The sequence below is a fragment of the Megascapheus bottae genome, chromosome 3 (genome assembly GCF_031878675.1).
Source record: "Megascapheus bottae isolate mThoBot1 chromosome 3, mThoBot2.hap1, whole genome shotgun sequence".
Classification (NCBI taxonomy): Eukaryota; Metazoa; Chordata; class Mammalia; order Rodentia; family Geomyidae; genus Megascapheus; species Megascapheus bottae.
Window position 1 is genome coordinate 12,462,498 of NC_143511.1, and position 144,179 is coordinate 12,606,676.

The 144,179-nt window shown below is 43.6% G+C and overlaps 1 protein-coding gene and 2 long non-coding RNA genes across 3 annotated transcripts; 1 reads left to right on the forward strand and 2 right to left on the reverse strand.

Moving 5' to 3' along the window:
- Positions 1-44,996: 44,996 nt before the first annotated feature.
- On the reverse strand, positions 44,997-108,446 carry LOC150064946 (uncharacterized). Its single transcript, XM_090329287.1, has 7 exons — positions 108,429-108,446; positions 108,189-108,215; positions 90,646-90,771; positions 79,270-79,395; positions 67,886-68,011; positions 56,504-56,629; positions 44,997-45,253 (listed from the first exon to the last, which is right to left on the reverse strand). Exons 1-7 carry the CDS (start codon positions 108,444-108,446, stop codon positions 45,011-45,013), a joined length of 792 nt encoding a protein of 263 aa, XP_090185413.1. The 3' UTR covers positions 44,997-45,010.
- Positions 108,447-122,421: 13,975 nt separating this feature from the next.
- On the reverse strand, positions 122,422-133,481 carry LOC150064947 (uncharacterized). The gene is made up of 5 exons (XR_016534860.1): positions 133,192-133,481; positions 130,980-131,094; positions 126,998-127,163; positions 122,699-122,814; positions 122,422-122,559 (listed from the first exon to the last, which is right to left on the reverse strand). It is a non-coding gene; the product is annotated as an uncharacterized LOC150064947 (long non-coding RNA).
- LOC150064948 (uncharacterized) lies at positions 124,279-126,928 on the forward strand. Its single transcript, XR_016534861.1, has 2 exons — positions 124,279-124,358; positions 125,806-126,928. It is a non-coding gene; the product is annotated as an uncharacterized LOC150064948 (long non-coding RNA).
- Positions 133,482-144,179: the final 10,698 nt, after the last annotated feature.

Sequence of the window (144,179 nt, forward strand, 5' to 3'; positions counted from 1 at the left end):
TTAATATCTAGGTCCTCAGTTCTATTCCATTGGTCTTCAGGCCTGCTCCTGTGCCAGTACCAAGCTGTTTTGATAATTAGAGCTCTGTAATAGAGTCTAAAGTTTGGAATTGAAATTCCTCCAGCGCTGTTCTTTCTGCTAAGAAGTGTTTTTGCTATACGGGGTCTTTTATTATTCCATATGAAATTTTGGATTGCCTCTTCTATTTCTTTAAAGAATGACATTGGGATATTGATGGGTATTGCATTGAATTTGTAGATAGCTCTTGGCAAGATTGTCATTTCCACAATGTTGATTCTTCCAATCCAGGAGCATGGGAGGTTTTTCCATTTCCTTAGTTCTGCTTTAATTTCCTTTCTTAGGGTTTTAAAGTTTTCGTCAAAAAGGTCCTTTACATTCTTAGTTAAGCTAATTCCTAGGTACTTTATTTTCTTTGAGGCTATTGTGAAAGGAGTTTCTTTCCTGATTATTGCCTAGTTCCTCTCACTGTTGGCGTAAAGGACGGCAGTTGATTTTTGAGGGTTGATTTTATAGCCTGCTACTCCTCCAAAGCTTTGAATCAGATCAAGGAGCTTGGGAGTAGAGTCTATAGGATTCTTTAAATACGGAATCATGTCGTCTGCAAAGAGGGATAGTTTTATTTCCTCTTTCCCTCCTTGGATCCCCTTTATGCTTGCTTCTTGCCTTATTGCACTGGCTAGGAATTCTAGTACTATGTTAAAGAGGCGTGGAGAGAGTGGGCATCCTTGTCTCGTTCCTGATTTTAGAGGGAATGGCTTTAGATTTTCACCACTAAGTGTAATACTAGCAGTAGGTTTCTCATACACAGCCTTTATTACATTGAGGAATGTTCCATGGATTCCTAGTTTCTCCAGAGCTTTTAACATAAAGGGGTGTTGGATCTTGTCAAATGCCTTTTCCGTGTCTATTGAGACAATCATGTGATTTTTGTCCTTGCTCCTGTTGATGTGTTGAATTATATTAATTGATTTGCGTATGTTGAACCAGCTTTGCCTCCCCATGATGAATCCAGTGTATAATTTTTTTGATGAGGTGTTGTAGACGGTTGGCCAGTATTTTGTTGAGAAGTTTTGCATCGATGTTCATCAAATATATAGGTCTATAGTTCTCTTTCTTTGATGAATCTCTGTCTGGTTTGGGGATGAGGGTTATACTGGCTTCATAGAATGAGTTTGGTAAGGAACCTTCATTTTCAATTTCGTTGAAGAGCTTGAGGAGTATTGGCGTGAGCTCTGCTTTGAAGACCTTATAGAATTCAGGTGTGAATCCATCTGGCCCTGAGCTTTCCTTAGGTGGAAGTTCTCTAATTGCCATTTCTATTTCAGAGCTTGAATTAGGCCTGTTGTGTTGGCTTAGTTCTTCTTGGTTCAGTGTGGGTATGTTAATATTGGCTAGGAATTCATCCATTTCATCTAGATTCTCAAATTTGTTGGCATAAAGGTTTGAGAAGTATTCCCTCATGATATTCTGGATCTTGGTAATTTCTGTCGTGATATTACCATTTTCATCTGCGATTTTGTTTATTTCGATATGCTCTCTTCTTTTTTTGGTAAGATTTGCTAAGGGCTTGTCAATTTTGTTAATTCTTTCAAAGAACCAACTCCTTGTTTTGTTGATTCTTTCTATAGTTTTTTTTTGGATTCCAAATCATTTAATTCTGCTTTGATTTTACTAATTTGCTTTCTTCTATTGGGATTAGGGTTGGTTTGTTGCTCTTTTTCCAGGATCTTAAGGTGAGACATTAACTTGTTGGTTTGCAATTTTTCCCACTTGTTGTTGTAGGCACTCAGCGCTATAAATTTTCCTCTAAGTACTGCCTTTGCTGTGTCCCAAAGGAGTTGGTATTTTGTGTGCTCCTTACTGTTAAATTTCATAAACTGTTGGATTTCTGTTCTGATCTCTTCGATGACCCATTGGTGATTCAACAATGTGTTGTTCAGTCTCCATACGTCACAGGGTTTTCGTTGGTGGAGATGTGTGTTCAGTTCCAATTTGATGCCTTTGTGGTCTGAGAGTGTGCATGGAATAATTTCAGTGTTTCTGAATCTGTCCAGGTTTGTTTTATGGCCTAAGATGTGATCTATTTTGGAAAATGTTCCATGTGCTGCTGAGAAAAATGTATATTGTGTTGTTGCTGGGTGGAATATTCTGCAGATGTCTGTTAGATCTAGTTGGTCTATATAGTTGTTCAGTTCTAAGGTTTCTCTGTTGAGTTTTTGCCTTGTTGATCTGTCCATAGGTGAGAGTGGTGTGTTAAAGTCACCGACAATCACTGTATTTGGATCTATGTATGGTTTCAGTGTAAGTAAAGTTTGCTTGATGAAGTTTGGAGCTCCGGGATTGGGTGTGTAAATATTTAGGATCGTTATGTCTTCCTGGAGGAAAGATCCCTTTAGTAGTATGTAGTAACATTCTTTGTCTTTTTTTTTTTTTACTAATTTTAGTTTGAAGTCTATTTTATCTGATATGAGGATGGCAACTCCAGCCTGTTTATGGGGGCCGTTAGCTTGATAGTTTATTCCAACCTCTCACTTTCAAAAGATGATTGTTTTTTTGGGTAAGATGTGTCTCTTGAAGACAGCAGAACGATGGCTCTTGCTTTTTGATCCAACTAGACAGCCTATGCCGTTTAATTGGAGAGTTAAGTCCATTGATATTGAGAGTTAGGATTGAGAGATATTTATTAGGTCCTACCATTTTTAAAAGCTTTTATTTGGGCCTGTGTCTTGACAGTTCTTGTGGTCCTTAGATGGTATGCTGTTTAGGTGCCATTTCTTTCCCTATATTGCATTTATTTTGGTTTTCTATGTATAGAACATCTTTGAGAATTCTCTGTAGTGTTAGTTTTGTTGCGACATATTGCTGCAGCTTTTCCCTGGAATGGAATGTTTTTATTGTTCCCTCAGTTATGAATGAGAGCTTAGCTGGGTACAGGATTCTTGGTTGGTAGTTATTTGACTTAAGGGCATGACATATATGCTTCCAGTCACTTCTTGCTTGCAGGGTCTCTGCTGAGAAATCTGGGGTTATTCTGATTGGTTTTCCTTTATAGGTTACTGAACCCTTTTCCCTGGCTTCCTTTAGGATCCTTTTTTTGGTTTCTATTGATCCAGTTTGGATTACGATGTGGCGGTGGGATGTTCTTTTCTGGTCAGGTCTGTTTGGGGTTCTAAAAGCTTCTTGTATCTGGATGAGCCTGCCCTTCTGGATGTTTGGGAAATTCTCTGAGATGATTCCCGGAAGTATATTTCCAATACCGTTGACCTCTTTCTCCACGCCCTCCTCAATACCTATTAGCCTTAAATTAGGCTTCCTAATTGTATCTTGGACCTCCTGAAGCGCTCTCTCATTTTTCCTAGATTTGGATTGACTCATTTTCTGTTCTTTCTCTAGAATAACTAAATTATCTTCAGCCCCGGAAATTCTCTCCTCTGCATTGTCTAACCTGCTATCAAAGCTATCTACTTTATTTTTCATCTCCCTTGCTTCTAATTGCTCATTTTTGATGCCTTGCATCTCTTCTTTTAGATCGTGTATGGATTTCTTTAGCTCCTTGATTTCCATTTGAATGGTTAACTCAGTAGCTTTACTTTCTTTGAACATTTGCTGGAGTTCAGTCACCGTTTTATTTGTGGATTCTATGAATTCATCCATCTTTCTTTGAAAAACCTTTATTATGGCCTCCTTTATGGCTTCTTCTTTTTCACTTATCACCTTGCTTATGGTTTCCTCTTGTTCAGCTATGGCTTCCTCCCTTATCTCTTTCTTTACATTTTCACATTTTTCATTAATGATGTTTATCAATTGCATTTGTATAGCACTTGGAAGACTCTCCTCTAGGTTTGCCAGTGACTGTTCCATTGTCTGTTTACATTGGGTGGGGGATGTTGTTTCCTGATTTGACATTTTTCTTGAGTTTCTTGTTCTGCCCATTTGAAAATGGGAGCAAGATTAATACTAAACACGATTATAGTTTTTCAGATATAACCAACCTAGACCTCTGTAGCTGGCAGACTCTAGATGTTCACAAGTTTTGGTTGGTGTTATCACTCTTTCTTTTTGTGCAGTTACCAACCAGTCTAATAAGCCACTGATAAGCGATTTATACCCAAAACAATAAGCCTCTCAATCCAATCTCTACTGTCTTTAAGTCCCTCTGAGCCTCGAGAATAATTAAACACCTAGATATACAGTGTTGCTCAACAGCCATCAAGTGTAGATCCATGCAGTATAAGGGTTGAAAAAGACGAACAGAGGTCCAGAGATAGAAAAATAGAATGAGAGAGGTCAGAGGGGGTAAGTAGGTAGCGTATTTGAGTACAAAGTTTGGAAAGCATTAGAAAAAAACTTATGTGTTGCTGCACGACTAGCTTTTAGCCCAACCAGTGGCCTCACAGTGGACCATGGGATGGCTCTGCGAGCTTCCGTCTGAGCGCGGTTGGCGGATGTTTTCCTGTGCTGTTTCCAGGGGCGGCCCCAAGCCAAGGGTCTGAGGGTTGAGAGTTTCAGAGACTCTCAGCAGGACCAGCAGGAGACCCTTCTGTTACCAGGGGCAGGGCCCAGCTGGGGACGTGGGCTCCAAGGGCGGAGCCGGGCCTTTTTGGTTCTCAGAAGGGGAGCTTGGCTGCTGGTCGGCCCTTCAGATCCCTGCTGTGTTTCCACTGCTTTGTCAGAGTCTGTGACTGTGGGGGGGGGCCCTCGGTGGTGTCTTGCTCAGGATTCCCAGCTGGAGGATGCCCCGCTCAGGAATTGAGGGGGTGCAGATGCTGGCTCCTATTTTCCCGCACCCCCTACCCACTGTTGTAAGGCAGGGTCCCAACGCCCTCCACTCTCCAGATCCAGTGGCCTGGGAGAGGAGCCTGGTGGGGGGGTGGGAGCTGGGACAGCTCCGCCTCCCCTGGTGGGGTGCTGAGTCTTAGGGTCGGCCCGCTTGTCAGTCTCCAGTCAGAGGGCTGGGGGTTGAGCCCGTTGGGCGGGTGGGAGTTGGGACAGCCCCGCCTCCCTTGGTGGGGTGCTGGGTCTTATGGGTAGCCCGCCTGTCAATCTCCAGTCAATGGCCTGAGGGAGGGGGCTGTTGAGGGAAGGGACAGGATTCTATATTCCTTGCCCCCCTGCTCCCGCCATTCTTTCTCGGGCGGGGTGTTGGGGTCTGAGTTAAGTTATATTCCTTGGCACCCACTCTGCTTTCCCGATGTGTTTGGGGACGCGCTGTATTACTCACGCCTTTGCGTCCGTCTGCGGGTGCTCCACGGTGGTGGGGAGTCTTTCACTCCCCTCGGTCTCCGCCGCCGCCTATGTTCCACGTCTGGGTTGCGCTGCTTCCACCGTTTGCTGGCCCGGTTCTGTGCTGGTTTCCGCAGCCGTTGGGCTCCCAGCCTGGCGCCCTCCACTGCCGCCGCTTTTCGTGGATTAGATCCAGCGCCCGCCGCCGCTTTCCCAGCGTGGAGCCGGCACCCGCTCAAGCCGCTTTTCGTGGCTTGGTCCGGTGCCAGCTGCCGCTTTTCGCGGCTTTCCGCGGCTTTCGTGGCTTGGATCCGGCGAGAGGTGGGTGAGGGATCTTTTCGTTCCGAATTCTTTCAGAAAGTTGGATGTGAGCTTTATCTGGATTTCTTTTCCGGTTTGAGTCCTCCTCCGTTGCTTTTTGAGTTTGTTGTTGTGGATTTCTTTAGGTAGTTGGCTCGTGGGACTTCCTGGTTCTCTCTTTTTGTCAGAGAGGGCTAGGCTGCGTCCCTACTGTCTCGACGCCATCTTTCTTCCTCGCTTTTCTTGTTTTTCCAGATGTGATTGGGTTTCTCCTGGTGTCCTCTTGGTTTAGATAAGCTGTCTGTTTCCTCCACCATCTTTATTTGTATTTGTGTGTGTGTGTGTGTGTGTGTGTGTGTGTGTGTGTGTGTTGAAAGCAGTGCTTCTTCATCACCATGGCATTGTTTTGTTGTTGTTGTTTTGTTTTGTTTTCTCGTTTGCAATTTTGGTTACCTGTACTGGTAATGTTCTCTCCCTTTCTCTCCCTCTCTTTTTTTTCCCCTCTTTTTCTCACTCCCACCCTCTCTGTGTGTCTCTTGTGCACAGTATGTGCTTTTCCTCACTTTTTCTTTTTCTTCCTTTTCTTTCTTTCCCTCTCTCTCTCTCTCACTTCCTTGCCTCCATGCTTCCTTTCTCTTGAATTGTTACTAAGGCTTTAACTCAGGACTTAGGCTCTGTCTCTGACCTTTTTTTGCTTAAGGCTAGCACTCTACCACTTGAGCCATGGTTCCACTTACAGCTTTTTTTGGTAGTTGGTTGGAAATGAGTTTCCAATTAACTTTGCTACCTGGGCTGGCTTCAAATTGTGATCCTCATATCTTAGCCTCCTGTAGCTAGGATTGCAGGTGTGAGCCCGTGGCACCCAGCGGGTGCTATTTGTAACCTTCCAACTGTACCCTGAAGCTCAACAGTCTATTCTGAAGCCAAACAGTTATTTTTCTTGTTTTTTTAAATTTTAATTGTTGAGCAGGGCATGGAGGCTAGCTACTCAGGAGGCTGAGAACTGAGGATTGCCGTTCAAAGCCATACTGGGCACTAAAGACTGATTTTTTTTTTACTTGTAAACTAAAGTTTTATTTCTATACATGTTCAAAATATTACTCCCCAAATGTTCACAGAATACATTGTGTTTAGTCATTTATGTAAAAAAGGAACATGATGGTTTCGGTAAATATAACATTTTATTTTTCTTTGTAAAAATTGATTATTTGTGGAAACTATATCAAGGGCCCTCCTTCCCCGGCAACCAGTGGCTGTTTAGATGACTTTGAGTTAGGGCCACCTCCCGCAGTCTCTGTCCTATCTGGCCTGAGGTTGAAGTCCAGTCATCACCCGTTAGGTGCGGGCCTAAAAGATTGCCATGGTGGCTAATAAGTATTTAAAGAACCATTATCGCCAGCACATCATTTTCCTCAGCCTGGAGAAGAAAGGAGAGGATCGGGATTGCTCATTGCCCTGGCCCGAAAGCTCTTCAGTCGGCTGGGTATCAGGCATCAGCATCACAGTGGGCTCTTGGGTGGAGGCCTTTCGGGGACAAGGCCCCCCTGCCTCTACCTGGGCAGGCTGCACACTCTCTTTGAGTTGGGCATCTGCAAAGATTTTCTGCTCCTTGCTGTCTTCAATGTTTGAGGGGCTTGGCAGTTGTGAAGTGACCTCAGCAGCAGGGGTCTCAGGGTCTGCAGGCGTCTGGCCCTGGCACTGTGTGCCTTCAACCACAAGGAGCACCAGAAGTTCCTGCAGCTCCTCCTTCTTCTGCATCTTCTCCTGGGAGAGTTCCATGACACACTCATCTTTCTCCTTATAGAGTTGGTCCAGGACTTCTATCTGTTCTTTGTACAACATTATGGAGTCATCGAGGGTGCTGATGTGTTTGGACAGCTGGGCACACCGGTGCTGGAGGTCCCCTGCTGGACTCTGGTGCTCCACTTTGTCAGGCAGGGCCTGGAGGAAGCACATTCTCATCTTCTTAGACACCCGCGTGTCCTGCTTCCTGTCCCCTGAGGGACCATGGTTCCTGCTCTTGGGAAACAGGGCCTGCTGTTCCAGCTTGGTGTGGCACTGGGCTGCCAAGTTGGCCAGGCACTGGCAGTGGGCCTGCTGCTCCTGCAGCTGTTGGCTGTGTTTCACTTTTTTCACCTCAGCAACTGATTTTGCTTTCGGGTAAAAGGCCTTCATGACTTGTGGGATGTCCACAGCCTCTGGGATGGTCACGGTGGCTGGAGTTGCCTCCTCAGCCCTTGCTTCTTCCTTGTCCCCTTCTTTACCTTCCTGGAAAGCCAGGAAGCTCAGCTGGGCCTGGAGTTGCTCCTTCTCTTGTGTAGTGTCTTCCAGGCACTGGAGAGTGTCCTGCAACTCTTGGGTCAGGGTCAGGTCCTGCTGCTGCTGCTGCTCCAGCAGCTGGGCGTGCCTCAGCAGGTGCTGTTGCAGCTCCTCCTTCTCTGCACTCAGCTGCTGAATGGAGGCCATGTTCTCTTCACAGGTGGTTTTGAGTTCCTGCAGCTGGGCCAGGTACTGAGCTTTGAGCTCCTGAAGACTCTGGGCTGTTTGAAAACTTCCTTCAGCCACCTCTTTCCATTCTCCTAATTCCATCTCTCGCTGCTCCAGCTTCTCCAGAAGGTGTTCATTCTCCGTTTGCTCTGAGGTCAGGAGGCTGGTGAGCTGGTCCTTCTCAGTGCTCAGCCTATGGAAAGCTTCCTGCAGCTGCTCCAGCTGCTCTTTCAGCTCTCTCGTTTGCAGGTCTGTGCATTTCTGGGTCTCAAAGATGTTGGACTGAGCCTTGTCGCCCACTCTCTTCTGCAGTATCAGCAGCCGTTCCTGTTGCTCCAGGTTCTGGAGACTGAGGCTTTGGTTTTCCTGAACCTGGAATTGAAGTTGTTGCTCCAGGTTCTTTAAGTCAGCCTGAGATGGTCCTGCAAGGGGCTGTGCCTCTGCCAGCTTGTTCTCCATTTCTGCCAGCTTGTTCTCTAGATCCACCATCTGCCACAGGTCTTCCTCGCGCTGGTCTGTGAGTTGGTTCATCTCCTGTGAGAGCCGCCGCACCTTCTCCGTCCACGTGGACCTCTCCACCCTCAGGTCCTCCGCAATCTTGTCCCTCTCCAACCTCAATGCACTCACCACACTTTGCACATTTTCTATTCTTCTTTTCAGCACTGCCCGCTCCTCTAGCACTCGTTGGAATTTTTCTATTTTCAATTTCATGTTGGACTTCTGGGTCCGGAGCACGTCCAGCTTCCCCTGTAAGTCTGCATTCAGCTCCTGCAGGTTGTCACACCTTCTGCTCTTTTCCTCGAGCTGCAGCTTCACATCACCCAGGTCTTGGATGAGCTGTCTGTTCTTCTGCTCAATGTCCTTCTGCGTGGTGGTGGGGGCAGACAAGGCCATCTCTAGGTCTAAGCTGCGTTGCTGAGAAGCCTGCAGGCGGCTGGACAGATCTTCATGCTCCACCTGACTTCGTTTGACTTCCTGTTCCATGTGGGCCTTGTTGTTATTGGGACCTGTGACACTCTTGACCCTGGCTGCTCCGACTGTGCCTGAAGGCAGGCGAGGCTCAGGGTCAGCTTGGTCTCTGGCTGCACCCTCACGTGAATTACAGACCCCAGTGGTGTTGGTCGTGGGCTTGCCTCCCCTTTTATTTTTCTTCCTTATCTTTTCAGATCCATGAAGATAGTTCTGCTGATGTTCCTGCAGTCGTTTCTTTCTTGGATTTGATCGTTCAGACGTGCCAGCTCTGGGATGGAAAAGATGGACCGGCCACATTCCCAGGCTCTTCAAAATCTCCTGTACGTACCCAATCACTAATAAGTAAGCGAGTATCCAAGTCTATCGCCAAATCACCTGGATTCTCTCGATCACCACTCAGCCACCTCTCCCTTCAACAGTTGCTGGTAGTGGTATAAGTCAACAGACAGAATACCAGTATTGCTAGGCAGCGTGGAACGTGGGCGTGGCCCCAAATCTCCTATCCCATTGGTCAGCGAAAAACAGGAACTAATAGAGGGTGTGGCCAGAATCTTGTGATCCAGGCAGAATTGGTCGAGTCTACTCCTGCAGTCCCAGCCCCATCCAACTCTGGTCTAGTTTGGGGAGAGTGTGGGACTTGCTATAGTTGGACAGGTGCAGTTTCTTTTTCAATTTTTTTTGCCAGTCCTGGATTTGAACTCAGGGCCTGATGTCTGACCTTGGACTTTCTCAAGGCTAGAGCTCTACCACTTGAGCCACAGCAACACTTCTAGCCTTTTCTATGTATGTGCATGCTAAGCAAGCACTATACCATTAGGCCAAACTCCCAGGCCTTTCATTTATTTATTTTGTTCCATATTTTTATTGTAATTAGTAAAAGGGTTACCTGATATTTGCCAGATAGAAGGTGCATTAATTCACATACCTTGATACCCTTTCACATGTCTTGGTACCCATTTCCCTCCCCCCAACACCCCCCACCCGTCTTGGTTTTCCCCCCTTCCCTATCAAATTTCAAATATCCAAATACAAATAAATTCAATATATCAGATAACAAAGTGAGATACTATACCAATATGAGATAACCAAGGGACAGCAAAGGAGATGAGAGACAACATAGTACATTAAGGACAACAATCATTCATTATATGGCTTTTGTTTCAATATCCTGGAGGTCCTTTCAATTAGCTTCACATTATATGGCCTTATGTATCAAGATTTTGCTCTATTGCAGATCTCTGCTAGTAGAGCCCAAGGTTTCTACTGATTATGACGAATGAGGGAAATCATTGAGCCTAAGTTCCTTTGAGTCTGGCTTACTTCACGTAATATGATTTTTTCTGTCTTTCCATTTCCTAACAAATGGGGCGATGTCATTCTTTCTGACAGCAGCATAGAATTCCATTGTGTACAAATACCACAACTTGTTGATCCACTCATCAACTGAGGGACATCTAGGTTGGTTCCATATCTTTGCTATGGTGAATAGTGCTGCAATGAACATTGTTGTGCTAGTGGATTTAGTATGTCCTTGTTTCTGGATGGTTGGGTAAATGCCAAGTAGTGGAATTGCTGGGTCATAGGGGAGTTCTATGTTTAGCCTTTTGAGGCACTGCCACACTGCTTTCCATAGTGGTTGAGCGAGTTTGCACTCCCACCAACAGTGTAGTAGTGATCGCTACTGGCCACATCCCCTCCAGCATCTGTTGTTATTCGTTTTCCTGATCCTGGCCATCCTAACTGGTGTGAGATGGAATCTTAGAGTTGTTTTGATTTGAATTTCTTTTATGACCAGAGATGTTGAGCACTTCTTCATGTGTCTGTAGGCCATTTTTGTTTCTTCTTCAGAGAAGACTCTCTTTAAGTCTTTGGCCCATTTTTTTAATGGGATGGTTGTTACTTTGGAGGTTAGTTTTGGAGTGATTCAATTTTTTGAGTTGTTGATATATTTTAGATATGAGGCCTTTGTCCGTTGTTTGGTTGGTGAAGATCTTCTCCCACTCTGTAGGCTTCCTGATTAGTTTACTAGCTATGTCCTTTGCCTTACCAAAACTCTGCAGTTTAATGCAGTCCCATTTATCCAGTCTTTCTCTGATTTGTTGTGATTCTTGGTCCTTATTAAGAAAGTTTCGACCTGTGCCAAGGAGGCATAGTGTGTCTCCTATTCCTTCCTGTAAAGTTTCCAGTGTGTCAGCTTTTACCTCCAGGTCTTTGATCCATTTGGAGCTAATTCTAGTGCAGGGTGACAAAGAAGGATCCAACTTTCTGCAGGTGCTTAACCAGTTCTGCCAGCACAACTTGTTGAAGAGGCTGTCTTTCTTCCATTCTATTTTTTTGGCTCCCTTGTCAAAGATTAGGTGGCCATAGGTCTGTGGTTTAATATCTAGGTCCTCAGTTCTATTCCATTGGTCTTCAGGCCTGCTCCTGTGCCAGTACCAAGCTGTTTTGATAATTAGAGCTCTGTAATAGAGTCTAAAGTTTGGAATTGAAATTCCTCCAGCGCTGTTCTTTCTGCTAAGAAGTGTTTTTGCTATACGGGGTCTTTTATTATTCCATATGAAATTTTGGATTGCCTCTTCTATTTCTTTAAAGAATGACATTGGGATATTGATGGGTATTGCATTGAATTTGTAGATAGCTCTTGGCAAGATTGTCATTTCCACAATGTTGATTCTTCCAATCCAGGAGCATGGGAGGTTTTTCCATTTCCTTAGTTCTGCTTTAATTTCCTTTCTTAGGGTTTTAAAGTTTTCGTCAAAAAGGTCCTTTACATTCTTAGTTAAGCTAATTCCTAGGTACTTTATTTTCTTTGAGGCTATTGTGAAAGGAGTTTCTTTCCTGATTATTGCCTAGTTCCTCTCACTGTTGGCGTAAAGGACGGCAGTTGATTTTTGAGGGTTGATTTTATAGCCTGCTACTCCTCCAAAGCTTTGAATCAGATCAAGGAGCTTGGGAGTAGAGTCTATAGGATTCTTTAAATACGGAATCATGTCGTCTGCAAAGAGGGATAGTTTTATTTCCTCTTTCCCTCCTTGGATCCCCTTTATGCTTGCTTCTTGCCTTATTGCACTGGCTAGGAATTCTAGTACTATGTTAAAGAGGCGTGGAGAGAGTGGGCATCCTTGTCTCGTTCCTGATTTTAGAGGGAATGGCTTTAGATTTTCACCACTAAGTGTAATACTAGCAGTAGGTTTCTCATACACAGCCTTTATTACATTGAGGAATGTTCCATGGATTCCTAGTTTCTCCAGAGCTTTTAACATAAAGGGGTGTTGGATCTTGTCAAATGCCTTTTCCGTGTCTATTGAGACAATCATGTGATTTTTGTCCTTGCTCCTGTTGATGTGTTGAATTATATTAATTGATTTGCGTATGTTGAACCAGCTTTGCCTCCCCATGATGAATCCAGTGTATAATTTTTTTGATGAGGTGTTGTAGACGGTTGGCCAGTATTTTGTTGAGAAGTTTTGCATCGATGTTCATCAAAGATATAGGTCTATAGTTCTCTTTCTTTGATGAATCTCTGTCTGGTTTGGGGATGAGGGTTATACTGGCTTCATAGAATGAGTTTGGTAAGGAACCTTCATTTTCAATTTCGTTGAAGAGCTTGAGGAGTATTGGCGTGAGCTCTGCTTTGAAGACCTTATAGAATTCAGGTGTGAATCCATCTGGCCCTGAGCTTTCCTTAGGTGGAAGTTCTCTAATTGCCATTTCTATTTCAGAGCTTGAATTAGGCCTGTTGTGTTGGCTTAGTTCTTCTTGGTTCAGTGTGGGTATGTTAATATTGGCTAGGAATTCATCCATTTCATCTAGATTCTCAAATTTGTTGGCATAAAGATTTGAGAAGTATTCCCTCATGATATTCTGGATCTTGGTAATTTCTGTCGTGATATTACCATTTTCATCTGCGATTTTGTTTATTTCGATATGCTCTCTTCTTTTTTTGGTAAGATTTGCTAAGGGCTTGTCAATTTTGTTAATTCTTTCAAAGAACCAACTCCTTGTTTTGTTGATTCTTTCTATAGTTTTTTTTTGGATTCCAAATCATTTATTTCTGCTTTGATTTTACTAATTTGCTTTCTTCTATTGGGATTAGGGTTGGTTTGTTGCTCTTTTTCCAGGATCTTAAGGTGAGACATTAACTTGTTGGTTTGCAATTTTTCCCACTTGTTGTTGTAGGCACTCAGCGCTATAAATTTTCCTCTAAGTACTGCCTTTGCTGTGTCCCAAAGGAGTTGGTATTTTGTGTGCTCCTTACTGTTAAATTTCATAAACTGTTGGATTTCTGTTCTGATCTCTTCGATGACCCATTGGTGATTCAACAATGTGTTGTTCAGTCTCCATACGTCACAGGGTTTTCGTTGGTGGAGATGTGTGTTCAGTTCCAATTTGATGCCTTTGTGGTCTGAGAGTGTGCATGGAATAATTTCAGTGTTTCTGAATCTGTCCAGGTTTGTTTTATGGCCTAAGATGTGATCTATTTTGGAAAATGTTCCATGTGCTGCTGAGAAAAATGTATATTGTGTTGTTGCTGGGTGGAATATTCTGCAGATGTCTGTTAGATCTAGTTGGTCTATATAGTTGTTCAGTTCTAAGGTTTCTCTGTTGAGTTTTTGCCTTGTTGATCTGTCCATAGGTGAGAGTGGTGTGTTAAAGTCACCGACAATCACTGTATTTGGATCTATGTATGGTTTCAGTGTAAGTAAAGTTTGCTTGATGAAGTTTGGAGCTCCGGGATTGGGTGTGTAAATATTTAGGATCGTTATGTCTTCCTGGAGGAAAGATCCCTTTAGTAGTATGTAGTAACATTCTTTGTCTTTTTTTTTTTTTACTAATTTTAGTTTGAAGTCTATTTTATCTGATATGAGGATGGCAACTCCAGCCTGTTTATGGGGGCCGTTAGCTTGATAGTTTATTCCAACCTCTCACTTTCAAAAGATGATTGTTTTTTTGGGTAAGATGTGTCTCTTGAAGACAGCAGAACGATGGCTCTTGCTTTTTGATCCAACTAGACAGCCTATGCCGTTTAATTGGAGAGTTAAGTCCATTGATATTGAGAGTTAGGATTGAGAGATATTTATTAGGTCCTACCATTTTTAAAAGCTTTTATTTGGGCCTGTGTCTTGACAGTTCTTGTGGTCCTTAGATGGTATGCTGTTTAGGTGCCATTTCTTTCCCTATATTGCATTTATTTTGGTTTTCTATGTATAGAACATCTTTGAGAATTCTCTGTAGTGTTGGTTTTGTTGCGACATATTGCTGCAGCTTTTCCCTGGAATGGAATGTTTTTATTGTTCCCTCAGTTATGAATGAGAGCTTAGCTGGGTACAGGATTCTTGGTTGGTAGTTATTTGACTTAAGGGCATGACATATATGCTTCCAGTCACTTCTTGCTTGCAGGGTCTCTGCTGAGAAATCTGGGGTTATTCTGATTGGTTTTCCTTTATAGGTTACTGAACCCTTTTCCCTGGCTTCCTTTAGGATCCTTTTTTTGGTTTCTATTGATCCAGTTTGGATTACGATGTGGCGGTGGGATGTTCTTTTCTGGTCAGGTCTGTTTGGGGTTCTAAAAGCTTCTTGTATCTGGATGGGCCTGCCCTTCTGGATGTTTGGGAAATTCTCTGAGATGATTCCCGGAAGTATATTTCCAATACCGTTGACCTCTTTCTCCACGCCCTCCTCAATACCTATTAGCCTTAAATTAGGCTTCCTAATTGTATCTTGGACCTCCTGAAGCGCTCTCTCATTTTTCCTAGATTTGGATTGACTCATTTTCTGTTCTTTCTCTAGAATAACTAAATTATCTTCAGCCCCGGAAATTCTCTCCTCTGCATTGTCTAACCTGCTATCAAAGCTATCTACTTTATTTTTCATCTCCCTTGCTTCTAATTGCTCATTTTTGATGCCTTGCATCTCTTCTTTTAGATCGTGTATGGATTTCTTTAGCTCCTTGATTTCCATTTGAGTGGTTAACTCAGTAGCTTTACTTTCTTTGAACATTTGCTGGAGTTCAGTCACCGTTTTATTTGTGGATTCTATGAATTCATCCATCTTTCTTTGAAAAGCCTTTATTATGGCCTCCTTTATGGCTTCTTCTTTTTCACTTATCACCTTGCTTATGGTTTCCTCTTGTTCAGCTATGGCTTCCTCCCTTATCTCTTTCTTTACATTTTCACATTTTTCATTAATGATGTTTATCAATTGCATTTGTATAGCACTTGGAAGACTCTCCTCTAGGTTTGCCAGTGACTGTTCCATTGTCTGTTTACATTGGGTGGGGGATGTTGTTTCCTGATTTGACATTTTTCTTGAGTTTCCTCTTCTGCCCATTTGAAAATGGGAGCAAGATTAATACTAAACACGAATATAGTTTTTCAGATATAACCAACCTAGACCTCTGTAGCTGGCAGACTCTAGATGTTCACAAGTTTTGGTTGGTGTTATCACTCTTTCTTTTTGTGCAGTTACCGACCAGTCTAATAAGCCACTGATAAGCGATTTATACCCAAAACAATAAGCCTCTCAATCCAATCTCTACTGTCTTTAAGTCCCTCTGAGCCTCGAGAATAATTAAACACCTAGATATACAGTGTTGCTCAACAGCCATCAAGTGTAGATCCATGCAGTATAAGGGTTGAAAAAGACGAACAGAGGTCCAGAGATAGAAAAATAGAATGAGAGAGGTCAGAGGGGGTAAGTAGGTAGCGTATTTGAGTCCAAAGTTTGGAAAGCATTAGGAAAAAACTTATGTGTTGTTGCACGACTAGCTTTTAGCCCAACCAGTGGCCTCACAGTGGACCATGGGATGGCTCTGCGAGCTTCCGTCTGAGCGCGGTTGGCGGATGTTTTCCTGTGCTGTTTCCAGGGGCGGCCCCAAGCCAAGGGTCTGAGGGTTGAGAGTTTCAGAGACTCTCAGCAGGACCAGCAGGAGACCCTTCTGTTACCAGGGGCAGGGCCCAGCTGGGGACGTGGGCTCCAAGAGCGGAGCCGGGCCTTTTTGGTTCTCAGAAGGGGAGCTTGGCTGCTGGTCGGCCCTTCAGATCCCTGCTGTGTTTCCACTGCTTTGTCAGAGTCTGTGACTGTGGGGGGGGCCCCTCGGTGGTGTCTTGCTCAGGATTCCCAGCTGGAGGATGCCCCGCTCAGGAATTGAGGGGGTGCAGATGCTGGCTCCTATTTTCCCGCACCCCCTACCCACTGTTGTAAGGCAGGGTCCCAACGCCCTCCACTCTCCAGATCCAGTGGCCTGGGAGAGGAGCCTGGTGGGGGGGTGGGAGCTGGGACAGCTCCGCCTCCCCTGGTGGGGTGCTGAGTCTTAGGGTCGGCCTGCTTGTCAGTCTCCAGTCAGAGGGCTGGGGGTTGAGCCCGTTGGGCGGGTGGGAGTTGGGACAGCCCCGCCTCCCTTGGTGGGGTGCTGGGTCTTATGGGTAGCCCGCCTGTCAATCTCCAGTCAATGGCCTGAGGGAGGGGGCTGTTGAGGGAAGGGACAGGATTCTATATTCCTTGCCCCCCTGCTCCCGCCATTCTTTCTCGGGCGGGGTGTTGGGGTCTGAGTTAAGTTATATTCCTTGGCACCCACTCTGCTTTCCCGATGTGTTTGGGGACGCGCTGTATTACTCACGCCTTTGCGTCCGTCTGCGGGTGCTCCACGGTGGTGGGGAGTCTTTCACTCCCCTCGGTCTCCGCCGCCGCCTATGTTCCACGTCTGGGTTGCGCTGCTTCCACCGTTTGCTGGCCCGGTTCTGTGCTGGTTTCCGCAGCCGTTGGGCTCCCAGCCTGGCGCCCTCCACTGCCGCCGCTTTTCGTGGATTAGATCCAGCGCCCGCCGCCGCTTTCCCAGCGTGGAGCCGGCACCCGCTCAAGCCGCTTTTCGTGGCTTGGTCCGGTGCCAGCTGCCGCTTTTCGCGGCTTTCCGCGGCTTTCGTGGCTTGGATCCGGCGAGAGGTGGGTGAGGGATCTTTTCGTTCCGAATTCTTTCAGAAAGTTGGATGTGAGCTTTATCTGGATTTCTTTTCCGGTTTGAGTCCTCCTCCGTTGCTTTTTGAGTTTGTTGTTGTGGATTTCTTTAGGTAGTTGGCTCGTGGGACTTCCTGGTTCTCTCTTTTTGTCAGAGAGGGCTAGGCTGCGTCCCTACTGTCTCGACGCCATCTTTCTTCCTCGCTTTTCTTGTTTTTCCAGATGTGATTGGGTTTCTCCTGGTGTCCTCTTGGTTTAGATAAGCTGTCTGTTTCCTCCACCATCTTTATTTGTATTTGTGTGTGTGTGTGTGTGTGTGTGTGTGTGTGTGTGTGTGTGTGTGTTGAAAGCAGTGCTTCTTCATCACCATGGCATTGTTTTGTTGTTGTTGTTTTGTTTTGTTTTCTCGTTTGCAATTTTGGTTACCTGTACTGGTAATGTTCTCTCCCTTTCTCTCCCTCTCTTTTTTTTCCCTCTTTTTCTCACTCCCACCCTCTCTGTGTGTCTCTTGTGCACAGTATGTGCTTTTCCTCACTTTTTCTTTTTCTTCCTTTTCTTTCTTTCCCTCTCTCTCTCTCTCACTTCCTTGCCTCCATGCTTCCTTTCTCTTGAATTGTTACTAAGGCTTTAACTCAGGACTTAGGCTCTGTCTCTGACCTTTTTTTGCTTAAGGCTAGCACTCTACCACTTGAGCCATGGTTCCACTTACAGCTTTTTTTGGTAGTTGGTTGGAAATGAGTTTCCAATTAACTTTGCTACCTGGGCTGGCTTCAAATTGTGATCCTCATATCTTAGCCTCCTGTAGCTAGGATTGCAGGTGTGAGCCCGTGGCACCCAGCGGGTGCTATTTGTAACCTTCCAACTGTACCCTGAAGCTCAACAGTCTATTCTGAAGCCAAACAGTTATTTTTCTTGTTTTTTTAAATTTTAATTGTTGAGCAGGGCATGGAGGCTAGCTACTCAGGAGGCTGAGAACTGAGGATTGCCGTTCAAAGCCATACTGGGCACTAAAGACTGATTTTTTTTTACTTGTAAACTAAAGTTTTATTTCTATACATGTTCAAAATATTACTCCCCAAATGTTCACAGAATACATTGTGTTTAGTCATTTATGTAAAAAAGGAACATGATGGTTTCGGTAAATATAACATTTTATTTTTCTTTGTAAAAATTGATTATTTGTGGAAACTATATCAAGGGCCCTCCTTCCCCGGCAACCAGTGGCTGTTTAGATGACTTTGAGTTAGGGCCACCTCCCGCAGTCTCTGTCCTATCTGGCCTGAGGTTGAAGTCCAGTCATCACCCGTTAGGTGCGGGCCTAAAAGATTGCCATGGTGGCTAATAAGTATTTAAAGAACCATTATCGCCAGCACATCATTTTCCTCAGCCTGGAGAAGAAAGGAGAGGATCGGGATTGCTCATTGCCCTGGCCCGAAAGCTCTTCAGTCGGCTGGGTATCAGGCATCAGCATCACAGTGGGCTCTTGGGTGGAGGCCTTTCGGGGACAAGGCCCCCCTGCCTCTACCTGGGCAGGCTGCACACTGTCTTTGAGTTGGGCATCTGCAAAGATTTTCTGCTCCTTGCTGTCTTCAATGTTTGAGGGGCTTGGCAGTTGTGAAGTGACCTCAGCAGCAGGGGTCTCAGGGTCTGCAGGCGTCTGGCCCTGGCACTGTGTGCCTTCAACCACAAGGAGCACCAGAAGTTCCTGCAGCTCCTCCTTCTTCTGCATCTTCTCCTGGGAGAGTTCCATGACACACTCATCTTTCTCCTTATAGAGTTGGTCCAGGACTTCTATCTGTTCTTTGTACAACATTATGGAGTCATCGAGGGTGCTGATGTGTTTGGACAGCTGGGCACACCGGTGCTGGAGGTCCCCTGCTGGACTCTGGTGCTCCACTTTGTCAGGCAGGGCCTGGAGGAAGCACATTCTCATCTTCTTAGACACCCGCGTGTCCTGCTTCCTGTCCCCTGAGGGACCATGGTTCCTGCTCTTGGGAAACAGGGCCTGCTGTTCCAGCTTGGTGTGGCACTGGGCTGCCAAGTTGGCCAGGCACTGGCAGTGGGCCTGCTGCTCCTGCAGCTGTTGGCTGTGTTTCACTTTTTTCACCTCAGCAACTGATTTTGCTTTTGGGTAAAAGGCCTTCATGACTTGTGGGAAGTCCACAGCCTCTGGGATGGTCACGGTGGCTGGAGTTGCCTCCTCAGCCCTTGCTTCTTCCTTGTCCCCTTCTTTACCTTCCTGGAAAGCCAGGAAGCTCAGCTGGGCCTGGAGTTGCTCCTTCTCTTGTGTAGTGTCTTCCAGGCACTGGAGAGTGTCCTGCAACTCTTGGGTCAGGGTCAGGTCCTGCTGCTGCTGCTGCTCCAGCAGCTGGGCGTGCCTCAGCAGGTGCTGTTGCAGCTCCTCCTTCTCTGCACTCAGCTGCTGAATGGAGGCCATGTTCTCTTCACAGGTGGTTTTGAGTTCCTGCAGCTGGGCCAGGTACTGAGCTTTGAGCTCCTGAAGACTCTGGGCTGTTTGAAAACTTCCTTCAGCCACCTCTTTCCATTCTCCTAATTCCATCTCTCGCTGCTCCAGCTTCTCCAGAAGGTGTTCATTCTCCGTTTGCTCTGAGGTCAGGAGGCTGGTGAGCTGGTCCTTCTCAGTGCTCAGCCTATGGAAAGCTTCCTGCAGCTGCTCCAGCTGCTCTTTCAGCTCTCTCGTTTGCAGGTCTGTGCATTTCTGGGTCTCAAAGATGTTGGACTGAGCCTTGTCGCCCACTCTCTTCTGCAGTATCAGCAGCCGTTCCTGTTGCTCCAGGTTCTGGAGACTGAGGCTTTGGTTTTCCTGAACCTGGAATTGAAGTTGTTGCTCCAGGTTCTTTAAGTCAGCCTGAGATGGTCCTGCAAGGGGCTGTGCCTCTGCCAGCTTGTTCTCCATTTCTGCCAGCTTGTTCTCTAGATCCACCATCTGCCACAGGTCTTCCTCGCGCTGGTCTGTGAGTTGGTTCATCTCCTGTGAGAGCCGCCGCACCTTCTCCGTCCACGTGGACCTCTCCACCCTCAGGTCCTCCGCAATCTTGTCCCTCTCCAACCTCAATGCACTCACCACACTTTGCACATTTTCTATTCTTCTTTTCAGCACTGCCCGCTCCTCTAGCACTCGTTGGAATTTTTCTATTTTCAATTTCATGTTGGACTTCTGGGTCCGGAGCACGTCCAGCTTCCCCTGTAAGTCTGCATTCAGCTCCTGCAGGTTGTCACACCTTCTGCTCTTTTCCTCGAGCTGCAGCTTCACATCACCCAGGTCTTGGATGAGCTGTCTGTTCTTCTGCTCAATGTCCTTCTGCGTGGTGGTGGGGGCAGACAAGGCCATCTCTAGGTCTAAGCTGCGTTGCTGAGAAGCCTGCAGGCGGCTGGACAGATCTTCATGCTCCACCTGACTTCGTTTGACTTCCTGTTCCATGTGGGCCTTGTTGTTATTGGGACCTGTGACACTCTTGACCCTGGCTGCTCCGACTGTGCCTGAAGGCAGGCGAGGCTCAGGGTCAGCTTGGTCTCTGGCTGCACCCTCACGTGAATTACAGACCCCAGTGGTGTTGGTCGTGGGCTTGCCTCCCCTTTTATTTTTCTTCCTTATCTTTTCAGATCCATGAAGATAGTTCTGCTGATGTTCCTGCAGTCGTTTCTTTCTTGGATTTGATCGTTCAGACGTGCCAGCTCTGGGATGGAAAAGATGGACCGGCCACATTCCCAGGCTCTTCAAAATCTCCTGTACGTACCCAATCACTAATAAGTAAGCGAGTATCCAAGTCTATCGCCAAATCACCTGGATTCTCTCGATCACCACTCAGCCACCTCTCCCTTCAACAGTTGCTGGTAGTGGTATAAGTCAACAGACAGAATACCAGTATTGCTAGGCAGCGTGGAACGTGGGCGTGGCCCCAAATCTCCTATCCCATTGGTCAGCGAAAAACAGGAACTAATAGAGGGTGTCGCCAGAATCTTGTGATCCAGGCAGAATTGGTCGAGTCTACTCCTGCAGTCCCAGCCCCATCCAACTCTGGTCTAGTTTGGGGAGAGTGTGGGACTTGCTATAGTTGGACAGGTGCAGTTTCTTTTTCAATTTTTTTTGCCAGTCCTGGATTTGAACTCAGGGCCTGATGTCTGACCTTGGACTTTCTCAAGGCTAGAGCTCTACCACTTGAGCCACAGCAACACTTCTAGCCTTTTCTATGTATGTGCATGCTAAGCAAGCACTATACCATTAGGCCAAACTCCCAGGCCTTTCATTTATTTATTTTGTTCCAGATTTTTATTGTAATTAGTAAAAGGGTTACCTGATATTTGCCAGATAGAAGGTGCATTAATTCACATACCTTGATACCCTTTCACATGTCTTGGTACCCATTTCCCTCCCCCCAACACCCCCCACCCGTCTTGGTTTTCCCCCCTTCCCTATCAAATTTCAAATATCCAAATACAAATAAATTCAATATATCAGATAACAAAGTGAGATACTATACCAATATGAGATAACCAAGGGACAGCAAAGGAGATGAGAGACAACATAGTACATTAAGGACAACAATCATTCATTATATGGCTTTTGTTTCAATATCCTGGAGGTCCTTTCAATTAGCTTCACATTATATGGCCTTATGTATCAAGATTTTGCTCTATTGCAGATCTCTGCTAGTAGAGCCCAAGGTTTCTACTGATTATGACGAATGAGGGAAATCATTGAGCCTAAGTTCCTTTGAGTCTGGCTTACTTCACGTAATATGATTTTTTCTGTCTTTCCATTTCCTAACAAATGGGGCGATGTCATTCTTTCTGACAGCAGCATAGAATTCCATTGTGTACAAATACCACAACTTGTTGATCCACTCATCAACTGAGGGACATCTAGGTTGGTTCCATATCTTTGCTATGGTGAATAGTGCTGCAATGAACATTGTTGTGCTAGTGGATTTAGTATGTCCTTGTTTCTGGATGGTTGGGTAAATGCCAAGTAGTGGAATTGCTGGGTCATAGGGGAGTTCTATGTTTAGCCTTTTGAGGCACTGCCACACTGCTTTCCATAGTGGTTGAGCGAGTTTGCACTCCCACCAACAGTGTAGTAGTGATCGCTACTGGCCACATCCCCTCCAGCATCTGTTGTTATTCGTTTTCCTGATCCTGGCCATCCTAACTGGTGTGAGATGGAATCTTAGAGTTGTTTTGATTTGAATTTCTTTTATGACCAGAGATGTTGAGCACTTCTTCATGTGTCTGTAGGCCATTTTTGTTTCTTCTTCAGAGAAGACTCTCTTTAAGGCTTTGGCCCATTTTTTTAATGGGATGGTTGTTACTTTGGAGGTTAGTTTTGGAGTGATTCAATTTTTTGAGTTGTTGATATATTTTAGATATGAGGCCTTTGTCCGTTGTTTGGTTGGTGAAGATCTTCTCCCACTCTGTAGGCTTCCTGATTAGTTTACTAGCTATGTCCTTTGCCTTACCAAAACTCTGCAGTTTAATGCAGTCCCATTTATCCAGTCTTTCTCTGATTTGTTGTGATTCTTGGTCCTTATTAAGAAAGTTTCGACCTGTGCCAAGGAGGCATAGTGTGTCTCCTATTCCTTCCTGTAAAGTTTCCAGTGTGTCAGCTTTTACCTCCAGGTCTTTGATCCATTTGGAGCTAATTCTAGTGCAGGGTGACAAAGAAGGATCCAACTTTAGTTTTCTGCAGGTGCTTAACCAGTTCTGCCAGCACAACTTGTTGAAGAGGCTGTCTTTCTTCCATTCTATTTTTTTGGCTCCCTTGTCAAAGATTAGGTGGCCATAGGTCTGTGGTTTAATATCTGGGTCCTCAGTTCTATTCCATTGGTCTTCAGGCCTGCTCCTGTGCCAGTACCAAGCTGTTTTGATAATTAGAGCTCTGTAATAGAGTCTAAAGTTTGGAATTGAAATTCCTCCAGCGCTGTTCTTTCTGCTAAGAAGTGTTTTTGCTATACGGGGTCTTTTATTATTCCATATGAAATTTTGGATTGCCTCTTCTATTTCTTTAAAGAATGACATTGGGATATTGATGGGTATTGCATTGAATTTGTAGATAGCTCTTGGCAAGATTGTCATTTCCACAATGTTGATTCTTCCAATCCAGGAGCATGGGAGGTTTTTCCATTTCCTTAGTTCTGCTTTAATTTCCTTTCTTAGGGTTTTAAAGTTTTCGTCAAAAAGGTCCTTTACATTCTTAGTTAAGCTAATTCCTAGGTACTTTATTTTCTTTGAGGCTATTGTGAAAGGAGTTTCTTTCCTGATTATTGCCTAGTTCCTCTCACTGTTGGCGTAAAGGACGGCAGTTGATTTTTGAGGGTTGATTTTATAGCCTGCTACTCCTCCAAAGCTTTGAATCAGATCAAGGAGCTTGGGAGTAGAGTCTATAGGATTCTTTAAATACGGAATCATGTCGTCTGCAAAGAGGGATAGTTTTATTTCCTCTTTCCCTCCTTGGATCCCCTTTATGCTTACTTCTTGCCTTATTGCACTGGCTAGGAATTCTAGTACTATGTTAAAGAGGCGTGGAGAGAGTGGGCATCCTTGTCTCGTTCCTGATTTTAGAGGGAATGGCTTTAGATTTTCACCACTAAGTGTAATACTAGCAGTAGGTTTCTCATACACAGCCTTTATTACATTGAGGAATGTTCCATGGATTCCTAGTTTCTCCAGAGCTTTTAACATAAAGGGGTGTTGGATCTTGTCAAATGCCTTTTCCGTGTCTATTGAGACAATCATGTGATTTTTGTCCTTGCTCCTGTTGATGTGTTGAATTATATTAATTGATTTGCGTATGTTGAACCAGCTTTGCCTCCCCATGATGAATCCAGTGTATAATTTTTTTGATGAGGTGTTGTAGACGGTTGGCCAGTATTTTGTTGAGAAGTTTTGCATCGATGTTCATCAAATATATAGGTCTATAGTTCTCTTTCTTTGATGAATCTCTGTCTGGTTTGGGGATGAGGGTTATACTGGCTTCATAGAATGAGTTTGGTAAGGAACCTTCATTTTCAATTTCGTTGAAGAGCTTGAGGAGTATTGGCGTGAGCTCTGCTTTGAAGACCTTATAGAATTCAGGTGTGAATCCATCTGGCCCTGAGCTTTCCTTAGGTGGAAGTTCTCTAATTGCCATTTCTATTTCAGAGCTTGAATTAGGCCTGTTGTGTTGGCTTAGTTCTTCTTGGTTCAGTGTGGGTATGTTAATATTGGCTAGGAATTCATCCATTTCATCTAGATTCTCAAAGTTGTTGGCATAAAGGTTTGAGAAGTATTCCCTCATGATATTCTGGATCTTGGTAATTTCTGTCGTGATATTACCATTTTCATCTGCGATTTTGTTTATTTCGATATGCTCTCTTCTTTTTTTGGTAAGATTTGCTAAGGGCTTGTCAATTTTGTTAATTCTTTCAAAGAACCAACTCCTTGTTTTGTTGATTCTTTCTATAGTTTTTTTTTGGATTCCAAATCATTTAATTCTGCTTTGATTTTACTAATTTGCTTTCTTCTATTGGGATTAGGGTTGGTTTGTTGCTCTTTTTCCAGGATCTTAAGGTGAGACATTAACTTGTTGGTTTGCAATTTTTCCCACTTGTTGTTGTAGGCACTCAGCGCTATAAATTTTCCTCTAAGTACTGCCTTTGCTGTGTCCCAAAGGAGTTGGTATTTTGTGTGCTCCTTACTGTTAAATTTCATAAACTGTTGGATTTCTGTTCTGATCTCTTCGATGACCCATTGGTGATTCAACAATGTGTTGTTCAGTCTCCATACGTCACAGGGTTTTCGTTGGTGGAGATGTGTGTTCAGTTCCAATTTGATGCCTTTGTGGTCTGAGAGTGTGCATGGAATAATTTCAGTGTTTCTGAATCTGTCCAGGTTTGTTTTATGGCCTAAGATGTGATCTATTTTGGAAAATGTTCCATGTGCTGCTGAGAAAAATGTATATTGTGTTGTTGCTGGGTGGAATATTCTGCAGATGTCTGTTAGATCTAGTTGGTCTATATAGTTGTTCAGTTCTAAGGTTTCTCTGTTGAGTTTTTGCCTTGTTGATCTGTCCATAGGTGAGAGTGGTGTGTTAAAGTCACCGACAATCACTGTATTTGGATCTATGTATGGTTTCAGTGTAAGTAAAGTTTGCTTGATGAAGTTTGGAGCTCCGGGATTGGGTGTGTAAATATTTAGGATCGTTATGTCTTCCTGGAGGAAAGATCCCTTTAGTAGTATGTAGTAACATTCTTTGTCTTTTTTTTTTTACTAATTTTAGTTTGAAGTCTATTTTATCTGATATGAGGATGGCAACTCCAGCCTGTTTATGGGGGCCGTTAGCTTGATAGTTTATTCCAACCTCTCACTTTCAAAAGATGATTGTTTTTTTGGGTAAGATGTGTCTCTTGAAGACAGCAGAACGATGGCTCTTGCTTTTTGATCCAACTAGACAGCCTATGCCGTTTAATTGGAGAGTTAAGTCCATTGATATTGAGAGTTAGGATTGAGAGATATTTATTAGGTCCTACCATTTTTAAAAGCTTTTATTTGGGCCTGTGTCTTGACAGTTCTTGTGGTCCTTAGATGGTATGCTGTTTAGGTGCCATTTCTTTCCCTATATTGCATTTATTTTGGTTTTCTATGTATAGAACATCTTTGAGAATTCTCTGTAGTGTTGGTTTTGTTGCGACATATTGCTGCAGCTTTTCCCTGGAATGGAATGTTTTTATTGTTCCCTCAGTTATGAATGAGAGCTTAGCTGGGTACAGGATTCTTGGTTGGTAGTTATTTGACTTAAGGGCATGACATATATGCTTCCAGTCACTTCTTGCTTGCAGGGTCTCTGCTGAGAAATCTGGGGTTATTCTGATTGGTTTTCCTTTATAGGTTACTGAACCCTTTTCCCTGGCTTCCTTTAGGATCCTTTTTTTGGTTTCTATTGATCCAGTTTGGATTACGATGTGGCGGTGGGATGTTCTTTTCTGGTCAGGTCTGTTTGGGGTTCTAAAAGCTTCTTGTATCTGGATGGGCCTGCCCTTCTGGATGTTTGGGAAATTCTCTGAGATGATTCCCGGAAGTATATTTCCAATACCGTTGACCTCTTTCTCCACGCCCTCCTCAATACCTATTAGCCTTAAATTAGGCTTCCTAATTGTATCTTGGACCTCCTGAAGCGCTCTCTCATTTTTCCTAGATTTGGATTGACTCATTTTCTGTTCTTTCTCTAGAATAACTAAATTATCTTCAGCCCCGGAAATTCTCTCCTCTGCATTGTCTAACCTGCTATCAAAGCTATCTACTTTATTTTTCATCTCCCTTGCTTCTAATTGCTCATTTTTGATGCCTTGCATCTCTTCTTTTAGATCGTGTATGGATTTCTTTAGCTCCTTGATTTCCATTTGAGTGGTTAACTCAGTAGCTTTACTTTCTTTGAACATTTGCTGGAGTTCAGTCACCGTTTTATTTGTGGATTCTATGAATTCATCCATCTTTCTTTGAAAAGCCTTTATTATGGCCTCCTTTATGGCTTCTTCTTTTTCACTTATCACCTTGCTTATGGTTTCCTCTTGTTCAGCTATGGCTTCCTCCCTTATCTCTTTCTTTACATTTTCACATTTTTCATTAATGATGTTTATCAATTGCATTTGTATAGCACTTGGAAGACTCTCCTCTAGGTTTGCCAGTGACTGTTCCATTGTCTGTTTACATTGGGTGGGGGATGTTGTTTCCTGATTTGACATTTTTCTTGAGTTTCCTCTTCTGCCCATTTGAAAATGGGAGCAAGATTAATACTAAACACGAATATAGTTTTTCAGATATAACCAACCTAGACCTCTGTAGCTGGCAGACTCTAGATGTTCACAAGTTTTGGTTGGTGTTATCACTCTTTCTTTTTGTGCAGTTACCGACCAGTCTAATAAGCCACTGATAAGCGATTTATACCCAAAACAATAAGCCTCTCAATCCAATCTCTACTGTCTTTAAGTCCCTCTGAGCCTCGAGAATAATTAAACACCTAGATATACAGTGTTGCTCAACAGCCATCAAGTGTAGATCCATGCAGTATAAGGGTTGAAAAAGACGAACAGAGGTCCAGAGATAGAAAAATAGAATGAGAGAGGTCAGAGGGGGTAAGTAGGTAGCGTATTTGAGTACAAAGTTTGGAAAGCATTAGAAAAAAACTTATGTGTTGCTGCACGACTAGCTTTTAGCCCAACCAGTGGCCTCACAGTGGACCATGGGATGGCTCTGCGAGCTTCCGTCTGAGCGCGGTTGGCGGATGTTTTCCTGTGCTGTTTCCAGGGGCGGCCCCAAGCCAAGGGTCTGAGGGTTGAGAGTTTCAGAGACTCTCAGCAGGACCAGCAGGAGACCCTTCTGTTACCAGGGGCAGGGCCCAGCTGGGGACGTGGGCTCCAAGGGCGGAGCCGGGCCTTTTTGGTTCTCAGAAGGGGAGCTTGGCTGCTGGACGGCCCTTCAGATCCCTTCTGTGTTTCCACTGCATTGTCAGAGTCTGTGACCGTGGGGGGGCCGCTCGGTGGTGTCTTGCTCAGGATTCCCAGCTGGAGGATGCCCCGCTCAGGAATTGAGGGGGTGCAGATGCTGGCTCCTATTTTCCCGCACCCCCTACCCACTGTTGTAAGGCAGGGTCCCAACGCCCTCCACTCTCCAGATCCAGTGGCCTGGGAGAGGAGCCTGGTGGGGGGGTGGGAGCTGGGACAGCTCCGCCTCCCCTGGTGGGGTGCTGAGTCTTAGGGTCGGCCCGCTTGTCAGTCTCCAGTCAGAGGGCTGGGGGTTGAGCCCGTTGGGCGGGTGGGAGTTGGGACAGCCCCGCCTCCCTTGGTGGGGTGCTGGGTCTTATGGGTAGCCCGCCTGTCAATCTCCAGTCAATGGCCTGAGGGAGGGGGCTGTTGAGGGAAGGGACAGGATTCTATATTCCTTGCCCCCCTGCTCCCGCCATTCTTTCTCGGGCGGGGTGTTGGGGTCTGAGTTAAGTTATATTCCTTGGCACCCACTCTGCTTTCCCGATGTGTTTGGGGACGCGCTGTATTACTCACGCCTTTGCGTCCGTCTGCGGGTGCTCCACGGTGGTGGGGAGTCTTTCACTCCCCTCGGTCTCCGCCGCCGCCTATGTTCCACGTCTGGGTTGCGCTGCTTCCACCGTTCGCTGGCCCGGTTCTGTGCTGGTTTCTGCAGCCACTGGGCTCCCAGCCTGGCGCCCTCCACTGCCGCCGCTTTTCGTGGATTAGATCCGGCGCCCGCCGCCGCTTTCCCAGCGTGGAGCCGGCACCCGCTCAAGCCGCTTTTCGTGGCTTGGTCCGGTGCCAGCTGCCGCTTTTCGCGGCTTTCCGCGGCTTTCGTGGCTTGGATCCGGCGAGAGGTGGGTGAGGGATCTTTTCGTTCCGAATTCTTTCAGAAAGTTGGATGTGAGCTTTATCTGGATTTCTTTTCCGGTTTGAGTCCTCCTCCGTTGCTTTTTGAGTTTGTTGTTGTGGATTTCTTTAGGTAGTTGGCTCGTGGGACTTCCTGGTTCTCTCTTTTTGTCAGAGAGGGCTAGGCTGCGTCCCTACTGTCTCGACGCCATCTTTCTTCCTCGCTTTTCTTGTTTTTCCAGATGTGATTGGGTTTCTCCTGGTGTCCTCTTGGTTTAGATAAGCTGTCTGTTTCCTCCTCCATCTTTATTTGTATTTGTGTGTGTGTGTGTGTGTGTGTGTGTGTGTGTGTGTGTTGAAAGCAGTGCTTCTTCATCACCATGGCATTGTTTTGTTGTTGTTGTTTTGTTTTGTTTTCTCGTTTGCAATTTTGGTTACCTGTACTGGTAATGTTCTCTCCCTTTCTCTCCCTCTCTTTTTTTTCCCTCTTTTTCTCACTCCCACCCTCTCTGTGTGTCTCTTGTGCACAGTATGTGCTTTTCCTCACTTTTTCTTTTTCTTCCTTTTCTTTCTTTCCCTCTCTCTCTCACTTTCTTGCCTCCATGCTTCCTTACTCTTGAATTGTTACTAAGGCTTTAACTCAGGACTTAGGCTCTGTCTCTGACCTTTTTTTGCTTAAGGCTAGCACTCTACCACTTGAGCCATGGTTGCACTTACAGCTTTTTTTGGTAGTTGGTTGGAAATGAGTTTCCAATTAACTTTGCTACCTGGGCTGGCTTCAAATTGTGATCCTCATATCTTAGCCTCCTGTAGCTAGGATTGCAGGTGTGAGCCCGTGGCACCCAGCGGGTGCTATTTGTAACCTTCCAACTGTACCCTGAAGCTCAACAGTCTATTCTGAAGCCAAACAGTTATTTTTCTTGTTTTTTTAAATTTTAATTGTTGAGCAGGGCATGGAGGCTAGCTACTCAGGAGGCTGAGAACTGAGGATTGCCGTTCAAAGCCATACTGGGCACTAAAGACTGATTTTTTTTTACTTGTAAACTAAAGTTTTATTTCTATACATGTTCAAAATATTACTCCCCAAATGTTCACAGAATACATTGTGTTTAGTCATTTATGTAAAAAAGGAACATGATGGTTTCGGTAAATATAACATTTTATTTTTCTTTGTAAAAATTGATTATTTGTGAAAACTATATCAAGGGCCCTCCTTCCCCGGCAACCGGTGGCTGTTTAGATGACTTTGAGTTAGGGCCACCTCCCGCAGTCTCTGTCCTATCTGGCCTGAGGTTGAAGTCCAGTCATCACCCGTTAGGTGCAGGCCTAAAAGATTGCCATGGTGGCTAATAAGTATTTAAAGAACCATTATCGCCAGCACATCATTTTCCTCAGCCTGGAGAAGAAAGGAGAGGATCGGGATTGCTCTTCAGTCGGCTGGGTATCAGGCATCAGCATCACAGTGGGCTCTTGGGTGGAGGCCTTTCGGGGACAAGGCCCCCCTGCCTCTACCTGGGCAGGCTGCACACTGTCTTTGAGTTGGGCATCTGCAAAGATTTTCTGCTCCTTGCTGTCTTCAATGTTTGAGGGGCTTGGCAGTTGTGAAGTGACCTCAGCAGCAGGGGTCTCAGGGTCTGCAGGCGTCTGGCCCTGGCACTGTGTGCCTTCAACCACAAGGAGCACCAGAAGTTCCTGCAGCTCCTCCTTCTTCTGCATCTTCTCCTGGGAGAGTTCCATGACACACTCATCTTTCTCCTTATAGAGTTGGTCCAGGACTTCCATCTGTTCTTTGTACAACATTATGGAGTCATCGAGGGTGCTGATGTGTTTGGACAGCTGGGCACACCGGTGCTGGAGGTCCCCTGCTGGACTCTGGTGCTCCACTTTGTCAGGCAGGGCCTGGAGGAAGCACATTCTCATCTTCTTAGACACCCGCGTGTCCTGCTTCCTGTCCCCTGAGGGACCATGGTTCCTGCTCTTGGGAAACAGGGCCTGCTGTTCCAGCTTGGTGTGGCACTGGGCTGCCAAGTTGGCCAGGCACTGGCAGTGGGCCTGCTGCTCCTGCAGCTGTTGGCTGTGTTTCACTTTTTTCACCTCAGCAACTGATTTTGCTTTCGGGTAAAAGGCCTTCATGACTTGTGGGATGTCCACAGCCTCTGGGCTGGTCACGGTGGCTGGAGTTGCCTCCTCAGCCCTTGCTTCTTCCTTGTCCCCTTCTTTACCTTCCTGGAAAGCCAGGAAGCTCAGCTGGGCCTGGAGTTGCTCCTTCTCTTGTGTAGTGTCTTCCAGGCACTGGAGAGTGTCCTGCAACTCTTGGGTCAGGGTCAGGTCCTGCTGCTGCTGCTGCTCCAGCAGCTGGGCGTGCCTCAGCAGGTGCTGTTGCAGCTCCTCCTCCTCTGCACTCAGCTGCTGAATGGAGGCCATGTTCTCTTCACAGGTGGTTTTGAGTTCCTGCAGCTGGGCCAGGTACTGAGCATTGAGCTCCTGAAGACTCTGGGCTGTTTGAAAACTTCCTTCAGCCACCTCTTTCCATTCTCCTAATTCCATCTCTCGCTGCTCCAGCTTCTCCAGAAGGTGTTCATTCTCCGTTTGCTCTGAGGTCAGGAGGCTGGTGAGCTGGTCCTTCTCAGTGCTCAGCCTATGGAAAGCTTCCTGCAGCTGCTCCAGCTGCTCTTTCAGCTCTCTCGTTTGCAGGTCTGTGCATTTCTGGGTCTCAAAGATGTTGGACTGAGCCTTGTCGCCCACTCTCTTCTGCAGTATCAGCAGCCGTTCCTGTTGCTCCAGGTTCTGGAGACTGAGGCTTTGGTTTTCCTGAACCTGGAATTGAAGTTGTTGCTCCAGGTTCTTTAAGTCAGCCTGAGATGGTCCTGCAAGGGGCTGTGCCTCTGCCAGCTTGTTCTCCATTTCTGCCAGCTTGTTCTCTAGATCCACCATCTGCCACAGGTCTTCCTCGCGCTGGTCTGTGAGTTGGTTCATCTCCTGTGATAGCCGCCGCACCTTCTCCGTCCACGTGGACCTCTCCACCCTCAGGTCCTCCGCAATCTTGTCCCTCTCCAACCTCAATGCACTCACCACACTTTGCACATTTTCTATTCTTCTTTTCAGCACTGCCCGCTCCTCTAGCACTCGTTGGAATTTTTCTATTTTCAATTTCATGTTGGACTTCTGGGTCCGGAGCACGTCCAGCTTCCCCTGTAAGTCTGCATTCAGCTCCTGCAGGTTGTCACACCTTCTGCTCTTTTCCTCGAGCTGCAGCTTCACATCACCCAGGTCTTGGATGAGCTGTCTGTTCTTCTGCTCAATGTCCTTCTGCGTGGTGGTGAGGGCAGACAAGGCCATCTCTAGGTCTAAGCTGCGTTGCTGAGAAGCCTGCAGGCGGCTGGTCAGATCTTCATGCTCCACCTGACTTCGTTTGACTTCCTGTTCCATGTGGGCCTTGTTGTTATTGGGACCTGTGACACTCTTGACCCTGGCTGCTCCGACTGTGCCTGAAGGCAGGCGAGGCTCAGGGTCAGCTTGGTCTCTGGCTGCACCCTCACGTGAATTACAGACCCCAGTGGTGTTGGTCGTGGGCTTGCCTCCCCTTTTATTTTTCTTCCTTATCTTTTCAGATCCATGAAGATAGTTCTGCTGATGTTCCTGCAGTCGTTTCTTTCTTGGAATTGATCGTTCAGACGTGCCAGCTCTGGGATGGGAAAGATGGACCGGCCACATTCCCAGGCTCTTCAAAATCTCCTGTACGTACCCAATCACTAATAAGTAAGCGAGTATCCAAGTCTATCGCCAAATCACCTGGATTCTCTCGATCACCACTCAGCCACCTCTCCCTTCAACAGTTGCTGGTAGTGGTATAAGTCAACAGACAGAATACCAGTATTGCTAGGCAGCGTGGAACGTGGGCGTGGCCCCAAATGTCCTATCCCATTGGTCAGCGAAAAACAGGAACTAATAGAGGGTGTGGCCAGAATCTTGTGATCCAGGCAGAATGGGTCGAGTCTGCTCCTGCAGTCCCAGCCCCATCCAACTCTGGTCTAGTTTGGGGAGAGTGTGGGACTTGCTATAGTTGGACAGGTGCAGTTTCTTTTTCAATTTTTTTTGCCAGTCCTGGATTTGAACTCAGGGCCTGATGTCTGACCTTGGACTTTCTCAAGGCTAGAGCTCTACCACTTGAGCCACAGCAACACTTCTAGCCTTTTCTATGTATGTGCATGCTAAGCAAGCACTATACCATTAGGCCAAACTCCCAGGCCTTTCATTTATTTATTTTGTTCCAGATTTTTATTGTAATTAGTAAAAGGGTTACCTGATATTTGCCAGGTAGAAGGTGCATTAATTCACATACCTTGATACCCTTTCACATGTCTTGGTACCCATTTCCCTCCCCCCAACACCCCCCACCCGTCTTGGTTTTCCCCCCTTCCCTATCAAATTTCAAATATCCAAATACAAATAAATTCAATATATCAGATAACAAAGTGAGATACTATACCAATATGAGATAACCAAGGGACAGCAAAGGAGATGAGAGACAACATAGTACATTAAGGACCACAATCATTCATTATATGGCTTTTGTTTCAATATCCTGGAGGTCCTTTCAATTAGCTTCACATTATATGGCCTTATGTATCAAGATTTTGCTCTATTGCAGATCTCTGCTAGTAGAGCCCAAGGTTTCTACTGATTATGACGAATGAGGGAAATCATTGAGCCTAAGTTCCTTTGAGTCTGGCTTACTTCACGTAATATGATTTTTTCTGTCTTTCCATTTCCTAACAAATGGGGCGATGTCATTCTTTCTGACAGCAGCATAGAATTCCATTGTGTACAAATACCACAACTTGTTGATCCACTCATCAACTGAGGGACATCTAGGTTGGTTCCATATCTTTGCTATGGTGAATAGTGCTGCAATGAACATTGTTGTGCTAGTGGATTTAGTATGTTCTTGTTTCTGGATGGTTGGGTAAATGCCAAGTAGTGGAATTGCTGGGTCATAGGGGAGTTCTATGTTTAGCCTTTTGAGGCACTGCCACACTGCTTTCCATAGTGGTTGAGCGAGTTTGCACTCCCACCAACAGTGTAGTAGTGATCCCTACTGGCCACATCCCCTCCAGCATCTGTTGTTATTCGTTTTCCTGATCCTGGCCATCCTAACTGGTGTGAGATGGAATCTTAGAGTTGTTTTGATTTGAATTTCTTTTATGACCAGAGATGTTGAGCACTTCTTCATGTGTCTGTAGGCCATTTTTGTTTCTTCTTCAGAGAAGACTCTCTTTAAGTCTTTGGCCCATTTTTTAATGGGATGGTTGTTACTTTGGAGGTTAGTTTTGGAGTGATTCAATTTTTTGAGTTGTTGATATATTTTAGATATGAGGCCTTTGTCCGTTGTTTGGTTGGTGAAGATCTTCTCCCACTCTGTAGGCTTCCTGATTAGTTTACTAGCTATGTCCTTTGCCTTATCAAAACTCTGCAGTTCAATGCAGTCCCACTTATCCAGCCTTTCTCTGATTTGTTGTGATTCTTGGTCCTTATTAAGAAAGTTTCGACCTGTGCCAAGGAGGCATAGTGTGTCTCCTATTCCTTCCTGTAAAGTTTCCAGTGTGTCAGCTTTTACCTCCAGGTCTTTGATCCATTTGGAGCTAATTCTAGTGCAGGGTGACAAAGAAGGATCCAACTTTAGTTTTCTGCAGGTGCTTAACCAGTTCTGCCAGCACAACTTGTTGAAGAGGCTGTCTTTCTTCCATTCTATTTTTTTGGCTCCCTTGTCAAAGATTAGGTGGCCATAGGTCTGTGGTTTAATATCTGGGTCCTCAGTTCTATTCCATTGGTCTTCAGGCCTGCTCCTGTGCCAGTACCAAGCTGTTTTGATAATTAGAGCTCTGTAATCGAGTCTAAAGTTTGGAATTGAAATTCCTCCAGCGCTGTTCTTTCTGCTAAGAAGTGTTTTTGCTATACGGGGTCTTTTATTATTCCATATGAAATTTTGGATTGCCTCTTCTATTTCTTTAAAGAATGACATTGCGATATTGATGGGTATTGCATTGAATTTGTAGATAGCTCTTGGCAAGATTGTCATTTTCACAATGTTGATTCTTCCAATCCAGGAGCATGGGAGGTTTTTCCATTTCCTTAGTTCTGCTTTAATTTCCTTTCTTAGGGTTTTAAAGTTTTCGTCAAAAAGGTCCTTTACATTCTTAGTTAAGCTAATTCCTAGGTACTTTATTTTCTTTGAGGCTATTGTGAAAGGAGTTTCTTTCCTGATTATTGCCTAGTTCCTCTCACTGTTGGCGTAAGGAAGGCAGTTGATTTTTGAGGGTTGATTTTATAGCCTGCTACTCCTCCAAACTTTGAATCAGATCAAGGAGCTTGGGAGTAGAGTCTATAGGATTCTTTAAATACGGAATCATGTCGTCTGCAAAGAGGGATAGTTTTATTTCCTCTTTCCCTCCTTGGATCCCCTTTATGCTTGCTTCTTGCCTTATTGCACTGGCTAGGAATTCTAGTACTATGTTAAAAAGGCGTGGAGAGAGTGGGCATCCTTGTCTCATTCCTGATTTTAGAGGGAATGGCTTTAGATTTTCACCACTAAGTGTAATACTAGCAGTAGGTTTCTCATACACAGCCTTTATTACATTGAGGAATGTTCCATGGATTCCTAGTTTCTCCACAGCTTTTAACATAAAGGGGTGTTGGATCTTGTCAAATGCCTTTTCCGTGTCTATTGAGACAATCATGTGATTTTTGTCCTTGCTCCTGTTGATGTGTTGAATTATATTAATTGATTTGCGTACGTTGAACCAGCTTTGCCTCCCCATGATGAATCCAGTTTGATCATAGTGTATAATTTTTTTGATGAGGTGTTGTAGACGGTTGGCCAGTATTTTGTTGAGAAGTTTTGCATCGATGTTCATCAAAGATATAGGTCTATAGTTCTCTTTCTTTGATGAATCTCTGTCTGGTTTGGGGATGAGGGTTATACTGGCTTCATAGAATGAGTTTGGTAAGGAACCTTCATTTTCAATTTCGTTGAAGAGCTTGAGGAGTATTGGCGTGAGCTCTGCTTTGAAGACCTTATAGAATTCAGCTGTGAATCCATCTGGCCCTGGGCTTTCCTTAGGTGGAAGTTCTCTAATTGCCATTTCTATTTCAGAGCTTGAATTAGGCCTGTTGAGTTGGCTTAGTTCTTCTTGGTTCAGTGTGGGTATGTTAATATTGGCTAGGAATTCATCCATTTCATCTAGCTTCTCAAATTTGTTGGCATAAAGGTTTGAGAAGTATTCCCTCATGATATTCTGGATCTTGGTAATTTCTGTCGTGATATTACCATTTTCATCTGCGATTTTGTTTATTTCGATATGCTCTCTTCTTTTTTGGTAAGATTTGCTAAGGGCTTGTCAATTTTGTTAATTCTTTCAAAGAACCAACTCCTTGTTTTGTTGATTCTTTCTATAGTTTTTTTTTGGATTCCAAATCATTTAATTCTGCTTTGATTTTACTAATTTGCTTTCTTCTATTGGGATTAGGGTTGGTTTGTTGCTCTTTTTCCAGGATCTTAAGGTGAGACATTAACTTGTTGGTTTGCAATTTTTCCCACTTGTTGTTGTAGGCACTCAGCGCTATAAATTTTCCTCTAAGTACTGCCTTTGCTGTGTCCCAAAGGAGTTGGTATTTTGTGTGCTCCTTACTGTTAAATTTCATAAACTGTTGGATTTCTGTTCTGATCTCTTCGATGACCCATTGGTGATTCAACAATGTGTTGTTCAGTCTCCATACGTCACAGGGTTTTCGTTGGTGGAGATGGGTGTTCAGTTCCAATTTGATGCCTTTGTGGTCTGAGAGTGTGCATGGAATAATTTCAGTGTTTCTGAATCTGTCCAGGCCAGATAGGACAGAGACTGCGGGAGGTGGCCCTAACTCAAAGTCATCTAAACAGCCACCGGTTGCCGGGGAAGGAGGGCCCTTGATATAGTTTTCACAAATAATCAATTTTTACAAAGAAAAATAAAATGTTATATTTACCGAAACCATCATGTTCCTTTTTTACATAAATGACTATACACAATGTATTCTGTGAACATTTGGGGAGTAATATTTTGAACATGTATAGAAATAAAACTTTAGTTTACAAGTAAAAAAAAAATCAGTCTTTAGTGCCCAGTATGGCTTTGAACGGCAATCCTCAGTTCTCAGCCTCCTGAGTAGCTAGCCTCCATGCCCTGCTCAACAATTAAAATTTAAAAAAACAAGAAAAATAACTGTTTGGCTTCAGAATAGACTGTTGAGCTTCAGGGTACATTTGGAAGGTTACAAATAGCACCCGCTGGGTGCCACGGGCTCACACCTGCAATCCTAGCTACAGGAGGCTAAGATATGAGGATCACAATTTGAAGCCAGCCCAGGTAGCAAAGTTAATTGGAAACTCATTTCCAACCAACTACCAAAAAAAGCTGTAAGTGGAACCATGGCTCAAGTGGTAGAGTGCTAGCCTTAAGCAAAAAAAGGTCAGAGACAGAGCCTAAGTCCTGAGTTAAAGCCTTAGTAACAATTCAAGAGAAAGGAAGCATGGAGGCAAGGAAGTGAGAGAGAGAGAGAGAGGGAAAGAAAGAAAAGGAAGAAAAAGAAAAAGTGAGGAAAAGCACATACTGTGCACAAGAGACACACAGAGAGGGTGGGAGTGAGAAAAAGAGGGGAAAAAAGAGAGGGAGAGAAAGGGAGAGAACATTACCAGTACAGGTAACCAAAATTGCAAACGAGAAAACAAAACAAAACAACAACAACAAAACTATGCCATGGTGATGAAGAAGCACTGCTTTCAACACACACACACACACACAAACACACACACACACACACAAATACAAATAAAGATGGAGGAGGAAACAGACAGCTTATCTAAACCAAGAGGACACCAGGAGAAACCCAATCACATCTGGAAAAACAAGAAAAGCGAGGAAGAAAGATGGCGTCGAGACAGTAGGGACGCAGCCTAGCCCTCTCTGACAAAAAGAGAGAACCAGGAAGTCCCACGAGCCAACTACCTAAAGAAATCCACAACAACAAACTCAAAAAGCAACGGAGGAGGACTCAAACCGGAAAAGAAATCCAGATAAAGCTCACATCCAACTTTCTGAAAGAATTCGGAACGAAAAGATCCCTCACCCACCTCTCGCCGGATCCAAGCCACGAAAGCCGCGGAAAGCCGCGAAAAGCGGCAGCTGGCACCGGACCAAGCCACGAAAAGCGGCTTGAGCGGGTGCCAGCTCCACGCTGGGAAAGCGGCGGCGGGCGCCGGATCTAATCCACGAAAAGCGGCGGCAGTGGAGGGCGCCAGGCTGGGAGCCCAACGGCTGCAGAAACCAGCACAGAACCGGGCCAGCGAACGGTGGAAGCAGCGCAACCCAGACGTGGAACATAGGCGGCGGCGGAGACCGAGGGGAGTGAAAGACTCCCCAACCACCGTGGAGCACCCGCAGACGGACGCAAAGGCGTGAGTAATACAGCGCGTCCCCGAACACATCGGGAAAGCAGAGTGGGTGCCAAGGAATATAACTTAACTCAGACCCCAACACCCGGCCCGAGAAAGAATGGCGGGAGCAGGGGGGCAAGGAATATAGAATCCTGTCCCTTCCCTCAACAGCCCCCTCCCTCAGGCCATTGACTGGAGATTGACAGGCGGGCTACCCATAAGACTCAGCACCCCACCAAGGGAGGTGGGGCTGTCCCAACTCCCACCCGCCCAACGGGCTCAACCCCCAGCCCTCTGACTGGATACTGACAATCGGGCCGACCCTAAGACTCAGCACCCCACCAGGGGAGGCGGAGCTGTCCCAGCTCCCACCCTCCCACCAGGCTCCTCTCCCAGGCCACTGGATCTGGAGAGTGGAGGGCGTTGGGACCCTGCCTTACAACAGTGGGTAGGGGGTGCGGGAAAATAGGAGCCAGCATCTGCACCCCCTCAATTCCTGAGCGGGGCATCCTCTAGCTGGGAATCCTGAGCAAGACACCACCGAGGGGCCCCCCCAACAGTCACAGACTCTGACAAAGCAGTGGAAACACAGCAGGGATCTGAAGGGCCGACCAGCAGCCAAGCTCCCCTTCTGAGAACCAAAAAGGCCCGGCTCCGCTCTTGGAGCTCACGTCCCCAGCTGGGCCTCGCCCCTGGGAACAGAAGGGTCTCCTGCTGGTCCTGCTGAGAGTCTCTGAAACTCTCAACCCTCAGACCCTTGGCTTGGGGCCGCCCCTGGAAACAGCACAGGAAAACATCCGCCAACCGCGCTCAGACGGAAGCTCGCAGAGCCATCCCATGGTCCACTGTGAGGCCACTGGTTGGGCTAAAAGCTAGTCGTGCAGCAACACATAAGTTTTTTTCTAATGCTTTCCAAACTTTGTACTCAAATACGCTACCTACTTACCCCCTCTGACCTCTCTCATTCTATTTTTCTATCTCTGGACCTCTGTTCGTCTTTTTCAACCCTTATACTGCATGGATCTACACTTGATGGCTGTTGAGCAACACTGTATATCTAGGTGTTTAATTATTCTCGAGGCTCAGAGGGACTTAAAGACAGTAGAGATTGGATTGAGAGGCTTATTGTTTTGGGTATAAATCGCTTATCAGTGGCTTATTAGACTGGTCGGTAACTGCACAAAAAGAAAGAGTGATAACACCAACCAAAACTTGTGAACATCTAGAGTCTGCCAGCTACAGAGGTCTAGGTTGGTTATATCTGAAAAACTATATTCGTGTTTAGTATTAATCTTGCTCCCATTTTCAAATGGGCAGAAGAGGAAACTCAAGAAAAATGTCAAATCAGGAAACAACATCCACCACCCAATGTAAACAGACAATGGAACAGTCACTGGCAAACCTAGAGGAGAGTCTTCCAAGTGCTATACAAATGCAATTGATAAACATCATTAATGAAAAATGTGAAAATGTAAAGAAAGAGATAAGGGAGGAAGCCATAGCTGAACAAGAGGAAACCATAAGCAAGGTGATAAGTGAAAAAGAAGAAGCCATAAAGGAGGCCATAATAAAGGTTTTTCAAAGAAAGATGGATGAATTCATAGAATCCACAAATAAAACGGTGACTGAACTCCAGCAAATGTTCAAAGAAAGTAAAGCTACTGAGTTAACCATTCAAATGGAAATCAAGGAGCTAAAGAAATCCATACATGATCTAAAAGAAGAGATGCAAGGTATCAAAAATTAGCAATTAGAAGCAAGAGAGATGAAAAATAAAGTAGATAGCTTTGATAGCAGGTTAGACAATGCAGAGGAGAGAATTTCCGGGGCTGAAGATAATTTAGTTATTCTAGAGAAAGAACAGAAAATGAGTCAATCCAAATCTAGGAAAAATGAGAGAGCGCTTCAGGAGGTCCAAGATACAATTAGGAAGCCTAATTTAAGGCTAATAGGTATTGAGGAGGGCGTGGAGAAAGAGGTCAACGGTATTGGAAATATACTTCCGGGAATCATCTCAGAGAATTTCCCAAACATCCAGAAGGGCAGGCCCATCCAGATACAAGAAGCTTTTAGAACCCCAAACAGACCTGACCAGAAAAGAACATCCCACCGCCACATCGTAATCCGAACTGGATCAATGGAAACCAAAAAAAGGATCCTAAAGGAAGCCAGGGAAAAGGGTTCAGTAACCTATAAAGGAAAACCAATCAGAATAACCCCAGATTTCTCAGCAGAGACCCTGCAAGCAAGAAGTGACTGGAAGCATATATGTCATGCCCTTAAGTCAAATAACTACCAACCAAGAATCCTGTACCCAGCTAAGCTCTCATTCATAACTGAGGGAACAATAAAAACATTCCATTCCAGGGAAAAGCTGCAACAATATGTCGCAACAAAACCAACACTACAGAGAATTCTCAAAGATGTTCTATACATAGAAAACCAAAATAAATGCAATATAGGGAAAGAAATGGCACCTAAACAGCATACCATCTAAGGACCACAAGAACTGTCAAGACACAGGCGCAAATAAAAGCTTTTAAAAGTGGTAGGACCTAATAAATATCTCTCAATCCTAACTCTCAATATCAATGGACTTAACTCTCCAATTAAACGGCATAGGCTGTCTAGTTGGATCAAAAAGCAAGAGCCATCGTTCTGCTGTCTTCAAGAGACACATCTTACCCAAAAAAACAATCATCTTTTGAAAGTGAGAGGTTGGAATAAACTCTATCAAGCTAACGGCCCCCATAAACAGGCTGGAGTTGCCATCCTCATATCAGATAAAATAGACTTCAAACTAAAATTAGTAAAAAAAAAAAAGACAAAGAATGTTACTACATACTACTAAAGGGATCTTTCCTCCAGGAAGACATAACAATCCTAAATATTTACACACCCAATCCCGGAGCTCCAAACTTCATCAAGCAAACTTTACTTACACTGAAACCATACATAGATCCAAATACAGTGATTGTCGGTGACTTTAACACACCACTCTCACCTATGGACAGATCAACAAGGCAAAAACTCAACAGAGAAACCTTAGAACTGAACAACTATATAGACCAACTAGATCTAACAGACATCTGCAGAATATTCCACCCAGCAACAACACAATATACATTTTTCTCAGCAGCACATGGAACATTTTCCAAAATAGATCACATCTTAGGCCATTAAAGAAACCTGGACAGATTCAGAAACACTGAAATTATTCCATGCACACTCTCAGACCACAAAGGCATCAAATTGGAACTGAACACACATCTCCACCAACGAAAACCCTGTGACGTATGGAGACTGAACAACACATTGTTGAATCACCAATGGGTCATCGAAGAGATCAGAACAGAAATCCAACAGTTTATGAAATTTAACAGTAAGGAGCACACAAAATACCAACTCCTTTGGGACACAGCAAAGGCAGTACTTAGAGGAAAATTTATAGCGCTGAGTGCCTACAACAACAAGTGGGAAAAATCGCAAACCAACAAGTTAATGTCTCACCTTAAGATCCTGGAAAAAGAGCAACAAACCAACCCTAATCCCAATGGAAGAAAGCAAATTAGTAAAATCAAAGCAGAATTAAATGATTTGGAATCCAAAAAAAACTATAGAAAGAATCAACAAAACAAGGAGTTGGTTCTTTGAAAGAATTAACAAAATTGACAAGCCCTTAGCAAATCTTACCAGAAAAAGAAGAGAGCATATCGAAATAAACAAAATCGCAGATGAAAATGGTAATATCACGACAGAAATTACCAAGATCCAGAATATCATGAGGGAATACTTCTCAAACCTTTATGCCAACAAATTTGAGAAGCTAGATGAAATGGATGAATTCCTAGCCAATATTAACATACCCACACTGAACCAAGAAGAACTAAGCCAACTCAACAGGCCTAATTCAAGCTCTGAAATAGAAATGGCAATTAGAGAACTTCCACCTAAGGAAAGCCCAGGGCCAGATGGATTCACAGCTGAATTCTATAAGGTCTTCAAAGCAGAGCTCACGCCAATACTCCTCAAGCTCTTCAACGAAATTGAAAATGAAGGTTCCTTACCAAACTCATTCTATGAAGCCAGTATAACCCTCATCCCCAAACCAGACAGAGATTCATCAAAGAAAGAGAACTATAGACCTATATCTTTGATGAACATCGATGCAAAACTTCTCAACAAAATACTGGCCAACCGTCTACAACACCTCATCAAAAAAATTATACACTATGATCAAACTGGATTCATCATGGGGAGGCAAAGCTGGTTCAACATACGCAAATCAATTAATATAATTCAACACATCAACAGGAGCAAGGACAAAAATCACATGATTGTCTCAATAGACACGGAAAAGGCATTTGACAAGATCCAACACCCCTTTATGTTAAAAGCTCTGGAGAAACCAGGAATCCATGGAACATTCCTCAATGTAATAAAGGCTGTGTATGAGAAACCTACTGCTAGTATTACACTTAGTGGTGAAAATCTAAAGCCATTCCCTCTAAAATCAGGAACGAGACAAGGATGCCCACTCTCTCCACGCCTCTTTAACATAGTACTAGAATTCCTAGCCAGTGCAATAAGGCAAGAAGCAAGCATAAAGGGGATCCAAGGAGGGAAAGAGGAAATAAAACTATCCCTCTTTGCAGACGACATGATTCCGTATTTAAAGAATCCTATAGACTCTACTTCCAAGCTCCTTGATCTGATTCAAAGCTTTGGAGGAGTAGCAGGCTATAAAATCAACCCTGAAAAATCAACTGCCTTCCTTTACGCCAACAGTGAGAGGAACTAGGCAATAATCAGGAAAGAAACTCCTTTCACAATAGCCTCAAAGAAAATAAAGTACCTAGGAATTAGCTTAACTAAGAATGTAAAGGACCTTTTTGACGAAAACTTTAAAACCCTAAGAAAGGAAATTAAAGCAGAACTAAGGAAATGGAAAAACCTCCCATGCTCCTGGATTGGAAGAATCAACATTGTGAAAATGACAATCTTGCCAAGAGCTATCTACAAATTCAATGCAATACCCATCAATATCCCAATGTCATTCTTTAAAGAAATAGAAGAGGCAATCCAAAATTTCATATGGAATAATAAAAGACCCCGTATAGCAAAAACACTTCTTAGCAGAAAGAACAGCGCTGGAGGAATTTCAATTCCAAACTTTAGACTCGATTACAGAGCTCTAATTATCAAAACAGCTTGGTACTGGCACAGGAGCAGGCCTGAAGACCAATGGAATAGAACTGAGGACCCAGATATTAAACCACAGACCTATGGCCACCTAATCTTTGACAAGGGAGCCAAAAAAATAGAATGGAAGAAAGACAGCCTCTTCAACAAGTTGTGCTGGCAGAACTGGTTAAGCACCTGCAGAAAACTAAAGTTGGATCCTTCTTTGTCACCCTGCACTAGAATTAGCTCCAAATGGATCAAAGACCTGGAGGTAAAAGCTGACACACTGGAAACTTTACAGGAAGGAATAGGAGACACACTATGCCTCCTTGGCACAGGTCGAAACTTTCTTAATAAGGACCAAGAATCACAACAAATCAGAGAAAGACTGGATAAGTGGGACTGCATTGAACTGCAGAGTTTTGGTAAGGCAAAGGACATAGCTAGTAAACTAATCAGGAAGCCTACAGAGTGGGAGAAGATCTTCACCAACCAAACAACGGACAAAGGCCTCATATCTAAAATATATCAACAACTCAAAAAATTGAATCACTCCAAAACTAACCTCCAAAGTAACAACCATCCCATTAAAAAAATGGGCCAAAGACTTAAAGAGAGTCTTCTCTGAAGAAGAAACAAAAATGGCCTACAGACACATGAAGAAGTGCTCAACATCTCTGGTCATAAAAGAAATTCAAATCAAAACAACTCTAAGATTCCATCTCACACCAGTTAGGATGGCCAGGATCAGGAAAACGAATAACAACAGATGCTGGAGGGGATGTGGCCAGTAGGGATCACTACTACACTGTTGGTGGGAGTGCAAACTCGCTCAACCACTATGGAAAGCAGTGTGGCAGTGCCTCAAAAGGCTAAACATAGAACTCCCCTATGACCCAGCAATTCCACTACTTGGCATTTACCCAACCATCCAGAAACAAGGACATACTAAATCCACTAGCACAACAATGTTCATTGCAGCACTATTCACCATAGCAAAGATATGGAACCAACCTAGATGTCCCTCAGTTGATGAGTGGATCAACAAGTTGTGGTATTTGTACACAATGGAATTCTATGCTGCTGTCAGAAAGAATGACATCGCCCCATTTGTTAGGAAATGGAAAGACAGAAAAAATCATATTAAGTGAAGTAAGCAAGACTCAAAGGAACTTAGGCTCAATGATTTCCCTCATTCGTCATAATCAGTAGAAACCTTGGGCTCTACTAGCAGAGATCTGCAATAGAGCAAAATCTTGATACATAAGGCCATATAATGTGAAGCTAAGAAAGGACCTCCAGGATATTGAAACAAAAGCCATATAATGAATGATTGTTGTCCTTAATGTACTATGTTGTCTCTCATCTCCTTTGCTGTCCCTTGGTTATCTCATATTGGTATAGTATCTCACTTTGTTATCTGATATATTGAATTTATTTGTATTTGGATATTTGAAATTTGATAGGGAAGGGGGGAAAACCAAGACGGGTGGGGGGTGTTGGGGGGAGGGAAATGGGTACCAAGACATGTGAAAGGGTATCAAGGTATGTGAATTAATGCACCTTCTATCTGGCAAATATCAGGTAACCCTTTTACTAATTACAATAAAAATATGGGAAAAAAATAAATAAATGAAAGGCCTGGGAGTTTGGCCTAATGGTATAGTGCTTGCTAGGCATGCACATACATAGAAAAGGCTAGAAGTGTTGCTGTGGCTCAAGTGGTAGAGCTCTAGCCTTGAGAAAGTCCAAGGTCAGACATCAGGCCCTGAGTTCAAATCCAGGACTGGCAAAAAAAAATTGAAAAAGAAACTGCACCTGTCCAACTATAGCAAGTCCCACACTCTCCCCAAACTAGACCAGAGTTGGATGGGGCTGGGATTGCAGGAGCAGACTCGACCCATTCTGCCTGGATCACAAGATTCTGGCCACACCCTCTATTAGTTCCTGTTTTTCGCTGACCAATGGGATAGGAGATTTGGGGCCATGCCCACGTTCCACGCTGCCTAGCAATACTGGTATTCTGTCTGTTGACTTATACCACTACCAGCAACTGTTGAAGGGAGAGGTGGCTGAGTGGTGATCGAGAGAATCCAGGTGATTTGGCGATAGACTTGGATACTCGCTTACTTATTAGTGATTGGGTACGTACAGGAGATTTTGAAGAGCCTGGGAATGTGGCCGGTCCATCTTTCCCATCCCAGAGCTGGCACGTCTGAACGATCAAATCCAAGAAAGAAACGACTGCAGGAACATCAGCAGAACTATCTTCATGGATCTGAAAAGATAAGGAAGAAAAATAAAAGGGGAGGCAAGCCCACGACCAACACCACTGGGGTCTGTAATTCACGTGAGGGTGCAGCCAGAGACCAAGCTGACCCTGAGCCTCGCCTGCCTTCAGGCACAGTCGGAGCAGCCAGGGTCAAGAGTGTCACAGGTCCCAATAACAACAAGGCCCACATGGAACAGGAAGTCAAACGAAGTCAGGTGGAGCATGAAGATCTGACCAGCCGCCTGCAGGCTTCTCAGCAACGCAGCTTAGACCTAGAGATGGCCTTGTCTGCCCCCACCACCACGCAGAAGGACATTGAGCAGAAGAACAGACAGCTCATCCAAGACCTGGGTGATGTGAAGCTGCAGCTCGAGGAAAAGAGCAGAAGGTGTGACAACCTGCAGGAGCTGAATGCAGACTTACAGGGGAAGCTGGACGTGCTCCGGACCCAGAAGTCCAACATGAAATTGAAAATAGAAAAATTCCAACGAGTGCTAGAGGAGCGGGCAGTGCTGAAAAGAAGAATAGAAAATGTGCAAAGTGTGGTGAGTGCATTGAGGTTGGAGAGGGACAAGATTGCGGAGGACCTGAGGGTGGAGAGGTCCACGTGGACGGAGAAGGTGTGGCGGCTCTCACAGGAGATGAACCAACTCACAGACCAGCGCGAGGAAGACCTGTGGCAGATGGTGGATCTAGAGAACAAGCTGGCAGAAATGGAGAACAAGCTGGCAGAGGCACAGCCCCTTGCAGGACCATCTCAGGCTGACTTAAAGAACCTGGAGCAACAACTTCAATTCCAGGTTCAGGAAAACCAAAGCCTCAGTCTCCAGAACCTGGAGCAACAGGAACGGCTGCTGATACTGCAGAAGAGAGTGGGCGACAAGGCTCAGTCCAACATCTTTGAGACCCAGAAATGCACAGACCTGCAAACGAGAGAGCTGAAAGAGCAGCTGGAGCAGCTGCAGGAAGCTTTCCATAGGCTGAGCACTGAGAAGGACCAGCTCACCAGCCTCCTGACCTCAGAGCAAACGGAGAATGAACACCTTCTGGAGAAGCTGGAGCAGCGAGAGATGGAATTAGGAGAATGGAAAGAGGTGGCTGAAGGAAGTTTTCAAACAGCCCAGAGTCTTCAGGAGCTCAAAGCTCAGTACCTGGCCCAGCTGCAGGAACTGAAAACCACCTGTGAAGAGAACATGGCCTCCATTCAGCAGCTGAGTGCAGAGAAGGAGGAGCTGCAACAGCACCTGCTGAGGCACGCCCAGCTGCTGGAGCAGCAGCAGCAGCAGGACCTGACCCTGACCCAAGAGTTGCAGGACACTCTCCAGTGCCTGGAAGACACTACACAAGAGAAGGAGCAACTCCAGGCCCAGCTGAGCTTCCTGGCTTTCCAGGAAGGTAAAGAAGGGGACAAGGAAGAAGCAAGGGCTGAGGAGGCAACTCCAGCCACCGTGACCATCCCAGAGGCTGTGGACATCCCACAAGTCATGAAGGCCTTTTACCCGAAAGCAAAATCAGTTGCTGAGGTGAAAAAAGTGAAACACAGCCAACAGCTGCAGGAGCAGCAGGCCCACTGCCAGTGCCTGGCCAACTTGGCAGCCCAGTGCCACACCAAGCTGGAACAGCAGGCCCTGTTTCCCAAGAGCAGGAACCATAGTCCCTCAGGGGACAGGAAGCAGGACACGCGGGTGTCTAAGAAGATGAGAATGTGCTTCCTCCAGGCCCTGCCTGACAAAGTGGAGCACCAGAGTCCAGCAGGGGACCTCCAGCACCGGTGTGCCCAGCTGTCCAAACACATCAGCACCCTCGATGACTCCATAATGTTGTACAAAGAACAGATGGAAGTCCTGGACCAACTCTATAAGGAGAAAGATGAGTGTGTCATGGAACTCTCCCAGGAGAAGATGCAGAAGAAGGAGGAGCTGCAGGAACTTCTGGTGCTCCTTGTGGTTGAAGGCACACAGTGCCAGGGCCAGACGCCTGCAGACCCTGAGACCCCTGCTGCTGAGGTCACTTCACAACTGCCAAGCCCCTCAAACATTGAAGACAGCAAGGAGCAGAAAATCTTTGCAGATGCCCAACTCAAAGACAGTGTGCAGCCTGCCCAGGTAGAGGCAGGGGGGCCTTGTCCCCGAAAGGCCTCCACCCAAGAGCCCACTGTGATGCTGATGCCTGATACCCAGCCGACTGAAGAGCAATCCCGATCCTCTCCTTTCTTCTCCAGGCTGAGGAAAATGATGTGCTGGCGATAATGGTTCTTTAAATACTTATTAGCCACCATGGCAATCTTTTAGGCCTGCACCTAACGGGTGATGACTGGACTTCAACCTCAGGCCAGATAGGACAGAGACTGCGGGAGGTGGCCCTAACTCAAAGTCATCTAAACAGCCACCGGTTGCCGGGGAAGGAGGGCCCTTGATATAGTTTTCACAAATAATCAATTTTTACAAAGAAAAATAAAATGTTATATTTACCGAAACCATCATGTTCCTTTTTTACATAAATGACTAAACACAATGTATTCTGTGAACATTTGGGGAGTAATATTTTGAACATGTATAGAAATAAAACTTTAGTTTACAAGTAAAAAAAAATCAGTCTTTAGTGCCCAGTATGGCTTTGAACGGCAATCCTCAGTTCTCAGCCTCCTGAGTAGCTAGCCTCCATGCCCTGCTCAACAATTAAAATTTAAAAAAACAAGAAAAATAACTGTTTGGCTTCAGAATAGACTGTTGAGCTTCAGGGTACAGTTGGAAGGTTACAAATAGCACCCGCTGGGTGCCACGGGCTCACACCTGCAATCCTAGCTACAGGAGGCTAAGATATGAGGATCACAATTTGAAGCCAGCCCAGGTAGCAAAGTTAATTGGAAACTCATTTCCAACCAACTACCAAAAAAAGCTGTAAGTGGAACCATGGCTCAAGTGGTAGAGTGCTAGCCTTAAGCAAAAAAAGGTCAGAGACAGAGCCTAAGTCCTGAGTTAAAGCCTTAGTAACAATTCAAGAGAAAGGAAGCATGGAGGCAAGGAAGTGAGAGAGAGAGAGAGGGAAAGAAAGAAAAGGAAGAAAAAGAAAAAGTGAGGAAAAGCACATACTGTGCACAAGAGACACACAGAGAGGGTGGGAGTGAGAAAAAGAGGGGAAAAAAAAGAGAGGGAGAGAAAGGGAGAGAACATTACCAGTACAGGTAACCAAAATTGCAAACGAGAAAACAAAACAAAACAACAACAACAAAACTATGCCATGGTGATGAAGAAGCACTGCTTTCAACACACACACACACACACACACACACACACACACACTCACACACACAAATACAAATAAAGATGGAGGAGGAAACAGACAGCTTATCTAAACCAAGAGGACACCAGGAGAAACCCAATCACATCTGGAAAAACAAGAAAAGCGAGGAAGAAAGATGGCGTCGAGACAGTAGGGACGCAGCCTAGCCCTCTCTGACAAAAAGAGAGAACCAGGAAGTCCCACGAGCCAACTACCTAAAGAAATCCACAACAACAAACTCAAAAAGCAACGGAGGAGGACTCAAACCGGAAAAGAAATCCAGATAAAGCTCACATCCAACTTTCTGAAAGAATTCGGAACGAAAAGATCCCTCACCCACCTCTCGCCGGATCCAAGCCACGAAAGCCGCGGAAAGCCGCGAAAAGCGGCAGCTGGCACCGGACCAAGCCACGAAAAGCGGCTTGAGCGGGTGCCGGCTCCACGCTGGGAAAGCGGCGGCGGGCGCCGGATCTAATCCACGAAAAGCGGCGGCAGTGGAGGGCGCCAGGCTGGGAGCCCAACGGCTGCAGAAACCAGCACAGAACCGGGCCAGCGAACGGTGGAAGCAGCGCAACCCAGACGTGGAACATAGGCGGCGGCGGAGACCGAGGGGAGTGAAAGACTCCCCAACCACCGTGGAGCACCCGCAGACGGACGCAAAGGCGTGAGTAATACAGCGCGTCCCCGAACACATCGGGAAAGCAGAGTGGGTGCCAAGGAATATAACTTAACTCAGACCCCAACACCCGGCCCGAGAAAGAATGGCGGGAGCAGGGGGGCAAGGAATATAGAATCCTGTCCCTTCCCTCAACAGCCCCCTCCCTCAGGCCATTGACTGGAGATTGACAGGCGGGCTACCCATAAGACTCAGCACCCCACCAAGGGAGGTGGGGCTGTCCCAACTCCCACCCGCGCAACGGGCTCAACCCCCAGCCCTCTGACTGGATACTGACAAGCGGGCCGACCCTAAGACTCAGCACCCCACCAGGGGAGGCGGAGCTGTCCCAGCTCCCACCCTCCCACCAGGCTCCTCTCCCAGGCCACTGGATCTGGAGAGTGGAGGGCGTTGGGACCCTGCCTTACAACAGTGGGTAGGGGGTGCGGGAAAATAGGAGCCAGCATCTGCACCCCCTCAATTCCTGAGCGGGGCATCCTCTAGCTGGGAATCCTGAGCAAGACACCACCGAGGGGCCCCCCCAACAGTCACAGACTCTGACAAAGCAGTGGAAACACAGCAGGGATCTGAAGGGCCGACCAGCAGCCAAGCTCCCCTTCTGAGAACCAAAAAGGCCCGGCTCCGCTCTTGGAGCTCACGTCCCCAGCTGGGCCTCGCCCCTGGGAACAGAAGGGTCTCCTGCTGGTCCTGCTGAGAGTCTCTGAAACTCTCAACCCTCAGACCCTTGGCTTGGGGCCGCCCCTGGAAACAGCACAGGAAAACATCCGCCAACCGCGCTCAGACGGAAGCTCGCAGAGCCATCCCATGGTCCACTGTGAGGCCACTGGTTGGGCTAAAAGCTAGTCGTGCAGCAACACATAAGTTTTTTTCTAATGCTTTCCAAACTTTGTACTCAAATACGCTACCTACTTACCCCCTCTGACCTCTCTCATTCTATTTTTCTATCTCTGGACCTCTGTTCGTCTTTTTCAACCCTTATACTGCATGGATCTACACTTGATGGCTGTTGAGCAACACTGTATATCTAGGTGTTTAATTATTCTCGAGGCTCAGAGGGACTTAAAGACAGTAGAGATTGGATTGAGAGGCTTATTGTTTTGGGTATAAATCGCTTATCAGTGGCTTATTAGACTGGTTGGTAACTGCACAAAAAGAAAGAGTGATAACACCAACCAAAACTTGTGAACATCTAGAGTCTGCCAGCTACAGAGGTCTAGGTTGGTTATATCTGAAAAACTAAAATCGTGTTTAGTATTAATCTTGCTCCCATTTTCAAATGGGCAGAACAAGAAACTCAAGAAAAATGTCAAATCAGGAAACAACATCCCCCACCCAATGTAAACAGACAATGGAACAGTCACTGGCAAACCTAGAGGAGAGTCTTCCAAGTGCTATACAAATGCAATTGATAAACATCATTAATGAAAAATGTGAAAATGTAAAGAAAGAGATAAGGGAGGAAGCCATAGCTGAACAAGAGGAAACCATAAGCAAGGTGATAAGTGAAAAAGAAGAAGCCATAAAGGAGGCCATAATAAAGGTTTTTCAAAGAAAGATGGATGAATTCATAGAATCCACAAATAAAACGGTGACTGAACTCCAGCAAATGTTCAAAGAAAGTAAAGCTACTGAGTTAACCATTCAAATGGAAATCAAGGAGCTAAAGAAATCCATACACGATCTAAAAGAAGAGATGCAAGGCATCAAAAATGAGCAATTAGAAGCAAGGGAGATGAAAAATAAAGTAGATAGCTTTGATAGCAGGTTAGACAATGCAGAGGAGAGAATTTCCGGGGCTGAAGATAATTTAGTTATTCTAGAGAAAGAACAGAAAATGAGTCAATCCAAATCTAGGAAAAATGAGAGAGCGCTTCAGGAGGTCCAAGATACAATTAGGAAGCCTAATTTAAGGCTAATAGGTATTGAGGAGGGCGTGGAGAAAGAGGTCAACGGTATTGGAAATATACTTCCGGGAATCATCTCAGAGAATTTCCCAAACATCCAGAAGGGCAGGCCCATCCAGATACAAGAAGCTTTTAGAACCCCAAACAGACCTGACCAGAAAAGAACATCCCACCGCCACATCGTAATCCGAACTGGATCAATGGAAACCAAAAAAAGGATCCTAAAGGAAGCCAGGGAAAAGGGTTCAGTAACCTATAAAGGAAAACCAATCAGAATAACCCCAGATTTCTCAGCAGAGACCCTGCAAGCAAGAAGTGACTGGAAGCATATATGTCATGCCCTTAAGTCAAATAACTACCAACCAAGAATCCTGTACCCAGCTAAGCTCTCATTCATAACTGAGGGAACAATAAAAACATTCCATTCCAGGGAAAAGCTGCAACAATATGTCGCAACAAAACCAACACTACAGAGAATTCTCAAAGATGTTCTATACATAGAAAACCAAAATAAATGCAATATAGGGAAAGAAATGGCACCTAAACAGCATACCATCTAAGGACCACAAGAACTGTCAAGACACAGGCCCAAATAAAAGCTTTTAAAAGTGGTAGGACCTAATAAATATCTCTCAATCCTAACTCTCAATATCAATGGAGTTAACTCTCCAATTAAACGGCATAGGCTGTCTAGTTGGATCAAAAAGCAAGAGCCATCGTTCTGCTGTCTTCAAGAGACACATCTTACCCAAAAAAACAATCATCTTTTGAAAGTGAGAGGTTGGAATAAACTCTATCAAGCTAACGGCCCCCATAAACAGGCTGGAGTTGCCATCCTCATATCAGATAAAATAGACTTCAAACTAAAATTAGTAAAAAAAAAAGACAAAGAATGTTACTACATACTACTAAAGGGATCTTTCCTCCAGGAAGACATAACGATCCTAAATATTTACACACCCAATCCCGGAGCTCCAAACTTCATCAAGCAAACTTTACTTACACTGAAACCATACATAGATCCAAATACAGTGATTGTCGGTGACTTTAACACACCACTCTCACCTATGGACAGATCAACAGGGCAAAAACTCAACAGAGAAACCTTAGAACTGAACAACTATATAGACCAACTAGATCTAACAGACATCTGCAGAATATTCCACCCAGCAACAACACAATATACATTTTTCTCAGCAGCACATGGAACATTTTCCAAAATAGATCACATCTTAGGCCATTAAAGAAACCTGGACAGATTCAGAAACACTGAAATTATTCCATGCACACTCTCAGACCACAAAGGCATCAAATTGGAACTGAACACACATCTCCACCAACGAAAACCCTGTGACGTATGGAGACTGAACAACACATTGTTGAATCACCAATGGGTCATCGAAGAGATCAGAACAGAAATCCAACAGTTTATGAAATTTAACAGTAAGGAGCACACAAAATACCAACTCCTTTGGGACACAGCAAAGGCAGTACTTAGAGGAAAATTTATAGCGCTGAGTGCCTACAACAACAAGTGGGAAAAATCGCAAACCAACAAGTTAATGTCTCACCTTAAGATCCTGGAAAAAGAGCAACAAACCAACCCTAATCCCAATGGAAGAAAGCAAATTAGTAAAATCAAAGCAGAATTAAATGATTTGGTATCCAAAAAAAACTATAGAAAGAATCAACAAAACAAGGAGTTGGTTCTTTGAAAGAATTAACAAAATTGACAAGCCCTTAGCAAATCTTACCAAAAAAAGAAGAGAGCATATCGAAATAAACAAAATCGCAGATGAAAATGGTAATATCACGACAGAAATTACCAAGATCCAGAATATCATGAGGGAATACTTCTCAAACCTTTATGCCAACAAATTTGAGAATCTAGATGAAATGGATGAATTCCTAGCCAATATTAACATACCCACACTGAACCAAGAAGAACTAAGCCAACTCAACAGGCCTAATTCAAGCTCTGAAATAGAAATGGCAATTAGAGAACTTCCACCTAAGGAAAGCCCAGGGCCAGATGGATTCACAGCTGAATTCTATAAGGTCTTCAAAGCAGAGCTCACGCCAATACTCCTCAAGCTCTTCAACGAAATTGAAAATGAAGGTTCCTTACCAAACTCATTCTATGAAGCCAGTATAACCCTCATCCCCAAACCAGACAGAGATTCATCAAAGAAAGAGAACTATAGACCTATATCTTTGATGAACATCGATGCAAAACTTCTCAACAAAATACTGGCCAACCGTCTACAACACCTCATCAAAAAAATTATACACTATGATCAAACTGGATTCATCATGGGGAGGCAAAGCTGGTTCAACATACGCAAATCAATTAATATAATTCAACACATCAACAGGAGCAAGGACAAAAATCACATGATTGTCTCAATAGACACGGAAAAGGCATTTGACAAGATCCAACACCCCTTTATGTTAAAAGCTCTGGAGAAACTAGGAATCCATGGAACATTCCTCAATGTAATAAAGGCTGTGTATGAGAAACCTACTGCTAGTATTACACTTAGTGGTGAAAATCTAAAGCCATTCCCTCTAAAATCAGGAACGAGACAAGGATGCCCACTCTCTCCACGCCTCTTTAACATAGTACTAGAATTCCTAGCCAGTGCAATAAGGCAAGAAGCAAGCATAAAGGGGATCCAAGGAGGGAAAGAGGAAATAAAACTATCCCTCTTTGCAGACGACATGATTCCGTATTTAAAGAATCCTATAGACTCTACATCCAAGCTCCTTGATCTGATTCAAAGTTTGGAGGAGTAGCAGGATATAAAATCAACCCTCAAAAATCAACTGCCTTCCTTTATGCCAACAGTGAGAGGAACTAGGCAATAATCAGGAAAGAAACTCCTTTCACAATAGCCTCAAAGAAAATAAAGTACCTAGGAATTAGCTTAACTAAGAATGTAAAGGACCTTTTTGACGAAAACTTTAAAACCCTAAGAAAGGAAATTAAAGCAGAACTAAGGAAATGGAAAAACCTCCCATGCTCCTGGATTGGAAGAATCAACATTGTGAAAATGACAATCTTGCCAAGAGCTATCTACAAATTCAATGCAATACCCATCAATATCCCAATGTCATTCTTTAAAGAAATAGAAGAGGCAATCCAAAATTTCATATGGAATAATAAAAGACCCCGTATAGCAAAAACACTTCTTAGCAGAAAGAACAGCGCTGGAGGAATTTCAATTCCAAACTTTAGACTCGATTACAGAGCTCTAATTATCAAAACAGCTTGGTACTGGCACAGGAGCAGGCCTGAAGACCAATGGAATAGAACTGAGGACCCAGATATTAAACCACAGACCTATGGCCACCTAATCTTTGACAAGGGAGCCAAAAAAATAGAATGGAAGAAAGACAGCCTCTTCAACAAGTTGTGCTGGCAGAACTGGTTAAGCACCTGCAGAAAACTAAAGTTGGATCCTTCTTTGTCACCCTGCACTAGAATTAGCTCCAAATGGATCAAAGACCTGGAGGTAAAAGCTGACACACTGGAAACTTTACAGGAAGGAATAGGAGACACACTATGCCTCCTTGGCACAGGTCGAAACTTTCTTAATAAGGACCAGGAATCACAACAAATCAGAGAAAGACTGGATAAGTGGGACTGCATTGAACTGCAGAGTTTTGGTAAGGCAAAGGACATAGCTAGTAAACTAATCAGGAAGCCTACAGAGTGGGAGAAGATCTTCACCAACCAAACAACGGACAAAGGCCTCATATCTAAAATATATCAACAACTCAAAAAATTGAATCACTCCAAAACTAACCTCCAAAGTAACAACCATCCCATTAAAAAATGGGCCAAAGACTTAAAGAGAGTCTTCTCTGAAGAAGAAACAAAAATGGCCTACAGACACATGAAGAAGTGCTCAACATCTCTGGTCATAAAAGAAATTCAAATCAAAACAACTCTAAGATTCCATCTCACACCAGTTAGGATGGCCAGGATCAGGAAAACGAATAACAACAGATGCTGGAGGGGATGTGGCCAGTAGGGATCACTACTACACTGTTGGTGGGAGTGCAAACTCGCTCAACCACTATGGAAAGCAGTGTGGCAGTGCCTCAAAAGGCTAAACATAGAACTCCCCTATGACCCAGCAATTCCACTACTTGGCATTTACCCAACCATCCAGAAACAAGGACATACTAAATCCACTAGCACAACAATGTTCATTGCAGCACTATTCACCATAGCAAAGATATGGAACCAACCTAGATGTCCCTCAGTTGATGAGTGGATCAACAAGTTGTGGTATTTGTACACAATGGAATTCTATGCTGCTGTCAGAAAGAATGACATCGCCCCATTTGTTAGGAAATGGAAAGACAGAACAAATCATATTAAGTGAAGTAAGCCAGACTCAAAGGAACTTAGGCTCAATGATTTCCCTCATTCGTCATAATCAGTAGAAACCTTGGGCTCTACTAGCAGAGATCTGCAATAGAGCAAAATCTTGATACATAAGGCCATATAATGTGAAGCTAAGAAAGGACCTCCAGGATATTGAAACAAAAGCCATATAATGAATGATTGTTGTCCTTAATGTACTATGTTGTCTCTCATCTCCTTTGCTGTCCCTTGGTTATCTCATATTGGTATAGTATCTCACTTTGTTATCTGATATATTGAATTTATTTTTTTTGGATATTTGAAATTTGATAGGGAAGGGGGGAAAACCAAGACGGGTGGGGGGTGTTGGGGGGAGGGAAATGGGTACCAAGACATGTGAAAGGGTATCAAGGTATGTGAATTAATGCACCTTCTACCTGGCAAATATCAGGTAACCCTTTTACTAATTACAATAAAAATATGGGAAAAAAATAAATAAATGAAAGGCCTGGGAGTTTGGCCTAATGGTATAGTGCTTGCTTAGCATGCACATACATAGAAAAGGCTAGAAGTGTTGCTGTGGCTCAAGTGGTAGAGCTCTAGCCTTGAGAAAGTCCAAGGTCAGACATCAGGCCCTGAGTTCAAATCCAGGACTGGCAAAAAAAAATTGAAAAAGAAACTGCACCTGTCCAACTATAGCAAGTCCCACACTCTCCCCAAACTAGACCAGAGTTGGATGGGGCTGGGATTGCAGGAGCAGACTCGACCCATTCTGCCTGGATCACAAGATTCTGGCCACACCCTCTATTAGTTCCTGTTTTTCGCTGACCAATGGGATAGGAGATTTGGGGCCACGCCCACGTTCCACGCTGCCTAGCAATACTGGTATTCTGTCTGTTGGCTTATACCACTACCAGCAACTGTTGAAGGGAGAGGTGGCTGAGTGGTGATCGAGAGAATCCAGGTGATTTGGCGATAGACTTGGATACTCGCTTACTTATTAGTGATTGGGTACGTACAGGAGATTTTGAAGAGCCTGGGAATGTGGCCGGTCCATCTTTCCCATCCCAGAGCTGGCACGTCTGAACGATCAAATCCAAGAAAGAAACGACTGCAGGAACATCAGCAGAACTATCTTCATGGATCTGAAAAGATAAGGAAGAAAAATAAAAGGGGAGGCAAGCCCACGACCAACACCACTGGGGTCTGTAATTCACGTGAGGGTGCAGCCAGAGACCAAGCTGACCCTGAGCCTCGCCTGCCTTCAGGCACAGTCGGAGCAGCCAGGGTCAAGAGTGTCACAGGTCCCAATAACAACAAGGCCCACATGGAACAGGAAGTCAAACGAAGTCAGGTGGAGCATGAAGATCTGACCAGCCGCCTGCAGGCTTCTCAGCAACGCAGCTTAGACCTAGAGATGGCCTTGTCTGCCCTCACCACCATGCAGAAGGACATTGAGCAGAAGAACAGACAGCTCATCCAAGACCTGGGTGATGTGAAGCTGCAGCTCGAGGAAAAGAGCAGAAGGTGTGACAACCTGCAGGAGCTGAATGCAGACTTACAGGGGAAGCTGGACGTGCTCCGGACCCAGAAGTCCAACATGAAATTGAAAATAGAAAAATTCCAACGAGTGCTAGAGGAGCGGGCAGTGCTGAAAAGAAGAATAGAAAATGTGCAAAGTGCGGTGAGTGCATTGAGGTTGGAGAGGGACAAGATTGCGGAGGACCTGAGGGTGGAGAGGTCCACGTGGACGGAGAAGGTGCGGCGGCTATCACAGGAGATGAACCAACTCACAGACCAGCGCGAGGAAGACCTGTGGCAGATGGTGGATCTAGAGAACAAGCTGGCAGAAATGGAGAACAAGCTGGCAGAGGCACAGCCCCTTGCAGGACCATCTCAGGCTGACTTAAAGAACCTGGAGCAACAACTTCAATTCCAGGTTCAGGAAAACCAAAGCCTCAGTCTCCAGAACCTGGAGCAACAGGAACGGCTGCTGATACTGCAGAAGAGAGTGGGCGACAAGGCTCAGTCCAACATCTTTGAGACCCAGAAATGCACAGACCTGCAAACGAGAGAGCTGAAAGAGCAGCTGGAGCAGCTGCAGGAAGCTTTCCATAGGCTGAGCACTGAGAAGGACCAGCTCACCAGCCTCCTGACCTCAGAGCAAACGGAGAATGAACACCTTCTGGAGAAGCTGGAGCAGCGAGAGATGGAATTAGGAGAATGGAAAGAGGTGGCTGAAGGAAGTTTTCAAACAGCCCAGAGTCTTCAGGAGCTCAAAGCTCCTGAAGCTCAGTACCTGGCCCAGCTGCAGGAACTCAAAACCACCTGTGAAGAGAACATGGCCTCCATTCAGCAGCTGAGTGCAGAGAAGGAGGAGCTGCAACAGCACCTGCTGAGGCACGCCCAGCTGCTGGAGCAGCAGCAGCAGCAGGACCTGACCCTGACCCAAGAGTTGCAGGAAACTCTCCAGTGCCTGGAAGACACTACACAAGAGAAGGAGCAACTCCAGGCCCAGCTGAGCTTCCTGGCATTCCAGGAAGGTAAAGAAGGGGACAAGGAAGAAGCAAGGTCTGAGGAGGCAACTCCAGCCACCGTGACCATCCCAGAGGCTGTGGACATCCCACAAGTCATGAAGGCCTTTTACCCGAAAGCAAAATCAGTTGCTGAGGTGAAAAAAGTGAAACACAGCCAACAGCTGCAGGAGCAGCAGGCCCACTGCCAGTGCCTGGCCAACTTGGCAGCCCAGTGCCACACCAAGCTGGAACAGCAGGCCCTGTTTCCCAAGAGCAGGAACCATGGTCCCTCAGGGGACAGGAAGCAGGACACGCGGGTGTCTAAGAAGATGAGAATGTGCTTCCTCCAGGCCCTGCCTGACAAAGTGGAGCACCAGAGTCCAGCAGGGGACCTCCAGCACCGGTGTGCCCAGCTGTCCAAACACATCAGCACCCTCGATGACTCCATAATGTTGTACAAAGAACAGATGGAAGTCCTGGACCAACTCTATAAGGAGAAAGATGAGTGTGTCATGGAACTCTCCCAGGAGAAGATGCAGAAGAAGGAGGAGCTGCAGGAACTTCTGGTGCTCCTTGTGGTTGAAGGCACACAGTGCCAGGGCCAGACGCCTGCAGACCCTGAGACCCCTGCTGCTGAGGTCACTTCACAACTGATAAGCCCCTCAAACATTGAAGACAGCAAGGAGCAGAAAATCTTTGCAGATGCCCAACTCAAAGACAGTGTGCAGCCTGCCCAGGTAGAGGCAGGGGGGCCTTGTCCCCGAAAGGCCTCCACCCAAGAGCCCACTGTGATGCTGATGCCTGATACCCAGCCGACTGAAGAGCAATCCCGATCCTCTCCTTTCTTCTCCAGGCTGAGGAAAATGATGTGCTGGCGATAATGGTTCTTTAAATACTTATTAGCCACCATGGCAATCTTTTAGGCCCGCACCTAACGGGTGATGACTGGACTTCAACCTCAGGCCAGATAGGACAGAGACTGCGGGAGGTGGCCCTAACTCAAAGTCATCTAAACAGCCACTGGTTGCCGGGGAAGGAGGGCCCTTGATATAGTTTCCACAAATAATCAATTTTTACAAAGAAAAATAAAATGTTATATTTACCGAAACCATCATGTTCCTTTTTTACATAAATGACTAAACACAATGTATTCTGTGAACATTTGGGGAGTAATATTTTGAACATGTATAGAAATAAAACTTTAGTTTACAAGTAAAAAAAAATCAGTCTTTAGTGCCCAGTATGGCTTTGAACGGCAATCCTCAGTTCTCAGCCTCCTGAGTAGCTAGCCTCCATGCCCTGCTCAACAATTAAAATTTAAAAAAACAAGAAAAATAACTGTTTGGCTTCAGAATAGACTCTTGAGCTTCAGGGTACATTTGGAAGGTTACAAATAGCACCCGCTGGGTGCCACGGGCTCACACCTGCAATCCTAGCTACAGGAGGCTAAGATATGAGGATCACAATTTGAAGCCAGCCCAGGTAGCAAAGTTAATTGGAAACTCATTTCCAACCAACTACCAAAAAAAGCTGTAAGTGGAACCATGGCTCAAGTGGTAGAGTGCTAGCCTTAAGCAAAAAAAGGTCAGAGACAGAGCCTAAGTCCTGAGTTAAAGCCTTAGTAACAATTCAAGAGAAAGGAAGCATGGAGGCAAGGAAGTGAGAGAGAGAGAGAGGGAAAGAAAGAAAAGGAAGAAAAAGAAAAAGTGAGGAAAAGCACATACTGTGCACAAGAGACACACAGAGAGGGTGGGAGTGAGAAAAAGAGGGGAAAAAAAGAGAGGGAGAGAAAGGGAGAGAACATTACCAGTACAGGTAACCAAAATTGCAAACGAGAAAACAAAACAAAACAACAACAACAAAACAATGCCATGGTGATGAAGAAGCACTGCTTTCAACACACACACACACACACACACACACACACACACACACACACACACACAAATACAAATAAAGATGGAGGAGGAAACAGACAGCTTATCTAAACCAAGAGGACACCAGGAGAAACCCAATCACATCTGGAAAAACAAGAAAAGCGAGGAAGAAAGATGGCATCGAGACAGTAGGGACGCAGCCTAGCCCTCTCTGACAAAAAGAGAGAACCAGGAAGTCCCACGAGCCAACTACCTAAAGAAATACAAAACAACAAACTCAAAAAGCAACGGAGGAGGACTTAAACCGGAAAAGAAATCCAGATAAAGCTCACATCCAACTTTCTGAAAGAATTCAGAACGAAAAGATCCCTCACCCACCTCTCGCCGGATCCAAGCCACGAAAGCCGCGGAAAGCCGCGAAAAGCGGCAGCTGGCACCGGACCAAGCCACGAAAAGCGGCTTGAGCGGGTGCCGGCTCCACGCTGGGAAAGCGGCGGCGGGCGCCGGATCTAATCCACGAAAAGCGGCGGCAGTGGAGGGCGCCAGGCTGGGAGCCCAACGGCTGCAGAAACCAGCACAGAACCGGGCCAGCGAACGGTGGAAGCAGCGCAACCCAGACGTGGAACATAGGCGGTGGCAGAGACCGAGGGGAGTGAAAGACTCCCCACCACCGTGGAGCACCCGCAGATGGACGCAAAGGCGTGAGTAATACAGCGCGTCCCCAAACACATCGGGAAAGCAGAGTGGGTGCCAAGGAATAAAACTTAACTCAGACCCCAACACCCCGACAGAGAAAGAATGGCGGGAGCAGGGGGGCAAGGAATATAGAATCCTGTCCCTTCCCTCAACAGCCCCCTCCCTCAGGCCATTGACTGGAGATTGACAGGCGGGCTACCCATAAGACCCAGCACCCCACCAAGGGAGGCGGGGCTGTCCCAACTCCCACCCGCCCAACGGGCTCAACCCCCAGCCCTCTGACTGGAGACTGACAAGCGGGCCGACCCTAAGACTCAGCACCCCACCAGGGGAGGCGGAGCTGTCCCAGCTCCCACCCCCCCACCAGGCTCCTCTCCCAGGCCACTGGATCTGGAGAGTGGAGGGCGTTGGGACCCTGCCTTACAACAGTGGGTAGGGGGTGCGGGAAAATAGGAGCCAGCATCTGCACCCCCTCAATTCCTGAGCGGGGCATCCTCCAGCTGGGAATCCTGAGCAAGACACCACCGAGGGGCCCCCCCACAGTCACAGACTCTGACAAAGCAGTGGAAACACAGCAGGGATCTGAAGGGCCGACCAGCAGCCAAGCTCCCCTTCTGAGAACCAAAAAGGCCCGGCTCCGCCCTTGGAGCCCACGTCCCCAGCTGGGCCCCGCCCCTGGGAACAGAAGGGTCTCCTGCTGGTCCTGCTGAGAGTCTCTGAAACTCTCAACCCTCAGACCCTTGGCTTGGGGCCGCCCCTGGAAACAGCACAGGAAAACATCCGCCAACCGCGCTCAGACGGAAGCTCGCAGAGCCATCCCATGGTCCACTGTGAGGCCACTGGTTGGGCTAAAAGCTAGTCGTGCAGCAACACATAAGTTTTTTTCTAATGCTTTCCAAACTTTGTACTCAAATACGCTACCTACTTACCCCCTGACCTCTCTCATTCTATTTTTCTATCTCTGGACCTCTGTTCGTCTTTTTCAACCCTTATACTGCATGGATCTACACTTGATGGCTGTTGAGCAACACTGAATATCTAGGTGTTTAATTATTCTCGAGGCTCAGAGGGACTTAAAGACAGTAGAGATTGGATTGAGAGGCTTATTGTTTTGGGTATAAATCGCTTATCAGTGGCTTATTAGACTGGTCGGTAACTGCACAAAAAGAAAGAGTGATAACACCAACCAAAACTTGTGAACATCTAGAGTCTGCCAGCTACAGAGGTCTAGGTTGGTTATATCTGAAAAACTATAATCGTGTTTAGTATTAATCTTGCTCCCATTTTCAAATGGGCAGAACAAGAAACTCAAGAAAAATGTCAAATCAGGAAACAACATCCCCCACCCAATGTAAACAGACAATGGAACAGTCACTGGCAAACCTAGAGGAGAGTCTTCCAAGTGCTATACAAATGCAATTGATAAACATCATTAATGAAAAATGTGAAAATGTAAAGAAAGAGATAAGGGAGGAAGCCATAGCTGAACAAGAGGAAACCATAAGCAAGGTGATAAGTGAAAAAGAAGAAGCCATAAAGGAGGCCATAATAAAGGTTTTTCAAAGAAAGATGGATGAATTCATAGAATCCACAAATAAAACGGTGACTGAACTCCAGCAAATGTTCAAAGAAAGTAAAGCTACTGAGTTAACCATTCAAATGGAAATCAAGGAGCTAAAGAAATCCATACACGATCTAAAAGAAGAGATGCAAGGCATCAAAAATGAGCAATTAGAAGCAAGGGAGATGAAAAATAAAGTAGATAGCTTTGATAGCAGGTTAGACAATGCAGAGGAGAGAATTTCCGGGGCTGAAGATAATTTAGTTATTCTAGAGACAGAACAGAAAATGAGTCAATCCAAATCTAGGAAAAATGAGAGAGCGCTTCAGGAGGTCCAAGATACAATTAGGAAGCCTAATTTAAGGCTAATAGGTATTGAGGAGGGCGTGGAGAAAGAGGTCAACGGTATTGGAAATATACTTCCGGGAATCATCTCAGAGAATTTCCCAAACATCCAGAAGGGCAGGCCCATCCAGATACAAGAAGCTTTTAGAACCCCAAACAGACCTGACCAGAAAAGAACATCCCACCGCCACATCGTAATCCGAACTGGATCAATGGAAACCAAAAAAAGGATCCTAAAGGAAGCCAGGGAAAAGGGTTCAGTAACCTATAAAGGAAAACCAATCAGAATAACCCCAGATTTCTCAGCAGAGACCCTGCAAGCAAGAAGTGACTGGAAGCATATATGTCATGCCCTTAAGTCAAATAACTACCAACCAAGAATCCTGTACCCAGCTAAGCTCTCATTCATAACTGAGGGAACAATAAAAACATTCCATTCCAGGGAAAAGCTGCAACAATATGTCGCAACAAAACCAACACTACAGAGAATTCTCAAAGATGTTCTATACATAGAAAACCAAAATAAATGCAATATAGGGAAAGAAATGGCACCTAAACAGCATACCATCTAAGGACCACAAGAACTGTCAAGACACAGGCCCAAATAAAAGCTTTTAAAAGTGGTAGGACCTAATAAATATCTCTCAATCCTAACTCTCAATATCAATGGAGTTAACTCTCCAATTAAACGGCATAGGCTGTCTAGTTGGATCAAAAAGCAAGAGCCATCGTTCTGCTGTCTTCAAGAGACACATCTTACCCAAAAAAACAATCATCTTTTGAAAGTGAGAGGTTGGAATAAACTCTATCAAGCTAATGGCCCCCATAAACAGGCTGGAGTTGCCATCCTCATATCAGATAAAATAGACTTCAAACTAAAATTAGTAAAAAAAAAAAAAAAGACAAAGAATGTTACTACATACTACTAAAGGGATCTTTCCTCCAGGAAGACATAACGATCCTAAATATTTACACACCCAATCCCGGAGCTCCAAACTTCATCAAGCAAACTTTACTTACACTGAAACCATACATAGATCCAAATACAGTGATTGTCGGTGACTTTAACACACCACTCTCACCTATGGACAGATCAACAAGGCAAAAACTCAACAGAGAAACCTTAGAACTGAACAACTATATAGACCAACTAGATCTAACAGACATCTGCAGAATATTCCACCCAGCAACAACACAATATACATTTTTCTCAGCAGCACATGGAACATTTTCCAAAATAGATCACATCTTAGGCCATAAAACAAACCTGGACAGATTCAGAAACACTGAAATTATTCCATGCACACTCTCAGACCACAAAGGCATCAAATTGGAACTGAACACACATCTCCACCAACGAAAACCCTGTGACGTATGGAGACTGAACAACACATTGTTGAATCACCAATGGGTCATCGAAGAGATCAGAACAGAAATCCAACAGTTTATGAAATTTAACAGTAAGGAGCACACAAAATACCAACTCCTTTGGGACACAGCAAAGGCAGTACTTAGAGAAAAATTTATAGCGCTGAGTGCCTACAACAACAAGTGGGAAAAATTGCAAACCAACAAGTTAATGTCTCACCTTAAGATCCTGGAAAAAGAGCAACAAACCAACCCTAATCCCAATAGAAGAAAGCAAATTAGTAAAATCAAAGCAGAATTAAATGATTTGGAATCCAAAAAAAACTATAGAAAGAATCAACAAAACAAGGAGTTGGTTCTTTGAAAGAATTAACAAAATTGACAAGCCCTTAGCAAATCTTACCAAAAAAAGAAGAGAGCATATCGAAATAAACAAAATCGCAGATGAAAATGGTAATATCACGACAGAAATTACCAAGATCCAGAATATCATGAGGGAATACTTCTCAAACCTTTATGCCAACAAATTTGAGAATCTAGATGAAATGGATGAATTCCTAGCCAATATTAACATACCCACACTGAACCAAGAAGAACTAAGCCAACTCAACAGGCCTAATTCAAGCTCTGAAATAGAAATGGCAATTAGAGAACTTCCACCTAAGGAAAGCCCAGGGCCAGATGGATTCACAGCTGAATTCTATAAGGTCTTCAAAGCAGAGCTCACGCCAATACTCCTCAAGCTCTTCAACGAAATTGAAAATGAAGGTTCCTTACCAAACTCATTCTATGAAGCCAGTATAACCCTCATCCCCAAACCAGACAGAGATTCATCAAAGAAAGAGAACTATAGACCTATATCTTTGATGAACATCGATGCAAAACTTCTCAACAAAATACTGGCCAACCGTCTACAACACCTCATCAAAAAAATTATACACTATGATCAAACTGGATTCATCATGGGGAGGCAAAGCTGGTTCAACATACGCAAATCAATTAATATAATTCAACACATCAACAGGAGCAAGGACAAAAATCACATGATTGTCTCAATAGACACGGAAAAGGCATTTGACAAGATCCAACACCCCTTTATGTTAAAAGCTCTGGAGAAACTAGGAATCCATGGAACATTCCTCAATGTAATAAAGGCTGTGTATGAGAAACCTACTGCTAGTATTACACTTAGTGGTGAAAATCTAAAGCCATTCCCTCTAAAATCAGGAACGACACAAGGATGCCCACTCTCTCCACGCCTCTTTAACATAGTACTAGAATTCCTAGCCAGTGCAATAAGGCAAGAAGCAAGCATAAAGGGGATCCAAGGAGGGAAAGAGGAAATAAAACTATCCCTCTTTGCAGACGACATGATTCCGTATTTAAAGAATCCTATAGACTCTACATCCAAGCTCCTTGATCTGATTCAAAGCTTTGGAGGAGTAGCAGGCTATAAAATCAACCCTCAAAAATCAACTGCCTTCCTTTACGCCAACAGTGAGAGGAACTAGGCAATAATCAGGAAAGAAACTCCTTTCACAATAGCCTCAAAGAAAATAAAGTACCTAGCTTAACTAAGAATGTAAAGGACCTTTTTGACGAAAACTTTAAAACCCTAAGAAAGGAAATTAAAGCAGAACTAAGGAAATGGAAAAACCTCCCATGCTCCTGGATTGGAAGAATCAACATTGTGAAAATGACAATCTTGCCAAGAGCTATCTACAAATTCAATGCAATACCCATCAATATCCCAATGTCATTCTTTAAAGAAATAGAAGAGGCAATCCAAAATTTCATATGGAATAATAAAAGACCCCGTATAGCAAAAACACTTCTTAGCAGAAAGAACAGCGCTGGAGGAATTTCAATTCCAAACTTTAGACTCGATTACAGAGCTCTAATTATCAAAACAGCTTGGTACTGGCACAGGAGCAGGCCTGAAGACCAATGGAATAGAACTGAGGACCCAGATATTAAACCACAGACCTATGGCCACCTAATCTTTGACAAGGGAGCCAAAAAAATAGAATGGAAGAAAGACAGCCTCTTCAACAAGTTGTGCTGGCAGAACTGGTTAAGCACCTGCAGAAAACTAAAGTTGGATCCTTCTTTGTCACCCTGCACTAGAATTAGCTCCAAATGGATCAAAGACCTGGAGGTAAAAGCTGACACACTGGAAACTTTACAGGAAGGAATAGGAGACACACTATGCCTCCTTGGCACAGGTCGAAACTTTCTTAATAAGGACCAGGAATCACAACAAATCAGAGAAAGACTGGATAAGTGGGACTGCATTGAACTGCAGAGTTTTGGTAAGGCAAAGGACATAGCTAGTAAACTAATCAGGAAGCCTACAGAGTGGGAGAAGATCTTCACCAACCAAACAACGGACAAAGGCCTCATATCTAAAATATATCAACAACTCAAAAAATTGAATCACTCCAAAACTAACCTCCAAAGTAACAACCATCCCATTAAAAAATGGGCCAAAGACTTAAAGAGAGTCTTCTCTGAAGAAGAAACAAAAATGGCCTACAGACACATGAAGAAGTGCTCAACATCTCTGGTCATAAAAGAAATTCAAATCAAAACAACTCTAAGATTCCATCTCACACCAGTTAGGATGGCCAGGATCAGGAAAACGAATAACAACAGATGCTGGAGGGGATGTGGCCAGTAGGGATCACTACTACACTGTTGGTGGGAGTGCAAACTCGCTCAACCACTATGGAAAGCAGTGTGGCAGTGCCTCAAAAGGCTAAACATAGAACTCCCCTATGACCCAGCAATTCCACTACTTGGCATTTACCCAACCATCCAGAAACAAGGACATACTAAATCCACTAGCACAACAATGTTCATTGCAGCACTATTCACCATAGCAAAGATATGGAACCAACCTAGATGTCCCTCAGTTGATGAGTGGATCAACAAGTTGTGGTATTTGTACACAATGGAATTCTATGCTGCTGTCAGAAAGAATGACATCGCCCCATTTGTTAGGAAATGGAAAGACAGAACAAATCATATTAAGTGAAGTAAGCCAGACTCAAAGGAACTTAGGCTCAATGATTTCCCTCATTCGTCATAATCAGTAGAAACCTTGGGCTCTACTAGCAGAGATCTGCAATAGAGCAAAATCTTGATACATAAGGCCATATAATGTGAAGCTAAGAAAGGACCTCCAGGATATTGAAACAAAAGCCATATAATGAATGATTGTTGTCCTTAATGTACTATGTTGTCTCTCATCTCCTTTGCTGTCCCTTGGTTATCTCATATTGGTATAGTATCTCACTTTGTTATCTGATATATTGAATTTATTTTTTTTGGATATTTGAAATTTGATAGGGAAGGGGGGAAAACCAAGACGGATGGGGGGTGTTGGGGGGAGGGAAATGGGTACCAAGACATGTGAAAGGGTATCAAGGTATGTGAATTAATGCACCTTCTATCTGGCAAATATCAGGTAACCCTTTTACTAATTACAATAAAAATATGGGAAAAAAATAAATAAATGAAAGGCCTGGGAGTTTGGCCTAATGGTATAGTGCTTGCTTAGCATGCACATACATAGAAAAGGCTAGAAGTGTTGCTGTGGCTCAAGTGGTAGAGCTCTAGCCTTGAGAAAGTCCAAGGTCAGACATCAGGCCCTGAGTTCAAATCCAGGACTGGCAAAAAAAAAATTGAAAAAGAAACTGCACCTGTCCAACTATAGCAAGTCCCACACTCTCCCCAAACTAGACCAGAGTTGGATGGGGCTGGGATTGCAGGAGCAGACTCGACCCATTCTGCCTGGATCACAAGATTCTGGCCACACCCTCTATTAGTTCCTGTTTTTCGCTGACCAATGGGATAGGAGATTTGGGGCCACGCCCACGTTCCACGCTGCCTAGCAATACTGGTATTCTGTCTGTTGGCTTATACCACTACCAGCAACTGTTGAAGGGAGAGGTGGCTGAGTGGTGATCGAGAGAATCCAGGTGATTTGGCGATAGACTTGGATACTCGCTTACTTATTAGTGATTGGGTACGTACAGGAGATTTTGAAGAGCCTGGGAATGTGGCCGGTCCATCTTTCCCATCCCAGAGCTGGCACGTCTGAACGATCAAATCCAAGAAAGAAACGACTGCAGGAACATCAGCAGAACTATCTTCATGGATCTGAAAAGATAAGGAAGAAAAATAAAAGGGGAGGCAAGCCCACGACCAACACCACTGGGGTCTGTAATTCACGTGAGGGTGCAGCCAGAGACCAAGCTGACCCTGAGCCTCGCCTGCCTTCAGGCACAGTCGGAGCAGCCAGGGTCAAGAGTGTCACAGGTCCCAATAACAACAAGGCCCACATGGAACAGGAAGTCAAACGAAGTCAGGTGGAGCATGAAGATCTGACCAGCCGCCTGCAGGCTTCTCAGCAACGCAGCTTAGACCTAGAGATGGCCTTGTCTGCCCTCACCACCATGCAGAAGGACATTGAGCAGAAGAACAGACAGCTCATCCAAGACCTGGGTGATGTGAAGCTGCAGCTCGAGGAAAAGAGCAGAAGGTGTGACAACCTGCAGGAGCTGAATGCAGACTTACAGGGGAAGCTGGACGTGCTCCGGACCCAGAAGTCCAACATGAAATTGAAAATAGAAAAATTCCAACGAGTGCTAGAGGAGCGGGCAGTGCTGAAAAGAAGAATAGAAAATGTGCAAAGTGCGGTGAGTGCATTGAGGTTGGAGAGGGACAAGATTGCGGAGGACCTGAGGGTGGAGAGGTCCACGTGGACGGAGAAGGTGCGGCGGCTATCACAGGAGATGAACCAACTCACAGACCAGCGCGAGGAAGACCTGTGGCAGATGGTGGATCTAGAGAACAAGCTGGCAGAAATGGAGAACAAGCTGGCAGAGGCACAGCCCCTTGCAGGACCATCTCAGGCTGACTTAAAGAACCTGGAGCAACAACTTCAATTCCAGGTTCAGGAAAACCAAAGCCTCAGTCTCCAGAACCTGGAGCAACAGGAACGGCTGCTGATACTGCAGAAGAGAGTGGGCGACAAGGCTCAGTCCAACATCTTTGAGACCCAGAAATGCACAGACCTGCAAACGAGAGAGCTGAAAGAGCAGCTGGAGCAGCTGCAGGAAGCTTTCCATAGGCTGAGCACTGAGAAGGACCAGCTCACCAGCCTCCTGACCTCAGAGCAAACGGAGAATGAACACCTTCTGGAGAAGCTGGAGCAGCGAGAGATGGAATTAGGAGAATGGAAAGAGGTGGCTGAAGGAAGTTTTCAAACAGCCCAGAGTCTTCAGGAGCTCAAAGCTCCTGAAGCTCAGTACCTGGCCCAGCTGCAGGAACTCAAAACCACCTGTGAAGAGAACATGGCCTCCATTCAGCAGCTGAGTGCAGAGAAGGAGGAGCTGCAACAGCACCTGCTGAGGCACGCCCAGCTGCTGGAGCAGCAGCAGCAGCAGGACCTGACCCTGACCCAAGAGTTGCAGGAAACTCTCCAGTGCCTGGAAGACACTACACAAGAGAAGGAGCAACTCCAGGCCCAGCTGAGCTTCCTGGCATTCCAGGAAGGTAAAGAAGGGGACAAGGAAGAAGCAAGGGCTGAGGAGGCAACTCCAGCCACCGTGACCATCCCAGAGGCTGTGGACATCCCACAAGTCATGAAGGCCTTTTACCCGAAAGCAAAATCAGTTGCTGAGGTGAAAAAAGTGAAACACAGCCAACAGCTGCAGGAGCAGCAGGCCCACTGCCAGTGCCTGGCCAACTTGGCAGCCCAGTGCCACACCAAGCTGGAACAGCAGGCCCTGTTTCCCAAGAGCAGGAACCATAGTCCCTCAGGGGACAGGAAGCAGGACACGCGGGTGTCTAAGAAGATGAGAATGTGCTTCCTCCAGGCCCTGCCTGACAAAGTGGAGCACCAGAGTCCAGCAGGGGACCTCCAGCACCGGTGTGCCCAGCTGTCCAAACACATCAGCACCCTCGATGACTCCATAATGTTGTACAAAGAACAGATGGAAGTCCTGGACCAACTCTATAAGGAGAAAGATGAGTGTGTCATGGAACTCTCCCAGGAGAAGATGCAGAAGAAGGAGGAGCTGCAGGAACTTCTGGTGCTCCTTGTGGTTGAAGGCACACAGTGCCAGGGCCAGACGCCTGCAGACCCTGAGACCCCTGCTGCTGAGGTCACTTCACAACTGCCAAGCCCCTCAAACATTGAAGACAGCAAGGAGCAGAAAATCTTTGCAGATGCCCAACTCAAAGACAGTGTGCAGCCTGCCCAGGTAGAGGCAGGGGGGCCTTGTCCCCGAAAGGCCTCCACCCAAGAGCCCACTGTGATGCTGATGCCTGATACCCAGCCGACTGAAGAGCAATCCCGATCCTCTCCTTTCTTCTCCAGGCTGAGGAAAATGATGTGCTGGCGATAATGGTTCTTTAAATACTTATTAGCCACCATGGCAATCTTTTAGGCCCGCACCTAACGGGTGATGACTGGACTTCAACCTCAGGCCAGATAGGACAGAGACTGCGGGAGGTGGCCCTAACTCAAAGTCATCTAAACAGCCACTGGTTGCCGGGGAAGGAGGGCCCTTGATATAGTTTCCACAAATAATCAATTTTTACAAAGAAAAATAAAATGTTATATTTACCGAAACCATCATGTTCCTTTTTTACATAAATGACTAAACACAATGTATTCTGTGAACATTTGGGGAGTAATATTTTGAACATGTATAGAAATAAAACTTTAGTTTACAAGTAAAAAAAAATCAGTCTTTAGTGCCCAGTATGGCTTTGAACGGCAATCCTCAGTTCTCAGCCTCCTGAGTAGCTAGCCTCCATGCCCTGCTCAACAATTAAAATTTAAAAAAACAAGAAAAATAACTGTTTGGCTTCAGAATAGACTCTTGAGCTTCAGGGTACATTTGGAAGGTTACAAATAGCACCCGCTGGGTGCCACGGGCTCACACCTGCAATCCTAGCTACAGGAGGCTAAGATATGAGGATCACAATTTGAAGCCAGCCCAGGTAGCAAAGTTAATTGGAAACTCATTTCCAACCAACTACCAAAAAAAGCTGTAAGTGGAACCATGGCTCAAGTGGTAGAGTGCTAGCCTTAAGCAAAAAAAGGTCAGAGACAGAGCCTAAGTCCTGAGTTAAAGCCTTAGTAACAATTCAAGAGAAAGGAAGCATGGAGGCAAGGAAGTGAGAGAGAGAGAGAGGGAAAGAAAGAAAAGGAAGAAAAAGAAAAAGTGAGGAAAAGCACATACTGTGCACAAGAGACACACAGAGAGGGTGGGAGTGAGAAAAAGAGGGGAAAAAAAGAGAGGGAGAGAAAGGGAGAGAACATTACCAGTACAGGTAACCAAAATTGCAAACGAGAAAACAAAACAAAACAACAACAACAAAACAATGCCATGGTGATGAAGAAGCACTGCTTTCAACACACACACACACACACACACACACACACACACACACACACACACACAAATACAAATAAAGATGGAGGAGGAAACAGACAGCTTATCTAAACCAAGAGGACACCAGGAGAAACCCAATCACATCTGGAAAAACAAGAAAAGCGAGGAAGAAAGATGGCATCGAGACAGTAGGGACGCAGCCTAGCCCTCTCTGACAAAAAGAGAGAACCAGGAAGTCCCACGAGCCAACTACCTAAAGAAATACAAAACAACAAACTCAAAAAGCAACGGAGGAGGACTTAAACCGGAAAAGAAATCCAGATAAAGCTCACATCCAACTTTCTGAAAGAATTCAGAACGAAAAGATCCCTCACCCACCTCTCGCCGGATCCAAGCCACGAAAGCCGCGGAAAGCCGCGAAAAGCGGCAGCTGGCACCGGACCAAGCCACGAAAAGCGGCTTGAGCGGGTGCCGGCTCCACGCTGGGAAAGCGGCGGCGGGCGCCGGATCTAATCCACGAAAAGCGGCGGCAGTGGAGGGCGCCAGGCTGGGAGCCCAACGGCTGCAGAAACCAGCACAGAACCGGGCCAGCGAACGGTGGAAGCAGCGCAACCCAGACGTGGAACATAGGCGGCGGCGGAGACCGAGGGGAGTGAAAGACTCCCCACCACCGTGGAGCACCCGCAGATGGACGCAAAGGCGTGAGTAATACAGCGCGTCCCCAAACACATCGGGAAAGCAGAGTGGGTGCCAAGGAATAAAACTTAACTCAGACCCCAACACCCCGACAGAGAAAGAATGGCGGGAGCAGGGGGGCAAGGAATATAGAATCCTGTCCCTTCCCTCAACAGCCCCCTCCCTCAGGCCATTGACTGGAGATTGACAGGCGGGCTACCCATAAGACCCAGCACCCCACCAAGGGAGGCGGGGCTGTCCCAACTCCCACCCGCCCAACGGGCTCAACCCCCAGCCCTCTGACTGGAGACTGACAAGCGGGCCGACCCTAAGACTCAGCACCCCACCAGGGGAGGCAGAGCTGTCCCAGCTCCCACCCCCCCACCAGGCTCCTCTCCCAGGCCACTGGATCTGGAGAGTGGAGGGCGTTGGGACCCTGCCTTACAACAGTGGGTAGGGGGTGCGGGAAAATAGGAGCCAGCATCTGCACCCCCTCAATTCCTGAGCGGGGCATCCTCCAGCTGGGAATCCTGAGCAAGACACCACCGAGGGGCCCCCCCACAGTCACAGACTCTGACAAAGCAGTGGAAACACAGCAGGGATCTGAAGGGCCGACCAGCAGCCAAGCTCCCCTTCTGAGAACCAAAAAGGCCCGGCTCCGCCCTTGGAGCCCACGTCCCCAGCTGGGCCCCGCCCCTGGGAACAGAAGGGTCTCCTGCTGGTCCTGCTGAGAGTCTCTGAAACTCTCAACCCTCAGACCCTTGGCTTGGGGCCGCCCCTGGAAACAGCACAGGAAAACATCCGCCAACCGCGCTCAGACGGAAGCTCGCAGAGCCATCCCATGGTCCACTGTGAGGCCACTGGTTGGGCTAAAAGCTAGTCGTGCAGCAACACATAAGTTTTTTTCTAATGCTTTCCAAACTTTGTACTCAAATACGCTACCTACTTACCCCCTGACCTCTCTCATTCTATTTTTCTATCTCTGGACCTCTGTTCGTCTTTTTCAACCCTTATACTGCATGGATCTACACTTGATGGCTGTTGAGCAACACTGAATATCTAGGTGTTTAATTATTCTCGAGGCTCAGAGGGACTTAAAGACAGTAGAGATTGGATTGAGAGGCTTATTGTTTTGGGTATAAATCGCTTATCAGTGGCTTATTAGACTGGTCGGTAACTGCACAAAAAGAAAGAGTGATAACACCAACCAAAACTTGTGAACATCTAGAGTCTGCCAGCTACAGAGGTCTAGGTTGGTTATATCTGAAAAACTATAATCGTGTTTAGTATTAATCTTGCTCCCATTTTCAAATGGGCAGAACAAGAAACTCAAGAAAAATGTCAAATCAGGAAACAACATCCCCCACCCAATGTAAACAGACAATGGAACAGTCACTGGCAAACCTAGAGGAGAGTCTTCCAAGTGCTATACAAATGCAATTGATAAACATCATTAATGAAAAATGTGAAAATGTAAAGAAAGAGATAAGGGAGGAAGCCATAGCTGAACAAGAGGAAACCATAAGCAAGGTGATAAGTGAAAAAGAAGAAGCCATAAAGGAGGCCATAATAAAGGTTTTTCAAAGAAAGATGGATGAATTCATAGAATCCACAAATAAAACGGTGACTGAACTCCAGCAAATGTTCAAAGAAAGTAAAGCTACTGAGTTAACCATTCAAATGGAAATCAAGGAGCTAAAGAAATCCATACACGATCTAAAAGAAGAGATGCAAGGCATCAAAAATGAGCAATTAGAAGCAAGGGAGATGAAAAATAAAGTAGATAGCTTTGATAGCAGGTTAGACAATGCAGAGGAGAGAATTTCCGGGGCTGAAGATAATTTAGTTATTCTAGAGACAGAACAGAAAATGAGTCAATCCAAATCTAGGAAAAATGAGAGAGCGCTTCAGGAGGTCCAAGATACAATTAGGAAGCCTAATTTAAGGCTAATAGGTATTGAGGAGGGCGTGGAGAAAGAGGTCAACGGTATTGGAAATATACTTCCGGGAATCATCTCAGAGAATTTCCCAAACATCCAGAAGGGCAGGCCCATCCAGATACAAGAAGCTTTTAGAACCCCAAACAGACCTGACCAGAAAAGAACATCCCACCGCCACATCGTAATCCGAACTGGATCAATGGAAACCAAAAAAAGGATCCTAAAGGAAGCCAGGGAAAAGGGTTCAGTAACCTATAAAGGAAAACCAATCAGAATAACCCCAGATTTCTCAGCAGAGACCCTGCAAGCAAGAAGTGACTGGAAGCATATATGTCATGCCCTTAAGTCAAATAACTACCAACCAAGAATCCTGTACCCAGCTAAGCTCTCATTCATAACTGAGGGAACAATAAAAACATTCCATTCCAGGGAAAAGCTGCAACAATATGTCGCAACAAAACCAACACTACAGAGAATTCTCAAAGATGTTCTATACATAGAAAACCAAAATAAATGCAATATAGGGAAAGAAATGGCACCTAAACAGCATACCATCTAAGGACCACAAGAACTGTCAAGACACAGGCCCAAATAAAAGCTTTTAAAAGTGGTAGGACCTAATAAATATCTCTCAATCCTAACTCTCAATATCAATGGAGTTAACTCTCCAATTAAACGGCATAGGCTGTCTAGTTGGATCAAAAAGCAAGAGCCATCGTTCTGCTGTCTTCAAGAGACACATCTTACCCAAAAAAACAATCATCTTTTGAAAGTGAGAGGTTGGAATAAACTCTATCAAGCTAATGGCCCCCATAAACAGGCTGGAGTTGCCATCCTCATATCAGATAAAATAGACTTCAAACTAAAATTAGTAAAAAAAAAAAAAAAGACAAAGAATGTTACTACATACTACTAAAGGGATCTTTCCTCCAGGAAGACATAACGATCCTAAATATTTACACACCCAATCCCGGAGCTCCAAACTTCATCAAGCAAACTTTACTTACACTGAAACCATACATAGATCCAAATACAGTGATTGTCGGTGACTTTAACACACCACTCTCACCTATGGACAGATCAACAAGGCAAAAACTCAACAGAGAAACCTTAGAACTGAACAACTATATAGACCAACTAGATCTAACAGACATCTGCAGAATATTCCACCCAGCAACAACACAATATACATTTTTCTCAGCAGCACATGGAACATTTTCCAAAATAGATCACATCTTAGGCCATAAAACAAACCTGGACAGATTCAGAAACACTGAAATTATTCCATGCACACTCTCAGACCACAAAGGCATCAAATTGGAACTGAACACACATCTCCACCAACGAAAACCCTGTGACGTATGGAGACTGAACAACACATTGTTGAATCACCAATGGGTCATCGAAGAGATCAGAACAGAAATCCAACAGTTTATGAAATTTAACAGTAAGGAGCACACAAAATACCAACTCCTTTGGGACACAGCAAAGGCAGTACTTAGAGAAAAATTTATAGCGCTGAGTGCCTACAACAACAAGTGGGAAAAATTGCAAACCAACAAGTTAATGTCTCACCTTAAGATCCTGGAAAAAGAGCAACAAACCAACCCTAATCCCAATAGAAGAAAGCAAATTAGTAAAATCAAAGCAGAATTAAATGATTTGGAATCCAAAAAAAACTATAGAAAGAATCAACAAAACAAGGAGTTGGTTCTTTGAAAGAATTAACAAAATTGACAAGCCCTTAGCAAATCTTACCAAAAAAAGAAGAGAGCATATCGAAATAAACAAAATCGCAGATGAAAATGGTAATATCACGACAGAAATTACCAAGATCCAGAATATCATGAGGGAATACTTCTCAAACCTTTATGCCAACAAATTTGAGAATCTAGATGAAATGGATGAATTCCTAGCCAATATTAACATACCCACACTGAACCAAGAAGAACTAAGCCAACTCAACAGGCCTAATTCAAGCTCTGAAATAGAAATGGCAATTAGAGAACTTCCACCTAAGGAAAGCCCAGGGCCAGATGGATTCACAGCTGAATTCTATAAGGTCTTCAAAGCAGAGCTCACGCCAATACTCCTCAAGCTCTTCAACGAAATTGAAAATGAAGGTTCCTTACCAAACTCATTCTATGAAGCCAGTATAACCCTCATCCCCAAACCAGACAGAGATTCATCAAAGAAAGAGAACTATAGACCTATATCTTTGATGAACATCGATGCAAAACTTCTCAACAAAATACTGGCCAACCGTCTACAACACCTCATCAAAAAAATTATACACTATGATCAAACTGGATTCATCATGGGGAGGCAAAGCTGGTTCAACATACGCAAATCAATTAATATAATTCAACACATCAACAGGAGCAAGGACAAAAATCACATGATTGTCTCAATAGACACGGAAAAGGCATTTGACAAGATCCAACACCCCTTTATGTTAAAAGCTCTGGAGAAACTAGGAATCCATGGAACATTCCTCAATGTAATAAAGGCTGTGTATGAGAAACCTACTGCTAGTATTACACTTAGTGGTGAAAATCTAAAGCCATTCCCTCTAAAATCAGGAACGACACAAGGATGCCCACTCTCTCCACGCCTCTTTAACATAGTACTAGAATTCCTAGCCAGTGCAATAAGGCAAGAAGCAAGCATAAAGGGGATCCAAGGAGGGAAAGAGGAAATAAAACTATCCCTCTTTGCAGACGACATGATTCCGTATTTAAAGAATCCTATAGACTCTACATCCAAGCTCCTTGATCTGATTCAAAGCTTTGGAGGAGTAGCAGGCTATAAAATCAACCCTCAAAAATCAACTGCCTTCCTTTACGCCAACAGTGAGAGGAACTAGGCAATAATCAGGAAAGAAACTCCTTTCACAATAGCCTCAAAGAAAATAAAGTACCTAGCTTAACTAAGAATGTAAAGGACCTTTTTGACGAAAACTTTAAAACCCTAAGAAAGGAAATTAAAGCAGAACTAAGGAAATGGAAAAACCTCCCATGCTCCTGGATTGGAAGAATCAACATTGTGAAAATGACAATCTTGCCAAGAGCTATCTACAAATTCAATGCAATACCCATCAATATCGCAATGTCATTCTTTAAAGAAATAGAAGAGGCAATCCAAAATTTCATATGGAATAATAAAAGACCCCGTATAGCAAAAACACTTCTTAGCAGAAAGAACAGCGCTGGAGGAATTTCAATTCCAAACTTTAGACTCGATTACAGAGCTCTAATTATCAAAACAGCTTGGTACTGGCACAGGAGCAGGCCTGAAGACCAATGGAATAGAACTGAGGACCCAGATATTAAACCACAGACCTATGGCCACCTAATCTTTGACAAGGGAGCCAAAAAAATAGAATGGAAGAAAGACAGCCTCTTCAACAAGTTGTGCTGGCAGAACTGGTTAAGCACCTGCAGAAAACTAAAGTTGGATCCTTCTTTGTCACCCTGCACTAGAATTAGCTCCAAATGGATCAAAGACCTGGAGGTAAAAGCTGACACACTGGAAACTTTACAGGAAGGAATAGGAGACACACTATGCCTCCTTGGCACAGGTCGAAACTTTCTTAATAAGGACCAAGAATCACAACAAATCAGAGAAAGACTGGATAAGTGGGACTGCATTGAACTGCAGAGTTTTGGTAAGGCAAAGGACATAGCTAGTAAACTAATCAGGAAGCCTACAGAGTGGGAGAAGATCTTCACCAACCAAACAACGGACAAAGGCCTCATATCTAAAATATATCAACAACTCAAAAAATTGAATCACTCCAAAACTAACCTCCAAAGTAACAACCATCCCATTAAAAAAATGGGCCAAAGACTTAAAGAGAGTCTTCTCTGAAGAAGAAACAAAAATGGCCTACAGACACATGAAGAAGTGCTCAACATCTCTGGTCATAAAAGAAATTCAAATCAAAACAACTCTAAGATTCCATCTCACACCAGTTAGGATGGCCAGGATCAGGAAAACGAATAACAACAGATGCTGGAGGGGATGTGGCCAGTAGCGATCACTACTACACTGTTGGTGGGAGTGCAAACTCGCTCAACCACTATGGAAAGCAGTGTGGCAGTGCCTCAAAAGGCTAAACATAGAACTCCCCTATGACCCAGCAATTCCACTACTTGGCATTTACCCAACCATCCAGAAACAAGGACATACTAAATCCACTAGCACAACAATGTTCATTGCAGCACTATTCACCATAGCAAAGATATGGAACCAACCTAGATGTCCCTCAGTTGATGAGTGGATCAACAAGTTGTGGTATTTGTACACAATGGAATTCTATGCTGCTGTCAGAAAGAATGACATCGCCCCATTTGTTAGGAAATGGAAAGACAGAAAAAATCATATTAAGTGAAGTAAGCCAGACTCAAAGGAACTTAGGCTCAATGATTTCCCTCATTCGTCATAATCAGTAGAAACCTTGGGCTCTACTAGCAGAGATCTGCAATAGAGCAAAATCTTGATACATAAGGCCATATAATGTGAAGCTAATTGAAAGGACCTCCAGGATATTGAAACAAAAGCCATATAATGAATGATTGTTGTCCTTAATGTACTATGTTGTCTCTCATCTCCTTTGCTGTCCCTTGGTTATCTCATATTGGTATGGTATCTCACTTTGTTATCTGATATATTGAATTTATTTGTATTTGGATATTTGAAATTTGATAGGGAAGGGGGGAAAACCAAGACGGGTGGGGGGTGTTGGGGGGAGGGAAATGGGTACCAAGACATGTGAAAGGGTATCAAGGTATGTGAATTAATGCACCTTCTACCTGGCAAATATCAGGTAACCCTTTTACTAATTACAATAAAAATATGGAACAAAATAAATAAATGAAAGGCCTGGGAGTTTGGCCTAATGGTATAGTGCTTGCTTAGCATGCACATACATAGAAAAGGCTAGAAGTGTTGCTGTGGCTCAAGTGGTAGAGCTCTAGCCTTGAGAAAGTCCAAGGTCAGACATCAGGCCCTGAGTTCAAATCCAGGACTGGCAAAAAAAAATTGAAAAAGAAACTGCACCTGTCCAACTATAGCAAGTCCCACACTCTCCCCAAACTAGACCAGAGTTGGATGGGGCTGGGACTGCAGGAGCAGACTCGACCCATTCTGCCTGGATCACAAGATTCTGGCCACACCCTCTATTAGTTCCTGTTTTTCGCTGACCAATGGGATAGGAGATTTGGGGCCACGCCCACGTTCCACGCTGCCTAGCAATACTGGTATTCTGTCTGTTGACTTATACCACTACCAGCAACTGTTGAAGGGAGAGGTGGCTGAGTGGTGATCGAGAGAATCCAGGTGATTTGGCGATAGACTTGGATACTCGCTTACTTATTAGTGATTGGGTACGTACAGGAGATTTTGAAGAGCCTGGGAATGTGGCCGGTCCATCTTTCCCATCCCAGAGCTGGCACGTCTGAACGATCAAATCCAAGAAAGAAACGACTGCAGGAACATCAGCAGAACTATCTTCATGGATCTGAAAAGATAAGGAAGAAAAATAAAAGGGGAGGCAAGCCCACGACCAACACCACTGGGGTCTGTAATTCACGTGAGGGTGCAGCCAGAGACCAAGCTGACCCTGAGCCTCGCCTGCCTTCAGGCACAGTCGGAGCAGCCAGGGTCAAGAGTGTCACAGGTCCCAATAACAACAAGGCCCACATGGAACAGGAAGTCAAACGAAGTCAGGTGGAGCATGAAGATCTGACCAGCCGCCTGCAGGCTTCTCAGCAACGCAGCTTAGACCTAGAGATGGCCTTGTCTGCCCTCACCACCACGCAGAAGGACATTGAGCAGAAGAACAGACAGCTCATCCAAGACCTGGGTGATGTGAAGCTGCAGCTCGAGGAAAAGAGCAGAAGGTGTGACAACCTGCAGGAGCTGAATGCAGACTTACAGGGGAAGCTGGACGTGCTCCGGACCCAGAAGTCCAACATGAAATTGAAAATAGAAAAATTCCAACGAGTGCTAGAGGAGCGGGCAGTGCTGAAAAGAAGAATAGAAAATGTGCAAAGTGCGGTGAGTGCATTGAGGTTGGAGAGCGACAAGATTGCGGAGGACCTGAGGGTGGAGAGGTCCACGTGGACGGAGAAGGTGCGGCGGCTCTCACAGGAGATGAACCAACTCACAGACCAGCGCGAGGAAGACCTGTGGCAGATGGTGGATCTAGAGAACAAGCTGGCAGAAATGGAGAACAAGCTGGCAGAGGCACAGCCCCTTGCAGGACCATCTCAGGCTGACTTAAAGAACCTGGAGCAACAACTTCAATTCCAGGTTCAGGAAAACCAAAGCCTCAGTCTCCAGAACCTGGAGCAACAGGAACGGCTGCTGATACTGCAGAAGAGAGTGGGCGACAAGGCTCAGTCCAACATCTTTGAGACCCAGAAATGCACAGACCTGCAAACGAGAGAGCTGAAAGAGCAGCTGGAGCAGCTGCAGGAAGCTTTCCATAGGCTGAGCACTGAGAAGGACCAGCTCACCAGCCTCCTGACCTCAGAGCAAACGGAGAATGAACACCTTCTGGAGAAGCTGGAGCAGCGAGAGATGGAATTAGGAGAATGGAAAGAGGTGGCTGAAGGAAGTTTTCAAACAGCCCAGAGTCTTCAGGAGCTCAATGCTCAGTACCTGGCCCAGCTGCAGGAACTGAAAACCACCTGTGAAGAGAACATGGCCTCCATTCAGCAGCTGAGTGCAGAGAAGGAGGAGCTGCAACAGCACCTGCTGAGGCACGCCCAGCTGCTGGAGCAGCAGCAGCAGCAGGACCTGACCCTGACCCAAGAGTTGCAGGACACTCTCCAGTGCCTGGAAGACACTACACAAGAGAAGGAGCAACTCCAGGCCCAGCTGAGCTTCCTGGCTTTCCAGGAAGGTAAAGAAGGGGACAAGGAAGAAGCAAGGGCTGAGGAGGCAACTCCAGCCACCGTGACCAGCCCAGAGGCTGTGGACATCCCACAAGTCATGAAGGCCTTTTACCCGAAAGCAAAATCAGTTGCTGAGGTGAAAAAAGTGAAACACAGCCAACAGCTGCAGGAGCAGCAGGCCCACTGCCAGTGCCTGGCCAACTTGGCAGCCCAGTGCCACACCAAGCTGGAACAGCAGGCCCTGTTTCCCAAGAGCAGGAACCATGGTCCCTCAGGGGACAGGAAGCAGGACACGCGGGTGTCTAAGAAGATGAGAATGTGCTTCCTCCAGGCCCTGCCTGACAAAGTGGAGCACCAGAGTCCAGCAGGGGACCTCCAGCACCGGTGTGCCCAGCTGTCCAAACACATCAGCACCCTCGATGACTCCATAATGTTGTACAAAGAACAGATGGAAGTCCTGGACCAACTCTATAAGGAGAAAGATGAGTGTGTCATGGAGCTCTCCCAGGAGAAGATGCAGAAGAAGGAGGAGCTGCAGGAACTTCTGGTGCTCCTTGTGGTTGAAGGCACACAGTGCCAGGGCCAGACGCCTGCAGACCCTGAGACCCCTGCTGCTGAGGTCACTTCACAACTGCCAAGCCCCTCAAACATTGAAGACAGCAAGGAGCAGAAAATCTTTGCAGATGCCCAACTCAAAGACAGTGTGTAGCCTGCCCAGGTAGAGGCAGGGGGGCCTTGTCCCCGAAAGGCCTCCACCCAAGAGCCCACTGTGATGCTGATGCCTGATACCCAGCCGACTGAAGAGCAATCCCGATCCTCTCCTTTCTTCTCCAGGCTGAGGAAAATGATGTGCTGGCGATAATGGTTCTTTAAATACTTATTAGCCACCATGGCAATCTTTTAGGCCTGCACCTAACGGGTGATGACTGGACTTCAACCTCAGGCCAGATAGGACAGAGACTGCGGGAGGTGGCCCTAACTCAAAGTCATCTAAACAGCCACCGGTTGCCGGGGAAGGAGGGCCCTTGATATAGTTTTCACAAATAATCAATTTTTACAAAGAAAAATAAAATGTTATATTTACCGAAACCATCATGTTCCTTTTTTACATAAATGACTAAACACAATGTATTCTGTGAACATTTGGGGAGTAATATTTTGAACATGTATAGAAATAAAACTTTAGTTTACAAGTAAAAAAAAAATCAGTCTTTAGTGCCCAGTATGGCTTTGAACGGCAATCCTCAGTTCTCAGCCTCCTGAGTAGCTAGCCTCCATGCCCTGCTCAACAATTAAAATTTAAAAAAACAAGAAAAATAACTGTTTGGCTTCAGAATAGACTGTTGAGCTTCAGGGTACAGTTGGAAGGTTACAAATAGCACCCGCTGGGTGCCACGGGCTCACACCTGCAAACCTAGCTACAGGAGGCTAAGATATGAGGATCACAATTTGAAGCCAGCCCAGGTAGCAAAGTTAATTGGAAACTCATTTCCAACCAACTACCAAAAAAAGCTGTAAGTGGAACCATGGCTCAAGTGGTAGAGTGCTAGCCTTAAGCAAAAAAAGGTCAGAGACAGAGCCTAAGTCCTGAGTTAAAGCCTTAGTAACAATTCAAGAGAAAGGAAGCATGGAGGCAAGGAAGTGAGAGAGAGAGAGAGGGAAAGAAAGAAAAGGAAGAAAAAGAAAAAGTGAGGAAAAGCACATACTGTGCACAAGAGACACACAGAGAGGGTGGGAGTGAGAAAAAGAGGGGAAAAAAAGAGAGGGAGAGAAAGGGAGAGAACATTACCAGTACAGGTAACCAAAATTGCAAACGAGAAAACAAAACAAAACAACAACAACAAAACAATGCCATGGTGATGAAGAAGCACTGCTTTCAACACACACACACACACACACACACACACACACACACACACACACAAATACAAATAAAGATGGAGGAGGAAACAGACAGCTTATCTAAACCAAGAGGACACCAGGAGAAACCCAAGCACATCTGGAAAAACAAGAAAAGCGAGGAAGAAAGATGGCGTCGAGACAGTAGGGATGCAGCCTAGCCCTCTCTGACAAAAAGAGAGAACCAGGAAGTCCCACGAGCCAACTACCTAAAGAAATCCACAACAACAAACTCAAAAAGCAACGGAGGAGGACTCAAACCGGAAAAGAAATCCAGATAAAGCTCACATCCAACTTTCTGAAAGAATTCGGAACGAAAAGATCCCTGACCCACCTCTCGCCGGATCCAAGCCACGAAAGCCGCGGAAAGCCGTGAAAAGCAGCAGCTGGCACCGGACCAAACCACGAAAAGCGGCTTGAGCGGGTACCGGCTCCACGCTGGGAAAGCGGCGGCGGGCGCCGGATCTAATCCACGAAAAGCGGCGGCAGTGGAGGGCGCCAGGCTGGGAGCCCAACGGCTGCAGAAACCAGCACAGAACCGGGCCAGCAAACGGTGGAAGCAGCGCAACCCAGACGTGGAAGACAGGCGGCGGCGGAGACGGAGGGGAGTGAAAGACTCCCCACCACCGTGGAGCACCCGCACACGGACGCAAACGCGTGAGTAATACAGCGCGTCCCCAAACACATCGGGAAAGCAGAGTGGGTGCCAAGGAATATAACTTAACTCAGACCCCAACACCCCGCCCGAGAACGAATCGCGGGAGCAGGGGGGCAAGGAATATAGAATCCTGTCCCTTCCCTCAACAGCCCCCTCCCTCAGGCCATTGACTGGAGATTGACAGGCGGGCTACCCATAAGACCCAGCACCCCACCAAGGGAGGCGGGGCTGTCCCAACTCCCACCCGCCCAACGGGCTCAACCCCCAGCCCTCTGACTGGAGACTGACAAGCGGGCCGACCCTAAGACTCAGCACCCCACCAGGGGAGGCAGAGCTGTCCCAGCTCCCACCCCCCCACCAGGCTCCTCTCCCAGGCCACTGGATCTGGAGAGTGGAGGGCGTTGGGACCCTGCCTTACAACAGTGGGTAGGGGGTGCGGGAAAATAGGAGCCAGCATCTGCATCCCCTCAATTCCTGAGCGGGGCATCCTCCAGCTGGGAATCCTGAGCAAGACACCACCGAGGGCCCCCCCCCACAGTCACAGACTCTGACAAAGCAGTGGAAACAGCAGGGATCTGAAGGGCCGACCAGCAGCCAAGCTCCCCTTCTGAGAACCAAAAAGGCCCGGCTCTGCCCTTGGAGCCCACGTCCCCAGCTGGGCCCCGCCCCTGGGAACAGAAGGGTCTCCTGCTGGTCCTGCTGAGAGTCTCTGAAACTCTCAACCCTCAGACCCTTGGCTTGGGGCCGCCCCTGGAAACAGCACAGGAAAACATCCACCAACCGCGCTCAGACGGAAGTTCGCAGAGCCATCCCATGGTCCACTGTGAGGCCACTGGTTGGGCTAAAAGCTAGTCGTGCAGCAACACATAAGTTTTTTTCTAATGCTTTCCAAACTTTGTACTCAAATACACTACCTACTTACCCCCTCTGACCTCTCTCATTCTATTTTTCTATCTCTGGACTTCTGTTCGTCTTTTTCAACCCTTATACTGCATGGATCTACACTTGATGGCTGTTGAGCAACACTGTATATCTAGGTGTTTAATTATTCTCGAGGCTCAGAGGGACTTAAAGACAGTAGAGATTAGATTGAGAGGCTTATTGTTTTGGGTATAAATCGCTTATCAGTGGCTTATTAGACTGGTCGGTAACTGCACAAAAAGAAAGAGTGATAACACCAACCAAAACTTGTGAACATCTAGAGTCTGCCAGCTACAGAGGTCTAGGTTGGTTATATCTGAAAAACTATAATCGTGTTTAGTATTAATCTTGCTCCCATTTTCAAATGGGCAGAACAAGAAACTCAAGAAAAATGTCAAATCAGGAAACAACATCCCCCACCCAATGTAAACAGACAATGGAACAGTCACTGGCAAACCTAGAGGAGAGTCTTCCAAGTGCTATACAAATGCAATTGATAAACATCATTAATGAAAAATGTGAAAATGTAAAGAAAGAGATAAGGGAGGAAGCCATAGCTGAACAAGAGGAAACCATAAGCAAGGTGATAAGTGAAAAAGAAGAAGCCATAAAGGAGGCCATAATAAAGGTTTTTCAAAGAAAGATGGATGAATTCATAGAATCCACAAATAAAACGGTGACTGAACTCCAGCAAATGTTCAAAGAAAGTAAAGCTACTGAGTTAACCATTCAAATGGAAATCAAGGAGCTAAAGAAATCCATACACGATCTAAAAGAAGAGATGCAAGGCATCAAAAATGAGCAATTAGAAGCAAGGGAGATGAAAAATAAAGTAGATAGCTTTGATAGCAGGTTAGACAATGCAGAGGAGAGAATTTCCGGGGCTGAAGATAATTTAGTTATTCTAGAGACAGAACAGAAAATGAGTCAATCCAAATCTAGGAAAAATGAGAGAGCGCTTCAGGAGGTCCAAGATACAATTAGGAAGCCTAATTTAAGGCTAATAGGTATTGAGGAGGGCGTGGAGAAAGAGGTCAACGGTATTGGAAATATACTTCCGGGAATCATCTCAGAGAATTTCCCAAACATCCAGAAGGGCAGGCCCATCCAGATACAAGAAGCTTTTAGAACCCCAAACAGACCTGACCTGAAAAGAACATCCCACCGCCACATCGTAATCCGAACTGGATCAATAGAAACCAAAAAAAGGATCCTAAAGGAAGCCAGGGAAAAGGGTTCAGTAACCTATAAAGGAAAACCAATCAGAATAACCCCAGATTTCTCAGCAGAGACCCTGCAAGCAAGAAGTGACTGGAAGCATATATGTCATGCCCTTAAGTCAAATAACTACCAACCAAGAATCCTGTACCCAGCTAAGCTCTCATTCATAACTGAGGGAACAATAAAAACATTCCATTCCAGGGAAAAGCTGCAACAATATGTCGCAACAAAACCAACACTACAGAGAATTCTCAAAGATGTTCTATACATAGAAAACCAAAATAAATGCAATATAGGGAAAGAAATGGCACCTAAACAGCATACCATCTAAGGACCACAAGAACTGTCAAGACACAGGCCCAAATAAAAGCTTTTAAAAATGGTAGGACCTAATAAATATCTCTCAATCTTAACTCTCAATATCAATGGACTTAACTCTCCAATTAAACGGCATAGGCTGTCTAGTTGGATCAAAAAGCAAGAGCCATCGTTCTGCTGTCTTCAAGAGACACATCTTACGCAAAAAAACAATCATCTTTTGAAAGTGAGAGGTTGGAATAAACTCTATCAAGCTAACGGCCCCCATAAACAGGCTGGAGTTGCCACCCTCATATCAGATAAAATAGACTTCAAACTAAAATTAGTAAAAAAAAAAAAAAGATAAAGAATGTTACTACATACTACTAAAGGGATCTTTCCTCCAGGAAGACATAACGATCCTAAATATTTACACACCCAATCCCGGAGCTCCAAACTTCATCAAGCAAACTTTACTTACACTGAAACCATACATAGATCCAAATACAGTGATTGTCGGTGACTTTAACACACCACTCTCACCTATGGACAGATCAACAAGGCAAAACTCAACAGAGAAACCTTAGAACTGAACAACTATATAGACCAACTAGATCTAACAGACATCTGCAGAATATTCCACCCAGCAACAACACAATATACATTTTTCTCAGCAGCACATGGAACATTTTCCAAAATAGATCACATCTTAGGCCATAAAACAAACCTGGACAGATTCAGAAACACTGAAATTATTCCATGCACACTCTCAGACCACAAAGGCATCAAATTGGAACTGAACACACATCTCCACCAACGAAAACCCTGTGACGTATGGAGACTGAACAACACATTGTTGAATCACCAATGGGTCATCGAAGAGATCAGAACAGAAATCCAACAGTTTATGAAATTTAACAGTAAGGAGCACACAAAATACCAACTCCTTTGGGACACAGCAAAGGCAGTACTTAGAGGAAAATTTATAGCGCTGAGTGCCTACAACAACAAGTGGGAAAAATTGCAAACCAACAAGTTAATGTCTCACCTTAAGATCCTGGAAAAAGAGCAACAAACCAACCCTAATCCCAATAGAAGAAAGCAAATTAGTAAAATCAAAGCAGAATTAAATGATTTGGAATCCAAAAAAAACTATAGAAAGAATCAACAAAACAAGGAGTTGGTTCTTTGAAAGAATTAACAAAATTGACAAGCCCTTAGCAAATCTTACCAAAAAAAGAAGAGAGCATATCGAAATAAACAAAATCGCAGATGAAAATGGTAATATCACGACAGAAATTACCAAGATCCAGAATATCATGAGGGAATACTTCTCAAACCTTTATGCCAACAAATTTGAGAATCTAGATGAAATGGATGAATTCCTAGCCAATATTAACATACCCACACTGAACCAAGAAGAACTAAGCCAACTCAACAGGCCTAATTCAAGCTCTGAAATAGAAATGGCAATTAGAGAACTTCCACCTAAGGAAAGCCCAGGGCCAGATGGATTCACAGCTGAATTCTATAAGGTCTTCAAAGCAGAGCTCACGCCAATACTCCTCAAGCTCTTCAACGAAATTGAAAATGAAGGTTCCTTACCAAACTCATTCTATGAAGCCAGTATAACCCTCATCCCCAAACCAGACAGAGATTCATCAAAGAAAGAGAACTATAGACCTATATCTTTGATGAACATCGATGCAAAACTTCTCAACAAAATACTGGCCAACCGTCTACAACACCTCATCAAAAAAATTATACACTATGATCAAACTGGATTCATCATGGGGAGGCAAAGCTGGTTCAACATACGCAAATCAATTAATATAATTCAACACATCAACAGGAGCAAGGACAAAAATCACATGATTGTCTCAATAGACACGGAAAAGGCATTTGACAAGATCCAACACCCCTTTATGTTAAAAGCTCTGGAGAAACTAGGAATCCATGGAACATTCCTCAATGTAATAAAGGCTGTGTATGAGAAACCTACTGCTAGTATTACACTTAGTGGTGAAAATCTAAAGCCATTCCCTCTAAAATCAGGAATGAGACAAGGATGCCCACTCTCTCCACGCCTCTTTAACATAGTACTAGAATTCCTAGCCAGTGCAATAAGGCAAGAAGCAAGCATAAAGGGGATCCAAGGAGGGAAAGAGGAAATAAAACTATCCCTCTTTGCAGACGACATGATTCCGTATTTAAAGAATCCTATAGACTCTACTCCCAAGCTCCTTGATCTGATTCAAAGTTTGGAGGAGTAGCAGGCTATAAAATCAACCCTCAAGAATCAACTGCCTTCCTTTACGCCAACAGTGAGAGGAACTAGGCAATAATCAGGAAAGAAACTCCTTTCACAATAGCCTCAAAGAAAATAAAGTACCTAGGAATTGGCTTAACTAAGAATGTAAAGGACCTTTTTGAAGAAAACTTTAAAACCCTAAGAAAGGAAATTAAAGCAGAACTAAGGAAATGGAAAAACCTCCCATGCTCCTGGATTGGAAGAATCAACATTGTGGAAATGACAATCTTGCCAAGAGCTATCTACAAATTCAATGCAATACCCATCAATATCCCAATGTCATTCTTTAAAGAAATAGAAGAGGCAATCCAAAATTTCATATGGAATAATAAAAGACCCCGTATAGCAAAAACACTTCTTAGCAGAAAGAACAGCGCTGGAGGAATTTCAATTCCAAACTTTAGACTCGATTACAGAGCTCTAATTATCAAAACAGCTTGGTACTGGCACAGGAGCAGGCCTGAAGACCAATGGAATAGAACTGAGGACCCAGATATTAAACCACAGACCTATGGCCACCTAATCTTTGACAAGGGAGCCAAAAAAATAGAATGGAAGAAAGACAGCCTCTTCAACAAGTTGTGCTGGCAGAACTGGTTAAGCACCTGCAGAAAACTAAAGTTGGATCCTTCTTTGTCACCCTGCACTAGAATTAGCTCCAAATGGATCAAAGACCTGGAGGTAAAAGCTGACACACTGGAAACTTTACAGGAAGGAATAGGAGACACACTATGCCTCCTTGGCACAGGTCGAAACTTTCTTAATAAGGACCAAGAATCACAACAAATCAGAGAAAGACTGGATAAGTGGGACTGCATTAAACTGCAGAGTTTTGGTAAGGCAAAGGACATAGCTAGTAAACTAATCAGGAAGCCTACAGAGTGGGAGAAGATCTTCACCAACCAAACAACGGACAAAGGCCTCATATCTAAAATATATCAACAACTCAAAAAATTGAATCACTCCAAAACTAACCTCCAAAGTAACAACCATCCCATTAAAAAATGGGCCAAAGCCTTAAAGAGAGTCTTCTCTGAAGAAGAAACAAAAATGGCTTACAGACACATGAAGAAGTGCTCAACATCTCTGGTCATAAAAGAAATTCAAATCAAAACAACTCTAAGATTCCATCTCACACCAGTTAGGATGGCCAGGATCAGGAAAACGAATAACAACAGATGCTGGAGGGGATGTGGCCAGTAGGGATCACTACTACACTGTTGGTGGGAGTGCAAACTCGCTCAACCACTATGGAAAGCAGTGTGGCAGTGCCTCAAAAGGCTAAACATAGAACTCCCCTATGACCCAGCAATTCCACTACTTGGCATTTACCCAACCATCCAGAAACAAGGACATACTAAATCCACTAGCACAACAATGTTCATTGCAGCACTATTCACCATAGCAAAGATATGGAACCAACCTAGATGTCCCTCAGTTGATGAGTGGATCAACAAGTTGTGGTATTTGTACACAATGGAATTCTATGCTGCTGTCAGAAAGAATGACATCGCCCCATTTGTTAGGAAATGGAAAGACAGAAAAAATCATATTAAGTGAAGTAAGCCAGACTCAAAGGGACTTAGGCTCAATGATTTCCCTCATTCGTCATAATCAGTAGAAACCTTGGGCTCTACTAGCAGAGATCTGCAATAGAGCAAAATCTTGATACATAAGGCCATATAATGTGAAGCTAATTGAAAGGACCTCCAGGATATTGAAACAAAAGCCATATAATGAATGATTGTTGTCCTTAATGTACTATGTTGTCTCTCATCTCCTTTGCTGTCCCTTGGTTATCTCATATTGGTATAGTATCTCACTTTGTTATCTGATATATTGAATTTATTTGTATTTGTATATTTGAAATTTGATAGGGAAGGGGGGAAAACCAAGACGGGTGGGGGGTGTTGGGGGGAGGGAAATGGGTACCAAGACATGTGAAAGGGTATCAAGGTATGTGAATTAATGCACCTTCTACCTGGCAAATATCAGGTAACCCTTTTACTAATTACAATAAAAATATGGAAAAAAAATAAATAAATGAAAGGCCTGGGAGTTTGGCCTAATGGTATAGTGCTTGCTTAGCATGCACATACATAGAAAAGGCTAGAAGTGTTGCTGTGGCTCAAGTGGTAGAGCTCTAGCCTTGAGAAAGTCCAAGGTCAGACATCAGGCCCTGAGTTCAAATCCAGGACTGGCAAAAAAAATTGAAAAAGAAACTGCACCTGTCCAACTATAGCAAGTCCCACACTCTCCCCAAACTAGACCAGAGTTGGATGGGGCTGGGACTGCAGGAGCAGACTCGACCCATTCTGCCTGGATCACAAGATTCTGGCCACACCCTCTATTAGTTCCTGTTTTTCACTGACCAATGGGATAGGAGATTTGGGGCCACGCCCACGTTCCACGCTGCCTAGCAATACTGGTATTCTGTCTGTTGACTTATACCACTACCAGCAACTGTTGAAGGGAGAGGTGGCTGAGTGGTGATCGAGAGAATCCAGGTGATTTGGCGATAGACTTGGATACTCGCTTACTTATTAGTGATTGGGTACGTACAGGAGATTTTGAAGAGCCTGGGAATGTGGCCGGTCCATCTTTCCCATCCCAGAGCTGGCACGTCTGAACGATCAAATCCAAGAAAGAAACGACTGCAGGAACATCAGCAGAACTATCTTCATGGATCTGAAAAGATAAGGAAGAAAAATAAAAGGGGAGGCAAGCCCACGACCAACACCACTGGGGTCTGTAATTCACGTGAGGGTGCAGCCAGAGACCAAGCTGACCCTGAGCCTCGCCTGCCTTCAGGCACAGTCGGAGCAGCCAGGGTCAAGAGTGTCACAGGTCCCAATAACAACAAGGCCCACATGGAACAGGAAGTCAAACGAAGTCAGGTGGAGCATGAAGATCTGACCAGCCGCCTGCAGGCTTCTCAGCAACGCAGCTTAGACCTAGAGATGGCCTTGTCTGCCCTCACCACCACGCAGAAGGACATTGAGCAGAAGAACAGACAGCTCATCCAAGACCTGGGTGATGTGAAGCTGCAGCTCGAGGAAAAGAGCAGAAGGTGTGACAACCTGCAGGAGCTGAATGCAGACTTACAGGGGAAGCTGGACGTGCTCCGGACCCAGAAGTCCAACATGAAATTGAAAATAGAAAAATTCCAACGAGTGCTAGAGGAGCAGGCAGTGCTGAAAAGAAGAATAGAAAATGTGCAAAGTGTGGTGAGTGCATTGAGGTTGGAGAGGGACAAGATTGCGGAGGACCTGAGGGTGGAGAGGTCCACGTGGACGGAGAAGGTGCGGCGGCTCTCACAGGAGATGAACCAACTCACAGACCAGCGCGAGGAAGACCTGTGGCAGATGGTGGATCTAGAGAACAAGCTGGCAGAAATGGAGAACAAGCTGGCAGAGGCACAGCCCCTTGCAGGACCATCTCAGGCTGACTTAAAGAACCTGGAGCAACAACTTCAATTCCAGGTTCAGGAAAACCAAAGCCTCAGTCTCCAGAACCTGGAGCAACAGGAACAGCTGGTGATACTGCAGAAGAGAGTGGGCGACAAGGCTCAGTCCAACATCTTTGAGACCCAGAAATGCACAGACCTGCAAACGAGAGAGCTGAAAGAGCAGCTGGAGCAGCTGCAGGAAGCTTTCCATAGGCTGAGCACTGAGAAGGACCAGCTCACCAGCCTCCTGACCTCAGAGCAAACGGAGAATGAACACCTTCTGGAGAAGCTGGAGCAGCGAGAGATGGAATTAGGAGAATGGAAAGAGGTGGCTGAAGGAAATTTTCAAACAGCCCAGAGTCTTCAGGAGCTCAAAGCTCAGTACCTGGCCCAGCTGCAGGAACTGAAAACCACCTGTGAAGAGAACATGGCCTCCATTCAGCAGCTGAGTGCAGAGAAGGAGGAGCTGCAACAGCACCTGCTGAGGCACGCCCAGCTGCTGGAGCAGCAGCAGCAGCAGGACCTGACCCTGACCCAAGAGTTGCAGGACACTCTCCAGTGCCTGGAAGACACTACACAAGAGAAGGAGCAACTCCAGGCCCAGCTGAGCTTCCTGGCTTTCCAGGAAGGTAAAGAAGGGGACAAGGAAGAAGCAAGGGCTGAGGAGGCAACTCCAGCCGCCGTGACCATCCCAGAGGCTGTGGACATCCCACAAGTCATGAAGGCATTTTACCTGAAAGCAAAATCAGTTGCTGAGGTGACAAAAGTGAAACTCAGCCAACAGCTGCAGGAGCAGCAGGCCCACTGCCAGTGCTTGGCCAACTTGGCAGCCCAGTGCCAGACCAAGCTGGAGCAGCAGGCCCTGTTTCCCAAGAGCAGGAACCATGGTCCCTCAGGGGACAGGAAGCAGGACACGTGGGTGTCTAAGAAGATGAGAATGTGCTTGCTCCAGGCCCTGCTGACAAAGTGGAGCACCAGAGTCCAGCAGGGGACCTCCAGCACCGGTGTGCCCAGCTGTCCAAACACATCAGCACCCTCGACGACTCCATAATGCTGTACAAAGAACAGATGGAAGTCCTGGACCAACTCTATAAGGAGAAAGATGATTGTGTCATGGAACTCTCCCAGGAGAAAATGCAGAAGAAGGAGCTGCAGGAACTTCTGGTGCTCCTTGTGGTTGAAGGCACACAGTGCCAGGGCCAGATGCCTGCAGACCCTGAGACCCCTGCTGCTGAGGTCACTTCACACCTGCCAAGCCACTCAAACATGAAGACAGAAAGGAGCAGAAAATCTTTGCAGATGCCCAACTCAAAGACAGTGTGCAGCCTGCCCAGGTAGAGGCAGGGGGGCCTTGTCCCCGAAAGGCCTCCACCCCAGAGCCCACTGTGATGCTTATGCCTGATACCCAGCCGACTGAAGAGCTTTCGGGCCAGGGCAATGAGCAATCCCGATCCTCTCCTTTCTTCTCCAGGCCGAGGAAAACGATGTGCTGGCGATAATGCTTCTTTAAAGACTTGTTAGCCACCATGGCAATCTTTTAGGCCTGCACCTAACGGGTGATGACTGGACTTCAACCTCAGGCCAGATAGGACAGAGACTGCGGGAGGTGGCCCTAACTCAAAGTCATCTAAACAGCCACTGGTTGCCGGGGAAGGAGGGCCCTTGATATAGTTTTCACACATAATCAATTTTTACAAAGAAAAATTAAATGTTATATTTACCGAATCCATCATGTTCCTTTTTTATATAAATGACTAAACACAATGTATTCTGTGAACATAGAAACAAATGACTCAGAGATTGGGCCAGACAAAAAAGAAAAAGTTGCATGCAGTAGTATCCTGAGGATCACAGAACAGAAATAGCTCCTTAACTAAAAAACTGAAGCAATCCCAATTAGCCAAAGTTTACTTACCAGCATGGTATCAATTCTAATTGTCTGTTTTTATAATTATACAATGTTTATGGAAGATTTTGACATTAGGGAAAGTAATATGAAATGCTCAGCTACTGCCTATGGACACTGTTACCAATTACTTACTACAACTTTCTGAATAGCATTACAATAATTCTTTCTTTCCTTACTTCTTGGTGCAGGGGCCTAGGTACTCTCTCTGAGCTTTGTTACTTAAGGCTAGTGCTCTACCACTTGATCAATAATTCTACTTCTAGCTTTTTTGTTGGATAATTGGAGACACGAGTCATATGCTCTTTCCTCTCAGGCTGGCATCGAACTGAGTTCCTTAGATCTCAAACTCCTGTGTAGCTAGAAATACTCGTCTGAAAATCCAGCCAAACTGGCTTCTTTAAAGTTCTGAAAGTCAGAAGTATCACTAAGTGAAAGTCAAGATGTCAGAAGAGCTGCCTTACTTCTCAAAACTTAATCTGATAACTGTATGATAAGCTACATCAGACAGACATTACTTTAAAATCACAAATTCAGATTTTCCAGGTTGAAAGACATAAAGGTCTTTCTCTTATCAAACTTGGGAGTCTTTAATGGTAGTGCTGTCTGAAAACTACCCCAGAAGCTATCTGTGAAAAATGCCATCACTGACCTGAGACTAAGAGTTCCTTTAGTGCTACAGTGCTTGGCTTAAACCCAGCTGTCCACGGAGACCTATGACTCCCTGCTCTCTATAGAAAGATCTGTAACTTTCCAGAGCCTCCCTGAGTCTCCAGATACATAGTCTGACATAAAAATATCTGATATCAGATATTGTGGACTGGAGATCAAACATTTCCCATGATGCACCACTATTGAACAATAAAAGAACTAGAAATAAGGAGTTGAAATCTGTGCTAAATCCTCTCCCCAGGAACATAGCCACAATGTATCACACTTTGGCTCTGCCATGCACTGTTGGCTCACACCTGTAACACCAGCTACTCAGGAGGCTGAGTGCTAAGAATTGCAATTCAATCCATATGAAGCAGTGAAGTTTGTGAGACTCTTTATCTCCAGCAAAAATCCCAGAGTTGAGCTGTGGCTTAAGTGGTAGAGTGCTAGCCTTGAGCGAAAAAGCTCAGGAACAGTGCCCACATCCTGAGTTCAAGCTCCAGAACTGGCATGAAATAGACTCTTGGCCCAATGATATCCTTGAAGAGTATCAGCGGCAAAACGGCTGCATTTTCATGTCTTGTCTTATAACATCCCCTAATATCTTTATTTTATTTCAGCCCCAGATATGCTTATTATTTATTATCAAAACCTTTCCTGAAGAAATTATTTTTATTATCTTTGAGTAATTGTCCAAAGGGATTTCAATTCAACAGAATAATTTATGAATAAAAGCATCTTGATCAATGTCATTCCTTTCCCCAATCTCGCCTAACTCCACCCATCCTCTCAAGTTACTGGGTTCCTTTTTCACATAGATGCGTTGCATATTATTATTGTGCTCACATACACCTCATCTCTTCATTCACAAGTCCCCTGCTCTTGACTTCCTTCCCTCCCCAGCAACACACATTTCAGCTTCCTGGTATTTATTTTCTTACACTATTAGTTATTCAAAGGAGTTATACCATTACAATACTCCCCTACATATACCATACTTTAGATAATACATTTAACTCTATAGACATATGACATCTCCTCAATCATAAGGAAATAGAAAGACTTGTAAAAACTCATATTAAGTGAAGCAAGCTAGACTCAATGGAACATAGACTCCATGGTTTCCCTCATTTGTAATAGTATACATCTAAGACTCTCCTAGCAGAGGATCACAATAGCTCAAAAGCTATGCACATGAGGCCATAGAGGATGAGACTAAATGAAATGAATTCTAGGATATGGAAACAAGAGCTTTATCTTGTGTGATTGTTTTTCTTAATGTACTATGTTATTTCTTCCCTCTTTTTTCCCCTAATGGTTAATTTCATGTGGATACTGTATCTGACTTTGTAACCTGGTATATTGTATATCCATTTATTTGTTTATTTGAAATAGAGAAGGGAAGGGAAGGGAAGGGGGGAAAATAAGATGTTTGGGAGGGGGTTGGAGGAGGGAAATGGGGACAAAAACATGAGAATGGTTATCAATGTGCAAGAAGTAATGTACCTACTACCTGATGAATATAACTGTAACCCCTCTATATAATACCCCGATGATAAAAAAGGAAATGAAAACTGCTTAAAACCAAGAAAAAAGTAGCATTGTATGTGTGTGTGTATCATGTTTTCTAATATATCCTTTCACAATAATACAATATGGTTTATAGAATTTATCCTTGCCTATTTCATTCCATAAACATATGAGAAAAAGCTTATTCTGGAGAAAAAATTGTATTTTTGATTATTTAAACCATATGTTCATTTCCCAAGAATGAAGAAAAGAATGATACAGGAGTTATATTTCTCTTTCTCTTGAACTGCAGGACAACCACTTTAAGGCTACTACCCACTGAAAATTCAGAGAAGTCGCAAGGTGATGTCTTGTAACCTAGGATGAGTAAAATTCCAATGAACGTGACAGATGCAGGAAATCTCTGTGAAACCTCTTTCACCAATAAGTGTTCTTTTTCTGACTTGTTCCTGGTCAAAATGAATTGAATGCTTCTTTTGGATTTTAGCTTTTTGACTTTTTAAGAAAAATTCTATGGCTGGATAAATGGCTTTGCAGTGAAGAGCTGGTAGATAGAAAAATGCATAGAATGAAGTCAAATAGAGAAGACATTCAGCATCAGGCAAACTCTGAATCTTAATAAGAGGAAAATCACCCCCCCAAGATAATGATCTATGTAAAAAAGGGAATAGTTAATAAATTACCTTATATTCTGAATAGATTATAAGATATGGCTTTTAAGAAATAACAAGTGTCATGAAGAGAAATATAAAATCTGTCTTGTCCCCAAAACATCTATTACTATCACTAAAAACAAGAAAAAATGCTTGATGATAAAAAAATGCTTCAATGTCCCCCCCAAATTTTTGAATCTTCAAGAATAAGAAAAGGAGATGAAATTAGATTGACAAAGAGATCAGAGTAGTACAAAAGGAAGCTAACATCCCAAAACAATGAAAATAAGCATAATTGATTATTAGCTAACTCAAAGGAAGCTCAAAGTTCAAAATTAAACACACACACACACACACACACACACACACACACACACACACACACCAAAAAAGAGTAGACCAGAATATCAGCCAAGTAATTTATTTAAAATGTAGGTTCTGCAAAACTACAATAATTATTTACCAGTGTTATAAAAATAATTGAGCTTCTGGAACAAAAGGCCTTTGACCTTCTATCAAAACCAGTGAAGTACCATCTGAAGAAAGTAGTTAATGTGCTAAGAGATGTCTTCTAATACAAATGTGATGCTCTTCCTGTAAAACCAATACAGTGATTCACCCTAGTGCACTTATTGAAAATAAAACTTTTAAAATAAGAAACACAGCGGAACTAGGGCATACTAAATCCACTACCACAACAATGTTCATTGCAGCATTATTCACCATAGTAAAAATATGGAACCAACCTAGATGTCCCTCAGTTGATGAGTGGATCAGCAAGTTGTGGTATTTGTACACAATAGAATTCTATGCTGCTGTCAGAAAAAAACGATATCATCCCATTTGTTAGGAAATGGTAAGTCTTAGAAAAGATCATATTAAATGAAGTTAGCCAGACTCAAAGGAACTTAGGCTCAATGGTTCCCCTCATTTGGCATAATCAGTAGAAACCTTGGGCTCTACTAGCAGAGATCTGCAATAGAGCAAAATCTTGATTCATAAGGCCATATAGTATGAAGCTAATTGAAAGGACCTCCAGGATATTGAAACAAAAGCCATATAATGGATGATTGTTGTCCTTAATGTACTATGTTATCCCTCATCTCCTTTGCTGTCCCTTGGGTATCTCATATTGTTACAGTACCTCACTCTGTTATCTGATATATTGAGTTTATTTGTATTTGATTATTTGAAATTTGATAGGGAAGGGGGTAAAACCAAGACGGGGGGTGGGGGGGATGGTAAAAGGTACCAAGACATGTGAAAGGGTATCAATATATGTGAATTAATGCACCTTCTATATGGCAAATATCATGTAACCCTTTTATTAATTACAATAAATAAATGAAAAAAAATGAATGATTGTTATCCTTAATGTACTATGTTATCTCCCATCTCTTTTGCTGTCCCTTGGTTACCTCATATTGTTACAGTATCTCACTTTGTTATTTGATATATTGGATTTATTTGTATTTGGTTATTTGAAATTGGATAGGGAAGGGGGGAAAACCAAGACGGGGGGGAGGTGGAGAGGAGGGTAATGGGGACCAAGACATGTGAAAGGGTATCAATATATGTGAATTAATGCACCTTCTATCTGGCAAATATCATGTAACCCTTTTATTAATTACAATAAATATATATATATATATAAAAAAAAGAAACACAGTGGGATAGGTGAATCAAAGAAAGTTTACCTCCCAAACAGAAGCCCTGGTGTTCCTTTTTTCTTCTTTCTTTCTTTTTCTTTCTTTCTTTTTTACAAGTCCTGTACCTTGAGCTCATGACATGAGTACATCCTTCGGCTTTCTCAAGGCTAGAACTCTACCACTTGAGCTACAGCACCACTTCTGGCTTTTTTCCATAGATGTGGTACTGAGGAACCGAACCCAGATCTTCATGCATGCTAGGCAAGCACTCTATCACCAGGCCAAACTCATGGCTCATACCCTGATATTCTTTTAATGAAGGTTCAGGCCTGTCACCCTGCCACACTCCCATAATACCAACAAAGTAACAAGTCTATGCAAAAACCTCTTCCATTACCCCAGAATCCACTATCTGGGCTTCCATGGGAAAAAGAGATTTGTTGGAAAACTAAACCTTCCTTAAATATTTATTTGGGAAGAATGGTGGAGACTTGAGGAATTGGATAGAAGAAATCCATATGTTGTGAAGCATGTTATCAATGAAATCCAGATATATAACACACTAGTGTATGTATGAGAAAATACCACATAACTGTGGCCCCCCCTCAAAAAATTTAAAAAGAAGCTGCTTTAAACACTCCTCTCAAAATCAAATTTTCTAAGTCTGTATTTAAAACAAAGTTTCTACTGATTTTATAAGACATCACCAAAACCAAATGGAACTGAAACATTAAAATTAAAAGGTTATAGTAGCTGTCCATTAATGATTATAACTCATAGGTAGCCATTTAAGTATCAAAGTGGAGTCCAAGGCAAAATGCATTAACTGGAGAAAAGGTTACTTTCTCTAGATAGAAAGTACAGTCCATAAAGAAGACTTCACAATCACGAACCTTTGAAAATGAATTACAAAGCATCAAAGTACAGAAACCCGACTATTAGGATTGCAGGAGAAAACTGACAGCCACTATTAACAGTAGAAGGCTCTCAGTGCTATAAAATGTCAAAGACAGATTAATTAGGCCAAAAACAATCAAGGAAATAAGTAAAAACATGAATAAGGATTTAGAGATTTCACACCACATAATAAATACATGTAGAGAAGTTTTATGACATGGACTTTGGATAGTAATGTCCTCTTCTCTTTTCTATCTTAGTCACCTCCCCACCATCTTCTATCACCTATAGTTTTCAAGCATATTTTTTTTAAAGGAAAGCAGCGTGTTGTTAAAAAAGAAGAAAAAATACTACAGCATGCATTGATACATTTGAATTGGTGCAAGTCCCTTTAGAATGACAGAGAATGTTAATATTAAATAATCAAATGAGAAAAATGTTACAAATGGGTAGAGTAAAACACTCTAATGAGGGGCATGGAGCAGAAAAGCAAGCCACAGGAGTTGTCTCTGCCCTTGTCAGTCAGAGCCCTGATGAGGATTTCACAACCGTTCTTTGGTCTCATTACTACTTTCAAGGCACAGACTGCCTTGACTTCTGCTCAACTCCTCCTGTCCTTCAAGTCTATTGCTTCCACGTGAAGGTAAGGTGTTTTGTCACTATCTTCGATTTGATGCACTTTCTCCCTCCTAGTTGTGAGTTTTGTTTGTATCTTATGAAGACTGTGGGCAGTTCTTCTCAAGCTATTATGATCCAAAATGAATTGGGAAGCCTCATTTTGGAGCATTTGAAGTCAGACAAATAAAGGACTAGGACACTGATTCCTCCCTTAGTTGCCACCAGTTTTATTACGGCATGTGGAAAGTGACAGAAAGGATGGCCCAGCCTCAAAATTCCACTCTCAGTAACTGTGCAGCTGCTTCTAGAATAAATATCCATAAAGGAAGGAAGTGGAATTTGCCTAGCTCCACAACTAAGAAGACTGTCTAGCAATAAATAATTGCCAAGTGAATGTAATTTATTTAAACTAATATTCCTTGTCTAGTGTCAAGCATACTAGAAAATACATATAACTCATAATGATCTTATAGAGAGGAATAAATGACTGCAGAAGGTGGTTGGCACACAACAAATGCTCTGTACAGATAGCAATTATAGTCAGTAACATCATTATCAATATAATCAAGTTCAGAAGGACAACAAGCTTAGATATGGATGGAAACCTCCTGTCTTTGTCAGTTTTCATCTACTGTAACAGGATATAAAAGGCTGATAATATATGAATAGCAGCAACTTACTTGGCCCACAGTTCTAGAGATTACAAGGGGCCAAGAAAGCAGGGAAAGACCACAGAAGACAAACGCCTTACTTCTGTGACAGAATTACAAGCTAACCCATGTTAAACAGAGGGAGAATGAGACCAGACTGGTCTTTTTTACAATCAGGAACCTGTTCCCCTATGGTCCAGCAATCCCACTCCTGGGCATTTACCCAAATGATCACAACTAAGGCCAACCTTAGGCTACAAACACAACCATGTTCATTGCAGCATAATTCACCATAGTTAAGAATGGACTCAACCCAGATGGCCTTCAGTGAATGAATGAATCAGAAAATGTGACATTTATACACAATGGTATTCTATGCTTCCATCAGAAAAAATGACATAGACATTCCTAAGGAAATGGAAAGGCTTGGGGGAAAAATCACATTAAATGATCTAAGCCAGATCCAAAGAAACACAGGTTCCATGGATTCCCTTATTTTTATTAGTATCTGTCTAGGGTGGTCCCATCAGAGGATTACATACTCAGTGGATTACTTATATAGTTCAATAGCTACGTACATATGATCATATAATATGGTGTTAATCAAAATGAACTCCGAGATAGAAAAAGAGAGTATTTGGGTGGAGAACAGTTACGTATTTTTCTTTTTTGTTTTAATGCATTGTGTGAAATTATTTCTTTTCTCTTTCATTTGATTTCCTTTGGTTTATCCCCTCTTGCCACTGTTTGTTTTTTTTGCCAGTCCTGGGCTTGAACTCAGGGCCTGAGCACTGTGCTTGGAATTTTTCAATCCTAGAGCACTACCACTTGAGCCACAGCACCACTTCTGGCTTTTTCTATGTATGTGGTACTGAGGAATTGAATCTGGGTCTTCATGCATGCTAGACAAGCACTCTACACTAGGCCAAACTCCCAGCCCTGCAACTGTTTTTTGTTGTTTGTTTGTTTGTTTGTTTGTTTGTTTTGGTACTCTGTGCTTTGTATATACATTTATCTGATTTGGGGAAGGAAAGGAGAATAACAAAATGATGAGATGAAAAACAAAGGGTGAACCAGTGGAAAAGCAAGACTCAGATGACACTATGTTGGAAATGAACTTTACAATTTGAGGGGAAAGGAGGAGTGTTGGTGAGTGGGAGAAAACAAAGGAGAGGGTACCACTGTTCAATAAGAAATGTACCCATTACCTTAACATATAACTGTGAACCCTCTGCAATCACCTATTTAACTATTTAATCCTATTTTTAGTCATTCCTGCTAAAATCCTCCTAGTTTACCATGATATATTGTTGTTCTTTGAATTTCATAGATAAATAACTATATTTATATTTTCACTTTTAAAAAATATAGATATTTGAAACTATAAAAAAATTCCTCCTAAACAATCTATCATAGGTTTGACTGGGTAAGTTATATGTGAACAGTATGTATTCTATGAAACAAATATATTATTTGTATTTATTTCAGTGGAATCTCACAGAACTTAATGAACTTGGAGATGCTGCTTTGATTTTTTTGTTATGAGGTTTCATGTGATTACCTATATGTGCAAGCATAGGTAATTTCTTTGTTCTTTATGCTGGCCTTACAAGTATGATTCTATCAGATGGAGGATTTGAAAGGAAGAAACCCTATTAGGTACATTTACATACTTTGATGCCATAATTATACTTTTCATACTCTATTCTCCAGAAATATTTCTAAATATGGAGACATATTTATTTACAGAGATATTTCTTATATTCTAACTTATTGATGAAAATGATTATTGAAATAACTTAAATATTCAACAATTGCTAGGCAATTTTTATTATTCCCATCTGCTGCAATATTACAAGTCACTAAAATTGCTTATAAAGAGATGGTAATAACCCATAATGCAAAACCAAATGTCGAATAAAAAATGGTAATTAGGAAAAAGCAGGCAGAGAAAAAATGAAAAGAAATTTATTTAAATGCTATTATTTCTTATCTTTGGGTAGTAAGATTCTGGCAAATATTTCTCTTCCCTCTTCTTTTTTACTTTCCAAATTTCATGAAGTTTGTTTTTGATAGGACAATATTCTCTCTGTTTTTATTTTTTAAAGAAAAAATAGAAATGTATTTAGTAAAAGAAATGGTAAAATGTGTTTAAAAAGACAGGTCAGCTCAACAAAAGTTAGGCAAAGACACCATCGACTTAAACGACACCATAGCCCAGCTAGGCTTAAAAGATATACACAGTCTTCCATCCAACGCCGAAACTTTTTACATTTTTCTCAGCAGCACATGGAACATACTCCAAAATTGATCATATAATAGTTCATACAGAAAACTTAAGAAGATACAAGATGACTGACTGATATAATCCCATGCATTCTATCTGATCACAGTGGAGTCAGACTAGTTCTGAACAATGCAGTAAAAGTCAAAAAACATTCAAATAATTGGAAGCTGAACAACACACTTTTGATTAATTCCTGGGTTACAGATCAGATCAAAGAAGAAATTCAAAACTTTCTTGAATGTAATGACAATAAAGAGACATCACAAAGGAACTTATGGGACACAGCAAAGGCAGTTCTGAGGGGCAAATTTATCGCACTAGGAGCACATATTAAAAAGACATAACAGCATGTAAATAACCTAAAAAAACCTGAAACACCTAGAGGAGCAAGAAAATGTTAATTCTAAAACAACTAGAAGGACAGAAATAACAAATATAAAATCAGAAATATCAGAGGTTGAAATAAGATCCACTATACACAAAATTAATAAATCAAAAAGTTGGTTCTTAGAAATACTTAGGAATTAACTTAACCAAAGATATAAAGAAATTATTTAATGAAAACCATAAAAGCTCAACAAAAGAAATTAAAGAGGACACTAGGAAATGGAAAGACATCCCATGCTCATGAGTAGGGAGAACCAGCATAATGAAAATGGCTATACTGCCAAAGTTGATATACAAATTTAATGCAATCCCCATTAAAATCCCAAAGGTATGCTTTACTGAAATAGAAGATACAATTCAAAGGTTCACATGGAGAAAGAAAAGACCTAGAATAGCCAAAAAATTCTAGGCAAAAAGAGCAATGCAGGTGGTATTACAATACCAGATTTCAAACTCTACTATAGAGCCACAATAACAAAAATAGCATGGTATTGGCACAAAAATAGACCAGAAGATCAATGGAACAGAATAGAAGATCCAGAAATAGAACCACATACCTATAGGCAACTTGTATTTGACAAAGGAGACAAAGATATACACTGGAACAAACATAGTCTATTCAATTATTGGTGCTGGCAAAACTGGGCAGCCACATGCAGAAAACTAAAAATTGACCCTAGCCTTTCGCCATGCACAAGCATTAATTAAAAGTGGATCAAAGACCTCAATGTCAGACCAGAAACGGTGAAGCTGCTACATGATAGAATAGGAGAGACACTGGAACTCATAGGCACAGGCAAAAGATTCCTGAACAGAATCCCAGGGTCACAACAGATTGGAGAGAGAGTCAATAAATGGGACTACCTAAAAATAAAAAGTTGCTGCACAGATAAAAGCATAGACACTAAAGTAGAGAGACAGCCAACCAACTGGGAAAAGATATTTACCAATAATTCATCAGACAAATACTTAATATCCAGTATCTACAAGGAACTCAAGAAACTAATCCCTCCCAAACCCAACAAACCATTCACTAAATGGGCAAGGGAACTAAAGAGAGACTTATCAAAAGAAGAGAATAAAATGGCAGAAAAGCATATGAGAAAATGTTAATCATCCATGGTCATGAAGGAAATGCAAATAAAAACAACCTTAAGATACCACCTTACCCCAACAAGAATGGCCAAGATTTTGAACTCAGACAATGACAGATGCTGGCAGGATTGTGGAGAAAAAGGAACCTACTGCACTGCTGGTGGGATTGTAAGCTAGTTCAGCCACTCTGGAAAGCAATTTGGAGGTTTCTTAAAGAACTGAAAATTGACCTTCCCTATGATCCCACCATAATATTTCTGGGCACCTATCATGAACATCATAACCCAAGATATGATAAGGACACCTGCTCAGCTATGTTCATCTCTGCACTATTACAATAGCCAGGAGATGGAAACAATCCAGATGCCCTACTGCAGATGAATGGATACAGAAAATGTATATATATGGATACAGAAAATGTGGTATATATATATATATATATATACACACACACACACACACACACACACACACACACACACACAATGGAATTCTACATAGCCAACAGACAAGGTAAAATAATGGCATTTGCAGGGAAATGGATGAATCTAGAGCAAATCATGTTGAGTGAGACAAGTCAAGACCAAAGGAACAAAAGGCACATGGTATCCTAAAATAATATGTGACTATTAGATCCAAACAGCACAAGAGCGAGGACTCAATATTTGTGTAGCCAGTGTTATGGACATGGTACTGGAAATAAAAACACAACTACATAGACATAAAAACTTATGACTCTATAGACATAATGTTTTGTTACATAGATTAATATGTATCTATGATATACAAACCCTTCGCCTAATTTTGATTATGTTCTAAAAAGTAAGTGCCAGTGAATATACATAGAGATTCCCTTCTTGAATACTTGTTTGTCAAACACATCATTTGAAATATGATGTAAAAATCAATGTTAATAAATTCTTTCATAAAAAAATAAAGGAAAACTCCCAGCATCTATACAATGGCTAGGACTTGAAAAGGCTAGAAGACAAATTTGGGAAAAATGAAAGGATCGAGAAATTTTCTACCTTTCAGACTTGCCTCCATTCCTGTCCTACCCCTCCATACCTTATACTCTCTTCTGCTCTCCAAGTCAAAGTCTTCCCTTGGACAGCTCTCATTTCAACAAATTTGTAGCTATTTGGTTTATCATCACTGGTTCAGGGACAATTTAGAGCATACTTAGGCAGGCTCTTATAACAATCCGCCCCGTGGTGTTCCTTATGGAAGACACCTGCTTTGCCAAGAAGATGCATTAGCTGTGGGTGACTGAGTAAGAACACAATTAAGCTGTCAAAGATTCTGCCAGACCTGGGCACCTGCTAAGCCTGGGCACTATGCATCTCAAGGATGCCTTGTCTCATGTTGGCCTCAGTAACTGTCCAAGCAGCGGGTGGGGCTTCTTTCCTTCCTATATTTTGTCTCATGAAACATCAATACTGTCACAAGTTTCTTAGGATAGCGAACAGGGCTGATTGATATTTCATCCTCCATTCCTTCCAGACTCATTCTAACCTAAAACAATGCTGGAGCTTGCCTAGAGCAAAAGCAGCACCTAGAAATCTCAACAGAGCCAGAATGGGCTTATATCAGGGACCAGGTACTGCTTCAGTTGGGTCTTCACCTAGGTCAACTATTGATGAATGGAATGACAGCTGAAATTTTTTTCAGCAGAAAAATGGCTATTTTGGGAGGAAGAGAAGGCCAGAAACTTCTTGAACTTTTACATCATTTTTCCCCTGACCCCAGCCTAGTTAGATTCATGAAGAAATTGTTTTTGCTGTTGTTTTATTGGTTGTTTTGTTTTTTAAAGGGAAAAAAGCCTCTTTGTATTTTTTACTTTTATATTTATTGTTTTACATTTACGTTTATTTTGATCATGTTAACTATCTTTAAGTAGTTGTGCAAAGGAGTTTCTACTCCACATGTGAACTTATTTATACAATATTTCTTGATAAATGTCATGCTTTTGGGATTTTTTTGCCAGTCCTGGGACTTGAAATTTAGACACTGTCTCAAGGCTTGTGCTCTACCACTTGAGCCACAGCACCACTTCCTGCATTTTCTATGTATGTGGTACCGAGGAATCTAACCCAGGACATACAAGGCAAGCACTCTACCACTAGGTTACACTCCTGGCCCCGGTGTCACAGTTTCTATCATTCTTCTCCCTCTCCATTTTATCCCAACCTTACTCATCCCTTCAAGGTTTCTCGTTCCATTTTCAGCCTGTACATTGTGTCTTATGACTCATCTTGCCTGTCTCCATTCTTGGTTTTGCCCTCTCTCATCAATGCCTCAACTACCCAAAGCCTACAGTTTCTGAGCCTCTAGTATATCACGCGCGCGTGCACACACACACACACACACACACACACACACACACACACACACACACACACCTTTTAATACCATGTTGTTGATGGAAAGGGCTGGCAGCTGCAGATCTCGCTCTGATCCTTTAAAGCTGCAAGGCCGTGACCTCTAAATATCCTATACATTCAAATGTTATGTAAATAAAATTATATTGAGAAAATACCTGATAATGGCCTGATAGGTAATAGTTCCATCATCATACACTCAACCAGTGTATGATACTTACAGGAGTACAAGAGTATTTAGCCTCTTGAAAAATTAACTGAGAAATCCTCATTGTATAGCTGGAAAGGAGCTGACCTGGTTTTGTGATGGGGCAGGGCTTCCTGAAAGATGCATAAGCACATTGTGGCCTTCTTTCTCAGCAGTGGGTTTGGCGATTGGGAACTTATAAATCTACAGCTGGCTTTACTGTGCTACCACGCTCTTCCACTGTGTCCCTAGATGAAGCTCAAGGGAAGAACTTACTCAGGCTGTGGATCCCTCAGAAGACACCCACATCTCACCAAACAAGGGAAAGCCAGACTATTTCTTTACATTAGAAACAGAATGAACTAATTGCATGTGCTTCTCACCACAGAGACTGAAAGCACAGATCTTGAGCATGTGCCACAAGACACCTTCTGCCTGTGTGGGAGCCAGATCTGGCCCCAGTTATCAAGTATGCCTAATATTTCTTAGTTGGGAAAGAAAACATCTCCCTAGTAAGAAGAGAGAATTATGTTGTTATTCCTTAGAGAAATGTAAAACAAATAAAGTAATAATTTAAAACCTCATTAATCAGCTAGAATCTTCATCAATAAAGTATCATCTTCTTCATAAAGTCAGAAGAATTCTCCATGCCGACTAAGATGAATGGTGTAACTCAGACATTATATATTTTTCCAGTCCTGGGCCTTGAACTCAGGGCCTGAGCACTGTCCTTGGGCTTTCTCAAGGCTAGGGCTCTACCACTCGAGCCACAGCACCACTTCTGGCTTTTTCTATGTATGTGGTACCGAGGAATCGAACCTGAGTCTTCATGCATGCTAGGCAAGTACTCTATAGCTAGGCTAAACTCCCGGCCCTCAGATGTTATTTTTAAGAGAATAAATTTCTATAAAGTTTTAAAAGGAATTTGGAACCTGGGATATATTTTTATATTTATATTTATATTTATACCCAAATATATATGCCACTATGATTTTGCAAATTGTGATTGATTTATGGAGTTCCAAGGCATTATCCATCCATCTTGGAAAACATCTAATAAAGTTACTGAGACAATCCTCCTGTAGGTGGCAGTGGACTGTCTGGTGGACAGGGTACCTGTCTATACTTTATATGAAGTTGCCTTCATCAGCAACTGGCAAAGGTGATTTATACACATGAACATGGTAGCTCTATTTTTATGACAACTATGCAAAGCAACAATTTTCACCCATGTGGGAAATGTTTCATTTACAAAGATGTTCATCACAACATCACTCAAATAATGCAAACAACCTGAATGTCCAATAGTACAGAAATGATTAAATCAACTTTAGTGTTCATAGTTGATATTTATGAACTGCTTATAATAACATGGGAGAAAAGCCTTGCTGTGCTATCATTATAATTTTATACTTAAAGGATAGAAAACTGCATATGCTGCGTAAATACCACTATGTAATGCAAACAAAGCAAATTAAAAGCTATTCATAATGAAATTGTAGAAATGTAATAAACTGAAATATATATTCGCAGCAGTTGTGTAGGGGGTAGGATTACCCATGCTATATTTTGCCTCTCTAATTTGCTCTATTTTCCATATCTTTTAATGAGTATGCATTCATTTTTATATTAGAGTCTACCAAGAAACTTTAGAAACAGAAAATATGCATTAGAGGTGGAATTAAAAGATTTCATTGCTGAAGCATAAAGACATTGAAGCACCTGATGTAGTATTTCAACATTTGTAGGAGATGCTTCAGTACCTTGACAGAGAAAAGTCTTCGTACTAACTTCTCCAGAAATCTTCATAAAGGACACACCTAGGAGAATGGGGAGTTCAGAAGAAAAGAGATGAGATTTCTGTAACAAGTGTACCATAGTATGATTTTCCTCAGATTTCTAAAACATTTCACCAGTCCCTGGTGAAGCACAATATCAACTAGCATGAGATCAGTAAGGAAGGAGCATGCATCTACACTGAAGGATGGGAATGAGCCACTTACGCCAAATTCTGGCTTCATTTAGAGCTTTCACAGATAAGCTAGTGCTTCCTATACCCTACAAGCACAGATCATTGCAATCTCATTACTTTACTTGAATTTTGCCTTGCCTGTTTATGGCTTCCCTTTCTCCAAGGGCTTTTCTTTTATTTCACTGATGTCTTATTCATGAACCTATCAAAGCTATGGCTTTTGCAAGAACTAGTATAAGGAAGTGACCAAAAGTAGCCATGCAGACAGAGCATCCTCGTCCTTCCTAAAAAGTCAGCTCTCAGATATTACCGGATATACAATAGTTTTACTGATATAGATTATTTTTCCCAAGAGATTTTGACTCCATATTCCTGGATAAAGGTCAGGAATCTAAATTATTCATTTTTTATTGTCAGGGTAATGTATGGAGGGGTTACAGTTATATTTGCCAGGTAGCAGGTGCATTGTTTCTCAAAGATTGATCCACCTTCTCATGTTTTTGACTACCTTTCCCTCCCCCACCTCCTCCCAATCCTCTTGTTTACTTGAATTGTCTTAAGGCTTGAGCCAAGGGCCTGGGACTGTCCCTGAGCTTTTATGGTCAAAGCCAGCACCCTACATTTAAGCCACAGTTCCACTTCTGGTGCTTTGCTTGTTCACTGGAAATAAGAGTCTCTTAGACTTTCCTGCTCAGGCTGGCTTTGAACTGCCATCTCAGGCTCCAAAGTAAGAGGTAGGAAAAAAATATGCTAATATACAGCAAACTAATATTAAAATTAGTATTAATTAATCAATTAATAAATAGTTAAAACCAGTATTACTAGTATTAAAATGCTTTGGGATGCAGTGGGGCATAGTAGTTCAATATAATGGAGCTGAGAGTTGAGAAAATCCAACTTAAACTTTGATTTTAATTCACTGTGACCTCAGACAATAATCTCTTTTCAATGTACAAAATGACTAGAAATAAACATACCCATTAAGAAGACAAAAAAAGCGATAGTGTTTCATTGTGAAGAGAAAATAAAATCATGTATAAAGGCATTTGCCAAAGAGCCTGCTACTTCTTAAATTCTTAACAAAGCTCTGTTTGATGGTAATGATTATGGTGATGATTGTGACAGTTATGATGATGAGGATGGTAGTAATTGTAGTGATGATGACAGTGGTGGTGATATTGCAGGAGGAATACTTAAATCTACAATGGGCTGTAAAGTATGATTGTTCATTCTGAGTGTGTCACATTTTTCCCAAAGAAAGCATCTGGTTTCTGAAGTTCTAGTCTCAGAGGAAAGAAAACTTACATGAACAAAATGGAGGAGAACAAAAAACAAAAGTCCCTCAAAGAAAATGGCCCAGATGTCACACACAGAAGACAAAATGTCAAAACTGGATAGAATCATTAGATGTATAATCTAATATTTTGTCATCATTGTTTCTTTCTCTTTTTTGTGCTGGGCCCAGAACTTGAACTCAGGGCCTTGTAATCTCATTTGCCTTCTTCACTCAAGGCTGCCACTCTACCAGTTCAGGTACAAACTCTTCCCCCATCTATTGGTCAATTAGAATTAAGAGTCTCTCAGACTTTTGATTTCCTTACAAATGGTCAATGTCATTCTTTCTGATGAAAGCCCATTGTGTATATGTGCCATCTCATTTTCTTCCATTCAGGAGCATCTGGGTTGATTCCATATCTTAGCTATGGTAAACAATGCTGCAATAAACATGATTGTGCTGGGGTAGTTTTAGTGTTACCTGTTTTATTGCCAATTGGAGTGCCCAGGAGTGGGGTTGCTGTATCATAGGAAAGCTCTATGTTTACTTTTTCAGGGAACCATACTGCTTTTTTTTCCAGAATGCTTGAACAAGTTTACATTCCAACCAATAATGCAGTAGTGTTTCCTTTTGGCCCCATACCCACCAGCATCTCCTATTGCTAGTTTTCTTGATAAGGGCCACTGTAACTGGGGTGAAGTGGAATTGCAATATTTTCTTGATTTTCATTTCTTTTCTTTCTCTAGAGATGTTAAAACATTATATTAAGTGAAATAAGCCAGACCCGAAGAAGTGTAGGTTGCATGGTTTCCCTCATTTGTAATAATTAAAATGTGCCTATAACCCTAAAAGTAAATTCAATGAAGAGTAAAAGACAAAAATAACAGCTGGACATGATAAAACAGGACTCTAAACATTCGCACAAAGGAGGATATTTTCAGGAGAGGATCATGCCGGCTCAGTAGCTAGGTGCTTATAATCATATAAAAATGATGTTTGCTGAAATCAACTCCAAGAAGTGGAAACTAGAGTGGCTTTTTGTGGTTGTTTATTTTCTGTTTCTTCCCAACTTTGTCACTGTTTCTTTTCTTTTTTTTTAACTTCTCCACTTTTGTCCTTGCATTTAAGTTTATCTGATTTGGGAGGGGAAGGGAAAGCACAGAAACCATGGGACAACCCCTACACTCCCCCCCCAAAAAAAATCCCCAAATAGTAGGAAATCATGTCACTTCTTAAAACAAAAACGTTTCCAGACTTTTCCACCCAAGCTGGCACTGAGCTATGATCCTCGAATCTCAGCTTCCTGAGTAGCTGATAGGCATGAACCATCAGCTCATTCTTTTTTTTATTTGCAGCATTTGAGCACTGATTTTTTTCTTTGGAAAGCCTCTCTCTCCCACTCTCTCATCCTACATATGTGGTTACACTAAAATCACTTCCAAAATCAAAGCGTGAGTTCTAGAACCAAGCTTCTCTGACCTGTGTCAGTGGGAAATGGCTGGCCAGGTCACTCAACCACAACATGTCTAGATCAACTTTTAGAATGCTCCCTGAAGTTTTCGGGAAAGATGCTGCTCATAGATTGGGTTTATTAGTTTTAGACTTATCACTGCCTCAGTGGTGAAGATACATTCTTAAGAAAAACCCAGATATAAGCCAACAGGCACATGTGCAAAAGCTAGAGGTAACGTTAGAGAGAAGGAACACTCACCATCCCCACAATATGTTTGTGCTTCTGATTATTTTTGTGTATTAAGCCAGTCTTGGGGCTTGACCTCAGAGCTTAAGCACTGTACTTGAGCTATTTTGTTTGAGGTTATCACTATACCTCTTTGAGGCACAGCACCACTCCTGTTTTTTTGGGTGTGGTTTTTTTCTGGTTAATTGGAAATAAAAGTCTCAGGGACTTTCTTGTCCTGGCTGGCTTGTAATCACAATCCTCAGATCTCAGCCTCTTGAGTACCTAGGATTATAGGTTGAGAGTCAACAGCACCCATTAACAGTACCTCTCCATCTCCAGCCATAATTCAATACTTTCAGTCTATTTCTATCTGAATCAATTCTACCCCTTGGCATCCCACATCCACATGTGTTCATCCATAGGAGTTTAAACAGGGTTCATTTCACTTATAAATAAGGTATTCTGGTCCAGGATGGAGCTGATGCCCAAGAATAAAGAAAATTGGGATGAGAATGCATTTTAGAGGACCTGTATTGGAGTCTGAGCTCAAGGCTTCACACTTGGTTCCGCTGATTCTCTATAAGCTAAGCCATGCATCCAGCTTAGCATTTTGCTGGTTATTTTGAAGATGGAGTCTCATGGACTGTTCTGCCTAAGCTAGCTCCCAATATGGATCCTCCAGATCTCAGCCCTCTTAGTAGGTAGGATTACAGGCATACCTTACCGCTGGCCAGGCACCTGCGTATGCTCTCTGTGCCTACATACATACATGTGTATTCAGATGTTCATGAAAAGGAGTTCAGATGAATGCATGTGAACTCTTCAGCTTCTCAACAAGCTAGAGCTAGCAATTATTATGTATACTCTCAGATATAAAGAAGAAACCTTCGAAGATATAATGGGTTTGGCTACTAATTAAAAAGGATGGACTTCAAGTCATATTAATTGGGTTTTAACGCCCATATCTGACACCAGTTCTGACAACTACAGTTTGAGAGAATTAAAGGGACTGGTCAATAGAACCCGTGTGACAAATGGATAGGGCTTAGGTGAGGCAGTGGTACTAAGTGATAACAAGAGTAGCATATTGTAGGATTCAGAACAGAAGAGTTGATTGTCCTTTTTTTAGAGAAAAGCCAGCTGGGCAAGAAACAGACGTAGAGAGCAGATTTCAGTTCATAATCTTTCTTCATACACATTTGAATGATCTTGGAGGATTCCCTATATCTATTTCTTCAGTGAATTCTAAGAGTCTTTAACAATAGTATCAGAGATCAGGTACATATTAGAGAACAAGTAATAGTTACACGTGAAACAGGCAAAAAATTGATATGTTTGTTCATTCAACAAAACTTACTGAAAGCCTATAGATAACAATAATGTATTTCAGAATGACACTAGAGAAAATTTTGAAAGTCTTCAATATAAAATAATGATAAAGTAGGCAGGCACGGTGACTCAGGCCTGTAATCCTAGACTCATAGGAGGCTGAGATCTGAGGATCAATGTTCAAAGCCAGCCTGGGCACAAAAAGACCTGAGACTCTTATCTCCTACTTACCTCTAGAAAATGGGAAGTAGGGCTTGACTCAAGGGTAGGGTAGTAGCCTTGAGCTGAAGAGCTCAGGGACAGCACCCTAGCCAAGTTCAATCCCCAGGGATATAAAAAAAAAGTAATGATAAAGTGGGAGAAAAACATGGGAAGGGGTAACAATGTTCAAGAAAAAATGTACCCACTACCTGATAAATGCAACTGCTGTAACCCCTCTGTACATCACCCCAACAGTAAAATAAATTTAAAAATAGGTAATGATAAATGTTTGAGAAGGCAGATATGCTTAGCTGTATTTAAGCATTACGTGGGGTATATATAAATGGGAATATTTTATGACAGTTCATTGATGAGTATATCTTTTATGTTCATATGTATCAGGTTAAACCTCTTTTTTTTTAAACTGCCAGGTGCCAGTGGCAGACACCTGTAATCCTAGCTACTCAGGAGGCTGAGATCTGAAGACAGTTGTTCTAAACTAGCCGGGGCAGAAATTTATCTCCAATTAACTACCCAAAAAACAGAAGTGGCTGTGGCTCAAGTGGAAGAGCACTAGCCTTGAGCACAAAAAGGCTCAGGGACAGTACCCAGGCCCCGAGTTCTGTTCTAATAGAACAGAATAAAGAACTTTAATTTTAAATAACTGCAGGTTAAAAAAGAAAATCAAGTAAAAATTTACCATTGAGTTTGCTTTTAAAAAATTGGAGATTCTTGGATTATTGTAAAAACTTCTCATCAGTCCTCATTCCTGAATGTCACAAAGAATGGCATCGGTTTCAGAAGATGGTCTGGAAGGTATAACAGAAAATTAATAAAGGCTAGTGTTTCTTTTATTACTCAGGTAGCCAGTGAAGAAAGACAAGGAATTAATGTAGTGCCAGCACAAGTACCTCAGCTCCCTGTATATGCCTATGATTTATTACCATTACCTCTCTTCCACCCCACCTCTGGCCCACCTGCACACAGGCAAGCCACAAGACTATGGAGAACTGAGCCAACATTCTAGGCTTGTCTCTTCTAATATCGACACAGCTGGAGAGATGAGTTATTTTTCCCTACCTATTCTTTGTAGTTGAAGATACATCTCTGCTTAGCCTAGGGCTCCCGGATTCAAAATGATAACTAAGCTCGAAAAGAATGCCCACAGAGCTCATATCCTTCCTGTCCTAGGCTGCTGGAGGTATGAGCATCAGGCATACCTATGAGCCCCTGTCAAAGTGGACCGTGAGTCCCAAATGCAAGGCCTTTCCAAGAACTAAGTGAGTTGCCTCTCATTGCAAACCAATTGGAGGAACCTTCGCAGGCTGAGCTGCCACCTGCGGAGGATAGGGCGTGCTGCAAACACCTGCTCTGGCAGGTGAAAAACTAGCTGGTAACTTGCTTCCATCTGGAGGGAATGGACATTTGAGAACGTAATTCCTATTTGGGATTTCATTCCAAGACTTAAGGTCAATAAATCAGTTGTAGCAGTATAAAGAGGCAAAATATGTACTTGTACTTGACTATGGTGCTACATGGAGCATCCAGATTTTCTGACCAAATCAAGAATGCTTGATAGCCAGGGGCTGGTGGTGGCTCACTCTTGTAATCCTAGCCTGAGATCTGGAGGATGGTGATTTGAGCCCAACCTCAGCAGTAAAGTCTGCAAAATTCTACCATGAAAGAAAAATAAATTTCAAAACCTTGAAACTGCTGGGGCCAATGCTTCACATTTGTGATCATAGCTATTCAGGAGACTGAAATCTGAGGACCTAAATTCAAAACCATCTCAACATCTCAAAATTGGTGAGATTTTTCTGTAAAAAGCCAGAAGTAGAGCTGCATCTCAGGTGGTAGAGCACCAGACATGAATGGGAAAAGCTAAAGATTAGTGCCCAGACTACGAGTTCAAGTCCTGATCCTGGCACAAAATATGACAAAATAGGACTGGAGGCCTGGCTCAAGTGGCAGAGCACCAAAAAGCCACCAACTAAGGTCAGGTTGACCACTTTATGTTGGTTAATGGATATGACAAGAACAAGAAAGAAGTGACTCTACTTTTACAAAAACTCTGAATTTCTCATTGTCTGCATTACTGATAGGCCCGCTTTATGGGCTACTTTCTTCTCCATCATTAGCTTGTAATGATAAAACTCAAAGCATGTCTTTCCATGCTAGGTGAAAGAAAGGTAAGTAAAATAAGGAGTACTAAGACATTTGTTAGTTACTTTTTCTGCACCAGACACCTACCAGACGCTTTTTATTAATCACTGTATATTCTCACAAAAATGCCTGCAAAAGATGATGAATCATTTTCATTTGCGGATGAGAAAGCTATGAGTGAGAGACCTAATGTTGCTTAAGAGCATAAGGCTAAATAAGAGAAACATTCAATTCACAAATCCAAACCTCTCTGATTTCCAAATGTCTACACTCAGAGATCTTCTACTCATGGGAATACACACATATTTGCACATCTGAACACACCCCCCACACACACACACACCTGGAACCCTTTTGCTTTAGGCACAGAGGCACACTATAGGAAGGGACAGACAGGCTGTGTATGCATACCTGCCTGTGTACATATTCTCTCCAGGCTTAGTCTTCAGCTCTTGAAATAAAAGCTCATGCTCCTGTGAGTGAATGATTTTACTCCAGTTGACTCCAATACTAGAAAAACAAGTTAAAAGTAGACAAAGTGGTATTGCCACCTTCAAAGGGCTGGATACTTCACTGACTGAGTCAACAACTGCCAAGGGATTCCCAGGAGCTCTTGAACATCTGGATCTACAGCTACTCATAGACATTTACCAAGACTCTGGGATTTTCCTTCTCCCAAGTCCTGAAATGCTTCTATGAGGAAAGTAATGACTTTGGTTTAAGTGCTGAATTACATGAGGACTGAACCCAAAAGAAGAATACTTCAGTCCTTAGGCAGGCCTTAGTCTAAGCCCCACACAGAGTAGTAAGTCACTGCTCTGTGTAGTAGCTCCACTTGCAAATCTTCTTCTGTGAGTGAACATGTTTGCTATACTGCAAGTCTGCAACTGCTCAGAAAAAAATCCAAATCGATTTATCTTTAAGCACAATTTTTTTGGATGAGAAAGAAGCCTTTGGCAGCTTGGTTGAGTCTCTCACTTTCCAGATGGCATGGGCATCCTTCAGTGATGCCTGCCTGGTGATTCCATCAAACCACATAGGCCCTGTGCCCCAGAAATAGACTTCAAACCTGAGCACCTGAGGCAAAGTGCTCTCTGCTTCCTTGGGCCACTTCTCTCTCTCAACCCCAGAAGACTGACTTCCTGTCTGTCAGTTCATCTGCTTCCATTTGGCTACCTTTGTAATCTCCTTTAGGTTTCATTCATTTGGCTTTCTGCTCACATATAATTCTTTGGATTTACATTATTTCTAGCATCTGCTGGAAGATTTTTGTGTGTGTATTTTTTTTGTAGGTGCTAGGGCTTGAATTTGGTGCCTAGGTGGTATCCCTTAGCTGTCTTCCCTCAATGCTGGCACTCTACCAATTCCACACCTCCACTTTCAGGGTTTTGCTGGTTGTTTGGACATAACTGTCTCTCACCCTTTCCTGCAGGATCTGGCTTCTCACTGCAGTCCTCAGATCTCTACTACCTTGAGGAGCTAGGATTACAGGCATGAACAACAATGGCTCAAAAACATTTAAAACAGACCTAACACCCTCCTCGCCCCCCCAGAATCTCAATAAAAACGGCTCCTTTTCCGTTTCCCATCTTGAAGATCACTCCTCCCAATATGTCACAAGCTACCGAACACACAAGTCCATACAAAAATTTGAGAAAAAAAGGGAACTAGGAATCTGCTAGACCCATCGTTGTCATTATGAAAGGGATGTACAGTCTTCCATTCCTTGGCAAGTCTACTCAGTTGTACAACTTCCAAATTTTATGTAAGCAGAATTTGGCCTTATAAAACACAGCTCCTCCCCGACTCCCACCAGGGACTTTATCGGTAACCACGGCAACAGCCCAGGTGCAGTAACAGAGCCAGCAATTCTATAAAGGTAGAGAGCCCAGAGGAAACAAGAGGGAAAAGTTCTGGAATGCCCCACGAGCCTGGGACTGCCCAGGAGTCATCCATCCTCACTTAGTTCTGCCCAAGAGAGGCGGGAAACATTCACATCTGTTTCACCAGGTAAAATGAGCCTCTACTAGTAGCAAAATCCTTCTGCCTGATAGCAAAGCCTCAGATCCATCAATGTACTTTAGCTAAAAGAAATGGTCAGTTTCAGGACCTAAATCTCTAAAATCATTGGTTGACCCTGGAAAACAAAGCCCTATGTGTTTCAGTTTGCTTTTTCAATGGGATGAGATATTGCTTTCCATCTTTCTCTGGGTTTCTGTTTCAGTCTGTCCCTGTCTATCACTGACTCTTTCCTTCTTTCCCTCTCAATAACAAATGTATGTACACACGCACTGGCAGAAGGGAGGAGGAACAGGGAAAAGCTATGATGAAATTCCCATCACCTGATCACAAGACACACAGCTAGTGCTTTACAAATAATATTTTCTAAGTGCAGCAGCCATGCTCTGGTGTGTATGTGTCAGTCTCTACATCTCTATGTACGTGCACATACAGAACTACACAGAGATTTAGCAACTCTCCTAAATTACAATAACTGTCAGAACTAGGCATACTCAAGGTTTATGGCTACAGGAATTTCTTTTTAAGATGCTCTTATTCAAAAGAATATCAAGAACTGAGCAGAGGCAATAAATTAATAATGACTTTTACGGCAATTTGACTAGCATTCTAAGCACACCACTGTTGGTGAAGAGAATAAACAGGATATCACTTCTGATGAGACTCGGGACCAGACATGCAACAGACATGTCCGTGGGTCATGGCTGTGCTGGCCCCTGGGAAGGCTCTGTGACTACACATGGATGTCCTCTTCCTGCAGGCACACACTGATTATTGGAAGACATTAAGGAAGAAGAAGCCCTTAAGGACAGAGTTACATTTAAAAAAAATGCCTGAAAATAAGGTATTAGAAAGGATTCTCCACTAAACACACACACCCAGAAATCATTTTTTACCTTGTGGTGAGGATCTCGTGATCTCCACCTTGGTACTGTCCTTTGTTCTGACAGAGTGACAGCCATTTGTTATGCATCCCTCGTAGGGTTTGACTCTCAGCTTCACTTCGTTTACACTGGCGACTCTGACCACTCAACCAGTTCACTTTCCAGCTCTATTACTGATGTCTAATGGAAACTCTGCTCCACAGAATTGGAGCGCTCCTACACTAGGACAGTTCCTTCCAGATCAACTCAGTCAGGTCAGGGTGCGGCACTTGACACTTGCCGTGGCCTGCTCTATTCTGCTTCATCACGACACTTCAGTAACAGGATGTTAAGTGGGAATCTTCTTTTGATTCAGTACATCAGCTACGCCGCTCAAGTTGACAACCTGGTAGTAAAGAAGAGATCCCCAAGAATTAAAACCAATCAAGAGGCCAGCAAAGAAATTCCTTTAGGTTTGGAAAGCTGATTCAGTTTTGAGGTCTACATGGTTTTGAAATCTGTAGAATTTTTAAAACCTAAGTATATAATTTTGAGAATATTTTTAGAAATTTTATTGTCGGGATAATGTATAGAGGAATTACAGTTACATTTGTCAGGTAATAGGCATATTACTTCTTGGATACTGATACTCCTCATGTTTTTGTCCCTGTTTCCCTCATCCCACTCCCTCCCAATCATCTTGTCTTCCCATCTTCCCTTCCCTATTTCAAATAAACATACATACAATATACCAGGTACGAGATTTTATTTTGGAATGAGGAAAATGTTTTGGGATGATGTAGTGGTGATATTTCCATAAACTCTGTGAATAGTGTTTTGAAATATTGAATTATATCCTTTAAAAGATGAATTTTCCAAAAGTGAAAGTAAATTCAATAAAAATGTGTAATCTCAGTCTAATCATAAGAAAATGGTAAAGAAACACAAACTGAGAGTTTTATATTATAAAAGAAGTCTGAATGGGGCTGTGAATTTGGCCTAGTGGTAAGAGTGCTTGCCTAGCATGTAATGAAGACCCGATTCCTTGTTACCACATACTTAGAAGAAAGCTGGAAGTGGTGCTATGGCTCAAGTGGTAGATCTCTAGCCTTGAGATCAGGAGGCCGAGATCTCAGGATAGCAGTTCAATGCCAGCACAGGCACTGAATATTAGGAGACTCTTATCTCCAATCAATCACTCGAAAATAGGAAGTAGGGCTGTGGCTCCAGGGTAAGATGGTAGCCTTGAGCTGAAGAGCTCAAGGACAGCACCCAGGCCCAGAGTTCAAGTCCCATGACCCACCAAAACAAATGAAAGTAAGAAAAAGGGAAAAAAAGGTAAAAAGAAACAAAAAATAATGACACAAACCTGAAATCAAGCTATAGAATGTGGCTATAGTAAAACTAATGTTGCTTTTTTGTTGTTTAAATTCATCACCAAATTTCAGGTAGCCATTACATCTGTCTTGAACATCTGCTTGAAAACATTTTTCCCCTCATCCTTATTCTTCTCCCTTCTCCTCCATCACAGTTTCTCAACTCTACCCCTAAACTTCAGGAGCTTGTTCACTCCAGGAGGAATGAGCAGACCTTTACATAAGAATTCCCAGGTCCTGTCCTGTCTACATCTCTCCTATCTCTTTATCCTGGCTGCCATTGTCAACTTTCCAAATTCACATCTCAACTTCCAACTTCAACCTATATTCATGCACTTCTTTTATCAGACGGTTATATCTCTCAAATCAAATTCCATCTTCCCCTCAATTCCAAATAAAGGTAACTTTGTTTCTCTTCTAAACTTCATTACTTCTCTGTCATTTGTTTAACAACCAGGAAATACTTCTTAGCCCTTTTTCTTATCATGAATGTGAACTCAAACAGGGAGTTGGCCTTGTCTTGACATTTAGGTGCAATGAAGGTCAAAATTGAATATTCACTTCTTTTCAAGACTAATCCATTGAATCTTCTTATTCTAGGGTAGCTGTAGTAGCACTTGGAGCCATGAAGTAATATTGCAACCACAAAATGCTACAGATGCCCTTAACATACAGTGCTTGGAAATTACACCTGGAGCCAGGATTCACATAGATCATATCTACTCTCTGTAAAAGTCCTTCATGGGGGGGGGGAGAAATGTATAGTTATGCAAAAAACTCACCAGATTATTTTTAATATATATATATATATATATTTGGGGCTAAGTCACTATTATCTTGAAAATAGATTTAACCTAATTTATAAGTTATAAAATATACTTCCTTGATATTCCTATAGGCTAAAACTTTATGGATAATTACCAGACTTCCCTTTACCTTGTTAGTATGATTGGAATTTTAAATTTTCATTGAGAAGGTAATTTTAGGGAGGGTATGGCTCAAATGGTAGAGGACTTGCCTAGCAAGCACAAGGCCCTGAGTTCAAGCCCCAGTAACACAAGATAAAAAATAAAATAAAAACAGGAATAGAAAATCATTAAAATGGGTAATGGCATAAGTGCAAAAGAAGTTCACCAAGTCAAATAATACATTGAACAAAAAGGCTACAGAATGATGACGTACTAGGGAGAACATCAAAAAAAAAAAAGGTGAATGATTTTGGTAGTAATTTCATCAATACTCTGTCCACTGTGGGACAAGGTAGATATGTATTAAACTGTTCATTTCTTCTTCATGTTTTCACACGAGTAAGGACTGGCATGCAACTTTGTACTTTTTCTGGAATAAAGAACCAGAACACTTTCTGGTTACCTTCAGCCAAAACTTAAGGGCTACAAGTTACCCAGCGCCTGGCAACAGTACCTTCTTCCTTGACTCAACAAGGCAGAGTGCCAGAGGAAACAGCAGAGTAGCACTATGTAAACAGGGCAAGTGGCACAGAGCAGAGGCAAGTTATATAACCAAAATATTTTAAAATATGTTCATACCTCGTACCAACCTTTGCCTTTGGTTGGTTTCTTGTTTGGAGTGTCAGTTGAAACAGTTAATTCAATATTATCTGGATCGCAGATCGGGGATCTCCAGAAAAAAGCCGCGGCCGCCGCTCCGGCACCGCTGCTTGTGGCCGCTGCCGCCACCGCCGCCACCGCTCCGGCACCGCTGCTTGTGGCCGCGGCCGCTGCCGCCGCCGCCACCGCCGCGGCCACCGCCGCCGCCTCCGCCTCCGCCGCCGCCGCCGCTCCGGCACCGCCGCTTGTGGCCGCTCCTGCCTCCGCCGCCACCGCCTTGGCCACCGCCGCCGCCTCCGCCGCCGCCGCCACCGCCGCCACTCCGGCACCGCTGCTTGTGGCCGCGGCCGCTGCCTTGGCCACCGCCTTGGCCACTGCCGCCGCCTCCGCCGCCGCCTCCGCCGCCGCCGCCGCCGCTCCGGCACCGCTGCTTGTGGCCGCTCCCGCCTCCGCCGCCAACGCCGCGGCCGCCGCCGCCGCCGCCGCCGCCGCCGCCGCTCCGGCACTGCTGCTTGTGGCCGCTGCCGCCGCCGCCGCCGCCGCCGCCGCCGCCGCCGCCGCCGCTCCGGCACCGCTGCTTGTGGCCGCTGCCCCCGCCGCCGCCACCGCCTTGGCCACCACCGCCGCCTCCGCCGCCGCCGCCGCCGCCGCCGCCGCCGCCGCCGCTCCGGCACCACTGCTTGTGGCCGCTGCCGCCGCCGCCGCCACCGCCTTGGCCACCGCCGCCGCCTCCGCCGCCGCCGCCGCCGCCGCCGCCGCCGCCACTCCGGCACCGCTGCTTGTGGCCGCTCCCGCCTCCGCCGCCAACGCCGCGGCCACCGCCTCCGCCTCCGCCACCGCCGCCGCCGCTCCGGCACCGCGGCTTGTGGCCGCCGCCGCCGCTCCGGCACCGCTGCTTGTGGCCGCTGCCGCCGCCGCCGCCGCCACCGCCGCGGCCGCCGCCGCCGCCGCCGCCGCCGCCGCCGCCGCCGCTGCCGCTCCGGCACCGCTGCTTGTGGCCGCTGCCGCTGCCTTGGCCACCGCCTTGGCCACCGCCGCCGCCTCCGCCGCCGCCTCCGCCGCCGCCGCCGCCGGCGCCGCCGCTCCGGCACCGCTGCTTGTGGCCGCTCCCGCCTCCGCCGCCAACGCCGCGGCCACCGCCGCCGCCTCCGCCGCCGCCGCCGCCGCCGCCGCCGCCGCTCCGGCACCGCTGCTTGTGGCCGCTGCCGCCTCCGCCGCCAACGCCGCGGCCACCGCCTCCGCCTCCGCCGCCGCCGCCGCCGCCGCTCCGGCACCGCTGCTTGTGGCCGCTCCCGCCTCCGCCGCCAACGCCGCGGCCACCGCCTCCGCCTCCGCCGCCGCCGCCGCCGCCGCTCCGGCACCGCTGCTTGTGGCCGCTGGCACCGCTGCTTGTGGCCGCTGCCGCCGCCGCCGCCGCCGCCGTCGCCGCCGCCGCCGCCGCCGCCGCCGCCCCCGCTCCGGCACCGCTGCTTGTGGCCGCGGCCGCCGCCGCCGCCACCGCCTTGGCCACCGCCGCCGCCTCAGCCACCGCCGCCCTGCAGCCCCAGCCGCTGGCCTCGGTAGCGCGTCGCTCTCCTAAGATGGCTGCCGCGACCGGTGCCGTGGCAGCTTCGGCTGCCTCAGCGCAGGCGGAAGGGAAAAAGATCCCCGATCTTTTTATCAGACAGGTTAAACGAGTAGAAGGCTCTATATGGAGGAGTAGAAAACAAATGATTAAATATTAATTCGAAAATATTTGTCATTTCTTAGAATTTTTTCCAGTTTTTATATACTGGATGATATCTTGGGGATGGTGCAAAGGAAAATTGAAACAAAAATGTTCTACCTTGTGGAACCTGCATTATGAAGGAGGTAGATATATTTGAAACAAACAAACAAGATGGAAAGTCAGTTTTCAGTAGGTAAGGGAAGGAAGGCTTTCTTGATGTTGACAGATTAAACCTGGAAATGAAAGATAAAAATGATTATGGGTCAAACTCTTGGAAAGATGAAATCACTATTAATTTCATTGAAGGCTCTAGAAAGTTTAGGGTGGTAGAAATAGTAGGGGGGGCTTTATTCTTGTTATGTGTGATCTGCCTCTTAGCCAACCAAGTTGAGATTTAGTGGTGATTGGATGGATGAAGATGTCTGGAAGTCCAAGTGGAAGCCTTAGCTGGAACTATAAATATAAGAATCATTGGCATAGTCATATTATATAAATTAATTGCATTATATAGGCTTTTATAGGATTATGTGCAAATAAAAATTGAAGGCTAAGCATATGAAGACTGGAATATCTATTGGTCTGGTAATGTGGAGATTCTGATAAGAGTGGCAGAACTGTAAAACCTGATCACACAGTGTCCAGAGCAAAACAGAGCAAGAGAAATTGAACCAGTAAGTTAATGTAATTCATCAAATTCATTTCTTTATAAAGAGAACTTTGGTAGTAAATGGAATTTGGGGGTCGGAGTCAAGCATTTTTTTTAATAAGAGAGAAATGACATTGTGCTTTTGAATGTCCACTAGAAAGGGGAAAAATTATGATACACCAGAGGAGAGCTACATTTACGAGTATGTGTAAAGGACAGAAGCCTTGTGCACAAAGGGTTGACTATAGCTAGGAATTAATGCTGTTAATTCATGGCACTAAAAAAAAAAAGACTAAAGTCATTCTACCCTGACTCTGGATGGGGCATACAGGAATTGGGGGTTATTTAAGGTGTCTGCCTATGGCTTTCATTTGACTGATGGGAGTATGTGAGGGAGATATAAAGTTAGATAAACTGCATTCCAGTGGATTTGGGGGAAGGCTAGTGCGAAATTGAAGTGCTTGGTTAACTGTGAAGGCAGTATATGGCTGGAGTCAGTGCCTTTCTAAAGAGTGGCTTTCTGTAGCCTGTCTTTTCCACTGTCACCCAGGAAACAATCACTAAAGTGATCCTACATCTTAGGTACTTATTTCTCTATTATTGTTCATTTCTGTATTCTAATGTTCTGGGTTGAGAGAGAAGGCTATTAGTTTGGAAAGTACTTGGATGTAAAGGTTAAAAAAATAGACCTTAGTGTGTAATATCATAGTTTACCTTTACCCATAAGAAGGTATGTTCCAATACACCCAATAGATGTCTAAAATTGTTAATAACACTAAACCTTATACACAGGTTTTGTAAGGTTACCATAAGTGAGGTGACCTCTGAGAAGGCTTCTGAAGGACTAATGGGCATATAAAATCTAGAGTATGGTTTTATTGGACCAAAGAAGGATTCAGGTCTTAGGTGGAACAGAATAAAATGATATCGATATCATCGTATTTCCTGAGAGTGGCATGCAATTAAAACTTTATGAATGGTTTATTTCTGAAATTTCCCGTTTAATGTCTTTTAGGCTTCAGCTGAGTATGGGTAATTAAACCTATCGAAGCCAAGATTGTAGGAAATAAGAGATTAGTGTGTCAGTAACTAACTTGAGCCACTTTTAAATGATACTGCACGGTTCCAGAGGTAGGTTGGGAATTTCATAACAAAAAGAAGTAAATACCCCCTTCTATTATAACATTGCTGTTATTCATTTTGCTCATCCACAGTTACAAATACTCCTTATGTTACTGCTATCATTTTGAATAAACTGTTAACCTCTCTGATCAAATAAGAATCAGAAAATATACTGCACTGGTTTCTCACACTTGTAGTTTTAGTACTTTAGGAGCTGTGGTTGCAGTTCAAAGTTAGGCCAGGCAGAAAAAACAGTGAGATTCTATGTCCCCCAAAAAAGCAGATATGATTCAAGTGGAAGAACACCAGCTAAGCAGCAAGCTGAGCAAATGTGGAAGCTCTGAGTTTAAATCTTAGTACCCTCCCAAATGTTTGTTTTTGTCTTTATCTGTGTAGAATTGAGTTTCTGACCTATGTCATTATATTTTTATTTTTGCCAGAAAGTCTTTTTCTCCTTCATTTTGGTAATAATGCCCCTTAAGAATACAGGATTCTACAGTTTGGTCAACTCTGCTTTTGCTCTCATGTTTGTAAATGGAAATCTGCAATGTCATTTGTATTTCTTTTGTTGTTGTTGCCAATTCTGGGGCTTGTACTCAGGGACTGAGCACTGTCCTTGGGCTTTCTCAAGGCTTAGAGCTCTAGCACTTGAGCCCCTAGCAACTCTTCCAGCTTTTTCTATGTATTTGGTACTGAGGCATTGAACCCTGGTCTTCATGCATGTTAGGCAAGCATTCTACCACTAGTCCATGCTCCCAGCCCTGTAGTTTGTATTCTAATTCTTATTTTAAAGGATAGTTTATTTTTTGTTCCTTCAAAAATGGACTGATTTTCCTTCTCTTTCCTTCTTTCCCGTCTTTATATCCAGGTATGTCTACCCTGGGTATTTCTTTTGTGTGGGTGGGATATGCTGGATCTACTGGCATGTCAGATATGATGGATTATGTTGGGCTCACCACAGTTTCACACTAGAGCCTGCCCCTAGACCTTTTACATGACTAGTTAGGTACACTTTATTTTTTTACATATTTTCAAATGACTTATAGGCAGAATGACACACAAACACTCAATACTTAATATATACAGTTGGATAAGTTCAGAGCTAAGTAAGCATATGTGGTACATCCAAATCTACAATCTGTGTTCACAGCACATCCACCTACTAGAAGAAGAATCCCAAATGACCCTTACTATACACTCTATTTTTATTGACAATGAAACAGATAGAGGAAAGCTTAGTTCCCATGGGCTTTCTCTGGAGACACATTCTTGACTTGTGGGAAGTTGATTTGCTTACTTACCATGTGCTGAGTATGGCTTTTCTAGAAGGAAATTTGGATGCTACCAAGTTAGAGTTTATGATGGTCCCATTTTTATTGTTTTTAATATGCTTTGCTTATACTCTTGCGAACCATTTCAGTCTTCCTTAATGCTATTTTTGTTTTTGTTTTTACAGGGCTCTAGCTGTAGAATGAACATGGAAGCTCTCCTTTTTGGCTTTACCAGAAAGTTATTCCAAAGCTGCTACTGCCACCTGCAGAGTCAGCAGTTCTAGCTTCTGAAATGAACTGGCAGTCTCAGGGCTAAGTCTGTGTGGAGGCAAGCACTCTGCTGGATGATGAATACAACCATAAACAGCCTGGACAATGGCCAGCAGACATGTTACTGATCTGGATGATGCCTATTAATACTCTTAATAAGGACATGCAAGTGTCTTTTCAATGTATTATCAGCAAGGACTATTTTACTAGGCCCCTAAATGAAAATAGTCTCAGGGAATTGTTTCACAAAGCTTGGGGACTTGGGAAATTCTAGGAATCTATTTAGAAAGCGGAGGCTGCATTTTTGCACAGTACCAGTCTTGATTTTCTTTAGAAGGGGGGGTATGGAGTTTCATAAAGTCCTTAAATCTGGTAGAAAGTACCCAAGGGCCTTGAATAGAGATGTAAGTGAACAAAGAGCATGGTGTGCATTGATCATGGAGAGAAGGTAGTGAATTTTGCAAAGGGAGATAAAGAGAAGATCAAATTCTTTAATGGTTTGCAAGGACTATGTAGAGGCCTGGATTGTGGAAGGGAAGAAAACATTAAAAGGCCCATGCAGATGATCCCATGGAAATGAAATAGAATAAAGTCACCTTTTGTAGGCAAATGTGACTTTTGCTCCTGTATTTCAGTTAACTCTCATAACAGCTTCAGGAGCAATTTCCAGAATGTAAAAATCCAAGGTTTATTGATGGCTAATCTTAGAGATGAAAAGTGGGATTCTATTTGACGTTACCAGCAGCTGAGCCAATGTCTGGTACTTACTGTAATGGGGAAGGCTGTAGAGATAATTTATTTGGAATTGAGGGGAAGGTGGAATTTGATTTGAGAGATATAACCGTCTGATAAAAGAAGTGCATGAGAGTGGCTCATTGTGCGCAGCGTTGCACGGCGCCGCGGGCCGCCGTGGTCTAAGGTGGAAGTTCGTGCGGCCGCCGCCACCGCCTCCGCCGCCGCCGCTCCGGCACCGCTGCGGCCGCTGCCGCCTCTTTTGCATTGCAAACCATTAAAAGTGGACAGCTTCATACAATCCAATTAGTGACCCCTGCTTTTCACAGGAAACCCATCATCGATGGGTTGCAATTCTCCATGAAAATCGTTTACCTTCCGGGAAGCTGCTGCTTTTGATGTGGCATTCCAGGAGGGTGTTAGAACAGCCTGTGTACCTCTGCTGTTTCAGAAACTTCTCCAAATTCTTTTGCGTTCAGTGATTATCCCAAATTATTTAAATTGGTTCCCAGTCATCTTTGATGCAACTCTGGAATCTTTTCTGAATGTAAGAAAATCACACATATAGCACAGAGAGAAGATTACAGAATCAGAATGACTTAGTATTTCCCAGGGAAATTCTATCAGAACCAAATAGCAGGTGTTTGAGTTGAATTTGAAGCTCCACAGCCACACTTCTATTGTACCTTTACCCACAGCTCATAGATGAGTACATAAAAGTTCACAATAATTGCTCATAAAAAATTCTCCACCCAAATGAGGAGCAAGTAAGGCAATCACCGAAGTTAATGTAATTATACAATCAAAATTTTATTAATATGTCCTCATTTCCATTCCCCAGTTGTCCCATATCATTTTATCACGCTGTATTATTCTCCTTGCTTCTCCTGTTTTGCAAGCAAAGGAAATGTCAAGTTAAGATACATCCATTCAGGGGGACCAAAAATAGCCATTTCTCACTTCCCATGATGCTTTCTGTTGTCATCTTTCATTGAGCCTGCCTCCTGTATGAAGTGTTATTCTTCTGCACTTAGTAGAGTCTTTTTCTGCCAGAGGCCTCAGAAAACTAGGTTCCAACACACACACACACACACACACACACACACACACACACACACACACACACATTCCTTAAATACAAAGATATTTTCAGTAAGTGTTCTAGTATGTAGATGTGGGATTCCCTCAGAGAGGTCTGAGGAGTCATAGGTATGGACCACTCTAGTAACTATTTCCCTTTGACCAAGGCCAATGTCACCATCTGTGTGACATATGTCACACTAGAGCTGCATACTAGTAAATTTTCAGCCCCTTTCCAGGAATGCTGTAGGGAAGAAATCGTTTTGAATTTGAGTTACACATTAACAGATTTTCATTAAATATAAAATCTTAGGTAGTTTTATCATCCCTATTTAAATTTCTGAATAGGCATAATTTGGTCACTGAATTTCCTATAATAAAAGAAAATGCACAGTATGCTCAGTGGAATAAGACAGATGAAAACGAATGAACACTGTATGATATCACTTGTACATGAAATTCAATAAAGTTAATTTCATAGAAACTGAGTAGAATGGTGGAACTACCATGGTGGTACTACCAGAGAAAGTGAGATATTGATCATGGGTAAAAAGTTTTAGTAGGGGGGCCGGGGGTTTGGTCTAGTGGTAGAGTGCTTGCCTAGTATGCACAAAGACCTGGGTTGTAGAAAAAAGCTAAATGTTGCTGAGACTCAAGTGGTAGAGCTCTGATCTTGAGAAAGCCCAAGGATAGGGCTCAGGCCCTGAGCTCAAGCCCAGTACTGGCAAAAAAAAGTTTTAGTAGGACTTGAAGAACAAGCTACGATATGAGCTATTGAAGTACTCTGTGACCACAATTAATAACACTGTACAATTCAAAATTGCCCAAAGAATTGATTTTTAACATTTTCTTCACAAAAATGGTGAGTTAGAAAGGTGATGGATATATCAGTTACCTCTATTGAATATTTCCATACTGTATAGACAGATCAAATATTATGTTGTACTCTATAAATTTGCGTAAGTAATGCCAATAGGAAGGAAGGAGGGAAGAAAGGAAGGAAAGAAGGAAGAAGGAAGGAAAGAAGGAAGGAAGGGGGAAGGAAGGAAGGAAAGAAGGAAGGAAAGGAGGAGGAAAGAGAGAGGGAGCATTTCTAGAATGTACATAGCTGATCCAAGAAACAATCTCTTTTCCAAATGTCTGAAATTCTCCACTCTACTAAAGCTTTCCTTCCATGCTATCCATGCTGTACACTCCAAGCTTTGTTATCACTACTAGTAACTACTTTACCACCGAGCAATCTCCAATACATGGATCCTCTTTATCGAGCCTCCACCTGCTGTCGTTCCCGCATACTGTTTATGATATTGCCCCCCTGCCATTCAATGATGTGATTGGGACCAGGAATCCTTCCTGTGACTTCCCTCAAGTCTTCCCTTTCCTTCTTGCCAAGCTGGGAGCCAATTGCAGAACATACTAACCTAAAAGTTTCATAAACACCCTCCCTCTTTTCATTGTCCTCTTGGCGAAAAACACTACATGTATCTTCTGCTGTCACTAAACTAAACTAGATGTCAGTAAGCTATAATTTTGGACCAAATGCAGACCACTGCCAGGTTTTATAAATGAAGTTTTATTGGAATAAAACAACATTCATTCATTTCTGTATTATCTATTTCATGCAATAATGGCTGTGTTAAATACTGGGACCAAAACTGTGGCCCACAAAGTTAAAAGTACTTTATGTGTGTACTGAATACATTTGTGAAACTCTGAGTTAAATTATTCCTTAAATCCAGATTTGCCAACCATTCTTAGCTTTGATTTATAAACTCAAGACTCTAATCAACACCCAACTCTCTAGCTCACATCTGTATTCCTGACTACTTAGGAAGCTTAGATCTAAGGATCCAAGTTTGATGTCAGCCTAGATAATCATGAATATCATGCCTCAGTTTCTTAACTCTAATTAATCAGCAAAATTTGGAACTAAAGACATGGCTCAAGGATAGAATGCCAGCCAGGAATAAAACAGAAAACCAAGCATATGAGGGCCTGAGTTCAAGCTCCAGTAATGACAAACATGTTCGGATGCATATTCGGGCATGTATAACACTGACACACGGACAGACAGACAGACAGACAGACACACACACACACACACACACACACAGATAGAGACAGAGAGACAGACAGATAGAGACAGAGAGACAGAGACAGGGAAAAAGGTAAATCAGAGGTCTTAAAGCCAAAGCATGGGAATGCCTTTTGGAATTTCCCTCCTTGCACTCTCCCTATTTACCTTTGCTAAGCTGTGTTTCAGTATTTCATTATGTTCTGTTTTGTATTCTGTATTTATTTGAGACCAAGCCTTGCCATGTAGCCCAGACTGGCCTTCAATTCACCATGTTGTCTAGGCATGCCTTAAGTTCTCTGTCTTCCTGACTCAGATTCCTGAGAGTAGAAGTATATATTACCATACTTCACTTTTGCTGATTTTTTCCCCTAGAAACGGTCACAGCAATGTTCTCATCTCATTTGCCCATTGAGTGTGATTTTAACAAGTCTTCCACAACAACTAATATCTAGATGCCCTCTCTTTGTATGAGAACATGCATGTATGGACTTCACAAGTAGAATGTGACCACAGTGGTGCTTCCTGAAGCAAGTCATGAAAGAAATTACAGGTGTCCTTGGTTCTCTCATTCTCAGAGCCCAGCTGCCAAGCTGTTAGGAAATCTAAACAACCCGTGGAGTGTCTCACAGAAAGCTGCCTATATAGAAAAGGAACAGAACCCCTGGCTTTCTACCCAGCCAAGCTCCCAGCCAATAGCCAAGAGTATCTTACCATCTGTACATCTCAGAAGTAGAATATCCATGCTAGGTACCAGTGGCTTACCCTTAACGACTCAGAGAACTGTGGTTCAAAGCCAACCTAAGCAGAAAAGTCCATGAGACTCTTATCCCCAATTAAACATCAAAAATGGCAGAAATGGACTGTTACTCAAGCAGTAGAATGATAGCCTTGAGCAAAAACGCTCAAGCATAGTGCCCATACCCTGAGTTCAAGTCCCAAGACCTGTACACAAAAATAAATGAAGTAGAAACGCCAGTTCTGCTCCAGTTTTCCCATTACACAAACTACAAATTTTTGACGTATAAAATTACAGCTATTTTGGATTTTAGTTTTTTAAGATTAGAAGATTGGGTATATACAAAATGGTAAGACCCAACATAATTCACAAGATTCATTACATTTGATGTGCACCTTATACAGATAATCTGAAAATAATTTTATATAGTATTTGACTGGGTCTGCAATTTGACTATGACTCACCACTTGGGTGTGGAATTTTCCACTTGCAGTCATGTCAGCATTCAATATGTTTCAGATTTTGGAGTGTTTCTGAGTTCAGGTTTGGTGGCTGTTCATCCTGCACCGTTCTCAGTGACTATGGGGGAGGGAAAGGGCGCTCATTAGTTACACATGGCACAAAACAAACCAAAACAGCAGCCATCTGGTCTTTTCCTCTCTAGGCCTAGCTTTCTTATCATACAGACGAGGTGGTGCGTCCTTTGACTCCTCTCTCAATCATCATGGGACAGTTCTGGCCTCTCACCTCACTCAGAGTCAATATGCTATTTGTCTTTCAGCTTCTGAACTAAGCACCACTACTAGGTCATTTCTGTTCCTGACATGTATTATTTTAGGCCCACTCCCAGCTTCATGACCTCCTTGGGAAGCCAAGTGTGGGAAGCCATATTCTCATAGGCCCATACCTAAAGTGGTGGGTTGTCTAGTTTCAGATGCACTTAAGATTGATGCTGTTGAAAGCATAGGCTGAGAAGGAAAGGACAGATCTCCAAAATTTGATAGTTTCTCTGTATGAATTATTAGTGCCAAGACAAACTGTGACACAGTCAGTCATCAGTAATGGGTGACGGGTTGGCAGCACAGCATACATAGAATCCAATGTGAGTCAGAGCAGGGTTGTCAAGCAAGGCAGTAAGTAAATGCTTGAGAAAAACTCATCAAAACAACAACATTCTACTAGTAATCGGTCCTTGAAAGAGGGTCTTGAGTGTCAATCACTATCTCTGGCAGTAATTGCTGAGGTCATTCTCTTGGTAACTTGTCATATTTAGGAACTCAATCAAATAGATTGCTGTAGTAAAGCAAATTATGTCTTAGTCACCACATCTTCTTTAACACATGCACAAATGTCCCCCATGTCTCTTTATGTCTCTCTTATTCCTGTCTCTCTGTCTCTATCTCTCTCTGAAATGTGCATACATGGATATTTACACATGCATGTGTGTGTGTGTGTGTGTGTGTGTGTGTGTGTGTGTGTGTGTATGTGTGAGAAAGCAGATCCTATGTCACCACCTGGCTGAGCCAAATATAAGAAAGACAGTTCATACTGATCTTCCACCTCCAAATTGTGGAGACAACTGGACAATGTGTAATGCAGATTTTACCATTTATCAGCTATGTGACCTTTGGTTAGTCACTAAATCCTTCTGAGCATCTGTGTCTTAATTTACAAATGAGACTTATATTAGACAGAGTATGACAAGACTGTATGGTGTGTGTGTGTGTGTGTGTGTGTGTGTGTGTGTGTGTGTGTGTGCTCACACATGAGTGCATGCAGGTTCTTGGGCTTGAACTTAAAGTCTGGTGCTATCCATGAACTTTTTTTCTCGAGGCTAATGTTCTACCACTTGAGCCACAACTTCATTCCCAGCTCTTTGTTTAGAGATGAGAGTCTCATGGATTTTTCTACCAGAGCTGGCTTTGAACCATTTTTCAGTCTCTTGAGTAGATAGATTATAGGCCTAAACCACTGGCACCCAGATGAACTTATTTTTGTTTTTATGACTAAATAAAATCACAAGGAAAGTATCAAGTATTTCTAGTGAATGGTTCATACATGTTGAATTTCCTTCCTCTGCTGGACAAAACAGCCTGGTCTAGGACTGCAGTACTAAGCCATTTGTCCCCACATTTTATTTAAAGTTTAACCTAGCATATCCTAACTTTCATGTTTAATCTAATTAGTCACTTCTAGTCTGTAGCTTTAGGAGTCCTGACACCATGCTAAAAACACTCATCAGAAATTTTCTCCCTTACTTTGGCCATTAGTTTCTTTCTCATTTTATCACCAACAAAATCACATTTTCTTCCTTAGCCCTGTCGAAAGCAACAAGCTTACCACTGAGATGCTTGGACTACATCCTGCAAAGCAATCCTGCCCCAGAGCCAGGGCCTGATTTAACATGGTGCCAGTGGCTCTCTTAATGAAAGGCAGGTGGCAAGGCCTTCAGAGATTCTGTCACAGTGGGAGCACAGCAGGAAACAGATTGGGTTAATCCTCTATGTGCCTCCTGATTTGCCAAGCTTTCAAGCATAGCAAAACTGAAAATAGCCTACTTTCTCACATTTTCGCATAGGCATTCCCTTCTAAATCATCTCTCCCCCCCCCCCACCGAATGCCTCATCTTTAGGGATATATATTGTTAGCTAAGACAGGAAGTATTCTGGGAAAAACCTCTGTGTTATGCCCCGCGATGACTTGAAGGTGGCGGTGGCCTCGAGCCCAGGCTTCATCTTGCCAGGCCCAGACGCAGGCTTCGCCTGGCTGCCGAGGACACGGCGCCCTTGAGTGGTGGCGGGCGGGCATGGCACAGCAAAGCCAGAAGAATGGCGGAGGCTTTGTGGGGCAGGAGGACGGAGACCCTAGGCGGCCTCGGAAGCTCACCAGCATTCCAGGCCGCGGAGCCCGCCGGTCCTGGGCCTGGGGTGACCTCCCTGCCCCGCCACCAGGACCGACGAAGACCCTAAAGGTCCTGGAAGGTGAGCGGAGCCCCAGAGGCCGGCAGGTGCAATGGTTGGCTGTCAGAGACCAAGGAGTTAAACGGAACAAAGCAAAGACCCTCTAGCCTTGAGCAAATCGCATCTGGTTGAGTCATCTGCACAAAATACTTCTCGGAATAACCGCAGGTTGTTGCTTGGGTTAGCACAACGGCCAAAAGAACAGCCTGACCCACCCCTAACCTTGAGATTTCCCGTTCTTGTTATCACAAAAACTCTCCATCCTCCCCCTCTATACTCCCTTTCTTACACTCAGGTTATATAAACCCTGCTTTACTTTTAATAAATGAGACCTTGACGCGACTCAGATTGTCTCTGTCTTTCTTTATGCGCCTGGTCTCCTTCCTCTCTTTCCCCCATTGGTTTTCTTCTTTTAGGAGGTGCCTCTTCAAGCCGCATGAATAGCTGAACCCGCGGGTCAGGAGAAGTGGCGCCCAACATGGGGCTCGAGGCACGGTGACCTACCGGACGGCGTGGAGAACAGGGGACCCCGATTATATTAAGGTAGAGACACCCACACCGCATCGCTCGTGCACCGTGGGAGAGTCTTGAGGTAAGTTCTGCCGTCCCATCAACCATGGGCAAAGCGTTATCAAAAGAGGTTTTATTTATAAAAGAAATGAAAGGATCACTTAGGGAGAGAGGAATAAGAGTTAAAAAGAAAGATTTGGTAAAATTCTTTTGTTTTGTTGAAAGAAAAATATGTCACTAAAACCTTATAAAAATATTTATCCTATTATTCCTAAGACTTCTTCTGATAATGGCAGGCTCAACCCCCCCTCTGAGGTGGAGCTAGAGGAGGAGGCAGCGCATTATGAGGAAGAAAGATATGGCCCTTTTTCTCTTCCCCAAGTTTCTGCAGCTACACAGACTCCAGAGATAAGGGCCCTTCACTGGCCCACCCCTCCCCCCTATCCAGACACCTCTCTCCTGTCAGCCCCACCACAGGAAATGGTGAGATCATTCTCTGTTCCTCCGGAGGTGCAAGGTCTCCTTAAATCCAAAGACTCTCTCTTGAAACAAGTGACAGAATTAAAAAACGTGCTTCATTTAAAAAGAGAGTTAAGGGACCTCACTTTGCAAATTCATGATTTACAAATGAATCTTGTTGGGGAAGCCGTGACTACCCCCCATGCCTCGGGTAACAAGCCCGCTAAAACACCCTCGGCCTCAAAGAGCCGCAATAAGAGACTCAGATCCGGGGCGCAAACTGTTTCCCTCTCCTTCCCTGTAATTACTCGCTCTAACACTCAACCTCGGGAACAAGAGGGGGAGGGAGGAGAAGAGGGAGAGGAGGAGGCAGACACCACCAGAAGGCAGGAGGAGGGACAAAACCTAGATTCCTCTGCCTCTGAGGAGGAAGGGGGTGATCAGGAGGAGGCAAGGAGACATTCTCAAATTACATATAGGAGATTGACGTTTAAACAAATTAAAGAACTACATTCGGCTGTTAAGAATTATGGAATTAATGCCCCTTTTACTTTAACAGTACTGGAGGGCCTCGGGGGTGAAGGACATTTATTGCCTCTTGAGTGGCACAAGATTGTACAGTCTGTTTTAACCAGGAGTCAATATCTAACCTGGAAAGCTGAATTTATAGATAAGGCAGAAAATCAAGCTATTACCAAAAAAAAAAACATACACAAATGGCTTCATGGTCTTCTGATAAAATTTCAGGGAGGGGCAAATTTGCCTCGGAGGAAAAACAACAAAAACTCCCTGCAGGAATATTAACCCAGACTGCTCAGGCTGCCCTGGCCGCCTGGAGAGCAGTGCCTGCTGCAGGAGCGGTTACTACCTCTCTTTCCAGGGTAGTACAAGGCAATAATGAACCATATTCTCAATTTGTTGCCAGACTGTTAGAAGCAGCTGAAAGAATATTAGGTGAGGTAGATACAGATGATATTATAGTTAGACAGTTGGCCATAGAAAATGCTAATGCAGCCTGTAAAGCTGCTTTAAGAGGCAAAACAAAGACCCTAGATTTAAATGGTATGATTAAAATTTGCAATGATGTGGATTCCTTTGAACATAAAATGTCTAAATCTATTAATTTGGCCATTGGAGCCATACTCCAAAACCAGACTCCACCTTCAGGAAAACTAGGACGAATATCTAGCCCTAAAAACTGTTTTAAATGTGGACAAATTGGACATTTTGCTAAAGAATGCCCTGGAACTATTAAACAACCCAACGTTCCTGGGACAATTTCTCAAATTGGACATTTTTCTAGAGAATGCCCTGGAACTATTAAACAACCCAACATTCCTGGGACGATTCCCCTCCCCCTTCCCCTTGGCCTTTGTCCTAAATGCAAAAGAGGCCGTCACTGGGCTAGAGAGTGCCGGTCCAAGACCGATATAAATGGCCAGCCTTTATCTGCGGTCTCGGGAAACGGGCTATGGGCCCCAGTAGGGGGCCCTACCTACCCACCACGACAACCAATGACCCCTCCCGCCCAAAATCTGCCTCTGATGCAAACATCGCTGACTCAGACTTATTCCGAGCCACTGCAGGCAGCGCAGGACTGGACCTCTGTTCCTCCACCACCAGAATTATAACTCCAGAGGAAGGAACAGTTGTTATAAACTCTGGAAGGTTTGGGCCTCCCCTGCCAGGAATGTTTTTTCTTATTATAGGCCGAGCTTCAAGCTCACTGCAAGGACTCTCTTTAAAGTGGTTTATCTGAATAAAAAAAGGATCTGAAAGGAATTCTCTTAAATGTTTGCTCAAAAGGGAAAATAATCATGGAATGTTCATGTAAGTCGTAAAAGGTTTGAGTATGTCGCCAATGGTATGAGTATGTCTTGAGTAAAGTTGGTATGCAGTTAAACTGCAGTAATGTAAATAGAGTCAGAATTGATACACTGATGTGAGGGGTTGCTATACTTGGATGTATATTTTCTAATTGTGTGGGTTTTCTTGGGTGCAGAACTGGGAGGGAATGCTGTATGCCCCTCCAAACCAAAGAATGCTGTCTGCCCAGCATTCTGCCCAGGTCTGATAGCAATTGTTAGCCCCCCACCACCACCAGGCCATATGTTATCTCTGGTATCAGAGGCAGCCCCAGGAGTCATTTAAAGGAAAACTTGGGAAAGCTAAACTAGCTGACAGTGCTAACCATAATTCAGTCCAGTCCTTCCAGGCCTTACAGGTTGATCTAGGGACATGTTCATCGTCTGGTTTCTAACATCCTGGCTCTCCCACAGCTATCCCTAAAGAATATTTTAAAATTGTAATAGATATAAAAGACTGTTTTTTCTCCATTCCCCTCGATCCTGGAGATTGTAAAAGATTTGCCTTTTCCATACCCATGATAAACCATAAAGGCCCTAATCCCCGCTTTCAATGGCGAGTGTTGCCACAGGGTATGGCTAATTCTCCCACTCTTTGTCAAAAATTTGTGGCTCAATCTATAGACCCAATTCGTGTTCAATACCCTCATATATATATTATACATTATATGGATGACCTATTAATTGCTGCCAAACTAGAACTGGAGGCACATCAAGTGACTCAAATAATAGTTATTGCTTTACAAGACAGAGGACTTTTTATCTCCCCAGAAAAAATTCAAACTTGCTATCCCTTCTTGTTCCTAGGTTTTCAATTAGAACCCTCTTTAATATATGCTCAAAAAATTCAAATCAAAAGGAATAAGCTAAATTGTCTAAATGATTTCCAAAAACTCCTTGGAGACATTAATTGGCTACGTCCTCACCTTAAATTAACAACAGAGGATCTCAAACCCCTGTTTAATATTCTACAGGGAGATTCTGACCCTTCCTCCCCCAGAAAACTTATGCCCGAAGCTGAAAAAGCCCTAATAAAGTTAGAGGAGGCCATTACACAACAAAATATAGGTTACTTCAACCCCTCCTTGACCCTTTATTTAATCATTTTTGCCACAGAATTTACACCCACCGGTTTATTGTGGCAAAAAACCGTGCCCCTGTTATGGATTCATGCCTCCGCCTCTCAGTCCAAGGTACTCCCCTCCTACCCCTCTTTGGTCTCCCAACTTATTTTTCTGGGGCTCAAGACTTTTGTCAGATATTTTGGCAAGGATCCTGATATCATAATCACCCCTTACTCTAAGGAACAAATTAATTGGTTACAACAAAGACAAGATGATTGGACTGTTTTATGCACTGGGTTCCAGGGTAGCTTTGATACTCACATGCCCAGCGACAGACTTATTCAATTCCTTAATATCACTCCTTTCGTTTTTCTAAAAAATACCTTGATAAAGCCCATCCCCAATACTTTGAGCATCTTTATTGATGGTTCAAAAAATGGAAAAGCTTCATATGTTATTAATAATGTTTTCCACTTTGTAAATACTTCCTTTAAATCTGCTCAGTTAGTAGAATTATTTGCTGCGCTTTGTGTTTTTCGGTTATTAAAGACCCACCCTTTTAATCTGTTTTCGGATAGCCATTATGTTGTTAGAGCTTTACAAGTTTTAGAAATGGTTCCGGTTATTCAGCCTACTACACCTACTTTTCAATTATTTTTTGAATTGCAAAAACTTATTAGACAACGTTCGTACCCTTTCTTTGTAGGACATATTCGTGCTCATTCTGGCCTACCTGGGCCACTAACTCGGGGCAATGAATTAGCTGACTTGGCAACCCAAATAGTTACCCTATCTCAAACAGTTAATCCGGTGACCCTTGCACAAGAGGCCCATGCTGTTCACCACCTTAATGCTCATACCCTGCACTTAAAATTTAAAATTACTAGAGAACAGGCAAGACAAATTGTTAAAAACTGCAAAAATTGCCTAACCCTGCTCCCTGAACCCCATGTAGGTGTAAACCCTAGAGGGCTCATACCTGGACAACTTTGGCAGATGGATGTTACTCATGTCCCCTCCTTTGGAAGGTTAAAATATGTACATGTTACCATTGATACCTTTAGTGGATTTATTTGTGCCTCTGCTCATTTAGGGGAGGCCACAAAAGATGTTATAAACCATCTCCTATATGTTTTTTCTGTCATGGGACAACCCCAAACTATAAAGACGGACAATGGGCCCGGATATACCAGTCAAAAGTTCAAGCAATTTTGCTCCCAAATGAGCATAAAACATATTACTGGAATCCCCTACAACCCCCAAGGACAAGGAATAGTGGAAAGGGCTCATCAGACTTTAAAAAACACCCTCATTAAACTTGCCTCACAAGAAACATTATATTCCCTTAAAGGAAACTATAAGACTTTACTATTACATGCTCTCTTTGTTTTAAACTTTTTAACCCTTGACGCTAATGGCAAATCTGAAGCAGAACGCCTTTGGCATCCAACCACACAAACAGACTACGCCCAGGCCCTATGGAAAGACCCACTGACGGGAATATGGAACGGCCCTGACCCAGTCATTATCTGGGGAAAAGGATCAGCTTGCATTTATAATTCTAAAGAAGGGGGAGCTAGATGGTTGCCTGAAAGTTTAATAAAACCATATAATAAACAATAAAGCCATATAACTAATTCCAGGGTGGCGCCTGAGAACAAAAATATTTTTCTTTTACAGGTCAACAACCATGATGACGAGGCCTTCCCCGTCATCACTCGGCATGATGCTATTGACGGTGATGCTCTCTGGCAGAAGTTGTCCTCCAAAATCGACGAGGATTAGACTTACTTTTTCTACAGCAAGGAGGCTTATGCGCGGCTTTAAAGGAAAAATGCTGCGTATATGTAGATAGAACAGGACTTGTTAAGGATAGCTTAGAAAAAATTACAGCTAGCCTAGAAAAGCGAAAAAGAGAAAGGGAAAAACAAGAATCTTGGTATCAAAATTGGTTCTCCACATCTCCCTGGCTATCAACTCTTTTCCCCTCCCTCTTGGGCCCCCTTGTGGGACTTCTCCTCCTAATTTCTTTTGGCCCTTGGGCTTTTCAGCGCCTTACGCGATTTATAAAAAATCAAATTGATTCTGCCTTTTCCAAAAACTCAATCTCGGTGCATTATCATCGCTTAGAGGCTCAGGATGACCCTGTAGGGTCCGAAACAAGCACTCCCGAAAGAGGGCTCCAGTTTCATACACTTCTTGGCTGATAAACCCCAAGCGGCTAGAGAGCATCCAATGACGGGATTATTATGGAGCTTACCCTGGGTGGCACAACATACAGAGGCCATCGAGGCCGGCTCAACAAGGCATGTTGCCAGGAGTAAGGGTCCCTCCATATAGCCTAAGACAGGGTGTTCTCTCCACCTACAGAGACCTTGTTCTTTAAAGGAAAGGGGGAATTGTCAGAGACCAAGGAGTTAAACGGAACAAAGCAAAGACCCTCTAGCCTTGAGCAAATCGCATCTGGTTGAGTCATCTGCACAAAATACTTCTCGGAATAACCGCAGGTTGTTGCTTGGGTTAGCACAATGGCCAAAAGAACAGCCTGACCCACCCCTAACCTTGAGATTTCCCGTTCTTGTTATCACAAAAACTCTCCATCCTCCCCCTCTATACTCCCTTTCTTACACTCAGGTTATATAAACCCTGCTTTACTTTTAATAAATGAGACCTTGACGCGACTCAGATTGTCTCTGTCTTTCTTTATGCGCCTGGTCTCCTTCCTCTCTTTCCCCCATTGGTTTTCTTCTTTTAGGAGGTGCCTCTTCGAGCCGCATGAATAGCTGAACCCACGGGTCGGGAGAGTTGGCGGCCCCGGCGGTTGGGCTGGTGCCAGCGGAGAAACGGTGGTGACAACCACGGGTGCCCACGGAAGCCTGCGAAGACTTACTGGCCGGTTCTAGGCCTGTGTATATAATATGAAAAAGCTGCTCTCAACCTCCCCCAACCTTCAAAAGACGACTTTTAGTCCTTCTGGACTTTGCAGACGTGAAGAGGTTGCCGACGTATGATACAGTAGAGGTAGAAAGTCACCCTTGTTGTCAGGGCCTATTTTCTGTTTTGTGGATGGAGGACGTGGAACAGAAGAGAAGAAGAGGCTATCGACGAATACGATCCAGTGACAGTCACGGATCTGTGTGCATCTCATCCCCCTCGCTGTATATAGAGTTGACTGTGCTTAAGTATCTTTTATGTTCTGAAGGGCCTGATGTATTTTTAAAGTAGGAGTAGGGGAATAACACATTGTGTAAACGTCTGTCTTATAAGCCTTGTGAAATGCATGGGGTGGGGGGAGAGGGGGACAGTCCAACGCTTGAGTTGTAGGCATGGTGCTTTGTAGGCCCTGGTTCCCAGGAGAAAGAAATGTAAAGAGGGCCACACCAGTGCTTACAGTGAAGAGTAACATTGTCCCATTTTGTTCTACTTTCTTGTGTATATAAAGGACAAAGAGGTCCTAAAGTACATCTAGGCTTTCTAGATGTTAAAGAGGTTGCCAGTGTATGACAAAAATAGTTAGTAGACTTTGTATGTTTTGTGTTAAAAATCTCTAAAAAAGGTCTTCTGAAAATTTGAGCATTCTAGCATACTGGGTAGGTGGACAAAGGTTCTAGAATGCTCATATTTTGAAGACACTTTTCAGATTATAATTTGTTACATATGTGCAGTCAGTGAAGACTGCTATGTATATAGTGGACAAACTGAGTCCTTACTTGAAAACATCTAGTCTGTCTAGATGTTTAGAAGCGCCCAATGTATGTTAAATGTAGAGATAGTAAAATAATCACTTTTTAGATATATTTTTGCTAACATTCACATGAAACACTTGTCTTTAAGGAATGGAATGGGGAAACCACCACTGTGAGCAGAATGGCATGTACTGCCTGTACTCATTCATTGGTTTGGAGGAGGTGGAAGGGAGCAATTGTGAAAGGTCATATACTAGTGTGTTCATACCTGGACATCCTCAGGTGCCATTTTTCTATAGTGTGCATTTTGTTTTGCTGTGTATATAGTGTATATATAATGGACAAATAAAGTCCAAATTTTGCAGCATCTAGTCTCTAGATGTTAAAGAGGTTGCCAGTATAGATTTCAATTTATTATTGAGTAGGATATGCACATCATGACAAGAATATGTAATGCTTTCCATTTGGTTGGGAAGCCAATAAAATAAAAGATTTTAGAGTTCCAGAAGCCCTATTGAAGTCTTGACCCCCAACAACCTTAAACCCCCCATTAGTCCCCACCAACTAAAGCTTTTACCACCTCTCAGCAGTGCCAGAATAGAGACTACGCTTTTCACACATGGTCCACACTGAATTACAACACCATTGTAAGCAATTATTCTTTCTTTGTTTCTTTTCTTTTTCTTTCTTTAGTTATGGCACTTGAACTCAGAACCTGGGTGCTGTCTCTGCGCATCTTTGTGCTCACTTAAGCCACAGTATCACTTTCAGCTTTTAAATGGCTAATTGGAGAGAAGAATCTTACTGAATACTTTTCTGCCCCAGCTGGCTTCAAACTGCAGTTTCCCCAGACCTCAGCTCCCTGAGGAGCTAGGATTGCAAGCATGAGCCACCTGCACCCAGCTTGTTTAACCATTATTATTAAGTCACTCTATCAGGTCCTGTTTCATCTCATTTCAATAAAGTCTGCAATCTTGCTCTTTTCTGGGTTTTTGGTCTGGCTTCTGTTATTCTAGTTGTTACATTTTATTGTACTTTATCTAATTGTTTTGGTGAGGAAAGTCACTAAGAGAATACAATATTCTCTTTTGTTTTCTCTATTAAAACATCAGCTCTATCTCCTGTCTGTGTGCCTGTGAGAGAGAGAGAGAGAGAGAGAGAGAGAGAGAGAGAGAGAGAGAGAGAGAGAGAGAGAGAGAAAGAGAGAGAGAGAGAGAGAGAGAGAGAGAGAGAGTGATTTCTCGGGCACTGACAATCTTGTATTTTTAACTTTTAATATCTAGTCAGGTTAATATTGTACTATTTCACACCTGACACTCTCCACTTCAGATTTTATAATGATCCACTCTACCCTTCACACCTCCTATGGAACATTTTTCGAATGTATTAATTAAATAATAGTGTAATTTCATATGAACAATTCTTTCTTAGTGCTGGGTCATTTCCTGTGTCTAAATACATAGGGAATCCTATCTTTTGAGATTATGCTTTGTAGTACTTTGAATAGAAATGATAAGCAGAGAAAAGGGATATTCCTTTATTGCAGAACTCCACAATTTCTTTTACCATTGCCTTCCTTTATTTCCTATGTATCTGTTTCATATATGACTTCTCTTTGGCTTTAAAGGTGTTATTGAAAATTTCTTCTATTGAGCAACAAATTCTCATTTTTGTATATTTTTATGAACCATGCCTTTGGAAGAAGGTTTTCAACTTACACAGAATTCTGGTTTGACTGACCTTCCCTGCCAAAGAGCACAGTAAGGATGTCATTGCACTATGGGCTGCTCTTTGGGGAGTGGGTAGGGATAGTAAGTGCTGTGGCTTGAATTTAAGGCATGAATACTGTCCCTTACCTTTTTGACCAAGGCTAGCACTCTACCACTTGAGTCATACCTCCACTTTTGCCTTTTTGGTGATTTGTAATAGAACTCTTATGGACATTCCTGTCTGTGCTGGCTTTGAGCTGTAATTTTCAGATCTCAGCTTCCCGAGTAGCCAGAAATATAGACTTGAACAACTTGAACTTGACTGAGCTACTGTGTGCCTAATGTGACATTTTCCTCACCTGAATAATGGCAATATTCCCTTCTGTTTTGATTTCAACAATTTGATAACAATATACGTAGGAATGCATTTTCTTCTGGTTATCCCGCTAGGATTCCATTGAGTTTCTATCTGTAAGTCAATGTCTTCCATCAAATGCAACATTTTGGTGTTTGTAAAGCATCTCGCATTTTCTGTATCCTTATCAATCTATTTTTCTTTTAGAGACCCCATCCACACAGGTATTTGACTACACACACACACACACACACACACACACACACACACACACACACACATACACACAGCTCTGTATAGCCCAAGGCTCTATTTAATGATTTTAGTTATTTAGACATTCTTCAGGTTGGATGATTACCTGACTCCGTCATCTCTTTTTTTTTGTTCTCTATCACCAATCTGCTAATAGGGTGATTCACATGATTTTTTCATATCTACTTTATTCATAATAATTTTTAGAGCCATGCCTGTAATTTCACCTACTCAGGAGGTTGAAATTCAAGGATCATGGGTCAAAGCCAACCCAGGAAGAAAAATCTGAGACTTTTATCTTCTAACTTTTAATTAGAAAGAGGGGGTATTTGATTAGTTCTTCATTGTTTCTTGTGATGATACCTGATTTCTTTACCCTTTTTGATAATGTTTCCTTCCATTATTCAAACAGATTTCCTTAGCTTCTTCAAGCACTTTTATAGCAGTTTTGTGGAACATTTGTTCTGGATTCCTCCTGTTCAAACCATATTAAGGGTCACCTTTTCATTAGTCTCCATTGAGTTCCCCAAAGCCTGTATCTATGTATCACACTGTATACACTCTGTCCATGCTCAGTAATGGTTGTTGCATATTAGACATCATTGTGCTTGCTTGTCTGGTCTTTGGATTCAGTTATCTTCTTCCGAAGACTGTTAACTTTCTTCTTGGAAATTTGACTACTGCCTGCTCCCCTTAGAACTACATAGGATTGATATATTCTCCATTGTGGAAGATCTATTGACAACCAAACCCTCTTCCTTAGCTTCACTAAATTGGGAAAATGCAAGCTCCAAATTCTCTTTT

Coding starts and splice junctions, on each gene's coding strand:
- LOC150064946 (XM_090329287.1), bottom strand. Junction 68,012..79,269: donor CAGGCTCTTCAAAATCTCCT/GTACGTACCCAA, acceptor TTATCTTTTCAG/ATCCATGAAGATAGTTCTGC. Junction 45,254..56,503: donor CAGGCTCTTCAAAATCTCCT/GTACGTACCCAA, acceptor TTATCTTTTCAG/ATCCATGAAGATAGTTCTGC.